Below are 144,179 nucleotides of genomic sequence, written 5' to 3'. Positions count from 1 at the left end.
GGTGAATATTAGCCCGCGGGCTTCGCCTCCATTTTTCTTCCTGCATGCGCTCTAGTACTCTGGCTCTCTCTCTCTGTGTCTTTTTTCCCTTTTGTGTTTTGCTGTTTTTTTTTCTCTTTCTCTAGCTTTTTTTTTCTCCCACTTACAGATAGGCTGCCATTTTCTCTCTTGCCCACATTCGTCTTTCTTCTCCCTCTCCTATCATCCACTCTCACACACAGGTTCAACCTATTCATCTTGTCCGCCGTCCTCTCAATCTTTTGAGACTTTTTCCAGAGTACAGAAATTACACCTGATGACACTGTGAAGACACTCCTCTCTCTCTCTCTCCCTTTCTTCTCTCTATTCCTCTCTCTCTCTCTGTGTTTCTCTCCCTCTTCGTCTCTCCTCTCTCTCTATTTCTCTCTCCCTCTCTTACTCTCCCTATCCAACCGTTAGTAGATGGTGTTCCTGAAAAACAGCAGCCCATTTTCCCTGTATCTCATTCTTCTAAGTCCTCTAGCAGACTTTCTCTGCCCAGAGATCAAGACAGCCATTACTATGGATGGCAAAGTGTAACAGCTCTATGAAATCACAGACAAATTTCAGACAAATTTCAAAGCAAACAGTTTCTCTTTTCTTCTTTATTCTCCAATTTGTTGAGTATGACAAGAGCTGAAGGTGTCAACAAATCACCTGCAGTTTTGTTTATTACAGGAATATAGTGAGAGAAAATGTGCAGGAGAAGCAAGAGCAAAGTAAAAAGACTTTGTAAAACATTAGATAATTATGTAGATACGAGGAAAAAAGAAACCAAAAAAATGCTATTTAAAAACATTATGTCTATATGCATCGAATCTTCCTATGTCATCATGAATGCAAATGAGATGCTTTTCTTCCTCTTCACATAGCGACCAAGGCAATCAAGAAGAATTCATTGCTGTGTGTGTGTGGGGTGGAGGGGGGATGGAGGGATCTCTGGAAAGCATTTGTTAGAAAAAAAGAAAAATAAGAAAAAACCCTTCATTTTGGAACTCCTTTGCATTTATCCATCAAAAATGCATCATCGTCATGGAAACCATCTCCCACTGTTGCGGGAGAGGTATGGTAATCATCTGCCAGGCCGAGTCTCGCGGCGAAGAAGAGAAACTCTCCGGTTACCTCTTTGTTCTCACACTTTGAGACCAACTTTGATTCATCTAAGTGTTACGGCAAGTCTTCGTTTCTCCAAATCCAATTGTGATGCTGTGAGGGAGATGGAGACGGATCGACTCCACTGCTATTTAAACGTGAAACGCCACAGCAAATAGAGCAGACGATTTTGAGGGAAACTACTTTGCGGTTCAAAGTGTACAAGAGAGACATCGCCCTCCTGCACGGTTCTTGTGAGTTCGCTTCTTCCGGCGCACGTCTCAGCCCAGTTTTCAAAGGTTAACAACTTTAGAGAGTCTTTTGGCATGAACTCATATATGTGCCGGTATATCTGGTATCTACAAGTATGAGAGTCATGAAATCTCACTCATATGCCACATTTACTGCCAATTAACCCTTAATCTCTCTAAAGGACCTACTGCGAATGCACATCTATATCGTACGGCTTCCATAGGAGTCGGTCAGGTATCTGGAGTTGGTGGTTTGACCCGGCATAACAATGAGGCATTAGAGCAGTACATGTGAGCGTGGAAGCGTTGCACATGGAGCCTCTGAAGGGGAAATGAACTGTGTGGGCGTGCTGAGTTGCCACCGGATTGCAAAGATTGTTTCGAACCAAACCCTCTTAATTAATGGGACCGGCAGGAGCCACAGGACGTGTGAATGAAACGCTGAGAATAGCACAGGGGTCAAGCTCTCTCTCGTTAAGTCATGGAAGAACAAAAAAACACAAATCTAAAAATTGCATCACCAGGATTCATTCTTGTCACGAATGTGTTATATTTTCCTTAACTGATTCACTAATTCAATGACGAACTGTGTGTTCACACTGCGAGCAACGTGGTCAACAAGTTACCAGAAGTCCATAGCTTTCCTATAGAGCTGCTTTTAGAACTACCATAGAAAGTTTAATCATCGTCATCGGCCATCAACAGCCAATCAAATGTCAGCGTTTGTTTTCCTACTGATGTGATCTCATGTCATCAACAATAGTTCTGCCTGACAAGTGCAAAATGGACAAGAAGTTGATTACAGTCCAAGCGGCCAAAACCACGGATGAATTTTGAAGCCAATAAGGAAGGAAATTCCTCTAACGTCTAGAGTCTGACTCCAAAAAGACTCCAAACCGCCCTCCATGCAAGTCAATGGGACCACAACCCAACTTCTGCTAAAAATAAGTCAAAATTAAGTAAAAATAAAGGCAATTTTTTCCACAAGAGCTTATGGCCTCAGTAGCTAATTTCACTTCTTCTAATGTGTGTCCTTATGGTGATTTTCAAAATAATTCAAAATAATCCATTAGCAGGATATAACGGTTATAAAACAGGGTTGTTACCTCCACCAAGGAGGTTATGTTTTCGGTGCCGTTTGTTTGTCTGTTAGCAGGATTATGGAAAAACTACTGGCCCGATTTTCATGAAACTTCGTGGAAGGGTGTAGTATGGGCCAAGGAAGAACCCATTAAATTTTGGAGCAGATCTGGATCCAACTCACGAACAAGCAATAATAGCTCCACCTTGGCGGAGGTGATTGACAGGTCGACTGTCCAGTGATCGACAGGTCGATTACGGGCCGATAGCAGGCGGCTCTGCGGACGACCCCCAGCCTCACCTTGGCTGCGCTGGCTACAAAAAATGTCAACATGGCGGTGACTGTAAACACAATCTCCAGAGGCCAGTGGGTGACGTCACACTCTCTACATCCATCTGTTTATACTGTCTATGTTACAGCCATGAAAGCTTAGTTGTCTACAACTTACTTGATGACATAAACATCTCAGAATAAACATCTCAAAAACGATGGTTTGGAGAACAGCTGGTACATCATGGTACACTCTGAAGTTAATTTATTTGTTTTTTTCTGATTTTTTCTCGGTTCATTTTTGATTAGTGCTACCTAATCAGATCTTTGTAGCTGCAGAACACTACATGGATGCAATCAGAGTCTGTCGCACCGCCCACAGTTGGTCAGAACAGAGCGACGCATCAACCAAGCAGTTCGCAGTGTGAACATATGGTTACAGTAGGAGGAATGAGCCAGAAGGGTTTCAGTGTCTTGCTCAAAAACCCCTCGACAGGACAGAGGCTACCGCACACAGAATGCTTAATGCGACGTTCCTTACTGCTCTGTTTCGTGGGCTCCTACTGCAAGGCTAATCCGGTGCGTGCGAGAGTGAATGTTTAGATGTTTTCCCCCCATTTCACGCATTGTAATTCAGTCAACATTTCCTCGCAGGTTGACCACAGGTGAATTAAAAATTCATAGCTGAAAAACAAAGAGACTGTTCAAGTGTTCTCATCTGCACTCGTGAGTGGGAGGGAGAGAGAGAGAGATGACAAAGAGAGGGGGAGAAATAAAAAGCGTAAAACAATTTCTTACTGATGTGATGAAATGATTTATATTTCATTTTAAACGTCAATCTTTAGTGATCCAAAGTCCCAGAAAAGGGACTAAGGGATGAACAAACCGCAGCATGACAGCAATCTATAAAAAAAAACTTAAACATATGCAAAGAGGAGAAACCCAGGCATTATCCTGTGTCGATACTACGTGATATGCATGAGTGGGTGAACGGCGTCTTCCTGCGACTGATCCTCCTACACATACAGTATGTATATGGTGTGAATCTGTATTCATCTTGCATGCAGAATGTATGTTTTCCAAATGCACATACAGCGTGAAGTTAGCAGCGATAGACTGGAGAGGCTTTGTGGCCCGAAGCCAGCCTACCTCTTCTGCTTCAGAAGGTAGACAGCGTTCAAGAAGTGAAATCCTCCTTTTTGCCTCCGGCCAGTGAGAGGTGTACCATCACCGACAACACACACACACACACACACACACACACACACAGGTATTGAACTGGCCTACACACGGATCAGTATCTTGGGAACCGGCGTCTTTGATGTTCTGCCTCTCATCTGTGTGAGGATACTGAGAAAGTTTGACAGATAACATTCAAGGACGGCAAGGGGACAGTTTGAGCCGATGTGGGTTTTTTCCAAAGCAAAATAATGGATCTGATATTTTGTTAGCAGTCGCATGCCAATACTTACAGTATTTTGATACCTTTCTATGTTAAATGGAAGCATATTGAGCATATAACCTAACTTTTTGTGTAATGTTTCTACATGCTATTTGTTGTCTGTCGCTTTGTTTTTGTTTTTTTCTTGTTTTTTTTTTTAATTAGTGAAAAGTGGTAACATAAAACTGACAGATAAAAAAAACGATGGGTTACATACAAAACAAAACATAGTGTGTACATGAAATGTTGATATTAATAGGGATTATAGTAATGGGTGACAAATGGGAAGCAGCACATAGAGCAGAGGCACACAAACACAAAACAATTATATTCATTAATATAAACATGAATACCTTGACCGGAAAAGACAGAGTATGGTTTACATATTGTATGACTTGGGTAGATATAGTATCAGATATTCATGAATGTATTTGTATCTGGGGATGAGAGCTAGGTGTTCTATTATGTGTGTGTGTGTGTGAAATGTTTGTCATTTGTTTATCTTAATAGAATTACTTGACCATAAGAAAACTTCACATCACATCATGAGAATCCAGCCTTTTTGGTGCCTTCTGATACTTTTTGATGCTGTAAAATTTATAAAGATATATATTTAAAAAAACTGACTTCACATGTCTTTTGACGCTGTAAAATTTATGCCAAGATTAAAAATCACTTCTCGTGCCTTTCAATGATGTAAAATTGATATTGCTCTCAAAATGGACGGCCATATCAAAAAAAGTATTATTTTTTTAAACCTCAGCACTCCTATGACTCCTATGAATTAACAGCAATCCCAGAGATTCTATTTTATGTATTTTATATACACTACCAGTCAAACGTTTGGACACACCTGATTGAATGAAACTATGTTTTTCATTATCTTAAAGCCATTTTGATCTAAAGGCTTATGCTTAAATGCTTGAAATTAGTTTTTTTTTTTAGACAAATATAAATAGTGAAGTTGATGCCAATATATGAATTTCTTTCCAAAGCCTTTTCTTTTCCATCAAAGCAAAGGGCGGCTACTTTAAAGGATCTAAAGATAGTTTTGATTCGTTTAACACTTTTTTGGTCCACTGCATAATTCAGTTTGTGTTATTTCATAGTTTTGATGTCTTTACTATTATTCTAAAACTATTAACACTAAAAGTTGTTTGTACTCTGCATAATTCACACCTGACAGTAACTCTGCAGCACTTTGCTCAGGAGCCTCTCCTCTGATCTTCCCCTCGCCGCCCCATGACTCCGCTCTGACCACAACAGGCTCATATTCCAGCGTTAAGGCCATTTGCTGCCTGGAGAGCCGAGTGGAATGAGAAAGGAGCCGACCAGGTACGTGAGGGGCATTCATGCTTGCACTTTCTTTTGCAGTTTATTTCATGAAACCGAGATGAACCTTTCCCACCCCGTTCCAGTCTCTCTGATCCCTCCCCTCTCTGCCCTCCATGATCGATTCAAGGCATTCTGGGGAGGAAAAAAAAAAAAAAAAAAAAAAGCTTTCTCTGCAGACCCGTGGCGCTGACCTACTCACTGGTAACAGCGGGACTCTCTGCTAGAGTCTTTTAGATGAAGCCTTATATCAGTAAATATAAAGGCTTCTACTCCAAAGTGCTATATGTCCATTTTAGGAACAATTTGCAAATGAAAAGCTTGGTTATCTGTGAGCGAAAAGATAGCATTCATGCTGGCATCCACTTTGTCAGAGTAGGTCTCACATTTTTCGAATGGCGGGGATCTCATTTTGAAATGAAACACTTGATACAGACTGTGATTCAGCCCGTTTGTGCTCCAACAGAGTCGCTTTATTGTCATCATTACAATACCAAGGTGCTGCTTTGCAAACACCAATTGATTTCTCCTCAATAAGCAGACGGAGTGTCCGCTGTTGTATTTTGTGTTGCTATTCATGACTGGGTTTATTTCTTTCTTTGGGAGGTTTTTTTTTTTTTTTTTTTTCATTTCTCTTTTTTTTTTTCACCTCAGGAGGAATAAATGAAGCTCTTACCTGAGCTGAATTCATCATTGTTCTGGCAGCAGAGTCATTTTTTTGAGTGTCCTTCCTTTTCTTTCTTCACAGATTTGTATTGATTCTTTTAAATAAACTTTATTCGATAACAATTTCATTCTCTATACCGCTGTAGAGGGGCACCGCTGCTGTAAGTGTAGTACAGTTTCATTATGTTACATTACGTCATTTAGCAGACGCTTTTGTCCAAAGTGACTTACAATAAGGACATTTTATCAGTCAAACCGACAGCATATATCAGTCTTCATCAGGACGACTTTAATAGGAATAAGTAGCATTTGTAGAATCAGAGTGGGTTTTTCTTAAGAGTTTCAACAGGATTTAATTCCAAAATTCAATTATGTAATATTTTAGTTGAATCAGTGTCACATTTGTGCACACCAGACAATTTCAACTGTAAAAACCTAATAAAGACCGTTCTGTTTTACAAGGGTTTGCAGAGCACTTGTCAACATACAGATGGCAGAGAATAGATTGGAAGAGAGAGAGTGAGTAAGAGACAGAGAGAGATGGCGAGAGAGAGAGTAGTCAAACAAAAGAGACGAAGGAGAGATAGAGGAAGAGCCTGCCAAAGTACAAAGGCAGATGTATTGACACAATTAAGAGGCAGTTGGCTGTCTCTTCTGCTCCAGCCGTAGCCAGCCAGCAATCCTCAGCAAGGCCATATTGGACATATCGAACTCCGTCGGTGCCATTCAGTTGATTCAATACAGACTAAATGTTATGGAATCACTGAAGCGCACGTATCTGATGGAAAAATAAGAAATAGTCATGCAACGGCAACAATGGCGTGCCTTGAAGTGACATTTCACTTTGGCAGATCATTTTCATTATCCAGCGCACAATCTGCTACAGGAGTTCATGAATGGTTCAGTCAGGAAGCGGTCCAGTCAAATACTCTAGTCGCACAATAACCAATAACCGCACAATAACCAATAACCATTTATTGACGCAAATACAGTTATGTTTGGCGTTTATGGCTCTGCACTAAGCTGCTCCCCGCTTACCCATGCTGAAGGTATAGCAGGGGGGGGCAATGCAAATCCCCCCCATGGGTGTACATACACAGCAATCCCCCCCATGGGTGTACATACACAGCAAAGAGCAACCACACTACACCATGTTTTCACTTTAAAAGGTGCTACGTGTCGCATTTTGTATTCCTCAGAATTAAGACATATTTCCCATAAAGCCCATTGTTTCCTGTCACCAAGAGGATATTGCTACATACAGTATGTATTCCAACCAGACAATCTAACATGAGGATGAAACTATGCAGTTGGAATAGCAAGAATAAAAATAAATGGTTCATGTTCTGTGCCATAAAGAAATCTCACTTTGTGCCATAAAGCAATCCAGCAGATTTCCCACCAAATCTGACCCAGTGGCACACAATGTAAATTGCAGTGTAGAGGCCCGTAGAAGCTGACAGTCTTCTCAGTGATGGTCTTGTTTATAATTCTACTCATGTTAATGTAAAAAAAAACATTTAAATTGAATGTAAAATTAATGTGGTCATGATTTATTGATGTGATTGGATTGTGATCAGACAGCACAAAAATACATAAAATGCAGGTGTAAATGCATTCAAGATGCCTTGAAGATCTGATCATCCAAACACCTCCAGAGGAACGTGGTCACATTAACAAGGTAGAGTAAATGCAACTCGTCTTCAATCAACATCTCGGAACTGCGTTAACAGAAATAACATTTTGTGTACGGATCCAATTGGGAAGCACAAGCAAAACAAACGTAAAAGTAACATAAAACCAAAAATGGATTGTGGAGACTAGGCGTTTAGTGTCAATTTTAAAGGATGTATATACGACAGGTGAGGGAAAGAGAAATGCGATCCTAATGTGGATGCATGAGACGCATGTTAACGGCAGGTGTAAAAGTTCCTCAGGTGACTGAACAAATATGAAGGTGTGCATGCCAAAAAGTGAAAATGCTTTATGGAAAACATATATGACTTCAAAGACTGTGATACATGGGGAAACATTTTGGGCATCTCTGACGGGCAAGTGTCCAAGAAGGCAGGGTCATGTAGGCAGGGTCCGAAGGTCCGAAATGGTCATCTGCCACTTTGGTCGGTAACTCTGTTGTCAAACTTTGTCCCTGCTGACCACTGTACATCCTCTCTCACCATGAGCCAATCAAATCAAAGCAAAAGAACATGCTGCCTCTAACACTGGCGCTACACAAAGTATTAGCATATAAGCTTCAACAAACTTTGACATATTTAGATATATTCATGAAATTTATGGGTAACACTTTACAATAAGGGCACATTAATCAAGGGTTAGTTAATGCTTAATAAGCATTAACAACCCTTAATTAACAGTTAACTAATGTGTCTGGTAACAATTTAGTAATGGTGTTCATGTTAACTAAGCTATATAATTTATTTATTTTACATTAGTTAACTGTTAATTAAGGGTTAGTTCATACTTATTAAGCATTAACTAATCCTTAATTAATGTACCCTTATTGTAAAGTGTTACCAATTTATGTACTGTAATTATTTTGGTTAGTAAAAATTATTCTTGGCAGTAACATTTTTTGAGTTTACCAGCCATGGGCAAGTGAGTCAGAAAAACGTGTAGGAAAGGAACATGTAGGAATATCTTACTGCCATGAGGTGTTTGAATAGATTTTTGACTCCGATTCTTGTTGCCAGTGGCTGGGACGGTAACCTGCCTATCTTACCTTGTGCATGAATACCTAGAATGAGTCGTTCTAAGTTTATGACTCCAAAAGTTGAAATACAAGTTTCCTCAAAGCGAACAGATGCATTTTCATTCAACTGGGCAGTCGCGGCTGATTCACCAGGCAGCTGATTCTGCCAGAGTTTGGCTTAAACATTGTTGTATTGGCTTCGTTAACAATTCACATTCAATTCCAAGGTTCCTTCCTCAAACGTTTTTGACTTCTCCAGCCCGCTGCAGCACACAGCGTTCCCCCAAAGCCTCGCCTTTCCAAAAATACGGTTTGGTTAATCAGCTTTGGCTGCTGGTGAAATAGCAGCAACAGGAAAAACAACAGCGGAGAGAGACTGAATTATTCAGGGCTCCTCATGTTTTCAGTTGGTTTTTTTCCATCAGGTTTCGAGAGCTCTCGGGTCAGGTTAGTTGTGAAGTGAGTAGCAGCAACATCAAAGACAACAACTACGCTGCTACAAAACATCAAACAATATACAGTCAAGATGGACGCCCTTGAATATAGTTGTACCGTCATCTATAGAGACGCAGCCATCGCACTGTAGCAGTCCCGCTCTTTACTGCTCGCCTGCTGCATTACTACTGCACTGACACTTCAGCCCTGCAGAGGAATTTAGAGGAATTGTTTGGAAAATTCAAGTTATTCCCTCTTTTCAGCTGTCACGATGAATGATCTGGCAATGAGTCATTTGTGAGATGTGAGTTTTGTGCCACTGGAATCTGTTTTGTTCTACTGTTAAACATTCAAGCGTGGATCGTCTCCTACTGTTGCAGGATAGATGCAGGTTGGGCTGCTTTCTCCGTGGCTAGTGGTGTGAGACTACAAGACCTCAGAGAAATACAAAACGCTGTGTGGCGTGTGATTACATCTTTCGGTCGGCAATCGACCTATCATTGCATCCTGGGAGAACTCGTGGCTGGGAGCGTTCAGGAACAAAACCCTGACGATGCAGCTAGGTGGGTTATGGCATATCTCTCTGGACGTGAATTCAATATTTATTTCCTTTTTAAAATGTTTTTAAAACCCCTTATGCAAACAGGCAGGTCAATTAAAAAGCAAATTGCTGTTTTATAAAGATGGCCCGGGGAGGTGAAGGGCCTCTGTGTTGTCAGACAGCAGATTGGGATTCAAATAAACGACGAATGAAACGCCCGCCACGGAAAGAACATGACAGCGGAACAGACAGAGTGCGTAACAAGCGGCAGACGAGGGTAACAAATGGTAAAAATAAAAGTAAAAGGAGAGCAGGAGCAGCAGAGCAGGGAAGAAAAAAAAAGAAAAACAGAAAAGCAAGAGGCAGCACAAGACGGCTACTGGTAATACAAATAACCTGAGAGGCCAGTTCCACCCGGGGGAACGTCGGGCGGCATGTTTATGACAGATGGAGAGCAGCAGGAACAAATAGCCAGTACACAGTGAAACAAATATAAAAGCAGTGAAGCATCAATCAGTAATTACACCTCTTCAGCGTTTACAACTATGTAAAAGAGTTAGCCATGATTATACAGGATTTTCCACCTGCTTTTTTTGATCTAGTGCAGAATTTTCTTTGCTCTCTGAAAGGATTTGTACGGTATAATAGTGTAAAGGATGTGGCTATTATGGTACAGTGTTATAGTCATAACGACATCCCCACTGAATCATATCCCCCGCTCCCTCCCCGTTGTCTTCCTCCTGTAACCGCTCTAAATTGCTGTAATCTTGAAGAAAGAAGAAAAAAAAAATGAAAATGAAAAGAAAAAATTCCCTTTCACTTCTCTTCAGCGGGTTTTTCCATTTCTTTTCCTCGCACTTCTCCGTTCCACGATTGTTCTCGGGTCATAGGAATGTTTTCAGGGCAGCTACGGATCTGAGCGTTGCACTCATCGCTGTCGGTTGCTTGTCAGGTTGCCGATCTGGGAATTGGAGCTTGTTCCTATTGTTGCACTCATTGTAAACTGAGCTGGATAAAAGCGTCGGCTTAATGACTAGAGATGAGCGATAGTGGGATCACGGAGCGAACATAGCTCTCCCATGGCAACGCTCACCACATTACCTTAATCTCAAACCAACAAGCTTTTAATTGAGCATCTCCATTGCTTCAGCCGAGCCCCTCCGACAGTGAGACATCGCCCTCCACCTCTCCCCCCTTTCCCCTGGCCTCCGCTCGCCTTGTTACATAGTGGAGGCTGCCATTTTAGCCGAGCGGAGCAGATTCCCAATCCCCTGTTGCCTTTGCATTAATTAATTGTACTAAATGTCAGTAGCTGCCGGCGAGGGCGCGGGCGATTAAAGACGAGCAGCATTTAGCAGGTCATGATTTTGATAAGGGCAATTAGCCCACAAGCTGCTGCAGAAAATCGATGGGCAAAGAAGAGGCTGCTGCTGAGAAATTCCCAGGACCGAAGAGAGGAGGAGGAGGAGGAGGAGGAGGAGGAGGGGAGCGGCCTAACAGGCTCATTTCAACACAATAGAGATGGATGCAGGTGATACATCCTGCAGCGCTGCCGTCTCCAAGCCAACCTTCAAAAGCATCGGGGAAAAAAAGTTAAGCTTTATGCAAAACAGGCTATCATGTTGTCAGATTGCTGATGATTGATTAAAGCGAGAGGCGAGAACGGGAGAACCATTTATCCCTCACAGGTTTAGCTCCGAGGAGTATGTATTCAACTTTTCCATTTAATGAAAGTTTCCATGCGACTCATATGCGAGCCGTTCTTTCATTTGTTCCCAATCATCTAGCTGTTTCAGAAGCCATTATTCAAACACAATAAAAACCTACAACGCTGGATGTCGATGCGTCATTGATTCGTTTCTATCTTCGAATAATAACAGTCATTTTCCGAGAGGACTTGATGTGTCAATAAAAGGCCTTACCTTCCCCCGCTCCTCACGGCCTTGCATATTCATCTCCATCCCTCTGATTACGTGCCCGCTGGCAGGTTTGGTTCACATGTATATGAGTGATGCCGAGGGCAGATAAACCATCCCGCGGTAATGAAATACTCCGCAGCTGACAAATGGCAGTCTTCACAGCTCAGCCTTTATTAGGTTTAGCCCTCTTTAAATGTCTCCTTGGTGGCTTGGAGAAGGCTTTACCGTCAGCTGTGAGGCGCACAGCACAGACAATGTTCTGGGGCATTAACTTTACTCGTCCTCCAGGAGCGACGGGCTGTCGCCGGCTGCCGTGCGAAAACCTCGCATCTCCCCACAAGTCAGAACCAGGAAAAAATACAGCCGTGTGTTCAAATTGATGTATGTCTGGAAATTTCACAGTGACATTTAGAGTCTCCTGCACAGAGGCCGTGATATCGACCTGTTGCCTCTGACACATGAATTTGTCAGATATACTACGACATACATTAAAAGATGATGGAAAATATTAAATTAAATTAAATTGTGTTTCACTGGCCCTCAGGTCATGAAACGTTCTCAACATAAAAAAGACCCCCCAAAAAAAACAACAGCAGCGGTACTGTGCAAGACATTGTCTTAAGGGGATACTTTGACATTTTGAACTTTTGTGGGTTATTTTTCTTCATCAGACATTTGTCACATTGTGGGAAAAAAGTTTCTCCGTTTGCCCTTTGGTTTCCCTACAGCTCCTTGTAGGCTTTGTAAGCATTCCTCATTGAAACCACAGAGCCTTAGCTGTGCCCCATGGTTTGAATGAGGAATGTTGACAACTTGACAAAGCAACAACAAGTCTCTGGTCAAGGAAAATAAACAACTAAAATTAAGAATGTCAAAATATCCCTATTGCCTATTGCACATTTTCTCCAAATTGCTGACCAGGTCTGAGTCAGATTGTAATTTCCTCTCCATTAGCTCTGATTGATTTTATCTGGTCCAATAGAAACATCAAAACAAGACTCTCAGACACAACACACACACACACACACACAGAGTCTGTGACTCCAAGCAGATTTAACGAGCAAACACTGAATCCTGTTTGGCTGAGCAGGTTTTCTGAACATGGACAGCCCTCTTGAAGCATACTATACTTAATATCATGGTAAACCGTGATTGATTTGTTCATTGGTTGGTTGGTTAGCTGGTTGATTGGTTGGTTGGTTGGTTGGTTGATTGATTGGTTTCAAGAAAATGCATATACATCCATTCCAGGAGACACAAAATGTCTGATGACAATATGTTAAAGGATAAAATCTGCCATGGATGACACAAAAAATGCTTGGGCTTATTTTCCTTCTTGTCCTTTGATGTTTAAAGAGAAAGAAGGCAGAGCAGACAACGCAGAAAAAAGGACAAAAGAGAAAAGATGGGTGGTGGCAGAAATCCATCCTCGGATACTCTCATCCTGTTATACATCATCAATCTGCGATGTTCAGTTCATTCCAGGAGTTAATTTGTGTTGAAGTGTTGTCATTTACTTTTTTGGTGAACCCACTTTCCCTCAACCTGCCTCGTCTACTTCTACTTCACTTAGTGGTTTCATGTGTTTCTCAGAATGACTTTCTCCATCCCCAAGAGAACAGGTGTGAGCTTGTTGCTTTCAATCAAAGATGGGCGTATGGGAATATGAATATAGCATGGTAGCCAACAAGTTTGTGAACACTGAGGTGTGGGCGTACCCCTTACTCAAAACATCTTGTGGTTGCATTGCATTCTGGTCTGTTGAGGCTACCATCAGTGGAGAAATTGGTCTCTCTGCCTCTTCTGTGATGGACTCCTCCCTGTATGATTGTCTGGATAGAAGCCATTTCCCTTGAATTCTGAATAAACTGACGTTTACTGTTGTTTACTGTTTACTGGTGTTTCTGAAATATTTTCTGCTATCAAACTCCATTATAGCCGCACTGGAAATATCTGGATGTGATGTTGTGTCGTCTATGTTTGGCCGGTTATGTGCGGGAAAAAGAAAAACACACCACTAAACAACAAAATGGACCCAGAAATGCAAGATACATCTTAAACAGCTGGGTTTTTTTAACAGCATTGAAGAGTGTTAAGGCTGATTTTTCCTTAAAGATTACAGAATCAGGCGTGTGACTGGAAGGTTGCTGGTTAAAATCGGACCAGTGACACTCCTGTGGAAGATCTCTGGAGCAAGGCACTCCCAGCTCCCAGGAGTCTCTCCCCCTGGCTGCTGCAGCTGTAAAGAACAAGGTGTTCTTCATCAACTTGCCTGCTTAAATAAAAGTTGAGACACACACTGCGATGCGATACATACAGTATGTGATCAGCATCGTAATTCCTTGTATTAATCTCCAGCTGCAGACGTCGCACTTCATCTAATTGTCCGACACCCTCTGCAGGTTTGCTGCTGAGTCACTGCGGGGAAAAGGTAACAGAACAGGAACTGACTACCAGACCGCTATCAACTTTGGGCTACGGTAGATAGAATAGAGTAGAATAGAATAGAATAGAATAGAAATAAGTGGGTATGGAAAATGAATGAACTGATGAATGGATGAGAACAGAATACATTGAGAGCAGAATAGAATACAGTGAGACTAGACTAGAATACAATACAATACAATACAATACAATGCAATGCAATATACTGAGACTAAAATACCCTAGGATAGACTAGATTAGACTAGACTACACTAGATCCACAGACGACACCATAGCCTAAATGCTCCACACAGCCCTAGCCCACTTGGACACCAGCAGCCAGTTGCACCAGCTGAACTTAAGTTCAAACGTAGGCTAGTTTGAACGTAAAGTCTCACTAAGTCCGAGTTTACGCATTACTAAAATTTTAACGGTTGCACCAACTGAAATAGTTACAACGTAGACTTAAGTTACAACTTAAAACTTACACCTACCTCCTACTAGGTGTAAAGTCCTCCGTAAAATAACAGTTGGCACGGCGCATCAATTTGACAAGACATTTTTAACTTGCTAGAGGAGCAGGAGGTACAGATCCAGGGCGGTTTATGTCGGCAACGTGTCCTCCGTGACGGATTACATAATTTTGAACCGTATGATGATTTTGATTTATACTCGTGCTTTCGTTTTCCCCGAGCAGAGATACGCACACAGCATCAGAGCCTAAATTAGGCTTCATGTTATAGGCTTCCCCGGTGGTGCGTTCAGACTTGGGTGTTAGCCAGTATTATAGAGTATTATAGAAACTTGGGGTGATTATTTGTATCCATCTATGCAGAATACGTACTTTATACAGCGATTATAATAACGTTTCATAACGTTTCCACGTGTCTGTCATGCATATTTCAATAATCCGAACATTTCAGTCTCCCATATGATGTAACAAGCTACATTCCCAATGTGAATATTGCTCCACTTCACTTGCTAAAGAGAGATGCTCCAGACATTCAGGTGGTATGGAGAGCAACAACACTGCTGGGGGACAGGAGGAACCACTGAGTTAGCCTATATCTTGGACATGAGTTTAGATCACTGAACTGACGAATAACAAGTATACAACTTTCTTTAGCCATCAGTAATGGTTACTGAGGGGGAAATGCCTAACTTTTGCTCCATTGAAAATGACGGTTAAACCGCTTGATGTCACTTGTTGTCTAACGTTATATTAATTCTAGCCTAGTTGTAGGCTACTATCTAGGCTAGACTGGTATAGGAGGCAAACTAACATGAATCCTTACAGCCTACTTTATACTCGTTAACGTACCTATTTGTTGATGTGTTTGTAGAGGTTTGCAAATTTCCAAGGTTTCTAATCTTTTTCTGTTGCTATCGCGTAGCAATGGTTAGATGATAGTCGTTGATTTTAGCCCAAGGAGGTTCTATCAAGGAGGTTCTATATTAACATGTTCTATATTAACGGTGCGGCAGGGGAAAACGTCACTGTCTGCGACAATGTTTTGGTTAGAGGTCCGTTTACGCTCTACTAGTTAAGATGTACCTTAAGTCTCATGGTGCAACTGCACAAAGACACAACTTTAGTGTCAAACTAACTAGTTTCAACGTAACAGTTAGTGTAGACACCCTTTACATCCTAACTTACGATAGAGCTTACGTTCAGCTGGTGCAACTGACTGCAGGAGGGGAAATTATGTTAGAATGCTGTTTGTTGATTACAGTTCAGCGTTTAACACAATAATCCCCCCCAGACTGGTCACTAAACTGAGAGACCTAGGACCCTAGACTCCCCCCTGTGCAGGTGGGTCCTCAACTTCCTGACCAGCAGACCACAGGTGGTACGAGTGGGCCACCATGTGTCATCCCCCCTCACTCTCAACACCGGAGCCCCCCAAGGCTGTGTGCTCAGCCCCCTGCTGTACTCACTGTACACATACGACTGCGTGGCCACTTCAGACTCTAACACCACTGTCAAGTTCACACGACACAGCTGTGGTGGGCCTGATCTCCAATAACGATGAGAAGGCCTACCTGATGGAGATTAACCACCTGGAGAACTGGTGCCAGGAGAATAACCTCATGCTGAACGTCAGTAAAACTAAAGAACTGATAGTGGACTTTGGCAGGAAGCAGCAGAGGAACTACCACCCACTCAGGATCAACGGAGCCCAAGTGGAGAGGGTGGACAGCTTTAAATATCTCGGTGTCCACATCACACAGGAACTGCCATGGTCCTGCCACATCAACACCCTGGGGAAGAAAGCCCGTCAGCGTCTCTACCACCTCAGACGCCTGAGAGACTTTAAGCTCCCCCTCAGGGTGCTCAGGAACTTTTACATATGCACCATAGAGAGCATCCTGTCTAGGAGCATCACCACCTGGATGGGGAGCAGCACCAGACAGGACTGCTTGGCCCTTAGGAGGGTGGTCCGCTCGGCTGAGCGAATCATCAGAACCACCCTCCCTAACCTGCAGGACATTTATAACAGGCGATGCAGATCAAAGGCCAAGAAGATTGTTAGGGAGCCCAGTAACCCCAATAACAGACTGTTCTCTCTGCTGCCATCAGGGATATGTGACAAATGTGACAAATAAAATTTGAATTTGAATAGAATAGAAAAGGCTGGAATAGAATAGAACAGAATACACTGAGACTAGACTAGACTACAGTATCCAATAGAATAGAAGAGGATAGAATAGAATAGCATAGTATAAACTAGACCAGACTAAATTAGAATAGAGTAAAATCAAATAGAATAGAACATAATAAAATAGAACAGCATAAACTAGACAAGACTAAATCTGAATAGAATCTAAAAGAATAGAGCTTTTGCTTCTCCACTGTTATTGACATTTTCTACCTAACCTTCTGCACACACAACAGTCCAGCCGGTGCATTCACATCACTATGGAAGAATTTGTTTAAGCGGTTCTCAAAACTCTAGTATTGACAGATAAACCGCCGGTCCTGATCTCTGTTTAGAATGTGTGAAGAGTCACAGCATTTATTTATCCGCTCTACTTTGATGCTCTCTGTTTCATTTTCATCCGTGGCATCAAAACGAAAAGGCCACAAATTAATAGAACGGCTTCTTTATCCCATTAAAAAAACTCAACGATCTGTGTAAAGCTGTGGGGGGATTGGCTTCTCTCTCTCTCTCTTTCTCTCTCTCTCTCTCAAACTGTGCGTCATGAGAAGAACTTTTCCATTTAGGAATAAAGCCACAGAGTGATTCATGTTGCAGTTGCTTTTTTTTTTTTACACAACATAGTTTTTATTAGTATCACCTTTATGCACTTTGGGGAGATTGAGTGGAAGGGGGCTGCTAATGCTAGGAGCAAACACTAAGCAGGAAAAATGTCCCATAGGGGGGAGATGAATGAAACACAATGCATCAAGTGGCAAGCGGATATTGCAAAGGCCAAAGTGTCATATGATGAAAGCATTTCTGCAAATTAGATATTTACTCATCTTTGGTAGAAAAAAAAGGAAGAGGTCCAGATAGGTAGGGGCTGATGTAATGCGGATTCACTCTGCTGCTTTCACAGCACAAAGCAGGCAGAACGGTGCTCATAATATTTAATGATAATCATAATCATAAAAATCACAGCGCTGCCCTCCATGTCTGTTCACTCAGCTTTGTCTCATGACTGATGCTTGTTTTGGAATAGAGGTTAGTTTTGTTCCCATACCAATATGGGAAATCTGATACTATTATGATACCATGTCAAACAAGAAAAAACATCAAGCAAAGTGTTACCACACCTGACCTGGACAGCTTTGTAGCAACTTTTTCACCAGTTTGATCCAGTCCTTCTTTATCGGCCCTATATGGCAGAAGCTATTTTGTATATTTCACTCCTGGCACCAGTTTTGTCAACCAGTTTAAGTGGAGTCCAAGACGTGGTGGACTGTTTGACACTGTTGCCATGTTTTCACCTCTCTGCTGCCCATGTGCAGCCGCTCCTTCTCTCTCATTTTTCACATTTTGCATCTCTTTTTCAGCGGCTCCCCCCCTCCACCCTCCCCCCTCCACCTCCAACTCCCCACCGAAAGGCTCAATAAATTAAAGAATGGAAGTTTGATAGTTAAGTTTGTTGTGGCTCTCGGAGTATGCGAGTGTGTTGGTTTTTTAGGAGTTTCCTTGAGCTATGTCTAGATGGGATGGGAAGAGCCAGATGGAGGAGAGGTTAAAGGGGAAAAGTGGAGAGAGCACATATAGCGCCTAATTTAGAAATCATTTTGATCTTTGTAGTGAGAGTGAGAGAGAAAGAAACAGATCTGTTTCTTTCTCTCTCACTCTCACTACAAAGATCAAAATGTGTGGTAGTGGAGTCTAACTCCTACACAGACACACACACTCAGGCATTCAGCTCTATCTGTTAAGGCTTTGCAGTTGCAACACAAATGTCCTAACAAGCACAGCTGGTGCCATCATGGATGTCCAATGGAGAATTGGCAGTGAGCAAATAAACAAATAAATAAATGGTGTGAGTGGTGGTGTGAGTGTAGGTCAGTTCAGTAATGTCATAAGTAAAAGTGAACATCCGATAGGGTAGATTTGTTTCCAAATACCAAGTTGTCTTAGGTTACGGTGACACAGAAATGTACATGCCTTAGCCCTTATCCTCTGGTTTGAGGATAAGGGTTTCCACTCAAAAACATACAAGAGTCAGTTAACCAAAACAAACAGCACCAATGCTTTCTTCTACTCAATATGTTAGCTAGTGCGCAAATCAGTGATGGTTGACTTTATCGTAACACCAAATTGATTAGATGTATCAGCGGGCAAATGATCAGTTCCCTCTCAAAACAGCACAGAAATGAATCACGTCTTTTCAATTCTGTTGAGACGGCCATGTTATATGTTTTAGTAATGCAATCAGCAGTTCACAGCCATTGTTGCCCAAGAGCTGAGGACCTCCAATATGGCCGCCAGAGGGTGTGTTACATCATCTGAAAGCCCTCTATTCCAATCCTTCTTCTTTTACTTCTTCTTGGACGTCAAAGTGGAATTTCAGCTTGCAGAACACATTTGGTGAAAGTACTGAATACAGAATTCATTCTTTCACAACGGTATTGAAACGGTAGCCTATACTACTACTACTACTACTACTACTGATAATGATAATAATTGTATTAATGTAGCACTTTTAAGTGCTTTAGAGAGACATGGAAGTAAAACAGAGGTAACAAAATCAGGCAAAAGCACAGGACAGAACAAGACAAAAATGACAGGAAAGACATGGGGAGCTTAACCAGTCCTTCTGGATATATGGATCAAGGAGCAGACTAGACCAAAGAGTAATCACTGAGCCAATAACAGGCGTGGACACACACACACACACACACACACACACACACACACACACACAATCACAGTGACACAAATGCAATCCCAAACGCAATCACAGTGACGCATGCACGATCACATACATCCGTGCCCACACATACACATGCACACCCCCACTTCCCCCAGCCCACACCACCCCACACCACAACACACACACACACACACACACACACAAGGTATAGCCCAGAGGTTAGCTTTACTCTGCAGCTCTGATTCTCCCTCTGTCTGTGCGGGCCGCAGCTCCTGCCCTTCACTCACTCATTCAATTACCTTTGTTTTATGATGGACAGACCTTCCTCAGAGTAAACACTGTAATCTCTCTCCAATCAAATATCGCTGCAGGCCCTATCCAAAGAAGATAACTCAACACCCCCTACACACTATTAAAAATGCCTTGTCCGCCCACGTTTATTTGCTAAGAGTTTTACAGCTAATAACCTGAGTTTGTCTAGTCACATCTACACCAAACAAAAAGAAAAAGTTTGGGTTTTTTTATTCTGCTAGTTGCCTCTCTCTGTTGGACAATCGTTAATCTTTTAATGCCCGGGTCCACAGCTTCTTTTATTTTTCCGCCGCAGCAGATTTAGCACAGTAAAGCGCTGCAATATTAATTGGACTGTTTTGGAACGTTCCTCGTTTGCTCCGCGAATCCCCATCGTTGCATCAGAATGATAAGTTTGTCATCGGTGCAAAATAACACTGTAACGGGAGTTTGGATGCAGCACCTTTGGGAGGTCTCCGAAATTACAGTCAGATCCCAGCAATTGAATTCCCCTATGCTGGCCCTATAATTTCTACCCACCGAAGCGTAGCAGCAGTGATCGCTCGCCTGCTGCTGTATGTACAAGGGGGGAGGGTGTATTGGGGGGGGGGGGGTCGCTCTCAGAGGAACTCCGAAAAATCGCAGTTGTGTTTGTCTCTTATCTCCTCCGGTCTTACATCTGGTACAGGCGGCGCTCACATCCCCCTGCCTTGCGTCTAGCGTGTTTTCATATTTCTGCTATGAGTTCCCACTTAGGCAAGCGGCCGCTGGGGAGGAAAGGTCACCAGATGCAAGGGGGGGGGGGGGGGGGGGGGCGGAGGAGGAGGAGAAGGGGAGAGGAGGATGAAGAGAAGGGACTGATGGGAGGAGAGGAGAGGAAAAGGAGAGGGAGGGGAAGGAGGAGGAGTGTTCAGTTCCAGAATAAGCTTGGCTGTTTATCGTACGATTCCCTCGGGGGGGTCGAAATCCTGTGAGAACTGACTACTGTGGAGCCCTGGACAGGCTCCATGTGGAGAGGGCAGGAGGCATGCAAACACACACAGTGAGGTGCACGCGCGTGCACACACACACACACACACGCTCTCATGCATGCAGATACACTCACGTACACCGACACACATACATACACACACACTCTGGAGGAGAATGACACGAGAGAGCTATGATCATAACTCAGCAGGAGGCTAAGTGTTTGGAAATGTTACGCAGCAGCTTGCCACCTGTTCAATCAAACTCCATTTTGACAGCAGATATTGATAGAAATATGCTCGCCGACAGGTTTATCAAGGCATAATATCACAAGAAATACATTTTTCTGGCTGTCGGCATCTCAATGATGAAGAGCGACGTCTGATAGCGTTACTCTATAAACATCCGCTTGCCGGGCCTGATCGACTTCTTGGGACGAGCCTAGCGAGATTGTGACATATTTTCTGAACCGAGTACAAAGGTTGTGAACTGTTTCCCATGTTTTCAGAATATGACGGCTACATTTTTTGGCGTCACATCACGTAACTCTTGAGCAATGCCCAACCAAGTGCTGAGAACAGTACTTTCTATTTCTCCTGCATGTTATGGGAGATTGATGTCTTAATGTCTCAGAAAACTCCCACACGGTCTGAGTAATTCCCCCAGAAACAAACAAAAAAAAAAAGAAAAAAGTGATGAGGACAGAGTGAGAAACCGCTCCAGATGTCGCCTTCCCCAAAGCTCTCCCACTTTCTTATTATTTCTTGCCTGCCAACAGTGACTAGCTTTTTCATGCGCAATCCAAACACGAATGATTATCCAATCAGTATTCACGGCCAGGCCCTCACACTGACACCGTCTACCTCTCTGCTGCCCATGTGCAGCCGCTCCTTCTCTCTCATTTTTCACATTTTGCATCTCTTTTTCAGCGGCTCCCCCCTCCACCCTCCCCCCTCCACCTCCAACTCCCCACCGAAAGGCTCAATAAATTAAAGAATGGAAGTTTGATAGTTAAGTTTGTTGTGGCTCTCGGAGTATGCGAGTGTGTTGGTTTTTTAGGAGTTTCCTTGAGCTATGTCTAGATGGGATGGGAAGAGCCAGATGGAGGAGAGGTTAAAGGGGAAAAGTGGAGAGAGTACATATAGCGCCTTCACAGCATATTTTAGAAATAATTTTGATCTTTGTAGTGAGAGTAGATCTGTTTCTTTCTCTCTCACTCTCACTACAAAGATCAAAATGTGTGGTAGTGGAGTCTAACTCCTACACAGACACACACACTCACACTCAGGCATTCAAAACACACACACACACACACGGCGGACAAACACACACCAAGACACCGCACTGTATTGATTATCAGTGCCCTGTGAAGAGAGAGCAAATAATGTGGCTCCCTGCAGACTTCCTCTCACAGCCATTTTAAGGCTGACCTTTGTTGGGAAGGGATGCTATGAATTCATTGGCATAGTTTAAAAGCATTTCTGCTGAGCAGAAACTGAGCAAAGATCAGCAAACACAGGCTAGATAGAGGAAAATCTCAGTTTTGGTAACGTCACCGCGTTTTTCACAAAGATTTTGCATAAGGTTAGAAGATCAACTCTTAATGTGGTGCGTATCCCCACTCTCTTTCAAATTGGCACTTCTCAGAGTGAGTATTGGGTTTTGGAACAATGCCATATGGTCTCTTTTACAAATAATAGGCTATTATTTATCTTGGATAATGTGGTCTAATGTACTGCAAGTAGCCGGTGTTATCACTTCATTGTAAAGAACAATGCTGACATGGTAGCAAAGTCCAGCCGACCTAGTCTGCCACTTTTCCCTTGATCAAACAAATGGAATATTTGTCTCCCACCTGATTTCTCTTGAACAATTATGCTTCATGTTCCACCGCTCAAATATTTACAAATGCAGCCTCTCAGGGGAGCATTAAACTCAATTCGTGGGTAAGCACTCCTCTGGAGAGGCCGTGCGGCGGGAACAACAAAAAAAAAAGCACAAAAAAAAAAAAAAGAGAAGCTTCTTTAAAAACACAACGTGCGGCGCGCTGACTTCGTGTTGCATCTGAAAATAAATGAATAATAAAGACAGTGAAAATGAGAAAGCACAGATTTTCTAGCACTCAATTTTCTGACACAACACAATACGCAGTTGTTTTTGTAATGCCTTTTTCAATTATGCACGATGTCTTGGCAGTGTCCCGGGGATCTCAAACCCATATGCTCCCAGCACACAGAGCCGCCGTGCTGTTTTATGTACACAGCCCTCGTCCACCGTCTTCTGATTCGGTGGGAATGTTCCAGAGAGAATACCGGTGGTTTTCTTCCTATGTGTGTTTGCGGGCTGCATAACCCAATTCACCCATAAATATGGGCTATCATGTCCATTTTCTATGCCTGGGCCTCAGACTAATTTACGACTGGCACTGATATGAAAGATGAGCCTTTTTTTTTTTCTGGGAAATAGGATTATTCTCATTGATGGGAAGAGAGAATCACATCAGCTTCGACGACAAGGGGAGTGCTGCGCGAGAAGATGACGGTCCAAGAGGAGCTTCGGCCGGCTGTAATATATACGGGAATTAGCAGGACAGAGGCGGCTTGTTGATGGAAAAGGTAGCGGCGAGTGGTTTCAGGATCTTGTCATGCAAATACAACGGAGAGCTTTAGCATATAGATGAGATGGACTTTGTGTTCCCGCCAAAGTGGGTTGTGCTCTCTCTCTCTCTCTCTCTCTCTCTCTTCCAAACACACACATAACACACACCTGCTGCTCATGAACCTGAACCCCTTTGGGCCTAGTTTCAATTAGCTGTTTGTTTTGACAATACCTAATCATCCTGGGAGTTTATCCAGCCACTCTCTCTTTCTGTCGCTTTCCCTCTTTGTATTCTTCTCTCTCTCTCTCCTCTCCACCTTCTTCCCTTTCACTGTCACCTGTCTCTTATCATAATATGTCAGCTAACATCTTCATTCATCCCTCTCTGTTGAAACAGATGGGATCTATGTCATGATAATACCCACATATTAGAAGATAATCTACGCCATTTGGATTCATGCTCGCTGGCACACCCCTTCCAATTTGCTATGATACTGGTAATTACTGATAATGCATTTCCTTTCTGCAGTTTGCAGGCTTCCAGTCCTGCTTTTAGTTGCACTGAGAGGTTGAAACTGTACATAAAATACCATCCTATTGACTCATTCGTATTTACCAATACACAGGAGCTGATGTAACTATTGCTGTGCTTGTGCAATTTATGGTGAGCACCTATGCATAAGCCTACTTGCCAACCTTGAGAGTCCAGAAATGGCGATTATGTATAAAATAATGAAAATATGGTACGAAAACTGCATCTGCATCTTTTTATTTCTTGTAAAAAATATATTTCATTTACTAAATATAAGTTGTATACGTTAGTTTGGATCCAACCTCCACAGAACTAATAACAAAGATAATGGAGAAGGAATTCATACAGTTGTCTAAAATTACAATATTACCATACTACACATGTGTGGAAGAGGAGCACCTGCTGAACAAAATAGTTTTTTTTGTAATTTAAGGATCCTTCTGGATCTTTCAGGAAGAAAAGAAAAAAAAACACACCTATGTTGTTGAGGTGCTGGCTTACAGGACATAAACATCAAAAGAAAGGAGAAGCCACACACTCGTAACTCCAATGCAAAAGCATAAATTTTATTGACGTTTTGGCACTTAATGCCTTCTTCAGGATACAAAAATCACAGCATCTCAGTGACATATATACTCTAGAAAACAGGTGTTCCAAATAAATGGCATCACAGGGTAATCAGCGTAAGCCTAGAGCTAGAATGTCTAGAGAGGCCGTTCACATGCATATGTCTTAAACATAACACTGTTTCCTAAATTAAATAAGCCTCTCACAGATTAAAAAAAAAAAAAAAGACGTTGGTCTGAATGTGAGACACTCTTATTGAAGCCCAGCTGTTTCTAACAGGTATAGTAAATGGGTCAGATTTTGAAATTTGATAAAAATATGGAAGAAAATTGGGAGAAATTAAATCACAGGAGAACACCAGGAGAGGGCCACAAACGTGAGGGTTGGCAAGTATGTTTGAATGTCAGAGGAAAGGGGGGATGGGTGAGAGCGGGTATGTTGGTGTTATCGGGCGGGGGGCTCCCATAGATGTTTTGCTAACCCTAAACCTAACGAGGGAACCCTAACCCTAAACCCAACCACCTGCTTTCTTCTGGACAACCTGGACCATGATCTTAATATTTAAAGGCCAGAAACGCCCGATGATCCTGAGGTACATTACTGATGATGTGTCCTGAAATTTTGGGGTAAAACTCCCATAACTATATTAATGCATATGGCAAGAAGCCCAAAGTGTGCATAACACCAGATGTTACCTATGCGGCCAAAAGCCTAACATAAAATGTCAGTGTACGTAACACTTAGAAACCTAGACATGATTTCAAGGCCCCCTGGGACAAAACACAGTATCAAAACACTGTGCTAGGTTCACCTTGCATATACATGGGGGCTTTGCACAGATTGACTGACAGGTGTTGGCCCGTGTCTTTCTGGTGGCTCTCTATCTAACTGCCCAGTCGTCGGATGAAGCAGGGAGAGTTACAGGTTACCACTTTGCAACCCTAACCCTAACCCTAGGCCCACAATGCCTCCACAAGGCTCAATATCTGAATCTGAATCAGTTTAATCGCCAAGTACAAGGTGCTGACACACAGTACAAGACCCACAGGAGGCCACATACAGTCCAAAGGGAAAGTACAAGACATACTATGACAGTAGATTATACTACGACAGTCTAATCACTTTTTATAAGCATGATTCTCTCTCAAAGGTAAGAAAGAAAGAAACCAGAGGGCCAAGGCTTGGATCTATGATGATTTTAAGATTTACATCCTGCAGTTGCTCCATTGACAATGAATAGTACACTTTTACAGAACACTCCAAAAGGTGCTTTTTTTTTTTTGAATGGGTAATTTCAGCCAAGAAATCTGACTTGTTAAAGACGCATTCCATGGTTGCTATAGCAACTGGTGAGCTTGGAACTGTAAGGTTGTATCTGGGTGGAGTGCAGTTCAGAGATACTGAGCATCAAAGATTTGACATACCAGAAAAACAAACTGTCTTTTTAAATATTTAACCCCAAAAGGTTCTTTAAAAAAAATAAAAATAAAAGGCACCTAAAAACCATGAAGTAACATTCAAACATCATGGATATGTGGATAACGCAATATTGATGGAAAAAAAAAAAAGTCAGAATCATATAATTATAACCTCACAAATGCAAACACAATATTTCCTTTTTGGACACTAAAAAAGCTAGAATATAGGCAAGACTTTTATGTAAAAATACACTTGTCTTATCAGCCAAAATCATGAAGTGGGGCTGGTTAGGGTTAGGGTTAGGGTTAGGGTTAGGACTAGGGTTAGGACTAGGGTTAGAGAACAGCAGAGCGTCCCATTCCCTTAATTGAAACCTATTTGCTCAAATTAAATTCAGGTGTGTCAGGTACGGACACTTCTCCACCCACAGGCAGTGACAAATCAAAACTTTGTGGCAAAATCCAAACTGTCTCCTAAACAGCAGTGAGCAGCGCTCCGTCTAGAGAAAACCGGACTCACCAACATTCGATCTTTTCTTCTTTCATCTCTTTGGTTTCCTTTGGTATAAAGCCTCACAGACCGGCCGGGTTGGTAAACATGAGCGAGCTGTGTGCAGTTTACTGACGTCACCTTACAGGATTTCTAGGTATTGAAGTTCAAATTTTTATAACCATTACTCCTCGCTGCCATTTGAAGCCGCCAACGTGGGAAGTTGCCTGGTGCAGCTTTAAAAAAACAAATTCAGTCAGTACACATGTCGATAGCTGTTGTATTAAAGCTATAATGGGGATTTAGGGATGTCCTTTACTGTGATTATGGGCACTTTGTTGCAGCCAATGGAGCCGCATCTCCACTATGCCTGTAATGACAGTAAAGGTTTCCCTCTCAGGTATCGTTGCGCTTTCTGTCCTGAAACAGACAGAAAAACAAACAGAGAAGAGAAGCCACCTAATAGTCTAGTCACAGTCAATTTTTCCATTCCTTTTTCTAATAGATTCTTCATGGAGCTGCACAGAAGATTTGAGAAACTTGTCAAAATTTGCTCTTTTGGACAGTAGTAAATATGTTAACTTAGACAAACTGAACAGTCCAAAAGGCATAAGAGTGGTATAATATAGATCAACATAAAACATTCAAACACATCACAATAGATTCCTCCATTCTCTCTGTCTCTTTCTCCCCACATCTATCTATATATCTATCTATCTATCTATCTGTCTGTCTGTCTATCTGTTTGCTCTTTAATTATCATAACCTTATTGTTCCTTATTAGGCTAGTTATGTTAACTTAGACAAACTGAACAGTCCAAAAGGCATAAGAGTGGTATAATATAGATCCCCCATTCTTTCTGTCTCTTTCTCCCCACATCTATCTATCTATCTATCTATCTATCTATCTGTCTGTCTGTCTATCTGTTTGCTCTTTACTTATCATAACCTTATTGTTCCTTATTAGGCTAGTTATGTTAACTTAGACGAACTGAACAGTCCAAAAGGCATAAGAGTGGTATAATATAGAGCCCCCATTCTCTCTGTCTCTTTCTCCCCACATCTATCTATCTATCTATCTATCTATCTATCTATCTATCTATCTGTCTGTCTGTCTGTCTGTCTGTCTGTCTGTTTGCTCTTTACTTATCATAACCTTATTGTTCCTTATTAGGCTAGTTATGTTAACTTAGACAAACTGAACAGTCCAAAAGGCATAAGAGTGGTATAATATAGATCCCCCATTCTTTCTGTCTCTTTCTCCCCACATCTATCTATCTATCTATCTATCTATCTATCTATCTGTCTGTCTGTCTATCTGTTTGCTCTTTACTTATCATAACCTTATTGTTCCTTATTAGGCTAGTTATGTTAACTTAGACGAACTGAACAGTCCAAAAGGCATAAGAGTGGTATAATATAGAGCCCCCATTCTCTCTGTCTCTTTCTCCCCACATCTATCTATCTATCTATCTATCTATCTATCTATCTATCTATCTGTCTGTCTGTCTGTCTGTCTGTCTGTCTGTTTGCTCTTTACTTATCATAACCTTATTGTTCCTTATTAGGCTAGTTATGTTAACTTAGACAAACTGAACAGTCCAAAAGGCATAAGAGTGGTATAATATAGATCCCCCATTCTTTCTGTCTCTTTCTCCCCACATCTATCTATCTATCTATCTATCTATCTATCTATCTGTCTGTCTGTCTATCTGTTTGCTCTTTACTTATCATAACCTTATTGTTCCTTATTAGGCTAGTTATGTTAACTTAGACGAACTGAACAGTCCAAAAGGCATAAGAGTGGTATAATATAGAGCCCCCATTCTCTCTGTCTCTTTCTCCCCACATCTATCTATCTATCTATCTATCTATCTATCTATCTATCTATCTGTTTATTGTTTAATTAGCATAACCTTATTGTTCCTTATTAGGCTAGTTATTCACCATTTATTTAAGAAAAACAAAACAAAACACACCAGTCACACATGGCCAGATCCCTGCAGCACACAACCTGCTGCTCACCGGTAACCGGCTGCTTTCATCAAGTCACCGTCATTAAGGGGCTGCAGTGATGAACCAGCGGAGTGCTTGGGTATAATCTCCTTCACCGCCCACCAGCCCGTCCATCAGTACCCACTAGACGGTCATTACAGACACTAGAGCGGCCCACTTCAGCTGGCCCCTCTCTCCCTCACATTCACTTCTCTGTTCTCGTGTCACCCAACAGATATTCTTTCTGCTGTCCGTCACAAGGCTCGGAATAATAGGAAAAGAGCGCTCAACCCCTATGCCGCTTTTTATCTCTGGGATGATTACTGGAACGGCACAGTATCCTCGTAAAGCGGGGGGGGGGGGGGGGGGGGGGGTTAAAATGTGTTGGTTGTTTATTTAATCCTCCACCTCCTGTTAAACGCTCTTTCATAACACTCTCTCTTCCCATCGACGTGTCAAAACGCCACTCGGATGTGGCGGCTGTGTGACTTCTGGGTAATGCGTGACGGTGCAGGTGTGTCTGTTAGGGCTCCTGCCACGCGCATCAAGCCCTTCTTGGCTGTATGCACTCGTTTATTTCATACTTCAAAGTGTTGCTTGTCAGTGTTGTCGCTAAAATCGGGTTAGACGCACTGGGTTTGAATCCGGCCCAAGACCTTTGTCACATGTCCTCTCTCTCTCTCTCTCTCGCTCTCTCTCTCTCTCTCTCTCTATTTTCAGCTATGGAATAAAGGTGAAAAATGCCCAAAATAATCTAAAACCCAAACAAAACAGAGGTACCCTTAATCATATTGTATGTCACGCTGCTCAAATGCACACACACGTCAAAAGGTTGAATGTTCGTATGAAAGGTCTGTCCCTTTGCGCTGTATGTAAGGTTTTGCTGTTCTTTTTCTACTGTTTGTCAGTATTTACTGTGAAACTCTGGAAGTTGTGCAGATTCCTTTTATTTCTTACATTTAATGCACTTGGGAATTAAAGCGACTGTGCTACAGATTCTTTAAAAGAAGTCTCTCACCCCTCCCCAGGCTGATTTCCAGGTGCAGAAATGCCCTTTTTGGATATCGAGCCCCTGCTTCTCCAACAGATATTTCTATTATTTTATTCTGGAACATCAAAACCCTGTGTGTGTCATCTCCTTTCTTCAGCCAGAGTGAATTTCATTTCAGGTCTAATAATCACATCCCATAATGCTGTGTGGTCTCTGGGACGATGGGAGCTGATTGCTCTCGATCATAATGAGCTCCTGGAAAATAGATTTGTCTAGACAAATTGTTTCCCAGGGAAATATCTGCTGGCCTCTGTCGGCTGGTGTCTCCAATCAGGCCCAGAAGCCCGGCAGCTAATCAGCCGACCGTTAATGATACAGAGGCACCGGTTTAAATTATACTTCTGAAATAGTTTGAAGAGATCTCGAAGATGAGCTGACAGCCAACAATGAGCGGTGACTAAATATTAGAAAACATGATGCTACTTTCGTAATATGTTCTCGGTTGGTGTGAAATATCGTTGAGATGACAAACACCGACCTTTTGTGAAGTTGTTGCGTTGAGGGTAGCCAAATAAAAGTAGGAGAAAACAACAGTGAGTCACCGCCAACAGAGTGAATAATCACGCATATTACAGCCACCTCGAATAGGCGGATGTCACATTGAAAAAAACAGAAGAAGCACGGCTTGTAGTATGTGGGCGCCGCAGTCAACAATCGTCGTCATCGCGACCTTTTCACCCCGGCTACCTACACGTGCACAGTGCAGACACGGGCGCGCCCATCCTCCCACACACGCATACGAAAATACACACACTTATACATAAACACACACACACGGACTTCAGAGGCGAGGCAGCCGGGTCAAATGTGACTTTATTCCCTGACGCCCACAGTCCTCAACTGCAAATGGTTGTTTGTCCTGTATGTATTTTGTGGCTGGCGACATTTCATCCCTGTCTTCTTGAATGGTGGCCATACTTAGCCATCATGCTTAGCCTTTTGGAGACGGATGTGCACTCTAACCTGATGATCCATTCCCAGAGGCTGCTGACTTCAACAGCTGGCTTCTTCCAATGGGCTGTCAGCAAGCAGATCCCCCTAATGACATCACTGGTGGTTGTTGATGTGTGAGGTAGAGAGAGAAAGAGAGAGAGAGAGATGGACAGGGAGGGAAAGAGGGAACAAACACACATACACACACACACACACACACAGATATACAGTATATATCAGTGAATGTCCACTGACAAAGCCCCTGCTGCTACGCTCAAAAGGTTTGGACACATTCGGGTGTGGAAGTGGATGTAGGCAAACATTCTTGGCCTATTCCTAAAGAAATTGTCAATGTGAATGTGACTTCGCTATAAATACAAGTAGTTTTTTCTGAAATTCTCACCTGTCTCACACCTGTCTCTTTGTTAACACTTTAAACTTGCATAGCACATTCTCTTGCACATTTGCAAGTGAGCTCGAGCTCTACTTTAGCACCCCCCCTATACTCTATACTCACCTTCCCACAATCCTCCACAAAATTTCACCACCAGAGTTGGAGGTAACATGTTACAAAGTAATGCGTTGCTGTAAACACATTACTCTTTTCTGTAACAGAGTAAAGTAAGGCATTACTGTTCCAATTTCAGTAATCACATTAGAGTTACTGATCTAACAGATTGTTACTTGTGTCTTCTTTCTTCTTTCACCTCTTTATTGGCGTAATATCTATGAAAGATTCACCTCATCTTATCCTGACAGTCGGAAATATCAGAATTACAGTAAAGCGCACATGAACGAGCCAACAAAGTGGTAAATATGACTTGGAGAGTCTCAATTTAATGCTGTAAGCTGTAAGGCTTTTAAAACTTTAAAATAAAGATTTAGTGTCAGTCATTATTTAGATACTGCTGATAGATAGATAGATTCTGCTGGTGATGTGGCTGTTAGTTCCACAATATTTATTGGCCCAATGAACGCAAGTAAGTCTAGCACAATCCTTTTAGGGTGTAACGCTGAAGTAATGTAAGAAGAAGTGTAACTAATCACTTTTCTCAGGGAGGAATAAGTAAAGTAATTCATTACATAAAGAAAAGTAATGTGTAATGTATTACTTTTTCCCTGCAATCTTTGCTGTTCAGTGGACATTCACCCCATGTGTTTATATGCAGGGTTCTCACAACACACACTTACACTGGCACACCTGCAACAACACACACCACCAGCCACATACATACAGGTGCTGGATATACAGTCACATAAACTCCCAAAAGAACAATTTAGCTTTCTGTGGGTAATATTGTTTAGATGTCTTTTTGTCTGTCATTAGGAAAACACTTGCTTTACACTTCGACTTATTCAAACCACCAGAGGGAAATGCCATATTACCTGCACAGATTATACTATTTACTTGTATTTTATTCACTCATTCTTCTACTGTTGATATAGGGAGCAGGGTGAGGGTGGAAGAAAGATAGAAGGAAGATTAGAGAGAAAGAAAGGTAGAGAGAGACAGAGAGAGAGAGAGACCAGTTGATCAGGTTCTGGTTTGACAGGCTCCATATCTTGGCTTAATGACGCATACCGTGCTAACACAGAACGGTAAATGAACCGTTACTTCTCTGCTTCCCGCGCCTCATATTACATTTGTATTCATCATCCGGACCTGATTCATTACCCGACTCTGAAATCTATGTAATCTATGCAAAGCCTAAGCAAACAAGCACTTGGAAGAAAAGGGTCGCAATTTCTACTTGTGGAATCTGACGTCTTGGACAGTAAATCCTCCATCTAATCACAAACAAGATTAATCCGAGGCACAGCATCAAAAAGAAGCTCGTAATTAACATTTGCACGTTTTCCATTCAGGTTCATTAAGAGCACCGCTCCTTTCCTAATCTCTCGCAAAGGTCAGATTCAGCAGACCGGTGAATTTGCACTTTTCTGTTTGAGTACAGTTGGAGAGCCAGCTCTGCTCTCCCCCTCTCATACCAAATCGTTTCACAAGAGGACTTTATGGGGCTGCCCCTCTTATTCCCACAGTCTTCACACCTTCACATGGATCACAAGTAAAACTGAGCTTTTCTTTTCAGTTGCCTCTCTCCCCCCTAACGCCCCACTGCTTTCTGAGTGCAATTTCAGGACTGCAATGTTTTCTATAATTGACACTACTGCCGTCAGTTTTGTGCCCTCCTTCCCCTGCTCCCCCGCCTCTATTGTGTGTCTGTGTGTGTATGCATGTCTGTGTGTGTGTGTGTGTGTGTGTATCAGTGCAGTGTGGCGTCCAAAGTGTGATGACGTCATCAATTCCCATGCCCCTCACTAGCTGTGGAGCCGAGAGACCAGTTCAGGAAATGGGTTTATTCTTTACAGAGCCGGCAACTGTCCCCAACATCGTCACCATCATCATCATGATATCATACAAAATGGCACAATACTGTATTAATAACAATGAAAATAGAGACAAATATTCAGACACGTCATTTTGTACAACATACTGTCGTAAAAGTACAACACATATCATGGATCTCGCCATGTTCCGTTGGGATTTGTTTCATTTACAAAAAAAAAAAATGAAATAAAAAAAAAAAGAGGACATGGTTTCACTGTGGCTGTGTTACAGCGTGTGCTGGACTGTTAAGAGCTTTGTCTGCGTGATTCTAGTTGGTGTTGAAGCTGTGGGTGGTTGATGTTTTGAGAAGAACAAAAGCTTTGTGTCGATGCTTTGCGGCACGTAAAGCTTGAACCAGGAAAGCCTTTCCAAGCAGTTACACCTAGAGGGTTCATAAGCCAATGATCCATGCATGACGTCAACGTACTTTACAACTTATGTACAATATATAAAAAGGAAAGTATGTACACAGAGCGGCAGTCCGTCATACCAGTCTTCTGTTGTCCCCCCTGCACAGGATCTTTTTGAAAGACCTCCTGAAGTCATTGTTGAAGATGGTGTAGATGATGGGGTTCAAGGCACTGTTGCAATAGCCAAACCAGAAGAAGAACTTGAACAGGGTGTTGGGGACGGAGCAGGACTCGCACAGGGCCGTCAGCGTGTACGTGAAGAAAAAGGGGAACCAGCAGATGACGAACACGCCGATGACCACGGCGAGGACGAAGGTGAAGCGTTTCTCCCGGTTCTGCCGTCCCTTCCACCGGCTGCCCTTGGTGCTGGCGGCCCGCTTGGGGACGTCGTTGTCCCCGGGTTTGATCTGGCTCAGCTTGGTCTTCCCCTTGGACTTTTTCTTTTTGATCGAGCAGGGGTTGTTCACTTTGTGGTCGGAGGACGACGACTCCTCGATGTCCACCCCGTTCGCCTCGCCTTTGTCCTCGTCTCCTCCTCCCTCTCCTCCCGGTCCTTCCTCCGGCTCCGCGTCCCGCTCGCCGTTGAGCTTCTCGTGGCAGAGGCGGTCCTCGGCCCCGCCCCCGCCCCCGCCCAGGCCGTTCTCCTTCTGGTCGGCGACGGCAACGGTGGCCGTCATCGGCGTCTCCCTCCTCTTCCTGTCCCCCGGCGGCGCCCGCGTCCTCTTCTTGGCGATCTGGTAGATCCGCACATAGACCAGGACCATGATGACGCAGGGCAGGAAGAAGGAGCCGATGCTGGAGGAGATGATGTACCACTTGTCCTCGTTGATCTTGCACATGGGGCCCTCCTCCTTGTCGCTCTCCTTCTCCATGCTGATCAGCGGCGGGAAGGAGATGACCGCCGCGATGACCCACACGATGAAGATGATGCACTTGATGCGGCGCGGCGTCCGCTTCAGGTTGTACTCGATGGCCTGCGTGATGGACCAGTAGCGGTCTAAGCTGATGGCGCAGAGGTGGGCGATGGAGGCGGTGCAGAAAAGAACGTCAAGCGCCAGGTAAATCTCGCACCACACCTTGCCAAAGTACCAGTATCCCATGAGCTCATTGGCTAAGGAGAAGGGCATCACGAGGGTAGCCACCAAAATGTCTGCCGACGCCAGGGAAACCAGGAACAGGTTCTGCGGAGCCCTCAAGGCCCGGCTCGTAAACACAGCTATGACCACCAGGACGTTACCGAACACCGTCAGCAGGATCAGGATCCCCACCAGGACGGTGAGCGGCAGGGAGATCTGGATGCTGTAGGGCGCTCTTCCTGGAAGAGTCTCATTGGTCTCGTTGTCGCACCCCATTGGAGCAGATTGGCCCACTTCCTGCCCGAGTTCACGTGAGGTTAACAAATATCATCCACTGAAAAGTGCAGGGGCTAGTAGCTCACAGCAAGACCGGAGAGGAGAACTGAATCACTCTTCTGTGGCATGTGTGTGTGGGTTTTTTCCTCTCATTGTGTGCCGGCTCCTCAAAGATCAGCTCTTGTGAATGAGGGTTCATCTGGAAGCAGGAGGGGCGCAGGCAGAGGAAAAAATCAGATCTTTTAATGCCATCAACACTTGATATTACCCATTATAGCCTACCATATATTTTTTATTATTACTATTATCATTATTTCAAGCATTACCTCAGTGTTGTCCCTTCAATAAAGGCAAAAAAAGTGCGAAATAATCTTACCTGAGGCAGTAAGCGGTGACACAATCTCTAGCGTGCCGGACACACAGACAGAGAAAAAAAACTGTCAGTAGGTAACTTCTTTAAGCAGATCAATGAGAAGCAAAGGCAATCCACTGCGTCCATGTGGCGGAGGAAGGCTGAAGTGCGCTTTCATTGTCTCTCCTCTTTTCTCCCTCTCTCTCCCCACAGTATTATCCCTGTGTTGCATCTAGTTGCGCCTCACTAGCGGACCTAATAGAGCGCTAATCATGTTATCCCGGGCGCTGCTCTGCTGCTGTCTGTGTGTGGAGTCTCTCTCCTCAGTGTTACCCAGTCCGCCACTCCCTCTCTTTATAGCGCCCACACTGCAAGAAGTGTCCGCCTCACCGGGTCACCGAGTCTCAAACATCATGGGCGTCATGTGGGTCTGGCAAGGTGTGACACATATACCTCAGCCTGAGGGTATCCAGGTATGATCCTGCAGTTTTTAAGCATTATATTGGATAGAAAATAGCAAACAATCAGGTACAACGCGCTCAACTCACGATAATACCATGACAACTGGGTGCTGGATCCTTAAAGTAGTAGATAATGAAAAAGAAACTAGTATGACAGCACTCCAAATTGACTTTTTATTTGCCACACAGACGTTTCGGGCAAGACGCCCTTCTTCAGCGTGTGTAGTCAATTTGGAGTGCTGTCCTAGTTTCGTTTTAATAAAAAAGAGCAAGCAAAATTCGTCAGAAATTTAATTGGAAGCTAGCAATAAAATAAAATAGGCCTAATTAAATAAATAAATAGGCTAAGTAAGTGGTGTGCCACTTGCCATATTGGTTACCTTAGCCTAAATGTGTCCAAATTGATCTCTTGAATTTTTTGCATTATAATGGAGAGCTAATTACATGATCAAACACATTCGTCAGAAATCTATTGGGAAGCCAGCAGGATAAAATAAAATGAAATAAAATAAAATATAATAATTTACCAAAAAAAAAGTAAGTAGTATTTATAAAAATAAAAACAAAAAGTAAATCCATCCCATCAGGAGGCATTCAGCACCAGTGTTCCCTCTAAGCTGTGAGCATCTAATAGTTTGGTGAGTTATACTTCACCTCTAACACTTTATCACAATGACCAAATAATAACATCTTGTCAGTCATCAGTCATTGCTCCTGTTTGTTCCCAGAAATTTAGTCTGGAAGACTGGAAGTTTTGGTGCCAACTGATATGAGATGCAGGGACTTTGCCATCACTGTCCTTACTTTAAATCTATTTTTTCTTAAAGAAAGAAAGAAAGAAAGAAAGAAAGAAAGAAAGAAAGAAAGAAAGAAAGAAGTGAGGGGAAAAAAAACTCCTGACACTAATGAAGTGATCTAAAGAATCTGCCTCATCCAGGTTTGTTTTGACACTAAAAAATTCCTGAAACAAGTGAAACTACATTGGAGACACTTAAACACCCACTGTTTTTTTTCCCAACTCTGAAGAAAAAAGAGATTTTAAGCGTAAACAGGCTCTGTGGCTAAATTCCTTGTTCAGACAGACATTTTTTGCAGTGTGCGTACTAGACTTGGTTGCTTAGCAGCACAGAGCCACACCACGTGGATATTTACCGGGGCTTTTTATTACTTTGTCCCAACTCCATTTATTTGGCGACCTTTTACGCTTCATGCACCGCATACACCAGGGGTTCCCAAACCTTTTCCATGCCCCGGACCCCTCAGACAGACTCACAAGACCCCCACAGACCCCCCATTAGATACGATTTTGCCCCGAGGAAGCCATCTGATGTGACTTTATACAGAATTACATAACTGTCTCTAGGTGGAGAGATGCGATGACAAGGAGGGCGAGAGAGAGACCTACAATCACCTTTTACATTCTCCCACCGTGCTGAAGTCTAGGAAAGAAAATAATAATGAAAGAAAACTGTTTCTAATTTTGTTTGGGACACCTGAAGGTACCTACAGACCCCATTTTGGGGAATTTCTGCCCGCAAAGCCCGCCGTTTATATTGAAATATGAAATTAAAACTGGAGGCCTATCCCACCTACCTGCAGGTTAGACAGGCAGCTGCTTTAGCAATACAAGGGTGTAGTGGAGGGTAAACACATTTAAACTATTATTTTTATTTTTATTTTTATTTTATTGTTGTTTTCGGAATAGAGTTAACCCAGGCTGACATAAATGTTTTACCTAGGCTATATTTATACTCAGCAGGACATGAAGCTATGGACTTTTATGCTTTGCTGAAAATAAAACTGTTTTTCCTCTAGGTATTGGTGTGTGCTTGCCAACTGAGGTCATGGTTTACCCATCCTTTCATTTACCCGTCCATCTCTGGCTCTGGGGATTTGTGTAGGAAACGTGGGAAAGGCTTTTTTACCTTTTGAAGCAGACAGTGAATATTCAGCCTGTCCACCTGTGCGCAGCGGGCGGTGGGCTAGCCTACAGAAAGCTCTCGGTTTCCTAATCAGCGGCAGCCTGCAGATCCTGTCTGGCCGCAGGTTGGCAAAATACCAGCGGCCGTTTGGCGATTGGACGGAGTGTTTTCAGTCAACATCACTTGTGTGGCGCTTGATGCATGAGGGCGCAGACAAAGCGCAAGGATACAGTGACACCTGTCGTCTCCTGCAAGAGGCTCCGAGCTGCGCTTTGGACCTCAGCGGAGTCCCGGTTTACAGGACATGGAGAGAGAATGAAAAGGCTAAAGGAGGTGGAGAATGTGAAAACCAACCTGCAGGCCTTCCCATACTGCTGATATATTGTTATAGCTGTTAAAGGACTTTTTTCTGTTTTTTACAGGTGTGCCAGGAGCTGCTTTGGTGCGCAGGAGAGTGTGAAACAGGTAGAAAACATATCAGTTTCCCTATATATCACAGTAGAACTAAACACGATAGAAAGACACTGCAAGGTCACTTAATTTGCATAACAGCACCGACTTTCAATAATGGTGTAAAGATATAATATACAGACTCTCTGCCTCCCAATCTTCTCACTACTGGAGAATAGTCAGTATGTGACTGGAGCAACTTCTACCTCTTCCAATAATAGTAATAGTCCGTGATTTAACCAGCAGGGGGCGCTGTTGTACTGGAGCAGGCGGTACAGACAGGGCACAGGCCACTGCTGTGAAGAGACAGTTTCCACATAAGACCTGCACTACCTTTTATACTGGCTTTCAGTACAGGAGTATGGTTTATACATGTGGTCTAACTAATTCAGGGACAGAAATATTTAACCCATAAGGCCAGAACCAATCAGGGTAACAGGATTATTGACAGATTTATACATGTATTTATTTATTGAACAGGCATTGCTGTAAATGATCTGGTTCTTAGTTTGTAAGAAGATCAGGGGCGTAACAGTGCACACCACATTTTTGTGGGGGGAAACATATCCACAGTGAAAATAACTAGAAAACCTTGAAAATAAAAAATATATATAGGAAGGAAAGGGACTTGTGAGCTTGGCAACAGCTTAATTTTCTTAAGTAGTTTTGAAAAATGGCACTAGTGAAAACAGCCACTCGCTTCATGAATCCAACAAAGGGCCAACCTAGTATAGACTTTTATGTAATCACTCACTAGTAGGCCTATGATTCTGATTATGTATAGTATAGGTATAGGTTTCCATGTGCATTCATTATTTGAATGGTCTCTCCATAACTGACTATAGTGGAGAAAATAAATTAAATCAGAACATTGTGTCAGTTTGCACTTAACAAATTTCCAACAGCAACCGCATGCTTAGTTGATGTTGAATGCATTTAGCTCCAAAAACAAGAACACATTCAGATACCAATATGTTTCTTGGGTAAATGCCAGTGTGAGCAGCCAGAGAGACGAGACCGACTTCTGCACTTCACATGAAGAGATGAAAATGTGTCTTTTCAGTTTAGCGCCAGGCTGCAAGCTCTTCTGAGATTTTGGCAATGCATGGAGGAAGGTATCGAGGGTTTAGGATGAAAGGGGCGTCGGTGGCATTTTGGCCTCAAATGAGTATATAATATATCTCAGTGGAAAGCTCTTGTTTATCTCCATCTGATGGTCAACAGAACACATTCTTCATCATAAACAAAATAAAGGGGAAAATCCAAAAGACTCAAAAGGAAAACTGCAGTTTAAATTTGGTGCGAAAAGGACAGAACTGCAGCTTTTTATTGAATATCAATTTTCTCAATCATTATTCTCTATAAAAGTAAGAATGGTTCTTCTGTTGTGTTTTGAATTAAAAAAAAAAGACACATTTAGTTTTGTTTTTGCTCTGGTATAAAATTAGAAAAATGTCACTTTCACTCTAAACCCTTGATATTTCCATTGTGTCCAAGCTTTGCTGGTGCACATCTTTGCAAAATGCTGGTAGGCCTACACACAGGAAACAGCATCGGCAGAGAGATGAGGTGAGATGAGCACAACAGCAAGTTTTTTTTTTGGTTTTTTTTTTGTGGAAAAGAATATCTGCAAGAAACAGATCAGTCAATGCAAAAGGCCTGATATCCTGAACAGAAGAAAACCTGTTGATCAAATATCACATCTGTTTTGTGTTCCAATACATTTTGAAGCTCAGACTGCATGAGTGCTCTTTGTGGTGTTCAGTGACAAAGAAACAAATACACAAGTATTACACATGATAAATTTGTAAATATTTATCGGTTTATTACAGTTAAAAAGATGTATGTACATACAGAACATCACCAAACATGGTCATTTTCACCCATTTGCAAAGTAGCACTCTTTGCAACTAGTTTGTTTCAGGATAACTGTCTTACAATGGGGCGGCATTGATTAAGTTTGTCATTTACAACCAAGCAAACAAATCATTGTGTTTTTCCTCTTTTTCATTTGCCAAATAATACTTAGTAAAGGCATATATCTCCAAAAACAGAACAGAAGGATGCTTAGTAAAAACAAATTGTTGTTGAATTGCTGGTCCGTATCCAAGTTCCCGCTGCCACCGGATGACACGCGTCTCTTTGTCTGTACACAGGTATAAACACCTCCAACTGGATCTTGGTCACCGTCGTTAGCAATGAAGACTCGCATAGAGGTAGTCATGTCTGCATCTGCCCGTCCAGTCGAGAAAAGAAGTGACCCGAAAACTTTGCCGTCTGAATTCATTAAATCCGTGGACCCAGATCCTTTCACCGTCGTTTATTTTAAAAACTGATTATCTGTCTTTGTTGAGTAAATCAAACTGTCGTAAAGGTTTCGCTTGGTGCACATAAGGCAGTCGAGTAAATGTATGGAGATACTATAGAGGGTCTGTGGGTGGGGGTTTATGTGGAGCTGGGTGGGGGTGTGGGGGGGTATACAGGGTATCAGGTAGATGAGCAGTAGGAAAGAGCTGGGTGCTTTGCATTAAAGGGACATTCCACTAAAACTGATGTGTTGGTTGTTATTCTGCAAAAGTATTTTACTCAAGTTATGACTTGGCGATAAGGACTACGACATCATCAAACTGAATTGCCTGAACAAAAAAAAACAAAAACATTTGAATGACGGTCATGTAAGAGATTGAAGATTTTTTTTCCTTTATCGTAATGCTTGGAATAGATATGGGAATATGGGATGCTTGAAATAGATACAGGAAAATGTCCATTAACGTTTTGTTCAACAGTCCAAGCCCGTCCAATTTGATGATGTCACCGGATTTTATTTTCCTTGATCTTGGGAACTCATAATCCAAAGCTCATGACAGCATTAAAAAAAATAAAATCTTGGGAATTTTTTTTTTTGAATAAAAGGTCTGCTTGTGCAGAATAACAATGCAAGACAATTTTGGTGGAATTCCCCTTTAATGCCAAAGACGAGTGAGACGCAAGCTAATGCACATCCACCTGGTAGCATAATGGCATTATCTTCCATTGCACTCTTTGTCTTTTTGTCAAATTCTCATCACATTACAGAGTTGTAATACTGCTGAGTCTACCTTAATGTCAGATTACTGTACAGAGCAAAAAAGAAAATAAGACAGAAAGAAACTAGACCCAAATTTACACTGTAACGACCAGTTGCTTGTAATCAAGTACAGTCAGTGGCCATAGACACAAGGAATAGGCAAACAAACCAAAAAAACCAAAACATTTGACCATTAAGGCTGCTTGTCAAAGTAGAGTAAGTAGGTTAAGCATTGCCACACAATGCTTTGATACCCTTTGCAATATACAAAAAAAAAAAAAAAATCAAAAAAGGAGCATTTGCAGATACCAAATAGCCACTAAATCGAAGTCCTCTATGTAAAAACGCCCGATTCCGACCCAGACAAATCATGTCAAATGTGTCTTTAACATGCTTGTTTCCTATACAACATAACCAGGCAAGAAAAAGAGACCAAAGAGACAGTTGTACAATTTAAAAAAAAAAGAAAAAGAAAAAAAAAGAAGAATGAAAAGAACAAAATGACCTTGATTCTGAGATGCTCTCCATGGCCTAAAATCACAGACGATAGAAAAATAAACACCAATTATACTCCCAATTGTTTTGGATGCTGCAGAATGCATTACATCATCCTCATTATCCTCATCATCATCATCATGTGACCACACCTCCGACCGAACGGCCCAGTCGGAGATCTCCACCTCCTCCAAAAAAAAAGCACATTTAAAAACTACATTCCCGGCTCTGATAAATGCTCTGTGGTCGATCGGCCCCCCCCATTCCAGGTTCAGTTTCTCCTCCTCCTCCTCCTCCTTTCTCTCTGCGTCTCCAGACAACTGGCATTCTCAACCTTTGCGAAAATGGCACGTGAAAAAAAAAAAGTAAAAACAAGAGAGAACTGAATGTAAAAATGGGACACAGCGCTCTCGCTGCATACCTAATGCACATCTCACTTTTGAGTACTCGAAGGCATTTTTCACACAATTGTTTACAGCTAAAAGTAAATACACAAAGAAAAAAACAAAATCTTCCGAAGCTTTTTATATAAAACCCAGGAATGCAATGCCTCCGGTGTATTGTTGAGCGTGAACAGAGAAAGCCCTTTTTACATTTTTTTGTCTTTTTCCGACAGTCTTGTACTGTAACTGCGTTAAGCTCAAATATGCACCTTGTTGTGTCGTCTCGTCTCGTCTCGTCGTCGGGTCCAAACGATTTGATCTGTTTGAAAACCACCGGGCCCGATGCCCCGACCGCAAAAGGTCAAGAGGTCAAGTGGATTTGTCCCCCGCCAGGTTTTTTTTTTTTTTTTTCCGAGTGGAGTCTGTATCAGTGTTGGGAGCGGTGGATCGATTTTTCCTTCCCCCTCCCTCCCATCCATCCCCCTCTCCTCCTCCTCCTCCTCCTCCTCCTCCTCCTTGTCTTGTACAGCATATGTTTCAGTTCACAAAAGCAGCAACAGGTTCTGCTGGTAAATTAGAAGCAGCGGTACATTTGCCCCCCTCCCTCCCCCCTCTCTCCTGTGGAGATCGGTCCACAATCCACAAAAACACACCAAGCTGCTGCCAAAAAAAAAAAAAAAAAAAATAGACCCACACATTTCAATACAAAATAGAATAATGATTGAATATAGAGTTTGGACGCAACGCACTTTCCAAAAAAAAAAAAAAAAAAAAAAAAAAAAGTTTGGTTTGATTACCTTTGTTGGGATTTTTAATGTACAGTCACTTGAAATAATACTAATTGAATACACATTTCATCATTTAGAAAAAAAAAATAAAAATAAAAACACTATTCAACGTAAAATGATTCATAATAAACAATGCTGATCTGAACTGCAATCTGCAATAATTCAACTGAAGCCATGTCGCTAGCAATGAAGAAAGCAGGATATGGGAATCTGAAAACGTCTCTTACAGTTCAACAGAGCAAGTTCCATTTAGATCGACAGGATGAAACCTCCCCATAGAAAGTTACTAGTATATTCTGAGCTTGTGAAACTCAACATTAATATTTAATTGACACAAATTTACATGATAAACTGTTCATTTAACAGATAAAATACTTATTCATTTATGAAACAAAAAAATGCCCCCATCCAAAATAACCAATGAGAGGCTATTGTGTTTTTTTTTCTTAATATAGAAGATGCCAATGTCTTAAAAAAAAAAAAAAAAAAAAAAAAAAAAAAGTGCATAAGAGCAGCAGCATTGCTGGGACAGTGTGGGACAAATGAAATTAAATAATAATTAAAAAAGAAAAATCCTCGCATAATTTTCCATTACATAATTAGAGGATTCTTTATAGGAGACATTGCCAGAAAATTAAGGAGAAATTAAGGATACAACTAAAAAAAGACGGGGAAGTGTCTAAAAGTAGAATGGCAGAGAGGAAAGGAGGGATTATTGTCAATGTTTTTCATACCTTTTTTTTGAAACTCTGACATGCTCAACCACTTGTTCGAGAGACCGAGATACCGTCTTTCAAAAATGTTTGATATGTTGGTCAATGATCAGCTGGATGACAGCTCTGCAGCCCAACACTGAAGATAATAATATCAAACAAGTAAAATATCAAACAAGTAAACATAATAACTAAAAATTGCACTCAAGGCAACAACCAGGATTTGTATACATATATAAAAATGTCTCCGATCACTTATCCCATCACCTATGTATGTTTTCAATTTTCAATACCTTTTTCGCCACACAAAAGTAATATATACGGGGGCCACAGCACCGCCCGCTTTGGAGAATTTTAAGTCCAACTTATTTTTTTTTTAAGCATTTACGATTTGCATTTCTCATATGTATACATTACTAGCTTAAGGTTTAACAACTACTGCTGCTATTTGTTAAAAAGATCTCTGATCACCTTATTTTACAACTGATATCGCTTGCTTTTACAGATTAATGCAACAGCAAAAGGAACAATAAAAAAAAGGAAAAATAAAAAAGTAAGAACAGCAGTAATAAAAAAAAAAAAAAAATTATTGAAATAATTTATACCTTTGTATTCTCATGGACAATTGTGTTTAGAAATGAACCAGCGGATCATTCTAAACATAGGCACAGTTTTTCAAAACTTAAAATGTAAAAAAACAAAACAAAAAAAATTATAAACACACCATCATTAGACCTTTGTTCTCTATGGTCAAGAAGCTATTAACATAAGTTATATCTTTAGTCGACAAGTGGTAAAAAAAAAAAAGGGAATAGAATATCAAAAGAAAATGACTAGATGACAAAGTTAACATGAATTACGGCAGCAGCAGTAAATGTGAAGTTCCAAATATTTTTTTGTTTGTTTTTGCATACAATTGTATCTTTGCTCACGTAATAGATGCTTGTAATTACTGTAAATACATTGGCAATGGGAGCACGGTTTATATGGTTAAAAGACTTGCCACTTAGCTCACAGTTACTCCATATATATATCTATATATATATATAGACATATATATCTTCAGTTTTGGCAAAGAGTTGGAAATATTTTTCATCTTACATGATTCGGAATGAAAGAGATGAGCGGGAGTGGTTGGGGTCCTAAAATGACCGTGATAAACTCTAGAGTGACGCCGAAGTCAAGTCTCCACAGAATCGCCTTGTTTTTGCCCGAGGAGGGTGAAGGAAGCCAACATTTCCCTCTTCCTCCTCCTCCTCCTCCGTTTGTTTGTCCCGCCCACACTGCTTGTGGCGAGTTTGTTTTCTTTACAGTGTATGACACACATAATGGGGCGGGCGGGCAGGCTGCGGGCGAGAGTCTGCAGGGTGGGGCGGGGTGGGGCGGGGCGGGGAGGAGGGGGTGGGGCTCGAGGGGGGGGGGGGGGGGGGGGTGAGTAGGGCTTGGGGTTGAGCGGCTCTCGGCTCAGACCATGGCACGGTACGGTCCCTGCATCTTGAGGAACTGGATGATGAAGGAGGGGCCTCCTGCGACGATCTGCGGCGGCAGGTGGCTGAGCGGACAGTTCTCGATGCTCATGATGGACAGCTTGCTGCAGAGGGCCAGCTCGAACGGGAGGCTGTGCAGGTTGGGGTTGTCGTTGAGGTACAGCTCCTCCAGGTTCTCCAGTGTACCTGAGGACGGAGGTTCAGTTAGATCAATTAGCGGGAGCCAACTCGTCTGCACTTACATTAGGCGTTTAGCCGACGCTCTCATCCACAGCAACTTACAATCAGTGCGAGTGAGGAATTGGGAGAAAGTGAAAATGAAATCCATTTTATGCTCCTTATATGGTAATGAGAAGTGTGCTTTTTAGAAAAATGTCTTCTAGTTCTGTTTATTTATTTTGGTAGAATGATAATGAAAGACTGAGTTTGGCTATGTTTCAGAAAAAATTGATTCTTTGGCAAACTATATTTGTAAAGCCTGGGAAAAAGGGAAAATACGTTCTATATATAGTATTTGAGTTTGCATATGGACAAGTTTCTCTTTACACTGATCCAACAATGTATAGTGTCTTCTAAGTCCATGTGGGCTGTGCACTTTGTGCATGACACTAAAATCAATCAAATCAAAAATCAATCAGTGCACCAGGGTCCAAAATAGACACACGCCAAGCGCCAAGTCACTCACCACACGGCCGAGACAATAACACTGAGACAATAACATTTGAATTCCTCAGTTATACTGAGTTCTGCTGAGATTCATGTTGAATTACAAATTCATTGTATTGAGCAAGTTTTACATAAACAGAGTATCTGATTCTACACATGAAACAGCACTGAAAATGGGTAGGGTGACAGATTTCACTGAAAAATGTGTATTGATTATCTTGACTGATATTTATTTTTTGCTTGATGAGTAAATGTTTTGAGTTTACTAGCCCTAAGCAGGCGGACCAAAAAGCTAACTTCGGGAACTGAATGCAACAGAAGAACTTTAATTCCTAGATCACCATGATTACAGCAACTAGATATAAACTGGTACAAACAGGCAAAATCACATCACTCCACTTCTGGCATCTTTTCACTGGTTATTTGTTATGCAAATGATTTTGAGATTTTACTGAACACTTTTAAAACATGGCTCAAAGCTATATGGCAGACATTTTAAATCCCTATCAGCCTTCTGACCATTGCAAAGTCCAGGCTAAAGACTAAAGATGACCGGGCTTTAGCCATCAGGCTTTGGAACAACCTGCCTGAGGAGTTTAGGCTAGCAGAATCAGTATCCTGTATTAAATCACTTCTTAAAACCTATTTTTATAGACTTGCTTTTATGTGATGTCTTTTATCCTATTATTTTTTAGCATTATATTGTTTTTACATTCTATTATTGTTATAGTCCATTATCATTTTATCTAGTGGTACCTTCTTGATAAATATGATACTTGTTATTATTTGATTGTTAAAGCATTTTGTAAACTCTGTTTCAGAAAAGTGCTATACAAATACTTTTTATAAGCATCCTATAGTAAGGAGTTAAGGGATCAGAGCCAGGATGACTATACAGTATATTACTGTGAACCAAGAATGATCATATAACAGGGAAGAGCTAGGAAAAGAAATAAAAATACAGTAAGTAAGTAAGCAGTGAGAGGGAATTTCTTCTAGAGTAGGATAAGAGATATGACGCTGCGGGCGATATGAGGCATTTCTTGAAAAAAATAGTTTTCAGATACTTTTGGCTGTCATCTTAAATGTGTTTGTTGTAAGTTTGTTTTTGTTTTGAAGTTAGTAGGATGTTGTTTTAATCTCATTGGGTCTTTTTTAATCTCACCTGCACAATATGTTTCTCAGTTTTATCACTTATATGCACATACTGTATATGCAATTAAACAAATAAAATAAGCAGAGATGTGGAAGGACATGTATGGCTGGGTGGGAGAGATGAACGAAAAACAAATAAAAATCGAGCCACCAGTTAGGGGAAAGAAACATGGAGGACCATGGAGGGGTGAAAAAAAGGTGTTGGAGGAGGGTGAAGAAGAGTTCTTCCTCAGGTCTCAGGTACAACTCACAAGATCAATAGCAACACAATTAAAAACCATGACAAATATCATCATACGTCACGCTGAAAAATTATTTGAGATATAAGCGTCTCTCAGGGCAACCTAAAGCCCCGCAAGCCACAGGTATTATTAACTCTTGGGCCCAGTTTGAATACTCTAAAAATACACTCACCCTCACCTCCTTCCTCCACCTGTTTTAATCTCTGGCTTAACTCTTCGCCGTAGCAGTCACCAGCCAAGCCATGTTGGATCAATCAGCGATCACTCACAGGGAGAGCAGGAGGAGGGGCGTATCGCAGCCTCTTAAGCTCCTAAATCCTACCGGTGGGATTTAAACTTTTATCGAAGAACAACGCGCTACTGCTCAAAGAAAAAAGCTAAAACTGAATAGATTTGCTCTAAAATGAGAAATCCATCATTTGGCAAAAAAGTGGCACCTAGTCTTACAAAATGATTGATGGCATAGATAACACGTTTTTTTTTTACTAAAATGGATGTAGAGCATTTTGGACTTGTAGCTTTCTATACTGAAATGTGTGGAAATGAGATTAAGAAAAAAAAAACAGCAAGGTTGAAGATTTGAAAAGATATGGAGTTCTACAGGGAATCAGTAACAAAACATTAAATCCCTTCATTAATTTTTTTCCTCCCTGCCAAATTTTCAATTTTCAAAAGTCATAAAACCGAATCTCCTATGTGTTGCATCAATGACTATGTAATGTCTACACACACACACAGAGAAGCTTACTCTGTTTTCTCTAGTAAACACAATCTCCTGGTACCAAATTATTGCCGTTTTGGCAGAATTGTGAGCCAACATTCAAGATTACATTTTTAGCCAATTTCACAAAGTAATAAGAATTTCTATTTCTGCACATGCATCATAGACACACACACACACACACACACACAGACTTCACTGGAAAGGTGAAAGGTCGGCCACACTGAAGCACCCTGGATCAGTTTGGGGTTTGCAGCAGTGATGGTAGGAACCTGAGCCAGTCTCTGATCTAAAGTAGTTGAGGGAAAAAGCGAAGTATTTACCAATCTCCTCAGGGAGGTGCTGCAGTAGGTTCTCCCCCAGACCCAGATGAGTCAGGTTGGTGAGGTGGCCGATGCCTCTGGGTAACGTAGTCAGCTGATTATTGGTCAACACCAGTTTCTAATGGGAGAGAAAGATTTATATCATTTAAATCATTAAATCTGTGAATAATGCATTTTTATTTGAACAATGAACTGATGCAAAACCTATAAGGCATCACATCATCACAAACTAAAACTCAGTCTCTTTGACACTATTGACAGCGATAACACGATGAACTGGGCAAATGCGCACTTGACCACAACTCATGAAATGCAGCGCACTCCCCAAATGTTTCTGTAATTATGCTTATGTCAACGAAGAGCATAATCACATTAATACTGGGTGCTTAAAAAGTAGGCTGCATAATTTTAGTCATTTGTAACTTATTTAGTAACTCAATCATCAAATTTCCAGCCATGACCTCAAGTGAACCTGAAAACAGGAAAACTATTTAATAACACAGTGAGTATTACATTTATAAAAATGCATACCCACTTCTGCAACAGGCTGTATAATCAGAGTGTGGTGTTTACATGGGCTCTGCCTTACACATCATTTCCTTGATCGCATTATAATCACGTATCAGATTATCAGGTAAACGTGACCAGTGTATGCTGAACTGGGCAGACAAGAAGCATCGTTGTTCATGTAATATAGGAAGTAACACAGTGGCAGGTACAAAGAACTAGTGCACTGATAACGTTGGTACTTCTCTTTTCACAGCACCTGCCTAATCCTTCCAACTCCACTGGGTGATAATAAAGCATTACATGGGGTGGTTGACTGGATATTGATCGGAGCATTAATTTAGAGCAGTGATTATACTTAGCAGTAGTTGGCCAGACTTCAAGACTAGAAACTTCAGCTAGGCTTATCATGAAATGCACAACCACAACCACCCTCCCTCCTGTACAGTTCAGTGATACAGCATGGCACTAACACAGCCAGGGTTAAGGATTCAATTCCCACTGAAACTGCCCATGCTAAAAAGTAAAAAAAAAAGTAAGAAAATAATGGAAATCATCCTAGGTACTGAAGACCCCAGCTGACACTTTGAATTGTGTCCACCAGTTGAGATATTTATTAGGTAATCAAATGTTTAACAGTGAGAACAGTACAGTGAAGAGACCTGCATGTCTGTAAATCTTACCTGTAAATCTTTAAGGTAAGCGATTTCGTTAGGTAGCGATTCCAACTTGTTCTCCTCCAGGTCGAGCTCCCGCAGCTTTCTCAAATTCCCAATACCATGTGGTAACTTCTTCAGAAGATTATTGGACAATATTAACACCTGTGCAGAGAAGGGAAGTTTTGTTTACAATAAAGAATAGATGAAAACTGACATCAGACATCATGGCACGTAATGTTCTGAGCCACGTTTCCCTTATTGTTCATAGAATTAAAGCAAGCCACACTAAAACAGAAGTCTTATGTCTTCTTTCAATGATCTCAGACAGATCTCAGACCCTAGTCTCATCAAGAGACACTTGTATGAAGATCTTTGAAAATATGGTGATTTGTAGACTTAGTGAGCGGTTATCCTTCATCCTCATTCTCCTACCACTGATGCCAACAAATCAAAATTACTTAATGATTTTAGTTTCCATAACAAATTATAGACTATTGGATTATCAGCAATACTGGAAAATTTCATTTGATTTAGAATGTGTGCTGCAGTTGAAAATATTGAAGATGTTAATATAAGATGGAAAGAGTAAATACAATTATTTTGAGAACAATTGTATTGTGATTACCAATAATGATCACAATATCTTGGGAAAAAAAAGACAAAGAAAAAAGACAAAATAAATAAATAAATAATCTGGGTTATAATTGTGCAGCCCTATATTCTACCAAAATTAAGTCATTGGCTTTTTTCTTTGTAAGGCAGTGCAATATCCACAAAGTGGCAGTCTTTCAGTTGTAATGGAAAAGCTCCAGAAAGCATCTCCAGATAACATCAAGAGATTACAGCCTCGATTTGAGCTGTGGGAGAAATCTGTTCAGAGTTCCCACTCAACAACATACAGGAATTCTGTCTTGGGACACTAGTTCATATATCGCAAAGCCACCTGCAGTCATTATTTCACTAAATCAATAGTTTCTTATTTAACAAAGTGACTCTTTACATTGTCTCCATCACTGTCTCGTGGATGTGTAGTGAACGCTCAGCCGCCGTCATAAAGACTGTTTACAGTTTTGCGGATCAAGGCTGACTGCTTCTAACAGGTCTGTGCAGTAATCTTGTGTTTTTAACCAAACCCAAAGCTAAATACCAGGAATCAACGTTCCTTAGCAAAGTCCTAGTGCTATCTGTGTTAAAAAGTACACCAGACTCCAGTTCCAAAATCCTTAAGATCTATCTACTCCGGTCGGAACACAAGAGTCACTCTCCATATTTTGTCACAGGTTGAGAACTCGCCACTTCAAGAACTACCTCATATCACCTCCAGCCGGTGAATCACATCCCCTCTCACATATTGCTCTCCTGTACTCGCTCCAATATGCTTTTATCATGAAGTTTTAATATAAAACTTCTACCTTCTTCCCTCCATATTTTTTCCAGCACTGCTCTACTATATGATCATTCTAGAGTCACAGGAGTATCGTTAGGCCAATATGGCTCTGACCCTTACGCCTGAACTACACAGCATGCGTGACATTTGCATATCCAAACTTGTTGCAGCACGGCATTTTAAGCTGATCTGTTCTTTTTCTGCCCGCGGTCTGCCGGTTGTGTTGCACCTACCTACATTTTACCTATGGGTAAGTGAACACATTATCTAGTTTTGCTTATTTTTCCATAAACAACTCAGGTTGTACCGTGAGGAATATCAGTGTACCATACAGAGAACTCTATACAGTGCTTATGTCACTTTTTTTTGAGAGTGTAGGTCTACTGTTGCCAAATAGAAGCTTCTCATAGATACTGTCATCGCAAACATTTATTTAAGCGACATTGGTTCATGTATCCTCTATTTTGTTTACTGACATGGTGATAAATGACTATAATAAGCAAAATATATTGATATCCATTTATATAGCCCAAATACGCAACAGACCACTGCGTAGTCCAACAAAAACAGAAGCCAAATAGAAGCCATGTGTATCTCCAAAGTTGCGGCTCAGAGTTGCGTACGCAGCCAGTGGAGCAGCTGCACACAAGTAAACGGCTGCGTATCTGATCCGACCCTTCCGACACAAACGGACGGAACAGAAACACACCCGGTGTGGCTGAACCGTTAAAACTGCTAATCATCGGTTGCTTAGAATGTGATCCAAGTACTGAGGTTTATTCTACCGTTGCACTTGTTGGAAGTTGCACTGGATAAGCGTGCCAGCTAAACGCCTAAAACTCGAATGTAGCCTATGTGTATCCAAGACTCACCTCGAGAGAAACAAGGCCACAGACGTCCTCTGGGATCTTAGTCAGCTGATTGGTGGCCAGGTTCAGCTCCACCATGCTGGTCCATGTGCCAAAGTCCAGCGGCAGAGACGTTAACTGGTTGTCCTGAGGAAGACAACGACATAGCTTTATTAACAAAATCACTGGCAGCGATTCAGAGTGACGACACAAGGACAGCGCTGTTCAAGACGCTAATAAATCAACTTCAGCGCACTATGCCAGCTATGTCACCTGCCGTCACAATAACATTTTTACAGAGGAGATCCAAATCCTTCCTAGATCCATTGTGCACATAAAAAACAAACAAGTTCAGTGTTCTGTCTATGCCTGTGTCCCAAAGACTCAAGTATGACTGACCAATTGTATTTCTAGACAGCTAAGCCCCCGACACAAAATATTTTTGAAGAATAAAACCTCGCCACTGCTCATGTAAGTGCATATTTCCAGTTTTTGAAGCAGAACAGCTCTAAAAGAGTGTGCAGTTCAACCTCACCTTTAGTTCCCATACAGCAACATACAGTATGTACTAATACCAGAAAAATAATATCACAATCAATATATCAATATAAATATCAGAAAGATGATTCATGATGTTTTCAGTTTTTCCACATTTTTTGGAAACAGGATTTTAAAGACACCAGTCTATTTACGATCTGCGTTGATCCTTCCTTCAGCAAGCCTCAGATTTATCTCTCAAACAAACACGCACCCACACACACATACCTTCATGTTAAGCTTGCTCAGCACTTTGGCCCTGGAGAAGATGCCGAAGGGGATCTTGTTGATACGGTTGTGCTCCATGTTGAGGGAGTAGATGGTGGAGAACTGGGAGGGTCCGCCCACGGGGTACGACTGGAAGCAGTTCCTCGCCAGCGTCAGACTGGTCAGGTTCACCAAACTCGACAGGAGGCCCTGAACGAGCACCGAGACAGGGGCAGGACAGAAAGATGATGAAGAGGCGACCAACACAAGCTGCAATTTTTACAGTGGATGCACAAGTAGCTCTCGGACATACATAGGAATTACAATGGATAGGCAATATACATGGCAAACAACAGGCATTTAAGATAAACAAGCAGATTCGGCACATTTGCAGTGATGACATAGACCTTTGTGGATATGACAAGAGGATTGTCGGAGTTGTGTGAAAATTCAAAGCCGAGGCGTTAAGATTCATAGTTAAATTTTCAAAATAATAAAACTTTACTTGATGACGTTTGACAGAGCAAAAGGTACAGAGTCAAGTGTCTGACCTGAGTTTGGCTCTTGATGCCCAAAAAGTTGACTGTTGAGGTAGTAGAAACTCAAAACACACAACATGGCGGATGGCTTATAGATACACTTTAAGACGACAAAGTCAGGATTTACATTTGAAATTAAATCCCATCTGATGCTCCACTCACCTCCGGCAACACTGAGATGTTGTTGTTTTCTAGGTTTAGCTCCTCCAGTTCTCGGCATTTGGCTAACGATCTGGGGATGGCTGACAATCTGTTGTACCTCAGACCTAAGCGATTTATGCTTGCCAGATTGCCTGCAACAATAAAAGAAAAAGCATCTCAATGACAGTAACATTAGAATTAATTTTGTTCATCTGGCTTATTTATTATTTCCATTACCCTAAAAAGCCGGTGTTGGAGGAATACTTCAAAAGATTGGGACAATAAAACAAATCAACAATATTCTCAACTCACCTATAGTCTCTGGGAGGTCCAAGAGCTCGTTGTGCTGCAAGTCAAGGTTGGTTATCTGTGTGCAATTCCCAATCTCCTTCGGTAGGTGCTCCAACTGGTTATGGGCTACGTCCAGAGTAATGAGGTTACATAGCTCCCCTGTAGGAAGACACACAGGAACACACAGGAGAGCGTTTCAGATGGAGAGTTCATTCACTTCCCCTCCATTTACCCCATTTTTCCCCTCATTCCCTCTGTACAGAATCAGAACAGTGTTGATCGCCAAGTACACAAACTGTACAGGAATTTGTCTTGGTGACACTGGTGCGGAGCTTTGGACAACTTACCAAGTTTCACAGTCACAACAGGATCGCACATACAGTGCAAACAGACATACTATAGGCTGTTGGACATATCACTTACATTCAAAATTCAATAATTTATAGGAATGTGCTTTTGAGTAGTGAGGTATGCAGTACGGCTGCAGCTGAAGGGGGAAGTGTAATAAGTGACCATCAGTGCTTTGGTCCGCCGCACCGTGAGAATGTTATACTGAACAGAATGAGAAGTGTGAAATAAAATATGAGCAAGGGAAAACCCACATTCAGGACGGAAAATTAACACCAGCCAAATGCTGTTAAATTTTGGCTGTGGCTGGCAAGTCTGTCTCCCCTACCTGCCAGTTTGGCAGCTAACCAGCCATCATTTAGAGGTGCTATTCTAATGTAAAAATCTAGTTGGCTGGTAAATTGGCAAAAGCGGCTGGTGAATTTTGTGATTTATTAAGTGCTATGGCCAGTGGACAAATAAAAGTTTGCTTCCCACCCTTCCTAAGTTTGAGGGAATCGGCCGATCTTACCCCTTTAGTTTTTACCCACCTATCTCTGCGGGCAGCTGTTTAATCTTGTTCTCACGGATGCTGAGCATGGTGAGCTTGGACAAGTTTCGGATGTCCTTCTCCACCGCTGTGATACGGTTGAAGCGCAGGTAGAGCGTGGTCAGCGATGTCACCCGGTAGACGACAGCCGGTATCTCTCTCAGCTTGTTGTGCCGGAGGTCCAGCATCCGCAGCTTCTTCAGGGAGTCCAGCGAGTCGGGCAGGCTGGTCAGGGAGTTCTCGCTCAGGGCCAAGGTGACCAGGCCCGAGAGGCAGCCCACCTCGGCCGGCAGGCTCTGCAGCTTGTTGCTGTACAAGTAGAGTTCAGCCAGCTGCGTCAGCTCCTTGATGGAGGTGGGCAGCATGTGAATGGACCGTTTGGACAGGTCCAGCCTCATTGAGTTCTCCTCCCGGCACTTGTTGAGCTCTTTGATCACCTCGGCATTGCTGGACTTCTTGCGCGTACCTGGCGCCGGGTTCGGTCGCTTTATCGTATTGTCAACGGAGAAGGCGACAGCTGGCGGTGCGCTGCTGGTGTCCTTCTTTCCTTCTTTGGCATCTTTCCCTTTGGTCTTGGTCTCCTTGCCGCCGTCCTTAACTAAACCGGCCAGAGCCTTGGCCTCCTTTTCCCTTTCTTTCCCCGCAGGACCACCTTTCGGGTCCTTTTCTTTCGAGTCTTTTTCTTTGCCTAAAGTACTACTCATGTCGACGTTATCGGGCCCCCTGCAGAGTTGCTCATGGGAGTCTCTCTCGTCAGGTTACTTATTCTGGAAAAAAGGGACACAGACAGCCAGGGAGGCTTTTATAGAAGAATATGTTGATACATCCCTGTGCAGGCCTACACATTTATGATTATCCTTAAAAGAAAGGCCTTGTGATCCAAAGGGTTTTTGATACTTTTGATACTTCGTTCCTTCGTTAAAATGCCACGGGAGAAAAAATCCTTTGAAGTAGCTGGATTGTGGCAGCCATGGGCCACATGCTTAAACGTTTGAAGCGCATACAATCCCTGGGCCTTCAGGTAGAAGTGAGTTCAGGCTGCAAAGGTCATCAGGGTTTTCATCCTGTGTGGCTTTGCTGTTGAGGAAAAAAATGAAATGAAGTTCAGTCTTACAATTTCATATTCATGCTTATTACAGTTTACATTTTCAGCATTTAGGTGACACCGTTATCCAGAGCGGCTTACAATGAGTGAAACACTCGACTGCAGGGTTCAACCGTAAGGATTGCCCAATGGCTTGGGGCCAGAGAGGTGTGACCGGGACAGCTGATTGGTCAGCCTGAAAAAAAACATTCTGGTCATAGTAGCTTTGTCATTTGATGAAAAGCCATCATCTCTGCCTCTGTGCTCTGACACTGGCCCACTCTCCTCTTTATTGTGTTTTGACTGACTGAGATTGGACACCAATAAGTTAGTCAGGGATCCATCAACTCAGAGAGTTGTGTGGAGTGGACATGGTGGCGGCTACTTCAAATTACAAAAAAAAAAAAAGGTGTTTCTTTCAACAGTTTCATTGGGTTAAAAATGATTAATCAATCCTGTATAATTTGCACCATTTGTCAGCATTTCCCAAGTAAAGTGTATCAAACTGGATCAGTTAAAAGCACACTTATGGGAAACCCACACTTGATGTCCATGACAAGAGTAAGCAACACCTACTGTGTATGGTGGCAAAGCAGGTAGCTTACAATCACTGATCAGGTCAGATTAATGCATTGGCATGATGGATGAATGGAGACTTATCAGGCTCATGAAAACCCTCTGGTTTTTGTTTGTTTATTCCATGTTGTTGCTTGTTATATTTACAGAAAAGCTTCTCCAAGTTATTTATGGGGGTTCATGCATGAATACAATCAATGTAACAAGGGCAAGTTTGAGTTGTTCAAAATCGTACATTTCAAATATATTCACAATCACTTAATTACATTTAGGTCTTTATTTTTCAGTCATTCTGATGTTGTAGTCAATATTATGAACATTTTCTAGTAATATATTAGGCTACTTATGTAAAGATACCTATGTCAAACTCTCCACATTGATTCTTAAATCACCAAGATTTCAGGCAACCAACAGTAAAGGAGTGCAGGAGCCAGAGCACCCTGACAATATTCCTTATACAGCAGACAGAAAAAGAAACACTTCAACAGGTTTGGTTGGTTGACTGTGCCATCAGATACTTGGACTAGAGCGTGCTGTGCCTGTGACAGTCTAAGCAAATCTGTTGAATGTACTCGGCATAACCTCCCAGAAACTTACTCCTACTAAACAAACATGGCCCAGCGGGTGTTGACACTACTGTAAGCCTATAGCCCCACCTAAACGTACATTCAGCCTTCCCCCATAACGTCTGCCGCACAACAATCGCATTGATTATTTATGTCTGAAAGACATCCAGACGAAAGACACAAGCCTTCGGATCTTTACACGACAAACTGAGCCGACATGTCTGTGGCAGTCCGTCTCTGTTTAGTCTCTGTTGCTGTTGTACCTCGGCGTTCGTCTGTGTAAAGCTCTCCAGCACTAGTACAAGCTAAGCCATGGCAAAAAGAGAGGCAGGTTTGGCTCAGGATCAGAGCTAAGTGAAAAGGTTAGGACTGCTGAGAGTAATCTTTAGAAGTGGCCTTCAAAGCATGAAGTCCCCGCAACAACAGGTCGTATGACCTTTTGGGTAGAAGAAAAGGTGGGGTCAATAACAGCAGCACCCCTTTAAATGATAGAATACTTAACAGCGTGTTCTGTAAATATAAAAAGGCAGCCACCATTTTTGCTGGCCGTCATAAATAAGGCAATGAACATCAAAAACTGTGCGTAATAGGCCTACCTGTATACCAAAAAAACTATTAACATAATCTGAGTATAGCCAGGCCAGCCCCATCTCAAGGACTATCTAAACCAAACTGTGCAAGTAACTTCCTTTTATGGTTCTGCTCTACTGTATATGGCCCAGCCCTGGGACACCATCCTCTGAGTAACAAACTGTATTTAAAGAGTCACTACACTCTCAGTTTCTGCCATCCTCTGGCCTATTCTCAACTGTGTAAAAGACAAAACGAGAACAGCAAAAAAGTTCTCAATCCAGTGGAGCAAATGATTTAAGTGAGTAGCTTTTTACTACTTACAACTGCCGTTGTGTGTCAAAGGTTAGACTCTGGCATGGGACTCAAGCTTAATAGTGTAGCCTTGTAATCCAAGATTTGTTTATCCTAGAGCCAGCTACTCTTCGGTCATGTTTGTCCTGATCATGAAAATAAAGGATTAGCCAAACCTAAGTAGGTGTATTCTTAACTGCATCTCTCAAATGTACACAGAAGGATTTTGTAAAACAGTGCATTTTATTATGCAGGTGACCAAAGAAGCTCTCACTCCAGAAGAAGAAGAAGAAAAAAAACACTTGTGGGCGATTGCTGTTAGAAAAAGCACAGAGTCAGGGGTCATGCTGAATAACTTTCCAGTTATTTTTCATCCCTGACAACACACAAAAAGCTTAGGGCCAAGCTACAACTCACTCAACAAATTTCACAATTCTCTATGAGGAACAATCAATAGGAAAGAAGATATTTGACAATATTAGAGTAGTAGGCTAATTCTGGTGGTTCTTTTCAAGCCGTTCATTATGCCTTCCATGCTCAAGAAATGCCAGAATTTTCCAGTCACAAAGGAACCGATTGCACCAGTCGAATATTACTGTTACCACCCCATTTATTGTCATATGTAGCCTATGTGTTTTTTTTTCCTTTCCCATGTTCTAGGAGTAACTGTTCACAGCTCCTGAAACAGCAATCAGTACCATGTTGTGTGTTTGTCAAATAAAGCATTCTACCCTCATCGATGACCAATGTTGAAGCCTTTGAATTGCATGGATGTCACAACTGGACAACAGAGTCTTATTTATCTCAACTTAACCACAACCTTCTGAAAATAAGGAAAGGAATATGCAGCAATAGAAACATAACATTGTATTAGTTGTGCACAAAATGGTGGCATTTCTTGGTAGTAATACAAGTAAGTATTTTAAACTGCAAATTACACTGTGCAGGGTATTTTGTATGCCTGTGTGTCTATTCCAAGCTAAGGGATTAATTTAAAGTTCTCCTTGTGCAGTCAGTTGGCTTGGATCATAGGATAATGTTAAACCGATATGATTTTATTCCAAAATGGCTGTGCACTATGATATATCCATTTTGTGAGTACCATGAAGCTGCAAAGACTAGACCTCTAGAGAAATGCTCACTAAGTAAATGTAAATATGAGGCACTCTCATGCACAATTTTTGAGAGGCTAATGTATGTGTACCAACAACACCACCATGGAACATTACTACAGGCTTGGACTTCTTGCACTTTTAACCCACATAGAGACTAATTATGCCTCCATTAGGAATATCTTGGGCCCCATCTAATAATGCAAATGCATTTATGACTAGGCAAGACAGCCCAATGTTCTCCAACTTGTTTCTCCATCACAATGACTATTTGATCAAATAAGAAATGCATCAGTGTTAGCTAATAAGTCATTACAATAAAATTCCCAATGAAAATGGAACAAATTAAAGTGCTACGACGTGACAAATGCACTACTCCAGACTACGTCACGAAATATCTGCAAACTAGCTCCTGTGCTGTTTTCCTGTCACAACACTAATAACCTAATGCAAGGTAGTCACAACAAACCTTGAATAACCTTGACTCTCAGATTCAGTGGTTTTCCATACCATATCAATGGCAAAAAAAAAAAAAATCATAGATGAGTTGGCAACTGTCTGCTACTACTACTACACAACACTCCACAGGATGTAGCTAGCTTGGGGCTACGCGTGCCAATGACAAATCCGCGGAAAGAGATTATCGACAAAACGGTGCCAGTTCGGGGAAGTCAAGTCACCTTCCAAGATTAATTGATTTACATAAGAGAGACCCATGCCTTGGGAACACATACCGGGATTACAGATACTGCATTGTAAATTGTGTGACAATAATGCCTTGAATATAGGCTATACACTGTCAAGCTTAACCTAACATTAGCTAGCTAATTGTCGTTAGCCATCTCACGTTAGCTGGATATCTATGCCTTCAAATTGATTGGGAGAAAGTATCTACAATATTCCCCTCTGACATCCATTCTTCAGAAACACCCCCGTTGCAGCGACTGTCTAAACCGGCTAAAGGGACTGACAACAAGGCAGGAAATAAAATAGCTAAACGTCAACAGTAATGCAAACGTCAGTATGCTAGGTTGCTAACTAGCTAACGCTAGCCAGCAAGCTAGTCGACTAGCTAACTGTATTTCAGCGAGCGATCCTTCGAGTCAAGCGGGGGGGAGTACTAGCCATGTCCAAATTAACACAACTGGCGAAAACAAATGACTATACGTATTTGCTGTGGTGGTAAAACGGGTGTCAGGGTTTTCGATCACCGACAGATCCGTTCACATTGAGGCGGCCTTAGCTCAAGCTAACGCTGCCCCTGCCAAAGCGGGCTGACAGTGTGTGGCTGTAGGCCCGAGCAGAGCAGCTGTCAGACGTGGAGCAGCAAGCCCGACCAGTGAGCTCAACCGAGGGGGGAAACGCTGCTGCAGCCAGTCGTGCGCAATCGGGTACGCCGTCTACAACTGTACTGACACCCCGGAGAAGGAGGACAGCCGTTGTGTCCGTAAATACTCCCGGGTTCACAGCGTCGGACGCCGAGGCAGCCGGTGCGCGAGTTATCACCGTTTCTACGCGCCGTTCCCTCGCCTCCCTTCGCTGAATATTAGTGGAGGAAAAAAGAAAACACAGATTCTGAAAACAGCGGCCATTCCGAAGCTGAACAAAAGAGTGCGTTCTCACCCCGCAAAATGACACTGCCGCGATACACACCGGATCAAAAGGCGGACGAGCGTGATGTCTGTGATCTCCGGGATGAATCGTAACCTTGTTAGGGGGGGAAACATTCATTGGTATGTGATAATATAACTGTTTTACCTTCAGAGGTGTGACTCCGCCATCCTTGCTTCCTCCTCTTTCCTACACTGCTGTTGCTCTGGTCCCCTCCCCTGCCACCAAATTGCGTCACTCGCACGCCTAACCAATGTATCACGAGACTTTGAAATACAATCAAATATTCCTTGATAAACATACATAGATGCACTATTGCACTGCATATACACTATTAATGGAGGGTAGATGTATTCTGGCCTTTATAATATGTGATTGTTGAGGAGGCTGCTGCAAAATTCCTACTGCAAATGAATAAAGGCCAATTCTTAACGAAAAATCACTACAATATTCACATTATATCCCTATACGGACTTATTTATCTGTTTGTGCTCAATAGTGAGTTTATCGTATTTTATGATATTTTAAAAAAATCTCCTATGATATCACTATAATGTCGCTGTCATATTCCGGACTTATTGGGACAATATAGTTTCGCTGTGACTTTCTATATTAGTCACCAACTATGATGCAAATTAACTAATATTCAAGTAGAGTGTATAAAAAAAAATAATAGCTGAGGCTTAGAAGTTAATGTAATCAGTGAGTCCGTTTTTGAAAGCAAAATTTGAAATGACTGACATGCAAAAAATGTGATAATATCTAGGAGCCTGCTGTGCATGTAATGATTGACAACATAATACTCCTCAAAAACTCATGATTTCCGTTTATTTTACTAATAACCCTTACAAAAAAGAACCACGTGAATCCTTAAGTGCATTTTAGACATAAGTAAATATTACACTATTATAATATTCTATTATATTTCAGGCATTCCATAGGAGACAAATGGGGAAACAAAAGGTTGTCTTGAGTTTATGAGGGTGAATTGTCCCTTGAATCGCCTCCAGATGGCAGTAAAGCACCGCACCTGGAAACCAAAGCACAGAAGAAGGTCATGTGATTCTCACGGAAGTGTTGGCTTGACAACCGCTGTAATCTTCGCCTGGTGCTAAAGGTGGGATTTTCCAATATTTAGATAATGTTTTTATTAAGGTTATTCGAGCATATACAATAATAGAATGATATTGATGTGTAATGTTAGAAGTAGTAACTAGTGCTAACAGCTGATATCAGCTGAACTGATATTGGCAAATTAGCTATTTGTTTACTATATCAGTACTAACGGTAAACCTAGCTAACGTTACCTTTAAGCTAGTTGGCCATAACGTTGCCAATGTCTGCTTTTAAGTTAGTCCTATCACTCTGTCAGTCACCTAACTTAGCTGTAAGGATAACTTATAACGTTAATGCAATCGGAGCAAGATACTGTTAGCTAACGCTGCATCGAAACCATCATGTTGAATAGAGTGAAAAAAATAAATTGGCAATTGCAATTGTCCTCAAATACGTTTGGCTACCCCAGTGGTTAGCATAGTATCGTCAGACTCATGAGTGAACATTCAACATATTGTAATATAATGGTCCATAGATACAAACGAGAGGACAGCAGTGATGCCAGTTGTCAGATTATGACCAGTGTGCGTAAAGATGGCGGCTTCCATGATTTGAGATGAAATGTTTTTCTAAGTCCTATTTTTTTTATCTGACCACAAATTTGTATTTTTTTTTGCTCTTCTGTGTTTCTGTTTTTTACCTCTGTATTTCTGATTTTTTAATCACTTCACTTTACTTCTATGTTTCATCATTGTGCAATTAGATATACTAAACGAAATCAACTGCAGACCAAGCGCGTGCCCCAGACATGCCTCTTGGTAGTTTGGAAATGCTGGGAAGATGCACTGTGCGACAGGATGAGAGGCCAGAATAATGTAAATGATGTAAATGGAGGAATACCCAACATATTTCCCATTCAGTAGTAATGGAGCAGCACCTATCTTGATGATGACCTTTCAAATATTTGGTTTCTAGCCTTGTGAGAGAGCGGCCTACATTCACAAATACAGAGTCAACTGTCCTTACCCTTTAGAATAACTTTTGAATTGTTGAATTCAGTGCTATTCCCCAGTTAATTCTAGCTAGGAGATAAAAATGCTAACGTAATAAACTAATTTGTCTTGCTACCTTTCAGCATTTACGCACTCAGAAGACACAATGCCTGAAGTCAAGTCAATATTCAGAGAAGTTTTGCCTAAACAAGGTTAGTACAGCAGCCGTTAGCTATTTGGCCAGCAGTAGTCACAAACAAGCGTGTGTTTGTTGGTCCCAGTACAACATGGGAACTGTTTGCGCTCACAAAACCAGGCACTGGGTTCTCAGTGTTGTGTGCTGCCTCTTCACAGTCTCTTTCACCAGCTCACCACTGCCATTGTTGCAGTATAAACAAAGTTGAGATGTATTAAGTTGTGAAACAGGCTCAGTACCCACAGCTGGATTGCACAGTCCAGCTGCAGTGTTAAAACTGTAATGCCTTTTACATGTACCAGTAGCACTAAGCACCAGATGTGTGGGAAAGGACAAAATATAGTGAGACAAATCTGACTGTACCACTAGCACTGATGTGTAAAAACTGACCGTCAGTACTACAGAAAATAGAGAATTGGTGAGCATTGGAGCCATTTGACACTGTTGAGAACCAAGAAGCCTACAATTGGAACAGATTGGACCCAGTGCTCTGTTTTGTGACTTTCCATGTACCATATAGGGGCTTGCAGGCTACTTGTATGCTGCAAATTTAAATTAGTTACAGGCCTGCTTGGCACTCATGCTGATAAATGTTTATGCTACTTATTTGAAAAAGAGTAACACTTGCAGTACTGAGAATAAATATTTATTAGTAAAGCCGACGCGTTTCGGCACATGGCCTTCGAATATTTGTTCTCAGTACTGCAAGTGTTGCTGGAAGTTACTCTTTTTCAGTGTTAGCTGCCCATTCCACGCACCTTGTCAGTGGTGTTGTGCCATAACACTTTTTCATCTTCTGGTACTTATTTGAAAAGTCTATTTGGAAAGAAAACATTTGTATTTGTATTGTGCTGGAGGCTTTTGTGAAATATGGCCATAATCCAACCAAATCTCTTATAAACATTCTCTTTGCCAAGTTTAGTTGTACGACTGATCAATTATGGCGGTGTTGACGTCTTTTGTTTTTTTCTGGCAATATCCACAGGGCAGCTTTCCATGGAAGATGTTCCTACCATGATTCTGTGTAAGCCCAAGCTGCTCCCTCTCAAGTCAGTCACTCTAGAGAAACTGGAAAAGATGCAGATGGAGGCTCAAGAGGCCGTCAAACAACAGGAACTGGCATCCAAGGAGCAGTAGAAGCCCAATGGAGGAGAATTGGGAAAGACTCCCAATGGAGTCAAGTCATCACAACAGTTTCTTTAGATGGATGGCAAAAATTCAGCACTTCCTAGCACTGTTAACATATCAAGTATCCCTATGGACAGTTAAGTGCAATCCTGTTAAGTTGGTGTTACATAAGGCTGAAGTGTTGCTAAACTGGAAGAAACCTCCCACCCACCCCCGAGGTTCCAGAGGGATAATCCTTTTGCCCGGCCCTAACCACATTTTGACCAAGAGTCTTGCTGTAGGTGGATGGGAGGTCTAGCTTATTAGGCTAGTCATTTTTGCTTTTCATAAATAAAAAGGTTCAACTTTGAATGATCAGTGTCATTAGTAGGGCTTAGACTTACAGGTCAATTTCTTCTGCATGGTTGGATTGTAATATTACAGTTGCGTGTTGTAGCAATCTACTGTAATTTGGCATAAAATATACAAAAAACAAAATGTCTGCTCAGTTGTTTTCTTTTTAAAGTAAAATAAAAGAACTTCAGTCTCAACATTTGGGTTCCAGTGTTTATATTCTGACATTCACAAAACACAAGTCTTAGATTATTTAATAGTGATTTATTGAACAAACAAGGAGCAATACTTGGTACATTTCACAAACCAGTATTCCCCAAATATAAAAATAAACACTCTGAACACCATTTTGTGAAATTATCCCAACTGGTATTTTTTTTTGCACTGTACTATTGTCTTGTTGCCTTCAGTAATGACATCTTTGTGTGATTTAAAGGGTAAAAAGAAAAAAAAAGTCAAGCACAGCATAGAAACAGCAGCCAGTTAGGGAGCCAGTATTGCTTTGAACCAACGTGCCCCCCTTAGTTTGTTTTACCCTGTTATAAAGCTCTTAACACAAACCAGTCATTTCTGTACAAACAGAGTGGCAGTGAAATCAAGAAAATACTGTACAAAAACAACATGGAATGACTGACACTGAGAGGTGTGGCACTTTATGGGTTAGCTTATGTCATATATTGAAACACCTTGGAAAAAAGTGATCTACTTGTCTTCAATTTTAATAGAAAGTGCCGTTGTTTTTTTTGTTTTACCCCACCCCTGTTTCAGAAATGTACATTCATTTGACTGTTAGAAGGGAAAAAATTGTACCCGACTATTATGACAAAAATATGCTAAGTAAAAAGTAGCTTTTTCCTCCACTTTTCGGGAAATCTGGCACATAAAAGGGCTCTTCAGTAGCTTTCAAGTTTCACGCGACCACCGTCTCCCTCGCTCACAAATCTCTTTCGGCCCCTGAAAAGAGAAAAAACAAACAAACATGCAAGTTATGGTAAACACAAGAGCGCTTGTTCATTTGCTTTTAACCGATTGGTTGAAATATTTAAGGATGTGATTACAAACACAAAACATAAAGGGAAAACATTTCCTGTCAGAAATGAGTGCGAGTTGTGTGTCTGGGGGGAAAAAAAATATGTCTATATATCCCTGCATATTTTAATATTTAATATTTTCTCATCCAGTGTGTGCACTTACCGACAGGGACAAAGATCCCTTAACTTTTCATCAATGACTCCTGCACTGAAACTCTGGTCAACAAATTGCTCCAGGATGAAGTACGCTCGAGGGACATCGATGTTGATTTCAGCAATGTCCATGTAAACTCTTTCATAGCCCTACACAAAAAAAAGACATTGATGGTATATTGAGCAGTGTCTTGCAATAGGCCTGTAAACAACTGAGCTGTTGCTAGTACTAGATGGCTGGCTAGATGCGTGACTGAGACACCAGGTGGCGCCTTACCCTTCTCATTTGGTCCACAGTGATGATGGAGGACACCCAGAGAAATTTCAGTAGCTGCAGAACCATTTTGAATGTTTTCTCTCCTTTGGATTCCAAGACCATGATGATTGCCTGAGGAAAATCAGATACATATTCACAACCTTGGATAAATACTCATAACCTTTGTGTGTCTGCTAGTAGCAAAGCAAAGCAAGATTGTATTCATTGATTTCATGATAACTACATGCAAGAGGAGCTCGCACTCACCAATGGAAAAAAAACCCCTCCTCAAACTGAGATATTGGAATACAAAAAACACATATTTTCTACACCAGACCAAGTACATATGTATGCAACATGTATCTAAATGTACAGTATGTGTATATGTGTAGACAGATGTAAAAAGCACAGCCATAAACGGTCATTTGACTATTCATGTCTTCCATGTACTCCAAAAACATGTTGCACCATTACACCTGAGTACACAGCATTTTGTCGGTCGGATGTAGAATAAACATGGTCTTGTTGTATTCCAGTATCTCAGTTTGAGGAGATTTCTTCCACTGGTGAGAGCGAGCTGCCCTTGCCTCTAGTTGTCACTGGAATTTTTTTGGGCCCCCCTAAGCCCTTTTGTATGACCGGTTGGTGCTGTAGGTGCAGATTCACTGTGGGCTGTTTTTTATCCACCAATTTCAGCACAGTCTTTACCTCATAGACAAACTCGTGGTGGAAATGGGGAACCTCCAGGTCTCTCAGGCATCTTTCAGCCTCCTTGCTGTCTCCAGACAGGATGTACTCCTTCAACAGCAGGTTCATCTGATGGGACAGAACAAAGATGATGGCAATAATTAACCTATGATAAGAAGAAATGAGGTTTGAAATACACTTTCTTGCAGCTACAAAGAGCTGTGAAAAAAGCATATTAGACAATCAGCGATAATAAAAAGGGAAGGCTTGCACTGCTAGCTCTGTTAAAGCTCTCTCAGCAGAAGAAGAGGTGTTATTACCAATTACTGCACCACACCCGGTGATCTTAGAAATCCCCTGTCCTCAGAAGCGGTAAGCCAGAGAGGTAAAACTCTAAAGTCTAAAAACAGTCATTTGGCCTAGTGCATTAGAGGGAAAAAAAGACCTGAGAACTCTTTTACTTAAACAAAGAGAGCTGCATCGCTAAAATTTGAAGCAGCGTTTGCACAGAAATTACTGATTCATATAAAGAGCTTTATAACACAACATTTTGAAGGTTCAACAATCATTAGTCCCACTGCATTTGAAAAAAAAACAAGTATATATGAACAAGGATATCAGACAACCATGGCCGATAGAGGTTTGGTCTGTTTGGTGTCTTCTCCAGTCTGCCTCTTGTTTGACCTCTGACCTCACCTCTTTGATGAGCTGTGTGACAGGTCTCTGGCCCCCGCCCGTCCCCCACAGGTTGTCTATGCGAAGACCTCCCATACTCATCTTCAGCAGCACCGCCGCCCGGTCCAGAGCCGCCCTGGAGAATCAAAGACATGCAAGGTTTGTGGGGGTGGAAACAGCGACATCCCCTTATCACATTCCAACTTTAATTTTTGCCCCTACATTCATTACTAGTCCCTCTTCCCAACTTGCAACTGATTGTTCCGCTGTGTGTAAAATGCACATTTTTTTCCACACATACTGTATGTAAAATAATCCTTGCAATATCCTAAAATCTTTCCCTATCTTTTTAATAATTTCTGATTCTTATGGACCTGCATAAGTCCAAACCTCAAAGAGAACATCAGAGTCTCCCGCTCTTGCACACCCTCACTGCTCTACCCGAAGAAGTACACTATCCCTATACATGGTTCATTTAATTAAAACGTACTTTGTCTCATAGAGAGGCTTGCTTACACAATCTCTTCATCGACTAAAGCACTCTCCACCACCAGCTTGAGCAGTCAATATGATCCCACCCACGGACAGCCTGTTAAAAAACCCTGACATAATCTCTGAAGATTTTCATGATTGCAGCATAAAAGGAAAAAATGAAAGTATGGGCGCGGGAGCTTGGCAAACAACAGCGTACCTTGCATGTTCACAGTCAACTCTGCCTTTGTAGCCCTCGATGTAGCTCTTGGACAGGATTTGGTCTTTGACAGCCCGCGCGATGAACTGGCCCACCAGCTGGAAGGCAAATACAAGAGGGGGGAAAAATGTAAACAATCCAAAACAAATTGCATAACGCCTCATCAGGCTGGGGAGTGACCCTCCCAGAGAGCACAGGTCAAGGGAAGCTTGACTCATCAGGTTCAAGCCTCTGTAGGCCTGGTACTTTGCTTGCCAAGTTTGCTGCGCAGTCAAAATAATCACAGAGGACTTACTGTCTTTTACCAGGAAATCAAAAAGGTGACAGATTTGGACTGCAGCCACACGTCATGGGCAGCTAAAATATAACCTCTCTCTCTCTTTTACTCAAGGGTGCTCCAAGTTTGCACCATGGAATAAACATTTACGGATGATTAGGAAAACGGTGTGGCATTTGCTGTGAAAATCTTGTTAAGTAAACTTGCAAAGACCTGCAGATATTACCAGGTCTTACTTCTGAATTGTCTGTGTGATGCGTCATAGAAACAACACGTAAATAACTTTCATTTTGAAGGACTGGAGGCCCCTCAAAACCACTGACAGGACAGATGACAGTGGCCTCATGGGCACGTGTGTGTGTGTGTATGTGTTTGTTTACAGTAGTACAGGCCAATGATTTAGGGAAACGAAAGAGCTGGCTTTGCTCTTCTGGTCCGGACAAAGCCTGCGCTCGTCAGCGGCCATTGTTCCTGTACAGACGAGAGGCAGCTCCATCTCATCTGACCTGTAGCTGTGGCTAGACTGGCAGGCACATCAGGAGAAAGAGAGGAGTGTGCAGTGTATGTGTGTGCGCAGTTTGAGAGTGAGAACCAGAGAGAGAGAGAGCTGGGGGCAGGGCAGAGGCATAATGCCCCTTTAAAACAACAGAGAAATGAGAGTGGGGCAGAAATGACAGAGCGAGAGAAAGTGAGACAGTGTGAAAGGAGGGGTGGGGAGAGGAGGATGAATAACCCTTTTAGCCTCCTACGCTGAGCTAGCATTTTGCCGGCGCGGAGAGACAATGGCCAGAGATCTCATGTCTGTGCAGGCTGAAAGGAAAGAGCTGAAATACACACGCTAGTTCACCCACACACACGTCAAACCACAGTGTTCTTCCCCTGCGCTCTGCCGCAGACAGTGTGAAGGTTTAACATGAGCAAACACCTCACACAGAAACGATACTTTCAGCTGACGTGCCTGAAGAGTCTTTTGTGTTTACTGTAATGGGGCTAACTGTCGGGTGAGCCAGCACTCCACAGAGTCACCACTTTCATAGCAGACGCCTAAACATGATTACCTAAACATGAGTTAACTGCAAAATTGAAAAGAGGCGTGCACATGCACTGTGGGATAAAAGAGGGAATGAGCAGTTACAGTTCTTTCCACAGATCATGCTTATAACTTTCCGTGTTCCAAAATTTTTTCCCCATTCAAGGGCCACAGGAATATTGTCATGGAAATATGACCTTCCCTAACCCTTCTCACCCTTGCATTCCTTACTATTGGTTGCTTACAATGTTGGTAATCTGGGAATCAAAGCATTTTATGTACTGTTGCAATGATTGTAAGTTGCTCTGGATAGTTATAAACTGCCTAAAATGTAAAAAAAACAAAAAAGAACCAAAAAAATTTTATATTTAGGTGTACATATGCTCTTTGGTAAAAATGTCACCACAGCGCCCTGTAACACGCCTTTTTTCAGGTGGCCCCTCAATACTGGAGTGGGGATCAGTATGTCTATATGTTCTAGATGATAACACACAGATATAATCTCCAAAAACATACATGAGTAAAAGGATGAGGACACCCGCAGGTGTTTGCTTTGTGTAAATATTATGCGCAGTACATGCAGACATTTGCCTTCCTAAGCAACTGAACTATATTCTCTCTGAACAACAATAAATACAGTACAAACATATGAGGGTGGCCAATTCACTAAATTCAAAATATGACTTGCATCATGAGATTGCAATTAACATAAATGGCAAAGCCTTTGGATTTTTTTTTCTTTTGCAAAGTGGTAACTCCAGTATATTTCCAATTAAATTTTTGATTTTTTAAGAAAATACACATCCTTAACTCACTGACTTTAAAGTGAATTATCCTCATGTTTTATATACAAGCAGTATAACATGCATACAGACATTAATAAAACACTCATTAACAACTGTACTTGCTCATTGAACTTCAGGCGTACACACACACAAATCTCCAATCCCTTTCACACTACCCACCTGCGGGGCTCCAGGTGTATCCAGCACCAGATCTGGGAGCTCTTGGAGCAGTCTGTCGAAGGAGCTTTCCACGTCACCGCGGGTCAGGACGGGCCCGCACAGGTCGGCCAGCAGCCTGGAGGTGAGCTCCCGGTGGCTGGCCTTGGCCTCCAGGGCCAGAGACACCGCCAGCGAGGGCACCCCGCTCCGCATGGGGCCCAGGTTCAGCTCCCCCAGCAGCTCCTGGAGGTGGAAGGAGGTTTTAACTTGGCGCAGGCTTAATCTTTAAGCATGCGGCCTTATCTTTTGATTCACGTTATTTTTACAGTAGGGCTGAAAGATATTGACCAAAAAAATCTAATTGCAATTATTTGACAGAATATTGCAATTGCGATTTACACTGTGATTCATATCATCATAAGTTTTTCTTGTCATCATTTTTTAGAACTTTAAAATTGTTTGAGGAAAAGTGATTTAAAAAAAAAAAAATAGATGTCAGTGTGCAGGATTTACTGAGTTTGATGAGTTTAGAAATTAATTTATTCTGATAAATTGTTCAGCATTATTTCAAAGCACTTTATGAAAAAGCAGTTTGACATGAAAAGTGCTCTACAAATACAGTTATTCTGTGTAGATTTGAATTTCAGTGAGCGATGAGGATGAGTCTATTGACAAGCTGTTTCCTGCAGGATCTGAAGCACTTACCGCTACTTCATTTGTGTCGCCGTGCTCAAAGTACTCTTGCACTATGGGGGTAACAGTCTTCTCAAAGTCCCTCTCATCCAGCGGAGGGACCACTGTCTCATACACACAGTTTTCCTGTCAAACACAACACAGGGGGCATTGACGAGAAATAATTACCACTGCTTTGGATCGCATTCCAAGTCTAAATCAATAATGGCCACCCACCACACTGGCCAGAAATTATTTCATACAATAATTGAATGCCTATGTTATACAGTTTTTGGTCTTTGCTTGTTCTCAAACTTTGAAAATGCTCTCTTACGTATAGTATTTTGAATTCTGTCGCACCTCATGATGCATTACAATCTTGATCCACTGTATATGTGAGTGATTAATTTTGAAATTAACACTCAGTATTCGATTCTACACGCAAAACGTGTAGGGTGACATATTTCTAGGGGGAAAAAATGATAGTTTACCAACCTTTGGCAAGTGAGCCAAAAAGTTAATTTCGGACACTGGTTGATATTTTATGCAGATGTAGATTATCAACAGCACAGTTCGTACCTGAGCTTCATCATAGTTGGGGTCTTTCACATCTACCTCCTCCGGCTCATACACTTCACCGGACCGGCCCCACACACCTTTGCCTCCAGCCCCACCTGCGGACAAAGGTCAGGCCGTATTTAGACAATATCAGGACCGTTCATGTTAAGGCAATGAGGCAAAAATCAAGGGCATCAAAAGATTCAGTGGCCCACATATCCTGGTTACCTGAAACATGAGTTGTTTTAGAAAAGGAACATCTTAGACATACTGTTACTGTTGAACAAGAGCTCAGTCGAAGCTTTTGAGAGCATGAGGCTCTCCTCTGACAGGATGCCTTCAGCACCCTGAAATATAACCCCTGAAAAACACCTTCAAAAGCCTTTTCACAGCAGACATGGGGAGGTGGGGCAGCGAGGGCTAGAGAGCATGATGTCACGTATCAAAATATCACAGAGACATGGAAACAGAAAGACGATGCTGATTTTCAGCACTGGAACATCTTAAGTTTTTTGGCTTGGCCAGATTTTTGGCTTTTAGCTGATATTCTTCTTACGAGGAAAGTACAATGAGTGTGCAGGTAGGGGCTAAGTGTCTTGCTCCGATCAAAACGATGAGGATCAAACCTGCGACCTTACAGTTACAGGATGGTCTCTCTAACCACAAAGCTACAATACCACCCTCTGACTATATGATCTGAGAGAGAAAAACTCTGGGCTCTAGAAAACAATATAAGGCCTAGTGAAGCTTGGTCTAGTGGAGTAACGTAAATAAATTAATATTATGATTAATGTAACATATTAATATTACCAATATTATGTGGTTTTACATATATCTGTGTGTAATCTGTACCACTTCCCAAGATGTGTTTTAGAACAACATTAGGGCCAAACTGCTGGTGATATAATCCATAGATTTGGAAGGGATGACGGGTTCATGAGTGTTACACAAACGAACATCTGTTGGGTCTCAGGTCAGCACCAACAGATTGCAGACAATTTAAGAAGCCCAAAACCAAAGCAGCTTGTATGACATGTTCTAAACCCTCCTTAAGTCCCACCCAATATGTGTGACACATTACATCCCGCTATATTTAGTTCGGCCCACATCGGCTGTGCAGACCCATCCCATTTCAGCACGAAACATGGTGTACTCCAAGCTAGCCCTCGCTGGGTGACTCCACACATCCATTGCCCTCGCCCGCAAAAGTTCAAAAACGGCAACGCATGATAAACTTTTAATGTAGGAACACGACGCTCAAATTGCAGGACTCTAGCGGCATGGCAGTTCTGTTGCATAACCAGAAAAATGGGCTGACGGCATGCCCAGAGAAACTGCTCTAGTTTCAGTTCCACCGCCTAAAGGAAAAGCAAAGTGACTCGACTGTACTGCTGCTGCAGAACGCCGATCCTGCTGCTGTGTGGGGGCGTATGTGTGTGGGCATCGCACACTGACATCACCAAATAAAGACCCGCAGTGAGTGACAGCTGGCCCTTTGGAAGATGATTGACGCACACCACCTTCTGTTCTCCTCATAAGTTTGTGATGCGTTAGTGTTAAAAAGGTAGTTGGGTGAGGAGAAGATGGGTCAGAGGTTCACGGTCATATCTTTGGCTTGATATACAAATTGCATAAGCAGTCACAGAGTTACTAGTAAATCATTAGGCTACGCCATGTCTCAGCTGATTCCCTAATGCTGTTATCACTAGGGTCCAACACAATAATAATGCACTTATCTACAGCTATCACTGTGCCCTTTGATAAATAATCATTGCACTTCAGCTATGCAAAAGGAAACAGATTACAACTCTAATTCAAATAAACACAAAAGGACAAATCCTACATAGACCTTAAAGGGGTAACCAAACCCCACTTTCCTCTAAAATCAAAGCCAGGTTTCCATGCAGGCACTCACAGAAGTTTAAAGATGGAATATTTACAACATGCATTCGTGAAAAGTAAGTTCTAGTACAGACACACCTAACCTAACCTAAGATTATTATTTGGCCTCTAGTGGAAAATTCCAGAAAAGCCTGACCAAGCAGATGCCAAGGAAAGAGAAGAGTGCGTTTAAGTGGGTGTGAGCTGCTCAAGATCACCTTGCCATTTGTTTACATGCTAATTGGTTTACTGCTGCTAAACGACAAGTCACCAGGTGATGACAACAGTAGGTCACACAGCCATATAGGCCTTCCAGACCATGTGGTTCACACACCAAACCAGCTGCTATTTACTTATCTTTCACAAGCCTGTGGTAATGATCAATGAGAGGTTTTCCTTTGAAAAGTACTAGAGTTCAACACATTATCATTTAGGCAGCAAGTACAGTACAAAATCAGTGTTGCAAATGCCATATGAGTCCAACACATGATGACACAACCTTATCACAATTACCTTCGTCAAAACTATGATTTCTTTGTTTATTTAAATGTTCAGTCGTAATACCTTTCTTTGGCAGGCCCCTGCCCTTGCCTAGCCGGGACTTCCTGTCCAGCAGTTTGCTCTTGGGACTGGTGGGTGCCGCCGGCGTTCCCCTGACCGAGTCCCCGTTATCGCTGAGGGAGTCCCCCCTGCCGGAGTCCCTGGACGAGTTCTTCCTCAGCCTCCGCTTGGCCTTGGCCTTCAGACGTGCCTCGTGGATGCTGCTGGTGGAGGAGGGCAGCCAGTTGCCATTGATCTCGTTGTTGATGTTCTTGGTGGCGGTCACTGCTCCTCCGTTGTCTTCATCGCCAGATACAAAGGAGTCACTCAGGTCCTCGGCCTCTGTTGGATTTAGAGGAATGGGGGGGTGAATTTGTGTTTGAGTAAATCAACACTGAGTAAGTAACTTCTGACTCCTTTTGTGGTTGAGCACCGTTTGAATTTGCATTGTCAGTTTTGGCAGCCATTGCTGGATTTGATATAGGCTATCTCCCACAAAATGTAGGGTAAACAACAGAATCAAATCAATGGTGACTTCAACATCAGTAAGACTGCAGGCACAGCAGGCACTGCACGCAATCAACCACTTCCGCATGAAACAGCCCCAGTGCCCCAGATCAGAGACAGCTGATGAGGCATTTAAATCCAGACGACTGGTTCACACTCACCAACGGGGTTTGCGTTCAGCCAGGCCGCGCAGTCAGTTGCCATGTTTTTCAATAGAAAATATAATTTGCAGCGGAACTGGGTGCAAATCAAAGAATATCAGTTTGATACCTGAAACAGTGCAGGAGAAACACAGATTTAGCATGCAGACATACGTTAACAACATGCCCAGACATGCAGTAATGCAACAGCCACCCCTCCCCCCATTCATTCATAGTCACTCTGTTGATAAACAATAGCTAACGTTAGCTTAAACTGTTCGCTGCACTGTCAACGGAAAGAGCTGCGTCAAAAGGCGAGCCTCTGTCTGCAGCATATCTAATCTAACTGCAACGATAAAACAAACGCTACACAAAATCGGAAATGGCAGTTACAGTTAGTTTGGCCGTTGACTCGACATTTCCCTGTTGTAACGTTAGCAAACTAAACGTCAGAAAAACAACAAAAACAAACTGCTCGTGTTCGCTAGCTCTTTTTAAAGCTTTGGCTAACGTTACATCGTTCGCTGTGTTCACCTTAAAATAGACGACAGTGTCAGATTGAAATATGCATTTGCTAGCTAACTCAATTGCTCTCTCTTTTAAATAGCTCAAAAATAAAATCACTGACCGTCTCTGGTGTCCAAGCTCCAAACTCTGATACGAACGCTGTTGTTTTTGTTTTATCTACCCAGCAACGCTAGCACGTAGTGCTGTGTTTTCCTCATCTGATTGGCTGGAGGGACGTAGGTTTTTAAAGCAAAGGACCAATGAAAACGCAGAGTGGCCCTTTTCTTCTAGCATTTTCTGCACGGTCTATCTTCCTAATAAAGTGCTGCCCCCTATGTTTTGGGTTGCAGAACAGCACTTTTCTATTATGTAATGTTTCTGTTTGTTACTGGCAGCGACATGACAAAGTTTGATGATGATGATGTGATGATGATGATGATGATATTTATTGGCTCTGCCTAAATGAACAAAATGTGTTATTCCATCCAAAGTTGCCAACCTACCAGAACAGTTTGTCTACAGGACATTATGTTCTGTAAGCCCACAGTGTGAATAACCTAAGACAAAACTCACACAACTTTATGTATAATTTAACTCTTTACAACCCTCTTCATACAAAGTATATTCCACAACATTACTAACTTTTGCATCTGAATTTAGATAGAGGATACAGAATATAGTGCAGTTCATAACTCTTACTCTGCATAAGCCGTATTAACAGTATAATGCATGATTGTGAAAAGTTGTATTAATAACAAATAATAACAAAGAGAATACTGACTTTTGACTATCCTGACGTCAAGTGTCCAAACAAACTCAAACTGAGTTTTACACATCTGCTGCTTGGACCTAGAAGTTTTGTTTTAAGACTTAGATGTATGTGTTTTGCCTCAACACTTGGGGGAGCTCTTTTCCAACAGTCCCGTCCAAAGTCCTCTCATAAACTGTCTGAACATAATGTACTATAAGGATTTTCAACATTACACCTCATTATGCTTCAAGGAATAATGTTTTATATTATGTCTACATGCAGTAAGTACCTTGTTATAGCTTGTGTCAAGAATCTACACAATCTTCACTTCACTAGTGAAATTCTACTTAGATATGACATTATTTTCTATACATTTAATCATAATAAGTAAATAAACATGTTCACTATATATATATTGCTCTTCTCAAGTTAAAAAGTAGTGGAGTAAAGGTATAAAGTTCCCAAAAATACTCACAAGCACAAGTAGGCCTATGTGAAAAACAACAATCATTCCTCAGATATATTTGAACATACTTTGCATGCTTCACATTTTTTGCATATTACCGTTCCAAGCCCATAGGCAAAATTTGTTTTTGTTTTTGTTTTGTTTTTTAATGAAGAGGAAGCAGCTCATTTGAAACGTTTATTCAAGTTATTTTTGCATCAGAAAAAATCATATGAAAAGTTCATCAAAGAAAAACAACACTATCTTTGATGTCGGAGGATCAGTATTCACAGTGTACAAAACAGAGGATGGCCTGATAATCCTGCTGAAACAATCTCTGTTGGCTGTCTCATCAGTCAGAAACATTGTTCATTTAACTCTGATAAATTAAACACATGGTCCAGTTTAAGGTTCTCAACACTTAACGCATTAAATATATAATGTCAAACATGATTGGGATTGTCTTGTGAATTGAATCCAACAGAAAAAACTAAAAGAGAACAAACATCTTTTTGCATAGTTGCACTATCATTTATCCAATAATCTCCATTTTGGACTGACAGTTATTTCAGTGTACAAACAGGCACAAGAGGAAAGAAAAAAAAGAAAGCGAAGGCCTCCAAAGCCACCAGTTATGAATAAAAATGTATCTGTCTTATACATTCAAATCTGTTCAACAAATGCAACAAACCTGAGAATTTGCCTCAGTTTTTTTTTTTAACTGAGTAAAATCATTCTTTGGCACATATTTTCAAGTCATTTTTGCATCTAAAAATATATCATTATATTACTAGGAGAAAGTCTAATCCAAACTATTTAAAATTAGGTTTTCTCATGGGAAAAATAGATTTAAAAAACAGCAAATGGACTCAGTACTGGAGCCAGTACTGTATCATAAGTTTTGTCTTATCAGTCATCAAATATGACAAATACATTTCCACTGTATAAGAATAAGAAATTAGTTATATCCAACACAAATCTTTGGTGAAAAACTTTGATGCCGCACAGTATATCTGATGAAATAAATTGTAGGAAAATTGCTAAATGCTAAAAATTTGCTATCAAACACTAAAGCCTCACTATACATTACACTTCTATTATGTACAAAGTGGAGGGCGTCAGTAGCTGGGACTGTCAGCACCAATCTAGACATATCTAAGCATTTTCCCCCAAAATCTACCACTTGTCGAAACCAGTGCAATTTTCCAAATATTATAGCTTCAGTGTGTCATATTAGCCACATGTGCTGGCTAATATGACACTGTCCATAGCTGTCCATAGCCTGCCACCAACAACACACACACATTCTGCTGTTCGCTGTACAGGAGGTCAGAGGTCAAGCTGTGGTCACTCTGAAAAAGAGGGTTCAGTGAGCGCGCCCAGAAGACTCTCCTCTGCCAGCTGAGACAGGTATTTCTGCAGAGAGACGGAAGAACAGAGAAAAGATAAGATTCATATCCCAAAATATATGGAAACATATCTGAAATCGTGGCTGATTTGAGTGCACAGATGTCTCTTCTACTAACTCAAGGTAAAAATAATAATAGGTTTTCTCCACGTTAGAATAAAAACTCAGGTAAGATCAGATCAGATCAGATCAGATCAAATAAATCCTTAAAGTGAAACTCAATTAACATAAATAATTAAACAAGTAATTATAAAATAAACAACTTATATCAAAATATAGAAATGAAATCATAACAAGAAAATCCAATTAATAAAACTTAACAGAAATTGAAATTAAAATTGATTTTGTGATCAGAATAAAGGAAAAAACAACTACTACAACCAGGGCACACACACACACACACACACACACACACACACACAGCTTAATACACAGAGCTTTGACAGACAGCACAACTGTTTTTAAAACAGTTTTTTTTTTTTCTGTGAATGTAATCCATCAAATGTTGGGGAATCTCTGCTCCTCCGGCTCGGCTCAGCTGTGCTGCCAGAGCAGAGGAAAGACTAGAGGGCTCGCTGCTGAATGGCCACTAATGAGAAACCTAATACAGTTGCAAGTTTGCATGCATGTGTTTGTGTGTGTGTGTGTGTGTGGGTGTGTGTGCATGTGTGTGGGTATGTTTGCATATACGGCTGCATATATCTGTCTTGACTGATATGACTGCATTTGAGCGTATTCCCATATTACAAACAAGGAAATAATATGTAAAAATGTTGCAAAGTATTGATTCTTCCCACACACTAAGAAGACACACACTAAAAAGTTCCTTTATTTTACATGAGATAAAACGTTTCAGCGCAACCAACGCATTTTACAAAATGTTTATTTTATCTCATGTAAAATAAAGTTTTTCTAGAGACTTGGTGTGTGGAATCAATCCTTTGCAACAGTGTTTTTGTCAAATAAGAGTGCAGATCCATACATAAATATACAGTATATTCACTGCATTACTGAGGGTTCTGCTGATGTGACCCTCACATCAATTTCTAAATAGATCAAATGTAACTGCCTGTTGCAGGGTTGGTGAGTAATCTCCACATTGCGGAGTGTGTGTGCCGACCGTCAAAGTATGAGACAAAGAGATTACTCACCAACCCGGCAACAGGCGGTGAAATCTCATGAATTTGGTGATCAATACATACCCAACAGACAGACATACTGTATATGCATGCACACATACACACACACACACACGCACACATTCACTCACAGTCATATCTGCCTCAGCAAAGTCCAGCATGCTGATTTTAGATTTTTCTTCTTGTGGGTTTCATAATTCAGGAAGGGAAGATTGAATAAATGTGGACATAATCTTCACTTTACTCCAGATTATCATCGTCTTCCTCCCCCTCTTCAATATTATCACCATCATCATCATCATCACCAGCAGGATCAGTGTCTTCACCATGCTATATGTATACAGTATATATCTACCTGTAGGTTCCTGTAGTGGACGGTGCTGCGGCAGTGTGTCGTCTTCGCCGTCTCCTCACTGGTGTAGAAGAGTCCACACAGCTTACAGAAGAAGCCGGTCCTCGGCACGATGAACTCCACTCCTATTGGACAGAAAACACAACAATTAGAAAAAAAAGCCCATTCCAGAAATCAACAAATGACAGGTGAAGGTTTGTTCACACAAGGAGTATTTACAGTTGTATCAGATTAGTCAATAATAACTCAAATATCTCAGTCCAGTTGATGTAACGCTACACTTGTATGGAGTTACTTTTGTATCTTTATTTTGAAAGTGGAAAAAAGTTTTGACACAAAGTAAAGTTTTGAATATTTGCCATTCACTAACAATGTCCTTTTCATTCATTAAAATCGTATTTTTTCCCATTAATTCACATATTTTTTCCTCATTCATTCAAATCTGATTCATTCAGCCCCCTTTTTTTTTTATTCACCCACAACGACACAGAGAGACTAACAGCACACGTTTATCACCTGCAGGCTCAACTAGTGAAATGCAATAACTACATCAAATAGAACAAAAATGTCCATGCTTTCCTCATTCTAAAATGTAATAGTAAGTAAAATCATGTGAAATATTTAACTCGAACCTATGGGTTTCTTTGAAAATTGGTTCTGAATGTATTGGGTTTTTTTAAATTATTTATTTATTTATTTTTTACAAAAGTTAAAGATCCAGTGCAATGATTTCAACTCATTCAGGAAAAGTTTTTGATTTCTAACACAATGAGCATCATTGTTTTTCAGTTTAGTAGTAGTAGTGATAGTTAGATGGTACAAAGATGATGGTACAAAGCTTGCAGGACTGAGTGAGAGCCGAACCTATTGTGGCTCCACTGGAGGCCAATATTTCTATCTTTGCTATTGGCTATTGTCTGACAGACTATGAGAAACCCGATATGCCCGCTGTCGACCAATCAGAGCATTCATTAAAACCTGGGTGTAGGTGACATCATGTACACCAGGAAGTAGACAGGAACTCTAAATCTATGTGACTCTGTTGACAACCAGAGGGAGAGTTTTTCAAAGGGCGTTAGTCAAATTTCCACAGTGCTGACAGTTATAATAATTTGGGTAACTTTACATTAACAGGTCCTTTGTTAAAGAAATGCAGTTCTCATTGCACTGGACCTTTGTTTTTAAAATAAGTTTGATATATATTGATAAAAGAATTCAGACAGATACTGGATGCCGGCAGGTTTATATTATGAAGCCGAATTGAAAGACAACATCAACAGCCAACACACACACACACACACACACACACACACACACACACACACATTCTAAGGGCATCATACAACAGAAATAGCAGCCTAACCCTAACCCTCTGAGTGTGTCTGCCCTGTGCTCCATTGTTTTTGCAGCACTCCGACTCTAACTCTTGTCCAGCGGGCCTGACGCCGGCCATGTGCTCGGCTGTGTCATTCCACCCTAATGGTAATATAAATACACTTCTCTCTGGGGTGCATTTCACAACCTGCTCACTGAAATAGGCCAGCAAGTGGTCAGGCAACTGATACTAACACTCATCTCTCTCCATTCCCGTCAATTAGAGTGTTAATGCAACAGGTTGTCCGTGCAGTTATTAACGATGTACGATAACGTTTTATCTTTAGGACCGAGGCCATCGGCTCATGACTAACCAGACCTCCATCAGCCTGTCAGAGGTTAAATATAGTCCAGCTCGAGGACCATAAACACCAGTTTGATTTAGTTTTTTATGCTGGACTAGGTTCAATTCATGACAGAGAAACTTGATACAATTTTCCACATTATTGCTGATGTTGAATGAGTTTTATTTAACTTGCTATTGACATTTTAAATCATGAGAGCCCTATTGTGTGATTAAGTGATTACATTGTCACATCCTCACAATATGACTGTTTAACAATATGTGTTTTTAAACAGAAAAACTAAAATAAAAATAGAATGTGTTATGCTTACCCAAAGGGATGCTGTGCTCACTGACGGCCTTGTCTTGCTCTCTAGACGGCGAGGGAGCCTCAATCTCTGTGAAATACACAAAATTTCACAAGAATGTTATGACACACTTACAAAATACGATATTGATATAAACAGATCTGGATTGCCTGGACTGTTTCCATGCAAATATTTGATTTCTCTTCTGCAAACTACCTTTTTTAAGAGTCTCATCCTTGCGTTGCGCCCCTTTACTGCTTGTCTCCGTGACCTGTGCTACTTCCTGGGTCTTGCTGCCCTCAGATACACTAACGTGGTTTTCCAGCAGCTCTTGCGTTGGCTCACTATTTGGCACTTTGTCCTCCGAACACGTCTCCTCCAGCGCAGCCTTGAACTCCTCACTGGGGAAGTCGCTGATGTCGGTGCTCGGTAGCTCAGGAACCGCTGGATTGGGCGTCTGGTCTTTGGGACTGGTTCCAATTAAAACATCCTCTGCTTTCTCAGTTACAGATGTTTCGTCATTCTCCTTGGTCTTTTCCTGGTTGGGTGTCTTGTTAGGGGTCTCCTGCATCTCAGAGCAGGAGGAGGCGGGAGGTGGTGGAGGGACAAGCTCCTCCACCACTTCTTCCTCCTTGGACGCTTTGGGGCAGGGAGCGTACTCCACCAGCTCGGGAAGGTCCGGCTCGATGATGGAGTCGTCTTCCCCTCCCACTTCGTCTACAGTGACCAGCTCCTCCATGTTCTTGGGGTACCAGCACTCCCCCTCGGTGTCGTCTCCGCTGTCCCACTCCTCCATCTAGGGGAACAGATGAAAACGGATCAAGAAAAGAGCTGTCAACCCTCCCTCGCCTTGCAACTCCTCCACCAGCCCGTTCAAAAACTAAAATCATTTTTTCAGTTCCAACATGAGACATAAATGTGTGATGAAGATCAAAACGTCTACTTACACTGTCTTTGTCTTTCTCACATTCAGTAGCCTCTGTTGGCTTGTTGCTGCGCTGAGGTGAAACTGATTTTTCTTTTGACTGGCGATCCTGGCAAAAGAAATAACATCATTGTTGCTACAAGGATATAACATATATAGGTATCTCAATTGGATGGGACGATACATTGAAATTCAATATATCGCAATACAAAAGCAGAAAAATGAATCGTGATATTACCTACATTTTATTCTGCTGTAGTAATCACAAATGAGACGGTTTGCCCATCACAATTTCACAAGCTCTCCATGCAAATTGTATTATTTGCACTTTGTCATGACATTTTTAAATTGTTGTTTACATTCTAGCAAGCAAATTCCACTGCTAGAAAGATTTGTGTCTCAGAAATAAACATAATTCTGCAGTCCGACTTTGTTGTCATTGAACATTTATTTATTACATCGTACCGTGTTTGTATCAAATCGTGAACCCCATATCACGCATCGAATCGTATCGTGAGATAAGCATATCCTTCCATCCCTAATAGATATAGATCTGGCTCTCCAACAACACTCCATATTAAGAATCATAATATCATGAAAACAGTAGTGATGTTCATTTACAGCATTCCTGTACTCACATTATTCTCAGTAGCAGTTTCTCTCTCCTGTTTCTCATTACTAGCATGCCTCCTGCTGGTTTTCTTGCTCCTCCTGGCTGGTGAACCCTGCCTCCTGTCTTCTGGCGTCCTAGGAAGCGGCTCCTCCGTCATCTCAGACTCAGAGTGCCTCGACCTGCCGTGGTAGTCGCCTCCGTCCCTCCTCTTCGACTTGGCATCGTGTCTTTGGTACGGAGGTCTGGGCGGCTTCTCTGACTTGTAAATCTGCTCCTTCATGTAGAAGTCATCCTCCATGTTTCTGTAGGAGTTGAAGGACAAACCTTGAGGGCTTCCTCGAGGGTACCAGTCTCTGTTGCCCCTCATCCCTTCTCCTCCTCCTCCTCCTCCTCCCCCTCCACCTCCTCCTCCTCCTCGTTCCTCTGCAGATCGGGGGCTGATGTGATCCAAAGGTTTCTGGTAAGCCTTCCGGCGGTCGGCCATGCGTCCGTTGGGCCGGTCGTCATCCACACCGCCCCCGTTTCTCCACAGCTCGTCCCGCTCCCTCTCCCTTTCCTCCTCGCCCCTCCTCAGGTGTGAGGACCAGTCCCAGGAGCCCCGGCGGGGGCCCAGGCCGTTGCTGCCTCTCTCGGGGCCCCGGCCCGGCGCCCCCTGGGGGCTGTGGGCTGAGCTGCAGGACGTAAAGCTGGGACTGTGGGAGCGAGGACTCAGAGAGCGGCTGATTGGACTGCGGGAGCGCGGCCGCTCTGGCATGTAGCTGGAAGAAGGCGATAGGTAGATTAGATGGACTAGAAGTCTTCTACTCTTCTAACTTTGTACTTTATATTTTTCTTCTTGAAATAAGAAAAACTACACTAGTTTAGCTCAAAGTATTAATTCATAACATTTTCATATACATAAACTTCCATTTTGCTGTTCTCTATCACCGACTGATACAACTCAATTGCACAAAAATAATTTTTGCTTTTCCACTGACCAGACCCCAATTTTTATGATGTAGATTGCATGAAGCTCATGAAGCTACATGTTCAAGTGGCTGACATCTGAACATCTGAAATGCATTTTATATGATGGGATGGGACAGAGAGGGGATTATCCACTTAAAATACACTGTTTTACAATGATGTGTTTTACATTGCCGCTAGCAGCAACAGCGGTTTGGTTGGAGTAAACAGAAGAAGAACTGGGTAGTTAGTATGAGCAGTGATAGCCACCATGGCTGAACAGACAAAGACAAGAGTGCCACCTACAGAAACTCAAACTTCATCAATAGGAAATCCAAGGAAAAAGACGTCACAGTATTGGACACACTTCCAAAATTAAAAGAAAGGCATCATTTGCCATGCAGAAGATGCAAAAGAAAATGAAATGTTGTCTTACTGGTCGAGCTCTTGCATCTCGTCCCTTTCCCTCTGAGAGTTGATATCCTGGATGATTGAGTCAACATCTTTGCCTGGTTTCTTTATAGAAAGAAATCAAAATTCGCTATTTCGCTCACAATATTAAGCCATATTACACATCCAATCCAGTATAGATGGCTTTTAACCTACAGTTTCTCTTTGTTCTTCAATCTCACCTTGAGTTGCAGCTCTTTGTACCTCTTGGACATCCGTATGAGAAGTTTCTGATCGTTAATCATGGCTGGGGTGAGCTGGTAGTATTGAACCATGGCCTGAGCCGCCTCAACATACGCCATCTCCAGAAAGGCCTGATGGGAGAACAGCCAATTTAGACAACGTCCCCCCTCCTCTTCCTGACAGTTTTATGGTCTTTCTTACAGGACGTCTGCACAAACATATCTGGCGTAACAGATGTCAGGCTGGATGCAGGCAAATCTTTTTAAATCATCATCACAAGATATCGTATTTCATTAGCATAATAAATTGTCAGCACAGTTACAAGTTAAAACATCGTAACTAACACCATGATTTTAGTATCTTTAAATTTGATAGGGGTGAACTTAATGTGTCAATTTGTTTTGACAAATGAAACTTAGAGCCGGAGTGAGACATCATGAGCTGCAGTAAAACGGTTGATTAGTTATGACAAGTTACATGATATCACTGCATAGTTGTGGCGGAAAATAAGATTTGCTCCTTGTCATAGAAATACACAATATAAGATAATTATACTATGCTAGATAATTTGGTGCATTGCATTTCCATACTTTTGTTCTAAGCCAAAAGATTAATAAACCCTAACACTAACGCTACAGGAAAACAAAGTCTACAGTTTAACAATATTATCTGAGCTTTTCTAAACTTAGATAATCAGTATTGATTCATTTCAATAAACTGTGTCAGGCTTTACATGCCATCATTGGTAATAAACACTTCCACTGATGAGCAGAAGCCCTGACAAACTGCTGTACCTCCCCTTGAGTACACATGCAAATACAGGCAAATTCACATGTGCCAATATAAAGAGGATGTTGTTAGCATTAGGGAAATATTCTGTTATCTCACTGCCTTGACCCTTAATGATGGTTGCTCGTAATATAAGTTATATATCTGATTAGGGGGTGTCAGCTAAGTACCAAAAGTATAAATGTAAATTATACGATGTGCAAACACAGTTCCTCTCACCTAGGTGTTTTAAAAATACATTCTCACAAGGCGTTACTGTACCTGATGGGTAGAGCGCATGAGGATGTAGTTGGTGACTTTGCCGAAGGGCAGTCCCAGGTTGATGACATCATTCTCCGTGCAGCTGCCTTCTGGGAGGTTGCAGATGTGGACGACGCGTCCTGCGATGGACTTCCTGGGTGGAAACGGCTGCAAATAAGCATAAAAATAAACATCTATGAGCATCTATGAATAGTGATACGAACACAGCACAGACTATTAGCCAAAAATGTATTGAACATTTGAAAACAATCAGCATTCAATGGAAAACATTCATATTACACTATTTCAAACCATACCAAAATCAAAGTGAGAATTGTTTCTATCACCAAGAAATCTGTCTTGGTGATATTGCTGTAAAGACTTAATAACAACTGACAGAGTTTCACAACACTGACACACATGCTACAAGGACAGCAGGACCTAGAATACATAAAACAGGGTCAAGGGTAGTGCATGAAACTAGTCTGTGTAACATTTTATCAGCGTAACACTATCACATGCTGCAGTTTGTCGTGCCATTTTCCCCAGACGGTCCACCTCTCTGCTTCTATTAATAGCGTCTTGGTGAGAGTGCGACAGTGATAATGAGAGTTTTCTTGTTTGGATTTGGAGACTCGTCAGCTGACCGGCCCCAGACATCTCAGACCTTTTGTCACTAATCCCTCTGGATTGCCAAGTACAGCGCCCCCCGTTGATGAACACCCCACTGTCTTTCCCACTTTTCTTTTTTTTTTTTTTAAAGGAGAGTGGGCAGTCTGCTCCCTTTAGTACAATATATTTCACTTTATTGAGACAGCTGGAGTAGGAAAAAGTAGTGTCATCTTTAAAATTACTTTGTTATAGACAGGCCTTTGTCTGATTTGTTTTTGTCCATTTTACCGTCATTGTGTTTTATTATAAAGTTTAAATTCATTTCAAAGTTGTAACAAGTGGTATAAAGTTTTAACGAGTGCTATATAAAGAAAGTTATTAGTCTCCCCCTCTATATCTCTCTCAGATGTCTTTCTTTCTTTCCTCTCCTCTTTCTCAGATGCCTCTCCCTCACTATATCTTTGAATCTGTCTTTCCCTTGTTTCTTCTGCTTTTATCCATCGTCTTTCTTTCCGTCTGTCTCCCTCTTTTTGATCACAACCAACTTCCCTTCCATCTTCTTTCTATTCTTCTTATGTCTCTGTATGTCTGTCTGTCTCTCTCCCTCTCTCTTCCCCTCCACTGGCCTCCTGAAGACAGTTGTTTAGTTGTTTAGTTGCCCCCGCTGTTTCGTTTCCCTCTGACATGTGTAAAGCCACCTGTTTTCCAGCAGCTAACTCGACCCCACCGGCCTCTGTCTCTGCCCACAGCGGGGCAGCAGTGAGGGGATCCAGCCGTGATGGATGACCAGCGAAGTGAGTGGATGAGAAAGGCATCAACACCCTTTCCCTTATCGCTCTGGGGTGGGAAAGCTGGTGCACTGGTGGGAGATTAATCACTTTACAAACGGTGGCAGCCTAAAGGATAGAGAAGTGGGCTTGTGACTGGAATGTTGCTAGTTCAATCTTGGCTTGGAGAGTGAATGAGTAACATGTGTGTATAACTCTATGAATATGAAATAGGGAGGTGTTAAAAGTGAATGCATGGTCAGTAAAAACAATCCATTGATAAATAAAGGCATGAATAACTAAAGTCACAACACTTTCTAGTTTATTTTGCTCTCTTATTTCATCCAGTGAAGCGTTAGAGAACCAATATTGGCTCCTGTAAAAACAAAGCTTGACATACAGTACAGTATATGGTGTACTGTATAAATAAAAACTGTATGTATATACTGTATTTGACCTACAGAATAGTCACTTATGCAACCAGGTCATTATGAAGAAAACACACATGTGAGTAGAGTCAAAGTCAAACAAGCCAAACCAGTTCATCACTTCCTCAGCGATGTGACATGAGCTCTTGTAAAGTAGACTGGTTTTTATCTGTATTTATATCCTTGTTTACTCTCTGCAGCTCTAATATTATGAAGGTTTATAAATACACTTGACTTGGCTTGTCTTATCTTGACGTGGCATGATGTGGTGTGACGTGAAATGATGTGACATCACGTAGTATGACGTTCTTAGCTATCAAAGCCAGGGTAAATTCACCATCGAACCAGCCTGTGCACACGTTGCAGATCTTAACGCTCTTATAACATCTTTGTGAAATGTAGCAGCAACTTCTGCAACCTTTCTGCTGCAACTGCAACTTTCCTACTGCCCCCCCTCCTCCTCCTCCTCCTCCTCCCCTGGCTGACAGACAGTCCCATGTGTGGGACAGACTGGGGTCCTTAATTCCTCCTTCGACCAGCAGCAGCCAGGCTCTTTTGTTTTTACAGGGAATTTGTTCAAGGAAAACCCAACACTAACATACACTTCACAGCAGGCCCAGTAGCCACCAAGCGTAGAACATACTGTAGGCCTATATGGGGGAAGCAGGAAAAAATTTGAGAGAAATTTGAGATTGCTGCGGTCTAAAAGTCGGTTTTAGCACACATGCTGACGTACACTTGCCTGCTGATCCCGACTGAAACATAATCGGAGGCAAGTGTATCAGTATTTGAAATATACATGAGCACTGTTCATAGATACGCCAGAAATCACATCTGAGTGTATCTCACACTTGCCTGCTTGATAATCAATTTAGACTGAAAAAGATGTGTAGTTGAGTGGCATGAAGAGTTTTGTTCCAAAATAAACAGTCAAAAAGTGACTCCTACTCATACAATATGATTGATAGCACAAAATTAAAGCAAATTATAGTACTTCTTATAGTACTATGATTTATGGTAGCATGGTAACACTTCTACAGTCTGGATTAGTCTACAGTCTGGATCCTCTACATTTTGGAGGTTTTGAATGATGTGCTGCTTGTATTGATTTTGCCCAAAAATGGATATATCCATTTTAGAAACAAACTCTTCATATTTTCAGTACATATTTGCATTGTTAACGTGATACAATTCTGCTAATTACTGTTATTCCCAGGCACAAGTTGTGTTAAGACCACTGTGTTATCGTTAAATCATATCTCATAAAACCCCAATAAAAAGCTAATCTCCCAAAGCCTGATTGGTGGATTGTTATGCCACAACTTAATGGTCTCTGGCCAACAACCTGACATTAACGGCTTCAGATGCAAGAGTGATAATTCTATTAACAGCTCAGTGCCAGTGCCGCTGCCACCACCAGAATACATACAAAGAAAAAAAAAGGTCAGTCTGGGTTTGGCTCAATAAACAGATCCAGGAATAGGCTGTTTATGTCCTTGGAATATTAGAGAGAACAAGAGTCTTGCTCATTGGTCCCTGCGCCCGCTGGTGTTTGGCTTGTAAAATGTCGGCTGCGATTGAAAGCCGTTACAGCCTTGACCACAGCATCAATATCACTGTCGGGGTTGGCTCAGGCTTTGAACAGTAGCCGTTTCTGTCGACCGCAAGCCTAGAGTTGAGGTTGGCCCGAGCAGCAGAGGGTTGGACAGAGACGCTGCCTACACATCGGATTCTGTTGACAGACGCTAAGTGTGTCAGCGACTCCTTAAAATGCTCTCACTTGCAATTAAAGAGAATTTCAGTACATAAAACAACAAACAAAAATGAGGAAATTTGGGCAGAATGTGTATTGCAAAAAAAAAAAAGCAAAATATCAACCTAAAAGGCAATTTCACAAGGACTTAAATTCAACACCTGGGCAAAACAGCGTCAGTCTTAGCTTCTGAATCAATCAAGACACTGAATAAGAGTCACTGTAGCCGGATGCCAGTAGTTTCAGCCAACTGAATGAAAAAGGGCCAAACCGCATTATTTTTTGCACAGCGTTCAGTCATATTCTGGACTTGGTGAGAGACACATGGCCTGGTGTTGATTAGCGGCCGAACTTCACCAATGACAGGTAGTAAAACACTGTAATACTCGTAGTCTAACTTCTTAGGCTGACAGCTGCAGAAGGTTTTGCAAAAGGTGATGGAGTTACGCACCATCTGATACGGTGATATTATTATATGTCTGGGCATTACTTTGCCATGATGATCAGGGATGATTTTACAACTAATTCAACAAATGAAATATTAATTCTGGGGTATTTAAAGACCACGAGGCCTGCATTTATGTGGGAATAAAGATTTTGTGCCACATTCATCTCAATGACTCCATCTTCCAAAATCAAGAAGGTGGACTAATTTGATCACAGCACAATCGTCAGTGTTAATTTAACTCTGAGAGGGTGAAAAACACCATTATATAAACACCAGTGTTTATATAAGCCCACACCAATGAGAGTTAATTCAACAGCTTTAGATAGTTTTGAACAGCCGCCCCAGAGCCACATCAGCTCTGTGAGTCAACAAACAACTCTCCCAATCAACACTTGTCAACTCCATATAATCATCACCGAAAAAATCACTCAAACACTTGTTAACGCTGGAAAATTTGCTGTGATTAAAATAAACCTTGTGTAATTAGTCTCTTTTCAGTTTGTTTTATTTTAAATGCAGGTTTCGTCACACCTGCAAATTCTGCTTTTCAGTTATTGTTCTTGATTTGAGCCTGAAGAAAACAGATGCAAATACAGCAGCTTCTCTCTTTAATGTGTGTGCCTACAATTCTACCACTGATCTACACTTCACACTCTCTACACTACCAACTACAGTCAACAGGGTTAACGATTTTAGATGCCTCAATGTGTTCAGCAGCCAATTGTCCTGTTAAAGTACTTGAGCAAAACACTGAACCGCCTACTTTCTCTCTTTTCATAAGAGCATCAGCCGAAATTGTAAACATCACGCATCCTGACAAACACAGACAAAAAAAGACACAAAACACTTTTTCTCCAATGAGTGTGTGCCAAAAAATGTATGCACCGGCGCTATTACCTACTTCACCCTCTCAACACTCATCATCTACCAAATTAGGGATAGAGTCTCCCAGAAGGCCGCTCCTGTTTAGTTTGTGCAAAGTGGGATCCATGTTGGAGAACCCGGGGAGATGGTCCGACTGGTTTCACAGTTTCTCCCCACATTACAACACAGATTTCATGCACGCCGGTCCCTCGGATCGCCTTACCAGCCTCTCACCAGTCTGAAACCTTACACCCCTCCGCCCGGCGGTGCGACCGGCCGTGGGTCTCTGCTCCGACCAGCAGTTAGCTGTAATCCAGTGTTTATCTCTGTTTGTGTTTTGTTATCGCATGAAAGCTACTGTGCTACTTTAAGCCGAGCTACTGGACGGACTTTGGGAACGAACTGCAGTATTTGTGCAAGCATGTGTATGTGTATGTATGCTTGTATGGTGTGTGTGTGTGTGTGTGTGTGTGTATTGGATATAATAGTCATTTTTTCCTTCATTTTGATCACATTGTCAATTGTCATTTTGATTTCACTTCAGTTTTACTTAGTTTACTAAAAGGGTTTTCTTGTTGTAGTTCGATTTCTATATTTCTTGTGTAAATATTGTAACCTTGTGGATACAGAACTTGGTTCATTGATCGTATGAGTCGCCATGTTGGACATACTATACGTATATACAGTATGTGATGTACTGTAGTGTCTTGTAAGCCCATATGGGCTGGGCACCTAACTGGTGCATGACACTTAAATAAATCAAAATCAATCGAATCAAATCAATCAGTCAATCTAGAGAAGTATGTTTTGTTATACTTTAACAATTTGTTTATTTAGTGTGTTAAGTTTCAATTTAAGGTTTTATCTTATTTTACTGCAGTTTACTTGTGTATATACAGTATGTGTATACCCATGTGCGTATATGTGTGTGTGTGTGTATGTGTGTTTGTTCTCTCTGTTCACTTAGCATTTTGCTCACAAACAGTAAAAGCCCCACCTGTCGTGCTCAGACAGGTGTGTGTTTATAGCGGCTAACATTAGCCCATGTAGCACAGCCTATAAAATGTCTCCCACTGTCATGTTGAAAGCATTTGTACATTATCAAGCATCGATACTGCAGGAGTTCCACATGAGTCTCAACCTCCTGTTAAATGGATTCCCCCGGCGGAGACGAAATGAACAAATGGCTGACTCAATAAAAGTAGAGTCACTTGTGGTGATGTTGAAGGGAGGAAATGTGAGTGTTTTTACAGTGTGGGGGTGCAGTCTAACACCCCAGACTCCCTTTGATCTCAGTGCTGCTACATCAGGTGCCATTTTTAAACAAAAGCTTGAGACTTACTTTTGTCTTACTTTCACCTAGGTGCATCCCTTTTCTCTTTGATCTTGATCTTTATTCTTTTCTTTCCTTTCCTTTTCTTTTTATTTTATCCGTATTACCTAAATAATTGTTATTTAATAACTGTTATTGGTAACACTTTACAATAAGGGTCACTAAGTTAATTAACAGTTAACTAATGTGTCTGGTAATCATTTACTATTGATGTTCATGTTAACTAAGGTATTAATTTAATTATTTAATAGTCATCTTTTTAAACTATTAAATAATGTATAAATTAATACCTTAGTTAACATGAACACCATTAGTAAATTACACATTAGTTAACTGTTAATTAAGGGTTAGTTCATGCTTATTAAGCATTAACTAACCCTTAACTTAGTGACCCTTATTGTAAAGTGTTACCCTGTTATTTGTGAATTGAATTGCAATTACTCTCTGTGAAATGCATCATTATGTACGAAAAAAGGAACTATATAAATAAAGTTTGAATGATTCATTGATTAGTTAATGATAACAATGATAAACTGTATCTGAACAGCACAAAGTGCTTTACAGAAAAAACAATAATAAACAAAACAGTAAATATCAAAAGAGTCACACATGAATTAAAAAATAATTAAAAACAATGTGTAAATACAGCAGGAATAAAATAAGTAACCAAAAAACAAACTACACGAAAGACATAAAAATGACCCATTTTAAGCGGTGAATCAGCATAAGCTCCTCAGGCGGGCCGTCCCACAGCCGAGGGGCTTGGTCCACAAAGGTCGATGAAAAGCTTTGCTCCACATGCAAAGTGAATCACGTCCACTGGCACGGTGTTATCAGACGGACGGCCTCAAAATAGTCTTCAAAACTGCTGCACCGCCTAAATAAGAATTCAGCAAAATGGGTGCCAGGACATCCCTTGATCATTTCTCCAGATTAACAGAATGAGCTGCGGGGGCAAGCTGTGAAGGCGACACTCTACACCTTGCTGAGTACAGCTAAAGCCAGACAGCATGGTAAGATGCACGCACACACACGCACACACACGCACACACACGCACACACACACACACACACACACACACAGGCACACACTGCCATGTTGTCACCCTCTCTGGGTCGCTGAGCTGGTCACACTCAGCTTGGAGTGAGATGACCGTGTGTCCAGACAAGGGCCAGTTGGTGCTTGTCAAGCAGTTTATCCTAGTGTGTGTGTGTGTGTGTGTGTGTGTGTCTGTGTACGTGCATGTATGTGTGCATGTGTGTTAATGCTGGCTGTTGAAAGCTGCTTGCAGGACACCAGTGTGGGCTTTCCTCTGGTTTGCCAGGGCTCGTTTTGGGCGCCTTTCTCCCCTCGCTCATCATCAGGTCTGTGGCGCTCTGAGGACCCGCCTCCGTGACAGACGCCCGTCAACAGCTGCTATTTTTCAACCCCAGTCGAGGGCCAACAATTTGGACAGGCGAACTGTCGGGGAGGGCAACAAGAAGTGACAGATATGCCCTTAGGAATACTCTAAATTAATTGTAGCCAAAGACGAAGCGGTGCGATTAGCATTTACCTTCGCTTCATTGCTGGGATCCCCCCCCCCACACACACATTCCTGTAATGGAAGATCTCGGTAAGCGGCACTGTCATCATAGAGTTAAGTCTAAGTGTCTTTGCAGATTGCGGGGCCTAGCTATTAAATAAACAAGACAACTAGCAGCAACAATATAGGAGGATATATGATATGTGAAACAAAGCTTACCACTGTCTATATGTAACTTGTGGTTTACTTTATGTTTTCTCCTGTCAGCTCTAGTGATGGAGGTTTACAGGCAATCATCACAATAAATAAAATGATAAACAGCTTAATAATTAATGGTTAATTGAGCTTCTGACCCCATGATAAAGGCAAGCTTCTGACCCCATGATAAAGGCAATATATATTCAATATTGCCCTGTCTGTTTGCCCTTAGCAGGATGCATCTGAAAATGCAAGCTTGCTCTCACTGTGTTCCCCCGCCTAAGTAAAGGCTCACTGACTGGATGAATCAATGAATTGATAAGGCAATGAATGTAATTATCAATAAAAAGGCTGATAAAGTAGTAAAAAAACAGCACCCCAAAAACACCAACTTGTATACTAATACACACACACACACACACACACAAACTGTGACCAATTCCTAAAATAATTCCGCAACTTCACACTGCTACACAACATCCTCCCATCCATACAGTCCCATCCATACAGTAGCAATTTTCCTATATATCCCCATTATACCACTCAATGAGTGTCCAGGGGTTGGTCAAAACTCAACACACATGTTTTCAAGCCAGCATTTAATGGCACAGTTTGCCAGGCTATCCGGTTCAATGGAAAAGAGTTGTCAAGCACAGACAAAGCCTGGTGTTGGGCCCCAGCAGCTGTCAACAGGGGGATCTGGGTCCATTCATTATGCTCTGACAAAACAACACTGGCACCTAATGCACTCTTTGCTGCCATTGAGCTCAAAAGTCTTTAATTATACAAGTAATATAAGCATCTGGGTGGCACTGGATGAGATACAGTAGAAAGAGGAGCGGCAGTGTAACACTAATTAGAGATAAAGAATATCAGTCTAAATGTAGTTTGCTATGCTCTAACTCTGCTCTAAAAATGCCCTAATGAAAATCAGCCAATTCCCTCCAAAAATATTATTGATGCGAGTCAAATGTGAATCAAACATGTAAAAGCTTACTGTCATGCATTTGTATGCAGCGAGGTACATTACGTCCTGGGATGAAACAGCTGTTTATAATATCAATAGCGTTCTTTATAACCTGTCAAAAAATATGATTTATATCCACAGGGAAAACGCTAATCCTCCCGAGCAAAAAGCCAAACATTTGTCTGACCTTTGACCCTGGCTGGTGCGAGGTAAATCCAGCGCCTGACACAGGATAAGTCTTCATGGCTGCAGCTGGCAAGTATGACGCATTGGCTCCTGAGGACACATCTACGAAAACAATGAGAAATTCAGGTTTAAAATTGGCCACAGAGAGTAGACAAAATGTGGGAAACATCATGAGGCCTTATTCTGGGGAAAAACACTGATATGTTCTTTTCAAGTGTTGCAATCAATCAATACTTAAATAAGAGTACAAAGCAACAAAACAACTATTTTCATTTGTTTGTTGGTCTATTTTTATTAGCTTTTTGTTTCTTTATGACTTGGATACCACAATAAAGGCTTGACTGCACAGTTAGAAGAGAAGGGCTCAAAACATTGTGCACACATGTTGAGAAGTGTGGTGTTACTCTATATATGATCTGAATCTCCTTTCAGATATGTTTTGTAAAAAAACTAAATTTTGGGAAAGTTTGAAAACTTGGTGCAGGTGGTGCCTCAAATACAACATCCGTACACTAAATGAAGGTTTATTTTACAGTCTCTGCACTGTGTTTTCTAAATTTGCAATCAATTGGATGTAATTATAATAATGTTGTGGCTTCAGGATTTCTCTAAAATGGCACAAGGTGTTGTGGAAGAGTGGGTTAGTATGCTCTACTTGGAAGCTAAAAATGATAGCTGTGCCTGCTTCAAATGTTACAGTTATTCTTCACCCCATTTTCTAAACACTGAATATTGTTTTGAAGGAGGAAGGATCAACACCTATTTCTGTTTGTTCACCCCAGAAGCTGCTGTGAAAGGAAGTCAGAAGTCAGTCAGCTGTTACAATCCTGAAACTGTGGATCGTGATGCACATATTATGTGCATCACGATCCACAGTTTCAGGATTCATTCCCTTGCTCTTGCCCTTGAGTCATTTCAAACTTCATACGCCGTGTCAGGTTGTAAGAACATGTTCCCCCTTACCCTCTAGCAACTCTAAAAATACTCCCTGACCGCTATCACTCTGTTTCACATATTCCCGCTATCAAAAAACAACATTGTAACATCGTCAGCAAACGGGGACATCGGAGGTGACGGATGGGCTGCCCTACCTTGACTTGCGGCAGAGTAGACCATGGAGTTACTTCCCGCGGCGTTCAGTCCGTCAGACGGCCCGCTGACAGCGTAGTGAACAGCTCCAGCCGCTACCACCGCCGGGCTGCAACGACCATAGGAGGCTGATTTTAGCTGCCTCTGCTCACTCATATCTTGTGACAGAGCTCATATTCATAGAAACATTAAGACAGCTGTATACGGAGCAAGGAAAAGTAAAATCAAATGCCTCCGAGACTCAAGAGGGATGTTTACTTTGGATTTAAAGCCATTAGGTACAGCGCTGAAACACAGGATCAAATTCACATTCAAGCGCAGCCGGTAAGAGACGGATAAACTTATCAAAACAAGGTCAAGGATAATCATAAAAGGAAAAATTCAGACTGAGAACTGCCTGAAAACCAAAGCAAAATCTGATTAACCAGTATAAAGCCGTGTGTTACATTTATCTTTAGCTGTCGTTCAAGCAAGATCATCCTGGAAGAGCAAATTTTGCGATCACAACGCACTTTAAACCGCTGTCCCATGAATTTTAGAGCCACTCGTAACTCACCCCTCGTTTGCGTACAACGATCGGTTCTGCAGGTGTAGCTTTCCCTTCACGTGCTGGTCCCAGTCCTGAAAACACACACAAACACAGACACACACACACATACACAGACACACACACACACACACACACCGTCCAAACATAGACTCAGTCAGCTTGGACACACTTGGAGCTCACTGCATGTCCTCCCTTGATCTTCCTGACATACCCCTTGTATAAGCTCACGGCTGGGAGAAATTAAAGAGACAACAACTTGGATTAGGGAGCGTCTGCTCCTGGAGTCACAGTGTGTTGTTACTGAACATCAGTTTTCAGTCTGAGATGCACATTTTCACACCCAAAGCCAGGGCAGGACAACAAAGACCTCTATTACCACCACATGATGCTTTATTGATGTTAGAACAAACTATTTGGGGATTAGTTTGGATACTTGCTCAATTCTTTATGGTCTGTTTTTTGAGGCTTGGGCTGGATGGAGAAATCTTTAAATAGTAACTAAACACCAAACCCAAATGTAAACCTTGACATCTAAAGGTAAAAAGCATGCTACTCAAATTGCCATCTGCTATTGGCTGATCTTTGGTGCCCAGTGATGTCACCACTCGTTGTACTCGATAGACTTTACACAGATTTGGGTTTGGTGTTTCGTGACTCTTTAACTGTTCTTGTAGTGGGATTTTGTTTAGTTTCAGCTGTTAAACTGACCCAGTATTTACTCTACAACAACTTTGTTTAAAAGTTCAACAACTTCTCCCCACAGGAAGAGACATGCATTTGCTTCCTGTACAGACATTCTGGTCAGCTGACCCACCTTGAGGTTGTAGACCTTCTTGTCGCAGATGGTGCACTGGTGTGGCAGGTGGGAGGGGGTGACAGCGTGGTAGTCATTGACCTGGTGGGGCTGAAGGGTCATGGAGCCTGCTGACAGGGTTTCCTCACTCCCCTGCAGGGGCTGGTAGCCCACAAACCCCTGCGTGCCTCCTGAACCAAAAGAGGAGACCCCACCGCCGGGATTGAACTTGGGGTCAGAGGTCGGTTCCTCGGGGTTATACAGCTCCGCTCTGGTACGAACTGGTTGCCCAGCTGCTGTCCACACAGTAGCAGCATTAGAAACCATATCCACCTTTCCAGTGTGACTCAGGTTAGCCGGGCCTTTCCATTGCTCCTTATGGCCAGCTGTAAACGCATTCATGTTCTGTTCATTGACACCAAATCCATGTTGCCCCTGCATATCCTGCCCATAGAAATCTCTCTGAAAACCAACATTGTTCGTGTTTTTAGCCTGAGTGTTTATCGATGCGTACTGTCCATCCCCAGCTTTGGTTGATGCTGCAGACGTCGCTCCGAGGAAGCTGTACTGAAGACGCCTGTCAGTATCTGAAGGATAGGCGGAGCCTGCCTTTTTGCCATACTCTCCTCCCTGTTGGCCCACTGCGCCCCCCCCTCCATAATGGTTCAGCCTCACGTTCCCTGGGTTCTGGTTGAAGCCCCCACCCACCAGGGTCCCCAGGGCTGAATTTGGAGAGGGGAAACCCAGGGCGCCTGAGGGGAAGGCGCCCTGTGGGTTCCCGACCATGGCCGAAGTCCGGAGCTGGTTGAACAGGGGCTGGGACATGGCCACATTGGACAGGACCTGATTGAGGACCGTGGCAGCAGTAGCTGCGTTGCCCCCCACGGTGCCCTGGGCCAGTTTGAGGCGATGGAGGGTGAGCTGCGCCTGGAGCTGAGCGAGCTGGAGGCTGGCGGGGGTCAGGAGGAGCTGCTGGTTCTGCTGCTGCTGCCCAGCCTGCACAGCGCCGCCGGGCAGCTGGCCGCCCACCGAGAGTCCCTTCTTATCGGCGCTGTCCGCCGCACCGATACTGTAAACAAACACACAAGAAAAGGCTTAGGATTCATCAAGGAAAAATCCACCATCAGATACTCTGACACCGTTAGACATCGGCAAATTGTGATGCATTCGACGAGTTAAGTATTGTAATTTAGGTTTTTGGTGAACCCACTTTCCCTCAGCCTGCCTCGTCTACTTCAGTTAGTGATTTCCTATGTTTCCCATAATGACTTTCTACAGCCCCCCGACAAGGGGCCTTGAACTTGTTGCTTTCAATCAAAGGTGGGTGTATAAATATAGCATGCTAGCCAACTAGTTTGTGAACATTGGGGCGTGTCTATGATTGTAGCCACGCCCCTTACTACATTGCATTCTGGTCTATTGGGGCTACCAGTGGAGAAATCAGTATCTCTGCCACTTGTACAATGGATCTCTCCCTGTATGATTGTTTAACGTCGGAACAAAATGGTGATTCTAGGAAGAAGTCCTTGCTCTCTGACTCTGCTCTGACTTGCTCTTTGACTCTGACTTCCACAACCTGACTTTTACCGCTGATGTTTTAAATAGCTAAAACATCAATGATGCGCAGAAATGCAAGGTATATCACCAAGTTATTTTGCAACAGTGTTTTAGGGTGGATTTTCAGTAAGAAATGTTGGCTCTTCTGTCTTTTGCAGAAATTTCTGAAGCTGTTCAAACAACACCAAGTGCGAGATTTGCCTCATCATAGTTTTGAGTCTTATGTAGTGAGAAGAGAAAAGGACATGCGTACATGCTTCAATTAGCTGGACAGAACAGGCTTCAAATATCAAGAGGTTACCAGAGCAGCTCAAGTGTGTGTTTTTCTGCCTCTATACTGTCCATGACGTGACAGCAGCTTCCAGCAGCACAAGCTGCTGTAATAGAACCACACAGAACCACATACCCTGCAGCCGCTGTGACCCTGTTTGACTCGCCTGTCCTTTTGATTTCTGATGAATGCCCTCACATGCTGTCTAAACTTAGTCTGCTCAACTATTAATCACATCATCCATGTTAAGCACCTGACACGGCCACTGCCCCTCCCGCCCCTCCGAAGGGCCGAGAGACCGATTGGATTAGATGTGGTGAAATCCCAACTTGCTCTAGACGCAGATTTGTCAAACATGATGTTCTGCACACATGACTGGGATACTGAACCACTGGCATTATGGGTATTTCTGAACATGGTATACATTGATCCCCCCCTGAAACCTTGTACTGGAAATGTGGAGAGGGGTTACAACTTCAATGGTCACCGTTGCCCCGTCGCGAATATGGAAAGTTCTTCAGACATTTACAAATATGAATTTGTGCAACTGAATCTTATGGAGGATTATCACCTCCTGGTCTGTGTTCCTACTGGCTTCAGGAGTTGTGATATGGTCTTACGATGACATTGCCACATCATAAAGTCATCATATCATAGCCATCACTCATGTTCCTGACACTGAGCTAATAACTAGAGCGCTGGAGACATGCGGTCCTGAAATCTCACTCCTAAGGTAGAAACTGAAGGCTTCAGAGGAAGATCTATACGTTTGTTTTGTGTTTTCAGATGATTTATGTTTCCAAATGTCATTGTCTAAAGACTGTCAGTTACAGTGTTGTGTTCATTCATAAGTTGGTTGTGTAACTTCAACTCACACCCCAAATAATTTGGAATCAAATTTGGACAAATTACAATAATTAATCTAAATCTTTAAACTATCAGAGGAAAAAAAATGAATACACAAAAGGCAATTCAGAGAGAACTGATCACTGATTCCTTGTCCATAGACCCACATCATGCCTATCGTGACTATCACACACAGTTGCTTGCTGACATACACATTACTTTGCTTATGGCATACCAGTTTCACTTTCTAACCACATACCACATGTCATGATTTATTACTGGCATAGCAAAGTTGAGCTCTGAGTCCTATGGCCAGTAGCGGCTTTCCTGAAGACCTACGGCTGTGTTTTGGTCAGATGGTTTTAGAAGGTTTACAGTGTAACGTGGGGCTAAACTATGAATTAATTGAATTACATGAATTACATGAAAAGTAATCAATTCATAATTCCAGCATAGACTGGCTGACTGGCTGCTCATTCTTCAAGTCCTACCATATGGCCTACAAGCTGTAAAAACAGAAAAAAGTGCTTTTACAAAACAAACCAAATGTCATCTTCCCTCTGCTACATGAGATCAAAGTTCCAATAATATCACAATAATGTCTCTGTACCAGTCCCAGAAGACAAACAACACATACCAGACGGTACTGTTTATGATCTGCCACTCACCAAAGGGATAAAAAAGTACTGCTGACAAATGAGGACAACCTGCACAGCATAACATTAGTGTTAACTTTGTCAGTGTAAAATAATAACGAAAAATATTTATCAGCAAACAGACACAAAGCTTCCAAAACACAATATATCCATCAGACTATCCAGTCTGCAAACCAGCACCTTAAAGGATAAGGTCGGTGTTTTTTAATGCATTGCTTACCGTCAACAAATCCTATGAAAATAACAAAATCAACAATGCTTTTGCTCTTCTCCCGTTACTTTCTGACTTCCCACTTTCCATTTTTAGCCGTCAGCCCGGAAGTCATTGGCTCCAATTGTAAGTTAAAAACCTTAAAAAATACAGCTCACAAAGACATAGTTTCATATCACGAAAAGTCAGGCTGTTGTAGTTATTACCAAATCAAATTCAAATGGGAACAAATTCTTCATTGCGCCAGGGACTATTTTCGGTGCTACGGAACAACTTTCCTGAGATGGCAAACGTGTTTACAGTCGGCTTATTAAGTTGTTTGAGGAAAAAGTCGGCCGGCCCGGTGCATCGCGACAATGAAATATGTTGCCCAGAGCAGCAGCATGGCTCTCTGACGTGTTTTTAATAGTTTTTTTAATACAATGGAGTTCTATGGCTGCTGGGACATGGCTTCATTGGGCACCGGCTACATGGACGAGACTTGTTGGCAAAACAAAATTATTGTTGATTTTGTTATTTTCATAGGATTTGTTGACGGTAAGCAATGCATTAAAAAACACCAGCCTTATCCTTTAAGTTACCTTCTATTTTTTCACCATGAATTTCAAATAACAATGATTAGATGAAAGTATTTTTTAATTTTTCTTCAAGAAATGTTTTGACATGAAGATTTAAATTTACATGAACATTCAAGAAGAAGAAGCTGCTGTTGTACATAAAGTTGTATTTCCTAAAGTTCTTCCATTTAAAGAGAAAGCAGAAACACATATGCTCCATGTTTCACCGTATCATCTTTCACCATATCACTCTCAAAATCCTGATTTCACACACAGTACGGTCCCATTCTGACACAGACACACTGACACATTTGTTGACTAAACCTAATAAAAACTACACTGACACATTTGTTGACTAAACCTAATAAAAACTAACGATGGATTCAATGGCCAAAATATAACTACATCTAATTGCCACTTATATACTGCACTTATATACACTTATATACTCACATGCCACAGTTTAAGTGGGTACGACATGTAATTATGGCATTTAACTAATTTTGGACACCTGACAGTTTCCCTGCCGGTTGTAGACACTCTTAACTGAACAAGCATGCTGATGGAGAGATAAACTTACACCTCTCCAGCTTATGACTCAAAGCTATAAATACTGGAGTCGCCCTCTGCCATCCTGACACACAGTGCCCTTAATAGACCGATATGCCTCCTGGGCAGCTGGCTCAGAGCGACAGATACTTCAGGCCAACCTTGTGATGCAGATATTGAATAGATCTAGGAGTCAAGTGAATTGCAATCAGGTGTGCTAGGGTTGTGTTAAAAAGGTTAAAACAGGAGATGCCCTAGATAGAGAGGGATGAAAAGAGCTAAACCCTCACTCTGGGTGTGGTGAAACACCAAAGGTGGAGGTAACCAGTAAGAGAATACCAGTAAATGAAGTAAAAACTCTTTGAAACAACAAATTAAGCATTTAAAACTTTTTTGGAGGGGGGTGGGGGGTGGGTGTCAATCATTCATTTATATTATTTTACATTAAAATCTAAAAATGTAAAAAAAAAACAAAATCAAATTGAACAGGAGTGGCAGAATATAGTTAACTATATATACAGTCAGATAGCCTAGCCTGGTTAGCATATAGCCTCTATGCAGCAGGCTAGCTAACACAACCACAAATCAGCTAATATTTGAATAAGGCTACATACATTAGATTCTTGATTGTGGCAAATGACAAATTGAAGAGGTGAATCATACAGAAATCGGGCAAAACTGAAAAGTCATCAAATATACAAATTACTTGCTGATGAAAAAGTGTTGTTTGGTCTCTGAATCCAGGTAGAGACTAGAGTAGCAGAGTGTATCTTGTGTTGTTGTCTTACAGTTTCATTGGGAATACACACAGCTTTATTTTGGATTTTATTCATTACAATTAAGTCCATTGTTTATCTAGTAACTGAGTGAACCATGGGACTTATTTTCAGGAATATTTGCTAGTTTACAGAATAGCTGCAGGGAAGCTAATGGTTTGGCTTTCAGAGTAGAAAAAATCAAATGGTGTAATAATGGACTGCGTCATTACTGTTCAACTTGCTTTTCTCAAGGTATCTCCATTGTAAAATAATGTAAAGTGAGTGGGAGTGGCATATCCCTTTAACTATAAAAGAGCAGACACTAGCCTACTCTCTCCTTCGGTGCACCCAAAAACACAACTGATTTCTTAAACTATGTGGCAAATACTAAATATCAGATTTAACAAGCCTGCTGGGTATTCCAGAGCGCTAAAGCGTATAAACACATATTATTTTCAGTCGCCGTGTGCACACACCCGTTCTCACATCTCAGAGAATAACTGTTGAAAACATGAACCAAGATCGCATGACATTTGCTATCTGTTTTCCCAATATTAACGCCGGTGCAGCTTTCATCTGCTGCTCCTCCAGACCTCCTGCTCCTCCTATATGGCCATAAAAAGCCTCTCACGCACAGAGCCACGTCACGGCCGAGCCTGTAGGCCAACACACAGTATACTTAGCTCAGTCTCAGGAATAGCAGGCCGTTTAAAAACTCACACGCACATAAACACATTTGCGAATCTTAAAGCCACAAGGTATATTCCTGTTTTGTTTCACATACAACATAATAACAAAGCATAAAATATCAGACTCAATAAAATAAAATAAAAACATGTAGCATTTGTCTAGGTACAGTATATATAATTACGAACATCAAATTTAAATGAGTAGTAGGGAAAGCTGTGAATATATGTGATTTGTAAGCTATTTGTAGTGTTGACCAGTGTTGATCAGAGTGCTGTATATGTGGATCTGGCAGACTTACAGTAAGGCTGGGGCAACATGCTTGATATGCTGTGCTTTGATATGTTGTGAAGTTTTTCTTATATAGCAGATGGTAGCTGGGAAAGCACTAATAATAATAAGACTGATGTTATGTTCCCATTTTTGTGTATACGTTCCTTCAACATTGTGGTTAAAGATAAAGCCTCTAATAAAGATATATAAGCTATATACAGTTAAATGACATAACTTTTAAATACCCTGTAAATAAAAGGAAAAGTAAAGATTTTGGATAAAAAATAGTTGAAAACTGGTTGATTCGGCCAACAGCTACATATGTCAAAATTATGTCAAGGTTCTCTTACAAAAACATGTAATAAAATTTGATATATTTAATTTACCCAAACGCTTAGGAAAAGAGTTCATTGCTCTGGTTAAGCTAAATGTTACATTTTGATACTGCAAATGAAATATCACACCCGTGGCTGTAATAGATTGTAATTTTTTTTTTTATCAAAAAGTTTTGAAAGTTAAAAATGATATATTAGTCTGTATGTTGATGATGCATTAATGTGTACTAGTATGGTGAAAAGTTAACATTTTTTTAAAGGTGAATACAAACAATTAAAATATATTGAATATGTCCAAATACTAAAATTAATGTGAATTAAGGGTTAATACACTCTTAATTCAGCCTTATCACCATGTAATTTCACCATAATTCTGTTCATCGCCGCTCGGCGTCTCGTCTCACAGTCTAAAAACTCATTTGTCTGGATCACGGCTTTCACCAACTCTCCAACATACAGCTCCATTTCTGTGTGACAAATGGCTATAGGAAACCATAGGAGCACTATATGTTATCTGCCTGTCTCAAAACTAAATGGTTGACTCCATAGCTCATGATTCATGCTGTATTCTGTCTCTCTATATTGTTACGGCACAGTCCGTTACACCGCATGGCGGCCGCACACTGTAGACGAGCTGGAGCAGTCATGAAATGCAATTCATGGAAAAAACGACACATAACCCCATACATCTACAAAATACAAGTAATTAAATAAAGTTTATATTTAGAAAAAAAGACACATTTCTCAGTATTAAGCAGTTTCATAAGCCATGTCTTTAAAAAACTCCACAACAAACTAAATACTAAATATTACAATTAAATTTGAATGTTATCTACCAGCAACCTTAAAGAGCTCTTAATGACAAGTAGCACTCAGAGAAATGTAGTGTGATCCACTGCTGCTTCATTACATTTGACAAAAATATTTAACCAAATGAGTGCTGAAAACAAGTCATGTTTCATCCAGTGTAATGCATCAAATAAGATCTGACTGGGATTTAGTACTGTTTAAATGCGATTAGTAAAGTAAACATAGCACTCCATATTTCTGCATTTAATCACTGTAATTTACACTTGTCTTTATTATGACGTTTGGTATTCACGGACACATATAATGTGTTGCTATCATGTGATGAAAAATAGCATTTAACAACTTTTAAGATGGAGTCTCTGCTTCAGCTTGAACACAAAACATCTCTGAATACTGCAACCTTTCAGCTAATTCAAAAGTACAACATCAACACATGTAACTACTCTTCAAGAGCACACCCAACTTCATAAAGACATTGTGTCTTTAAGTTTAAGTTTAACATTTAAAGTTAAAGTTTAACCTTAAGTTATGATAACACTTTTAAGCAAATTACATCAAACATGTAGCCACTTTCCAGGCCAATTCTGGAGAATATCCACAGTTAGCTGTGAAGCAAGGTAATTTGCAAAGCCAAATTCTGGTCCACACTGTTCCCACACAATACCACACACACTTTCACAGAGATCAAAGACAGCTCCCTAGACACAACAACACGCCACATGGGCCCCATCAGTCCGCACAGCTCCACCAGAGGAAGCAACAAATTAGAGGAAGGATCCAAGTCGGGCCGGCGAGGGAATAATCCCCCGCTGAGGATCCAACACGACGTCCCACAAGACGTCCCACACCTACCCAACGTCCCAACGCACAGAGGGCTATCAATCACGCCTTTAATTGGATCTTCAGCACAACATTCACACCAGACAAGATTTACCTCCACGTACACGAGCCTCGCTAGTATCCAAAAGCGGGACCCGGAGGGATTAGGAGGAGCGCACAAACCTTGAAAGAGCGGCAGCAGGACGAGCGAGTTACACCTCTGACACTATACTCCACACTGCTCCTCTATAGTATGACCTCTGCCCAGTGGCTGAGGCTGAGGCACGCTGCCACCTCCCTCTACCCGCTAACATGACGGCTAACGCTAACACATGGACAGCAGCGTAACATCCCCGCTATAGTGTTGTTCCCCCCCTTGTGTGTGCTGCCCTGTGTTATTTACCACCAGACAGGCAGGGGAGACGTGAGTGATGAAATGTCACAAGTGGTTAGCATGTGTGTGTGCGTGGGGGTCGGGGGTCGGCCGACACACACTGAGGAAAGCATTTACGGGGAAAGAGGAGGCCTTCGGGTGCCGCCATGTCACCCAGGAGCTGTTGCGTGCGTTCACCCTGGTAGCAGTTTTGAGCCACATGAAGCTCGATCTGGAGTCAAAGAAGGAGAAACAGCAAAATGGCTGACAACTCCGAATTTAAGTCATTTTTCCATTCTGATTACTGATGTGGGAAATGAAATCAAATATTCTACCTTTGCCCTCATCTGGCATGTTCTTTAAAGGAGAATATATTTAGAGTTGTAGCCCATTTACCACTCTCTACATCTAGTTTACATTACTACAATCATTTTACAATGGATGCCGTATGTAATTAGATTTTTTTAACATTTACGTTTTTTTTGTTGTTTTCAAAATACAAACTTCACGGTGTCAAACCTAGCTTGAAATGAGCTGCTGTCTCGGCTAACAAAGACGTCCCAAAATAAGAAGACATGGATGTGATAATAAAGTTTGTAAGGCGACATGTTTTTGAGGGATTATTTCCTGGCATAGACTCATATTTCTCACGATTTGTGTCAGGTGATTGAGTGGAAGCAGAGCGTAACGCAAAGCAGCGCTGATATGAAAACACTCAACCCGGACACAATGATATACAGAAAATATATATACCGATAAAACAGAAACTTTAACAAAACCGAATTAAGGCTTCATGTTTACTGTGATAGTTATCTCGCTTGGTCAATTTTCTCAACTGTGGAGTCTGTTTTTTCATACTGTACAAAAATGAATGACAGCGAATGGCTTCTTCTGAAGGGAGGAAAATGAGCCTTGATATCTCCAACTACGCTGACTGTGTGCAGACTGCATCAGGAATACTGAAAAGGAGAGGGGAAACCTAGACGATTGGCGCAAACTTAAAAAAAACACTGGATTTATCCTTTAAAAGTTCACAACTAAACTTTACAATAAAAGATCAATGTGAAAAATCAATTAACTGCCAAAGTATCAAGTGTTAAGATTGGTTCGCAGGTTGTGCTTTTAATATTTCAAGGATACCAACATTTTTTAAATTTCAGTGACATCAATAAGCTGCTCTACATTTATTATATTTAATTAAGCCTATACATGTGTTTATAAATTATTTTTCTTTTGGATATTCAACAAATAAAACTATTACAAAGAGGGTTGTCTAATTTACCACTACAGAGAAAAGCATGGAATGTAATTTATTGTCTCTCAGGGTTAGGGTTAAAAGGGAATTTTAAGTTATAAGTTTTATTATTAAATGATTACATAATAAAATCAAGAAATAGTCCAAACATTAATCAAAACAGCAACCAAATTGAGCCAAATTTATAGAATTTTAACAAATGTTGATAGAAATGTTGAATAAATAAAACGTACTGAAATTAAACCACACTGATAATTTAACTTGCTGCTGTTGAATTATTGCCACCTGATAAAAGACATAGTACAGGTTTTTTTAAAAATATACAGAGAGTCTATCTAAATCATATGTCAGTGCAGAAATGTAACTGTAATATTAGCATTTTTCATCAACTTGAGTGATGTTTTAGTAAAAGTGGTGAAGGGGGGTGAAAGTCATTTCACTGGAAATAATATTTAATTTCACATCCTATGCATTAATGTAAGCTGAAACACAGCTATGAAATCATTTGGAAGGTGCAGCACAAGATTTAATGGTTTTGTATATTAGCATCTAATAATTGCTCAATAATATAAACATAGAAAATGTTTGGATGAACATGATGTAAGCATATCAGGACATTAGTTTTCAGATGGTTACAAATAACAGTTATTATAAAATAAAGAATAAATTGTAAATATTTTATAGGTTTAGGTTTGTTTATATGTGGAATGTTTTCATAAGCCTCATTGTTTTTATGTTACCTGCACAAATTAGCATCTCCTCTTTCTGTGTTTTTATTGTTGGGTTTTATCACAGTGTCTTTTATTACTTCACTTCTATGTTTTATCACTGTGCAAATAAAGTTAAGATTAGAATAAGATGAAGAATTACATCTTTTTGCCTTTGCTTATCTTTTTCTCTCTATCTTTTGTTTAATGGCTTAGTATTCAAATTGGCATCAGAGTATTATCTAGCATTACACAATACATTTTGTAAATGGGCTTTTATTTTATAGACACATTTGGATCCATTCACCTAAATAGAAAATTAAAACTTGCAACATTAAATAAACAAAATTTTTTTTTTTTTTTTTTACTATTTCATAAATCACTAACACCATATAATCTAATGGGGAAAGTAAAATTAGCTAAATTATTGCATCCACTACCATTACATCAACTGGATTTTATTGTATCATCATTTTTCATGTTGCAATGTATTTTTAATTTCCATATTTAGACACTTTTTTCATTATTATCTATGTGTTTAACAAAAAAACAAAAGACAAAAACTATCCTACAAATATCAAAGAAATCATCAACCTGCACAGTCAACACATCCTTCCATCTGCATTCGGTCTGTTCTGCCTTCCTCTATATTCCCCTGTCTGTAGGTTTTGAGCAGCTGTAAATGAACGGCCCTTTACCTAAGCACACAAGTATTCGATTCCCAGAGAGGTGTCACTCTGACAGATTTACAGCCGCTCCATCTGTTAGCATCACACCCAAACTGAGCTGCTGAAAATTTACTGTACATACAGTGCAGTATGTGTGTTACGTACCACTAGTCAAATCTTTACAGGGGCATTTAGTAATCTATAACCTTAATCAGTATCTTTTGGTGTCCAGTATGAATTGCAATAGAGCTAATAGAGCTTGTCTTCATCCTATATAGCCTGCACTGCAGAGACAAGTAAGCTAGTTTATTAGAGCAGAGAAAAGTCTAGTGAAGAGGTAATATATCACAATGCAAGATACTGTGATAATAATACTGCTTTGTCATTTGTTTTTTTTAGCCTTTGTAGTTGAGATGTTTTGTCGCTTGCATGTAGCACCGTCCTCCATCCTTGAGCTGCTGAAAATGGAGTAGCTTTTTTTTTTCCCCAAAAGGGCCGGAAAGTGAGTTTTGAAAGCCAGAAATCTCAGTATCTGGTGAAGTAATTGTTGAGTCATCTATATTGATCAACCTATCAACCCCATGCAGATTTATTATGGTCATTTTGTGCTATATGGAGCAGTAAAAATCTTATTTAAAAAATCCTATTTCCCTTTAAGGCTATTTCAGTGAACTGTCTCTTTTAGTAACCAGCTATCTTTTATGGTTTGCTAACCTGTTATTATGTGCCTTTATATATTCAGAATATGATTCCCACTGAGGCCACCCACTCTAAAAATCCATATAGTCATGGTAGCCTTTGCATCCACCAAATACCACACACACACACAGACACACAGACACACACACACTCACACAGAGCGTAGGTGTCTTATGAAACACTTCTCCCCAGGCCCACTAGGTGGTGCCGCATGTTGCCGTCACCGGCCCCAGGAGGTCTGGTGGGGATACAAGAAGCAGCCATATGAGGGCACTGTGCTCATTCAGATCAGCAGCTCCTACCAGCCTGCCAGGATGGGTGTCAGGTTGTTTACATTTGCAGGGAGTGATTTACATAACTCACAAAGTAATGTCACTTTGGTGAGTCACCTCTGGAGTGGGATGAAAGTGCTGGAAAGACGCTCAAACTAATCATTTATGTAGAACTTTACCACCTTATGTCCACCATATGCACGCAACACTCATGGTAGGCAAGCACATGTGGACACACAGACACACACAGCCACATACATGCGCACACACACACACACACACACACTCCAGATTTCACGACTTGCACCGCTAACGAAAAGGGGATCATGCGACCTTTGACTCGTCCCGATATGGCAGAACCAATTACTGACATTCCAGAGCCTTAATTTAACTTTTCAACAAATCAGACTCGTCGCTCTGGCCTGCCTGGTCAACACCGCCACCGCCATGCCATGAGGAAGGGGGGCGGGGGGGGGGAGGTTGGTGAGGTTTGGGGTGAGGCCTGCTCGAATGGGGCGAGGTACGGGGGTGAGGAAGCTGGGTCAGCTCGCCTGGCTCCACATTTGGCACAGTTGCGAGGGGGGAGGTGCCTGATTTATGGCACCCCAGGAATGGGTGAGGTATCTTGGCTCTGGCTCCTCACGGCCCCCATAAGGCCCGAGCCTCGAGGCCCGAGGCGTCACTTTGATTCACGCCGTGTGACAGCAACAGTGAAGCGAACGTTCCCTTCCAACGATGCTTGTAAAACGGTCAGATTTATGCCAGGGATCAGTCGCGGGGGTTTTATTAAGTGATATCAATAGATAAACTCAACTTTAGCGGGGAGACTGCAAGCGTCATATGTTCCCGACCTTTGTCTCTCGCTGTCAAATAAACCCATGAGCTCCACATGCTTCTGGGGGTCAAGATTAGTCACTGAGTCACACACACACACGCATTCAACCCACAGACGGGCAGTTAAACCCTGAGAAGCTTAGGGTTTGGAAAAACACTTTTCTCCACTTCTCTCTCACACACACACGGTAGCTGTAGGTGATCTTGTTTCAACCATTAGGTGTAACGTGGGATATCGGGGTCACAGAGGAACATGCAGGTCAAAAGGAACCTTCTGACTTGACAGCTGGCCCCCAACTGTGGAACTTTAAGAGCATTCCAGCAAATACGTCCCGCACAGGAAACACTGCAATTAGTCTTTAGAGTTCTGCTGACCAAGTGGCCTCATGAGGGCTTTGGAGAAACACCTGTTTTATGTATTTGCTAAAGAAATAAAATATCGCTGGAAGTTTCAATTTGTGGCTTGATGACAAACCTCTAAAAATACACAAACAACCCTTTGAACGAGAGTGTTTAAGAGCATCAAAGGGTGCAGGCACACATTTCTTGCTCAGACTAAGAATGTGCTCACCGTGTAGAGTTCCTTAAGTAAACCCGCAAAGCCCGCAAATGTAAACCATGAATTCCCACGCCAAAGTTTTTCTGACATTTTATCAACACTTGCCCCTCTTTTCCGGCCTATCGGGTGTTCTGCGGTCAGGTTTGATGCGATAGTGCTGACAAGGGCTAAGAAAAGCCCTCCAGTTACCTGGGGTCCGCTGACATTGAGTGTCAAACTGGGTGCTGAGAGCCGGGGGCCGGGGCACTGACTCTTCGGACAGCTTGCTTGGACTTTGGACAGAGTGACATCAGAGATCCATCTGACTCGTCAGAGTTGCTGCCGGCGAAAAGAAGCGTGACGACCGCACAGGCTGCAGGGAAAGTCTAAACTTACAGCGGCTATAGCTTACGTCACAGTAGCCATACGTTTGAAAAAAAAACCAAAAAAAAAAAACCTGTGTTCCTTCATCCTCAAGTCCTTGACGTTGGGAGGGAACTAGGTAGGAAGGAGAATTAGGGGGAAAATGATGAGTCCAAATCAGATAAACAACAAGAAGGAAAATTGTGTTCTTTCTCTTCAAGTTCATGCTGTCCAAATTGGATTACGGAAATTTTGTGCATGCAGACCGCACATGTTCCAATTATTTTCATTTAGGAAAGGACCGGAGGCTTGGACCGGAGTGGAGTTGGGCATTCACGCAGAGGAAGCGTCACAAGACTCAGAGGTGAAATAATACGAGGGGTGGGGGGAGAGGATTGTGTTGGCTTTGACAACTGAGCCTGACCAGCCATTTTTCCTGCTGCTCTGTAACAGTTATTTATAGCTGCTGCCCGGGTGTAGAGAATAAATGTCTTTTTTTCTTTGGCAGAGTGACACCTCTCTGGGAATCTTTCTTTCTGCTGCTGTGCTGTCCAGTGATACAGATTAAAAAGTCTATAAGTCTTCTTTATGAAAGTCCGCAGCTCCAAATCTAAACATATGAAACAGGAGCTTTGCGTTTTTCCCACAGGCTCCCTGATTGGTTGCAGTGTGTGAATAGCTGCAACGTACAGTGAGGAAGCTCTAACTGGAGTCTTCCCCGACTGTGGACAGCAACATCAGAGCTATATTAGTATACAAGGTGACGTAGTGATGTTTCCCGCACCCCTCCCCGTCCCCGCCCCTCCTTCAGCCCCTCTCCCCCTCCTTCCTCCCCTCTTTTCATATCCCCCCTCTCTCTCTCTCTCTCTCTCTCCTCTTACCTCACTCCCACCCTCCTCTGTGTCTGTCCAAAGCAAGCGTTGCATTTTACCATCTGTCAGCGCTGTCATGCTTGTGAATGCCAATCACACCCAGTCGCACCGTACCACCGCCGGCCTCCCCAGCCAATGGCGGCCCTCCTCCTCCCCTTCCCACCTCCCACCCATTTTGTCGTTACTTCGTTGCCCTTGAGCGCTGACTTGGGATCAGCATTCCTGCCCTCTTTTTCACTCTGTATTCGGGGGGAATTTGCAAAACTGCACATTGTCAAAGCGGGCCACTGTGCAGCGTTACTGCTCCACAAATATGTATTACAAGTAAACAAGCGGTCCTAGCCCAGCAGCAGTGAGACAGGTGGTTGTATGTGGTTGCCAGGGAAACCCTGCGGTTCGAGAGACCGTCCAGGAACCAAAAGGTCATAGATACGATCCCTGCAACAGCGACCAATGCCAACGTGTACCTGTTCACTCAGTGTAAGTTGGCCAGAATAAGAGTGCCAGCTAAATGCCTAAAATATAACATACAGTATAGCCAAAAATCCTTTAAACAATTTCGAAAACCGATCACACATCAGTGTCTCTACTCTCTAGACAACCTCCACTTACTCCCATCCCATCCCCTCACATGGAAAAATACTGTATGTCCCTGTGCCCGGGCCATGGTGTAAGATGTGAGGTGAGGCTTCCAGGGTGGCCTGCACCCGCCCACCCCGAGCTCTTCTCTCTTTACGCCACACATGTGATTGAAAGTGATAGCGACCAAGGCGAGGATGCACAGGATTCCCTATGTGAGGATGCCTGCGCAATATCAGACAGAGCAAAAAGGGGCAGAGAGAGAGAGAGAGAGAGAGAGAGAGAGAGAGAGAGAGAGAGAGAGGGGAGAGGGGAGAGGAGAGACACAGCTTTTTATTTGATTTGATTGTCTGATGCCTTTAAAAGCTCACTGATAAAAATCCAGGGTGTCAGAATAATAGATTTATTTCCACTGCGGTCCTCATGATGTACTGCAAGGTCGATTAGGCAAAATTCAGAAGAGAAGGAGAAAGACAGAAAGCACACAAAAGAAAAACCCTATTCATACAAGACTATTACTAGACTATTACCATTACTCACCTCCAGCCTCTGTGTTTTGTGACACACATTCACGCAAGATGAAGTCACCGGTGCCCCAGATACAACTGTCTAAGGTCAAGGTTGTATAATTTGTAACTTTCTGATTTTGCAAAGCAAAACTTGAAGTTTTGTAAATTCTACTACTGCCTCCATTTTTCATGGAAGTAGGAAGATACAAATCAAGCATCAAGAAGAAGAAGAAAAATAAATTGCGTACCAAAGACAAATTACAGCTGAAAATACGGATTAGTACTATCAGGGGACCGATTCTTCACAAAAATACGGTGCTGGAATTTTTACTTTACAAATCACAGATGTGGCAGATTCGTATGGAGTTCAAATCACAGACGATCTCCACAATTATTCCAAATCACTTCATGTCCCCAGGTAATATTAGTCCCATGCAAATAGGACTAAAGAGAGACAGTCAGAAAGGTAAAGTATTAATATGAATGATTGAGTGTGTGGTCTATGAATGAGTCCCATTAATGGATGTTCAATAGGTCATAAGGGTCATAACATCATGGATCACTGATGCTGAAACGTGAGAATGTGTTGGACATGTTGCGTGTATCCGCCGCTCGGTATTTCTGCTGGAATCCCAGCGCTGACAACCGTTGAATCCAGATGGATTCCCGCCCAAAATGCGGACGGCAAATGGCAAAGCAAAGTAGAATTCAGTCAACACCAGAATGATTCTCAGCATTGGAAATGGATTGATATGGTTGTCCCACGTGTGTTTTGAAATTTTGAAATACAATATCGTGCTATTACAGTATTACTGGACGAGGCAAGGCAATGAAGATGGAGGCAGCCTGTTCAAAGTGAAGAGAACAGATGGGTGAAACTAAACATTTAGGGAAAACAGCCAATCACACACACACACACGCGCACGCACACACAGACCCACACACACACACACGGTGGACAAGCCGCAGGTCTGACAGTGACAGAAAGGGTGCCGCAGCCATATGGCCCCACATGTCTCACCCTAGGAGGCCGCTGGCATCACAGGCCGCTCAAATAGCCATTAGTGCAAATTAGCCTAAACAATGAAGACAAGTGAACTCAGCGGTTTCTCCAACAGCTGCTCTGCAGAGACCCAAACAGACAAATGGGGGAAAAAAAAACAAAAAACAAAAAAAAAAGAGAAAGTCGACGAGCAAAACCCCCAGCGTAAGTGAGAAATCCCCCTCAAAGCCAGTGGACAGAATGGGTTGGCTATGCCCAGGAGTAATGGCCACCGAGGGATTGCTCTATACAGTCTGCGTAATCTGTATTATTTTTCTCTTCTTTCTGTGTTTTAGTGTCTTATACCTGCAGATAAACATGCAAAGTCTAGTTTTAGCTTCACAGAAACTGAAAAATAAATGAATGAACGATTCAGCACGCCATACAAGAGGCTGAGGAAACCAGAGCGCCCAGGATGAGAGTCAAGCGTGTCACATCTGAAAGAAAAATGACATGGTGGGATTGGGTTTATTTGTGCAGGGAAGGCCTGATGCATCCTGGGGGAGGGATTATGACGTTCTGTGTGTAAGATAATATACTTTCCACAAAGCAGGGACTGTCACAAACCGCCCCGTGTTTCATCACAGTCACCTCATATTTGGAAAACCCCTGTTACACAGTTATATCCCTGGATTCTGCGGTTCTTCAGATACACATTACAGAGAACAACGGGCTAATACATCATAACATGCCAGCGGGTACCACGGGAGACATGAGAGGGTGCAGTAAACGGATTACAATGGGGGATTGTTTTATAAACAGGCCACGGCTGGTCACTGAACATAATATCACTGTCATAAGCGAGGGCCTTATCTCCAAGCATAACTTCATGTCACTCGCAGATTTGTACAATATACAGTTACATATATCCGTGATATATGTGCTGTATATGTATGATATCAGGGGTATTCCTGAATTCACAGAGGTCTGATGGCTTACGGGTGATGATCAGTGACAGTCAGTGATGTGGTGGTAAATTAAAACATGGGAGAACTATGGACTATATATGGCAAAGGTAAACAAATACCAATAAAAACAAAAAACAGTTGTATTTACCTCCACCAAGGAGATTATGTTTTTGAGCTTTAGTTAGTTTGTCTGTCTGTCTGTCAGCAGTATATCTCAAAAACTTTTTAACGGATTTCCATGAAATTTGGTGGACAGATCGGCCTTGCGCCAAGGAACAACTGATTAGATTTTGGTGGTGATCCGGATCTGGGATTTCTGCCATTAGCTGATTTTTTGTTTTTTAGCCATAACTATGAAACTAGCAGACATAGAGACTTAATTCCAAATCCCAAGGGCATGTTTGCAGGGTAAAGAAATCAATTCAACTTAAAACTGAAGTGGAGTACGAATGATGTGTTTGGGTGTAACAGCGAGTTGAAGAATTGTTCAGTGTTGGTGGAGGTTTGTGCTCTCCGAGGGCCTTCTAGTTTCAGAATAGTATTCAATTGTGATTAAATTTTTCAATTCAGTTTTTAAAGAGATTATTTTCATGTAACATGCAACATTTTGATACTTCTTACAATGAAGTGGTATAAAGATTTGTATCAGCTCAAACAGGTGGGTAACCTACGTCAAACACTGAGTGTAGATGGGTTTACCGGCCATTACATCAATCCTTTTCCTGCTGGGTTGGGTGGGTGTAATCTTTTATGTCAGTTATAATTGTCACCCACAGAGTCACTGCACAAAATAAGTAGAACGCACTCAGAGAACCTCTGCCAACTCTGAACAATTCTCCAACTTGCTGTTACACCCAAAGACATCATTCCAATCACTTCAGTTTTAAGTTAAATTGATTACTGAAATGTTTTTTTGTTTTTTTTCCCTTAGGATTTGGAATCAAGTGTCTTTCTCCGTTAATTACGGCAAAACAAAACCCATAATCATCAAAATGTGGAAATCCCAGCTCTGGATCACCGTCAAAACCCAATCAGTTGTTTCTTGGCCCAAAACCCTTCCAGTTGACTAAATTTCATGGAAATCCTTTCATAGATTTTTGAGAAATTTCTACTGACAGACACTGTAGTGCCACAGTACTGATTACCCAGAGCCTGAGATGAGGCACGGCCCCTACAGTGTCTGGACTAAAATCCCCTTTGTGGTCCTCATATTCAGAAATGTTCTTTAACTTTTATTTCACACCGCTCTGGTTTTGAAACAGGATTTGGGTGAGCAGGAGCAGGAGCAGACAGCTAGTCACAACTAATGGAACAGTAGTGGTCACTTTACTTTTATATTTCTGATTATCTTAGTAGTGTGCTGGAAGAGGACTGAAATATTTTACTCAAGTAGATGTTAATGGGCCTGGAATGGAAAAAAAAAGCATGGAGGAATTTCCCTGTGAGTGTGTTGGCAGAGCAGCATCAGCTGAACAGAGGAAGTTTTATCTTTCGGTTTATTATCAGCGAGCAGGAACTGGTAAATCTACAAACCACAGGGAGGCAGGAAGGTTACTGCCCCACTATCTTCACCATGATGAGTCCCTGACAGCTGTATCTGAACTGTCCCAGACACACACACACACACACAGCGCCACAAACACACACACACACACACACACAGAGCCACAAACACATGCACACAAACACACAGCTACAAACAGAAACACAAATGCATGATTCTTTTTCTCTCTCTCTCTCTCTCTCTCCCTTTCCTTCTCTCTATCACTCTCTCTCTCTCTTCACACACACACACACACACACACATACACAGATCATTACAGTCGTACACAAGCTCACTCTATACACACTCGACCCAAAACAGTTCATATTACTCAGGAAAACATGTGGCATCCAGAGAACATATTCATATCCGCAGTGCAGTTACAGCCAATTACTTAATACCGGCTATCACCGAAGGACCAATCAGCAACCACCATCTGTCCCCCTAGGGTCCAATCGATTAGCTGGAAGGTTAATCGACAGGAAGACCCTTTGGTATGGGCTTCGACCTTGTGATGACAAACGGAAAGCCTCGTCCCACCGGGCATTTGGTGTCCCATTAGCGTGCCTGATCTGAAATCTGTTCCTCAAGCTGCCAGGCATGACCGCACTGCTCCGTCATACTCTCTTTCTATGTGTGTGTGTGTGTGTGTGTGTGTGTGTGTCACTCTATCTCTACCTATTTCTCTGTCTTTCTCTCTTCATGTTTCATGTGCTTTCTCTCTTTCACCCTCTCTTACTTTGCCACTCTCTTTCTTCTCTCAAACTCTGCTTCTCCCCTCTTCACCCTCTCTCCTAGTTTCTTACAAAATTCTTCTCTCTCTTTCTCTCTCTCTCTCTCTCTCTCTCTCACACACACACACACATCTCTCCCTCCATCCCTGACACTCCATGATAGCAGTAGTAGAGGGGCTGATAGCAGAGGCCGGGAATAGAGCTTTGACGCGGCACCTTTTTTTTGTCTTGGAGCCGGTGCTGCGATTACAGGAGTCCACGGCGGGAGTTAATGTTGGAAAGTTATCTCATTAAACTCCTATTCCAGTCACGGCCTCTGACGTAAACTTGACCAAGCATGTTTGGAGCATTTTATACAAACTCTGGAGCGGTTAGTCCTTTAGTTGGGTTCGTTTGGCCAGATGAGAACAATGTTATCCCAAGCAACTACAGAAAACGACCCCAAAACACAAGGGTTTATGGGTTCAAGGAGATGGATGTTGACATCTGATATCCCCAGCAGTTACTCATGCTTGGAAAGCCTAAGAAAATGAACTTTGTCTGGACTGATGCTCATATTCAGCCATTTCTTCATGTGTTCTTACCTGTTATGAACACTGGAGAAGGTAAATTATGGCAAACAGTGCAGACAAGGGGCAGTCAAAACAGTCTGATTTTGTTTTGACTCCCTCCTGCTGCCAAAATCTCTAACCTCGGGCAGTGTGAACTTAAACGAACCAAATGCAGCAAAGTAAAACTTTTCCAGTATGGTCTGGACCAAAGAAAACAAACTATAGGTTTGATCGCAACATTAAAAAGCAGTCCTCTAACTCTGTGTGTGTGTGGGTGCATATACTGTATGTGTGCCCACATATGTGCATCTGCATACATGTGGAGATGAGGAGAGAAAAAAAAGTGATTGAGAGAAATGTAGGGAGAGAAAGTGAGATGGAGAGAAAGTGAGAAAGAGGAGAGAGGTAGGAAGAGAAAGTTGGAGAGAGATAAAAGAGAGAGAAAGAGGAAAGAGGTAGGAAGAGAAAGCGTGAGAGAGTTAAAGAGAGAGAAAGAGGAGAGAGGTAGGAAGAAAAAGCGAGAGGGAGAAGGACAGAGAAAGAGGCGAGACATAGGAAGAGAAAGTGAGAGAGAAAAAGAGAGAGAAAGAGGAGAGACAGGAAGAGAAAGTGTGAGAGAGAGAGAGAGAGAGAAAGAGAGAGAAAGAGGAGAGACATAGGAAGAGAAAGTGAGAGAGAGAGGGAGAGAAAGAGGGGTATGAAGAGAAAATGCGCGAGACAAAGAGTGAGAAACAGGAGAGAGGTAGGAAGAGAAAGTGAGAGAGAGATAATGAGAGAAAGAGGAAAGAGGTAGGAAGAGAAAATGTGTGTGTGTGTGTGTGTGTGTGTGTGTGTGTGTGTGTGTGTGTGAGAGAGTGAGAGAGAGAGACAGAGAGATAGAGAGATAGAGAGAAAGAGAAAGAGCAGGGAGATGGGAAGAGAAAGCGAGAGAGAGATAAATGTGTGAAACAGAGAGAGCGGGGTAGGAAGAGCGAGAGAGTGGGAGAGACTTTCATAACGGCGGTGAGTCAAGAGTGTCAAGATAAAACAGAGGATTCTTTTGCTCCATATAACTCTAAAATAGACTTGGGCCTGGGACAAATAACGGTTAATTACCCACCCAGCTGTCATTAACATACATGGCAGCTGAACCGCAAACATGTCAGTCATAACATTTCATATCAAGCTGCACAGCTCACAGCACATAATCATCACCGTGACAGAGAAAAACAACTCGACTGATGCAAAGTATTTTGACAGAGTAAGTGGGTTCCGAGCTTCAAACTTGGCATTGCATCATCATCAGATATGTGACCCACTTTCCAAAGTAACTGTGTTTTTAGTGTTATGTAAGGTGTGTGATGACGGGCGGCGCGGTGACTCATCCCAGACCCACAAACCTCCATATGACTCACCGCTCCACCCGGGCTACATGACATTACGAGCCCCTGCTGCTCCGCACAGAGAGACGCTCGGCGGCACAAAAGCCATCAAGACGAGTCTGAGCTTTGTCACGGATCAGAGCCGCGAGACTGGAGGACGACCCGAGGAAAACAAACTTTTTTTTTCTGTGTCTTTCATAATGTAGATTTGAGTTTGTGAAGCTACTAATAATCCGTGACATTTTTCATTTCTATCTCCCATTAATATGACACAGTAGTGATTAAACCCAATACACTGTTCATGAATTACGTATGTTGTTTGGGCAGATCTTTCCGAGGACAAATCCTCTGGTGCACAGGTGACAAGTCATGCGTTTTGCAGCAATTTGTCTGGAATATATGAAGAACTGGGTAGTTAGCATGAGCAGTGATAGCCACCATGGCTGAACAGACAAAGAAAAGAGCGCCACCTACAGAAACTCAAACTTAATCAACAGAAAATACAGACGTCACAGTACTGGACAAACAAGCCTGGTCTACTGAAATATTGTGAAATGAGCACGATGTCTAAAAATGCAAATGCGTGTTATGTGAGAGAAATATGTTACCCTTCCACGAAAAGATTAAGTGGAGAAACAGATGTGTGCAAAGTTTTAAGTTTTAGTGAAAGTTTTTCTTACTTAACCATAACCAAAACCTTACCCAAAATTTAACCAAACTGTTTGTTGCCCAACCTTAACCAAAGTTTTAGTAGCCTTAACCTACTGTAACCCTAATCTTAACCCTAAATTTAACCAAAGTTGTTTTACTTGCCTAAACGTAACTGTTAGCTAACCTTTTCACATGATGAACAAGTAAAAATGGTGTGTCCAATTCTTGACATTGTCATATAATCCAATTTGTAGTGGAGGAACATAATCTTCACATAATCTTATTCACATAATCTGCGTTTCAGAGTTTGAGCTCATTCACAAAATTATCTCTAGGAACTGCAGTGCAAAAACACCACAGAAATAACCATTTAGCACCAAAGCTGTCACGAAAAAGTTTTCAAAAAATGAGAATTTTGAGGATTACTACTTTAAATATCCCATGTTATTAAATTTTAATGAATTTGTTCATTAGTTCATGTACTATGCCTCAGAATAAGAATAATGAACGTCATTATGCTTTTCAAGTAAATGTAGTTAAGATAAGGAGGTATTACTTGAATGAATTTGAAGAATATTTTCTCACACACAGAACAGTCTGGACCTTGACTGGCAGAAAGCACCAACTGCCCGCATGGAAATGATGTGGACCTGCTGACTGGAGGCATTCCAGACGGCCTGAGAGGTTAAACGTGTCAAACCTGCCCCTTCGTAGGAATTTAAGCAGGTGTGTTTGGAGAGTCGACAGCCAAGTCCAAGTCCAGCTGTGCAGCGTCAACTGGAGCTAATCTGAAACTGCTTGCAAAATGTGATAAGGACAACTACTCAAAAAAAATAATTCCTTCATTAAATATCTTTAACCACATACCTATGTATCTACAGCATATTTGTTGGCCCCCTTTCCAATCAACAGTAAGAAGAGTCATTGTATGAAGATCTAAATCTGTTGTGCGATGACGAACACAGTGACTGATGACTCAGGTGTGGTAAAAAAAGCCACCTGATGTGCTGTACATGCAGGAGACTGTCGCCCTTTCAGTGTCGCCTACATACTGTAAAGCTGAAACATTTCACACTACAGCTACACTAAGCTACAGTGACGCATTGTGAAACGGCCCCAGTTTTGAGTTTCTGTGAATACATATTCATAATGGCAAATAGTATTCATATGGCGGCCATTAATTCATTTGCTAATATGGTGCGGAGAGTCTGGCAAAGCGCTACGGTTTTTGATTACGGGGAAGATAATCCGGAGTGGGCTTGGTGACAGATTGAGTGGTTTTAACTGGTGGTGAAGCGTCTCATGAGACTCCATTGACCGTGGTTTTCCTATTGCCACCCTGGTCAGTCCATTTACATCTAATCCCCCAGTGTAGATCCTTTCCAAAGTTCTGCTGGATCCCACTGGTGTAAAACCTGCTGTCAACGTGCGACATATAGCCGGAGGGAAGAGGGGTTTGGTTGATGTGCAACTGTAACTGCAACTGTTCTGCAAAAAAGTGCTCATTTGTTGGAAGTGCTGCACACTGGAAGCAAGTGACTTTTTTATTCAGTGAGGTAATAAGTGAAAGTCTAGTTTTACAAGCTATCAGTTACTTCACACTGGAAGAAGTTGAACTGCAGCAAAGCTAGAGAAATATAGTTTTGTTAGCTGAAGTTACTGTGAAAAGTGCAAATTACATCTGCAGTGTTATATATACTGCAAAAACACATGATGGCAAAAAAGTGTGAGGAATGTTCACTGTGTTTATAATGCCGATAGCTGCCTGCCAGAAACTACAGTCTGGATGTAAACACAATCCAAATGACTTCTATCTGGGTTCATCACAGGAAAAAATGAAAGGAATATTACTTTTCTTTGTATATAATGTTCATCATTCATATATTTTCTCTGTCCTGTCTGCCAGTGACTACAGTCTGGACCCAAACACAACCCAATTTGGGTTCTTCACAGACAAAAGTGGAAGGAAAAAAATTCTGCATGTAAACTTAAATAAATAAAATAGTCTTTGTAACATCTGACTGGTACAATCTTCACACTTAAAGAAGAACTTTTCCTGAACTTAAAACCACGTTAGACCTTTGACCAACTTGGTCATAACAGGAGACCAAGGTCTGAACAGTTTAACGACCACCAATGCAAAATGTAATTAATCTAATAGTTTAATTACATGTAGTGAAACTATCACCACCACTGGAAAAAAAAACCCACTTAAAGACTCGTGCAAAGCCGGACAGTGGGATCAGTAAACCACTCATATGAAGAAGAACTAGATTTAAATTCTGACTCACTGTCCTTTTATCAGAAGTATCTCAAGTATGAGATTCATCAAGAGTCAAACAAGAGCAGGTGAGCGCTGACACAGTCGGATTAAAGAAAAGTATTTTTTACCATTCCGACTCCTCTTATTTACCTAACGTGCCGCGCGGTGGCCACTGCCCACAATAATCTTGGCGCAGGACGAAAGGTGACCTGTTTTCAACTGTCAACAACTCCACAAAATGTCGGCAGGGCCCGATCAGCCGCTCGCCCTATTGGCAGCGGCCGGTCACATGACCGAGACCCAATACTCCGAGGGAGCCGCGCGGTGGATATCAGACATTGCTATCCATTAACGTCGGCGTGGATCGTATCTAAAATTACAATTGGTGAGTTGTAAAATTATATATTAACCCCCGACCCTGACCCCCCCCCACCCCCCACCCCGAAACACACCTGCTGGCGAATGGAGGCGGGGGAGGGGGTTTGGGGTGGTGGGGGTGTTGGCATGTCTGATAATTTATACACTGCCCACCTGGTGCCCAACACACAGCATATGTTCTGAATCTGCCAGGCGGACTGCAGACTCCACCATCTCCTGCCTTGGCTCTGCCTCCTCTTTTTGCCTCAGAGGGGGAAAAACTAATACGAGCAGCACCAAAAAACAAGATGAGACAACCTTATAATATGTCCCACTGTATCTTAATACCCCCACAAATCACCAAGCCCCCCGTCAGCGTGTCACTCACCGCCAGATATAGTCAAAAGCACATGGTAGTGTGAGCGGTGCTGATGGGCTTTCTTATGCTGCACGTGTCTAGGTAAAGTAAGCAAAGTTAAGTAAAGCTTCATTTATATTGCACTTTTCAGACGAGAAGTCACAAAGTGCTTCGTTGATTAAAAACAAACAATATATCCAGGTGATGCAATACAGAACCAGCTAAAAGGTACGCGAGTGGAGATTAGAGATTGGAGAAATGAGCTATAAAATGCAAAAAGTCAAAATAAAATACAAATGGTAAAAGGGACAATAAAAATAGGATGACTTGTATATTGAAGTTAAAAACAGTGCAAGCAAACATTTACTCGCCTTAACAATTAAGAGTAAAAATAAAAGCCAGAGTAAAAAGTTTTTAAGCGTTTTCTTGAAAACAGTCGACATGTGAATCTCATACATAATAATTCAGTGAGACGACAGATGCAGTCAGAATGAGACGGACCGAGCAGCGGCTGGTAACCGACTTGCGGTGATGGGAAGGAATATCGATGTCCTGGTGGGCCGCTGCTGACCCAAGAGCCGTAAATCTGGAATGCCAAGACAAGGGAGATGAAGCTGGTTTTAGGACCTACACATGTTGCTTTACTGCCACAAGCAACACAACTCAGTTTGGCAATGCTGATGAAGTGCTGGGAGAGGGAGACGGAAAATAAACATGCTGAAAGTTAAGTTAGGCAAAAGTAAAATTTTAGACTGAATAATTCCAACAGTCTGGAATCACTATATGAGATATATTAAGGGTGCAGTTAAGAAATAATTGACAGCACAAAATAAAAAAATAAAAAGTCATGATACATTTAAAGGATAGCTGGGAATTAGTTGATGACAAAATTTGGAGAAACATCTATATTTTAGAGACAATGAATGAAGAAATTCAGGGAATTATATTATTCCAAAATGGGCACACAGAAGTTATGGAAATGAATTTACATTTTATTTTTCAGAAAAGAAGTTTAAACTCTTTTTCTCTGAGGATGGTAATAGTCCATTAAAGTTTTGAAGGTCGTGTCCTAATTGAATCTCGTTTATTTGTTTCTTGGATTGTTTTTTTTCTATCTTTCTTTACTTGAGGTCAATGCAACACCATGAAAATGTGCACCTTCTTGAATAAAAGTATATTAATTTGTAAATTTCTTGTAAATTTGAACATGAATAAAAACTGAAATTGCAAAAAAGCTTTACTCTTACCAGTGTCTTTACACGTTTTGTGCTGAGACTGTCTTAAATGTAAGAAATCTGTTTTATATTCTGTGTTTCATCCAACTCCATACGCAGGCCTCGCATGCTAAACCCCGACCACTGGACTTCTGGGTATTGGCGCTGAGCGGCTGGGCGATTGGTTTGCTGACAGGCGCATTCTCCCACATGCATGCGGCTCTCTGGTTTCACTGCTTTTCAAAGGCCAGCGATAAGAAGCTCCTACACGCTTTACACCCGCTTCCCTCCATCACTTCTTCACGTCAATCCGCCTCCGTTAAGGACAGAAATTGAGATTTATGTTAGATGACTCAATCACCAGGTGCAGGTGAGGGTTCGGTGACTGGATCGAGGGGTGAACGCCTCACAGCACCCTTAGGTCCTTGAACAAGACTGTAGAACAACCTTTCTGAAAGTCTTAGATCAGCAGAATCCATTACCATTTTAAAAATAAAGGCCCATTTTACTCTTTGGGCTTTCAGTTCCTGATGTGTTTTGCCTGCATTTTTTTCTAAATATTCTCAGTCTTTTTGTCTGTCAGTTTGTTTCCTGTAATGATATTTTTTTCTTTTTTGTTCTTCTTTTGAAGCACTTTGTGTTTAAGGTGTTATACTGTATAAATAAAATTGAGCAGCTATAGGACTGTCTCTTAACCCAGTGGTTCTCAAAGTGGGGTTTGGGGACCCTCAGGGGTCTTTGAGGGGTTTCCAGGGGGTCAACAACAAAATAAGGAATAGTTTAATTTCACTATAATTTAATTCATCATCTTAAATCATCCTAATTAGAGACTGTATAAGAATGACAATTGTAGTCATAGGTTTCACTCAAAACACTATCATCTCCCCATATACAGTTATTCAATTCATTACTAAATCAGCAGCAAAAATCCTCCCATTTGGCTCTTTGGGACAAAATCTTATCAAATGGGGGTCTATGGGGTCTAACGAATTTCTCTTCATTCTAAAATCTTTCTCTTCATTCTCAGTTCTCCAAGTTACTAAGTTTGAGCATTATGCCGCCCTACCAGGCTGCCTGCCCCCCTACAGGATGAGGATTTGGTCATTGTGACGCTGGTCGGCAGTTTGAGCTCCGTTTCACTGCTTCAGTAAATGTCAGCAACACACACAGGCTCCCGGGGGGGGCAATTTATTACTGACATTTCTTTATATTACTGACATTTCCTGAATCGCACAAACAGAGCTTAAACTGCCCACCTGCAACCTGAATCAGACAGGCTTACATAATGTCATGACGACTTTCCAACACTTTATAATGCCTTCTGTGCTCAAGGTTTATCTAAGTAGAGAAATTTGACAGATCCGATGGACTTACATAATGCATAGCTGTGCTGAAACTGTTACGTTTTTGCATTCGCAGTCACATCTTTTTAAGGAGTGCTATTAAGTTGCTAAAGTGCTGTGGATCAAGTTGTTAACCTTGTGGCCAGACCGCACTTTATTCTCTCTGTATCTAGGGTCAAATACCAATGTTTTATCGCCTTCACCCTTAGGCCGCATATGCCCCCCGAACATAAAAGCGCGGCTACCACAAATAGATGATTTACAATGCGTCATGTAAAAGCAACCAAAAAAAATCACTCCGGAGAGGGAAGCTTAGTGAAATACAGCATGAAAAACAGAGGAAAGAGGAAGAAATTAAATTCTCAGTGACATTAGAAACTCCCTGGAGTCAAATCTGCTGCAATAAGACTTAGCTGAACTACTGTGAAGCCATCCGGTCTGGTTGAATATCCCACATAAGGGAATACTTGAGTCTCAAAAGTAGGATTTAAGGATGTTTGGAAATACTAGATCCAGGAGAGGAAGAGGGAGAAATGGAGACGGGAAATCCAGGCAAAGGAGGCACAGCTACTTTTGATTAATTTAATTTTAATATGTTTGGGAATCCCAGAACCAGCAGGGAGAGAGAGAAGAGTGAGGCAGAGAAAGAAAGAGAAAGAGCAACACAGTCTCGTGAAATTTCATGAAAGGAGCATGAACTCTGAAACGCTTGTTACGTGTTGTGGACACGCATCATGTGAACGTTATGTTCTTTCACCACGAATTGGATTATGTGACATTAGTACAGATTGGACACGCATTTTCACCTGTTCCCCACATGAAAAGGTTTGCTAATGGTGACGTTTAGGCAAGTGAAATAATTTGGGTTAACGGTTAGGGTTAGGTTTGGGCAAGTAGAACTTTGGTTAAGGTTATGCAACTGAAACAGTTTGGTTATGGTTTTGGTCATGGGTAAATAAAAATAAGTTTTGCTAAAAATGAGAACGTCACTCACAGAAGAAAACTAGAAAACTAGAAGACCCGGGATTTCAATCTGGGTCGTCAGATTTGAAGGTAAATGTAAACACCAATCCACCCACTGTTTCCACCTGTTTCTAGTAGTGTCTCCAATCCCTTTGTGGTAGGAAATCCTACTTCTCTCACTTTTATTTGCATTTTAAGCCATCGTGCTCATTTCATAAAAGTTTGACAATGAAAGTCTGACCACTGTAACTCCCTTTTGTTGTTTTATTTGCACCATAAAGTCAGTGACGTTTGGAGCACACTGCTCTTCTTCAGACTTCAGAAATAAAATTTTAAGAGACCAGACTCAAAACAGAGAAAGAGATGAAGAGAGAGAAATTGATACAGGGAGACAGAGACTGTTGCTGAATCCGTAAAAACAAGCTGCTAAAAATGCGAGGGTTAGGAGTTCATGTCCTGTCTCAAGTCTTGAGGCACAAGTCTCAAGTCAAGTCCCAAGTCTAAATCTAGATTACCAAGTCAAGTTCAAGTCAAGCCCATGTCATTAATGTCAAGACTCAAGTCTCAATGTAGAACACGTCAAGTCAAGTCAGAACAAATCAAGAGTCCAGCATCAATTTCATAAACTAAATAGAATAGAATAGAAAGAGAATAGAAGACAAAGAAAACTAAATATCAATGCATTATGGTTTTAACAGGATAAAAACTTGGTAAGAGCATCATGACTTTGATTTCTATAATCAGTTTCAGCTTCAATAAATTCAATCATTCCATACAAAGTCAGAAAACAGAATTTAAATTCAGTCGTCTGCTGGAACAAATCTCATCACTTTCAATCCAAGTCATTTACACACACACACAAGATCTTTTGTCAAGACTTTAAAAACCTTTTCAAGTCATCACAGTACAAGTCAAAGTCAAGTCCCAAGTCACCAGAACCCAAGCCAAGTCAAGTTTCAAGTCTTCTCAAGTCATGCAAGGTACTCTCAGGTGCTTTGGATCAAATGTTACACGTTATTCAGTGAGAGAAGGAGACACAGAGACTCGTTGCTGAATTGCGTCCAAGATCTGAACACGCAGCACATCACACCGCCACTGCAATGCATCCAACATCTTAACACTTCACACAGTTATGAGTAGGCTTGACATCATATTAACCATTTAACACAGCAAAGCCTGAGCCGGGTGACTTTTTTATTTTTTCCCCTATTGGATGATAATGAAAAGCTTAGTGGCCAGACAAACTGATAGATAGCAGGTAGATAGCCGGACCCCCCGCTGACGGGACGGGGGGCCGCTCGCTAAAAGGATCCTCACTCTGACTGCGACAGAATTCAAGCCTTAATTCTATAATCGCCGATAGTCTGGCTCTGTTGGTTTATGTAACCCACTAACGACAAATTCTCGGTGGTGGGTGTCACCATCGATTGACTGGCACAAAGTGTATCTATCTATCTATCTATCTATCTATCTATCTATCTATTTTCCCCTCATGTGTTCTTGGGTGGGCCCTGCCTCGTCCAAAATAGATGGGATCGCATTAACAGGGAGATTATCACCACACAATAACATACGTTCATTATAAGTAATAGCTTTTGCCAGATGACCAGCGTCTATATTCTGCCCCCTCTAAAAAAAGTCCACAGGCGCACATACAGTATAGATACATACACAACCCACTAACACAACCCCCCCCACACACACACACACACTGCCCCGCCCGCACATACAAATACAGACAGAGGCAAACCCCAAGTGTTATACGGGCTGTTAATGAAACTTTTCTGTTCGGGCAAAAATAAATTGCGAGGAACACGGTGTGACTGTTGCGCAGCCGTTCTCAGCTTTTGGCACACCAGGTACTTGCAGTGAGCTCCGACCGTAAATATAAACTCCACAGTCACAGTAATAGCCTCCTTCCGCTCATCGAGGCTATATCCGTGTTTCCTCTGAGTGCTGCCGTAATGTGTGCAGACGATTAGATAGATCCACTGAGGTGAAAAATCTCTATTTCCAGTGAGACCTGAAGAGGCAACAAGCATCATGACAAACTGAAGCGTTGTGAAGCGAAGTGAAAAATGTAATCAAAATCACATTAATGGTAGGCATGATGTCGAAATTCACCATATGGGCAATGTTGCACAACATTATATGTCCCTCCTGTAGCAAGGATGTCAATATGACCAATTGGAAGGCGTATTAAAGTTGGGTTACATTAATTTGCAACTTTTGTGATGCGTGTGTGTGTGTGTGTGTGTGGGTATGACTTAAGTCACTTTCAGGGACACACACCAGACTTAAAACCAGTTGATTGGGGACGGCTTGTGCAATTGGGGACAAAAGCCATGTCCCCAATTGGTAAAAAGCTGATTTTTGGGTCAGTGGTTAAGGTTAGGGTTAGGGTTAGGGTAAGCCTCCAGGAAATGAATCTATGTAAATACCCCAAAAGTGACTTAAGTAAGTGTGTGTGTGTGTGCGTGTGTGTGTGTGTGTGTGTGTGTGAAAATGCCCATGAAATTACAAAAAGAGGGGGCAAAAAATACCTCTGACACTAATAGTGCCCTTTTTTTTTTGAGATGTCAAAAATGCTACTTCTGTCCCTTATGGGCCACCATAGGCAATTTGTTTCCGCCTATGACAGGGGGATTCTTTACAGTGCATTCTGGGTGAGAAAAGTGGAGCGTTTTTTGACCAGAAAACAACCGAGTACGCAGCCTGAAGCAGCAGAAACTGTTGGCACCGTGGAAAATATCGCAGTAGAGGAAAATATCAACCAACAAAAAACTCTGCATCCTCAAAAAATAAAACAACCAATATTGTAAAAAAAAAACTCAACAACTGTGGGGTGGAAAATGGACTGGGTGGGGGCAGAGAGGAGAAAAACAGCTCCATCCTCTGCTGCCAGTTTCCAGCAGTGGGAAAGAAGTGTTGGATGTGTGGTTTATTATGATTTAACATAAAGCAAATCTTAGTGGGACAAATTGAGTGTTTATATAACAACATAGGGTAATAAAATACCCTCTGAAAAAAAACACACATTTCTTACCCTGCAGTGTGTGTGTGCGTGTGTGTGTGTGTGCGTGTGTGTGTGCACCTGTGTGTGTGTGAGGGGGTTTAAATTTGATTTCCTGTATTCTGGTCCTCTCACCATGTAGATGAAAGCAAGATGCCTTTGGGGTGAGCACACGTGCTGCAAACTCCCGGCCTCAGCTGTTGGTGCCGGCCTAACGGAGCAGGACTGAAACAGGGAGGGTTTATCTGTCACTAAGACGCCCCTACTCTCCTACTGTTAAACCTGGGGGGCAACACACATTCAGTACATTCCCCGCATTCGTAGCCGAGGCGGTTCATTGAACTCTGTGTGTGATGGGTAACCTTGCGCTGGCGGCGGCCGCGGCGGTGTAGCTTTGGTGTTAGCATAGCATGCTAACCTGGGAGGAATTTAAATAATTTTGCTGCTTCATCAGATACAAATCAAGGTATAAGGTGTGCAACGCAAAAGCCGAATAAAAACAAAGTGAGTTAAAGAGTTGGCAAATTGAATCACAATTGCTTTAAGGGTTCGATCAATATGGGTTTATGAAGACTGACACTGCTGTTTTTGTATTAAAGCTGCCAATAACCAATATTTTGTGCCGAAATATTTACATTTCCCACTTTCATGCCAGAAAAATTACAAGTATTCAGTGTTTCCCTTCAGAACTGTATTCTTGTCAGGGTGGAAAACCATCTGAAAGAGCATTTACATCAGGTTACAACAGGTTTTACAGACTGATGATACATGTCTTTGAAGGCTAATACTGATATTTTTGTATTAAAGCTTCCAATAGCCAATACTGTGTGCTGAAATTCAACATCTTTCACTGTTTTCCCGGATAGTTCCTGTTCTTGTCAGCGAGGAAAAGCCTCTGAAACCGCATTGGGACGATGGGACAATAAAACTCTCCATTGAAACCCAGACTAATTAATACTAATTATTTTATGGGTTAGCAGCTCCACAAGGCTGATTGACCCACTGCACCTATTCAGCGTTAGGGAAACTGGGATACATTACATACTACCGCATATTAAGGAATACTTTACAAATGTCATTTCTATTTCATGTCAGGTTTTACAGACTGTTTTTATGTAGCTGTGGTCAGGGAGGCGCCTCCAACATATCTGCAGAGGATGACATGACTGGCTGATATCCAATGTTTCATAAAAGGTCAATATTGGCGAAGGCTGGTGTACAGGTGAAACGTGTTGACTGTGACTCCTAATAAACTCCCTGCTCATTCATTTTTTGACAGTGTTGGCTCTTCTAACAGATTTCACTCAGATTAATCAAATAGCAGATAAAACACAGCTTGGAGCCAGAAGGGCACAGGTGGCATGTTGGGCAGTTAGTTCTGCATGAAGGAATGTAAAATAACTCAGCGAGATCTGTCTAGTACAAAACCTCTCGACCGAAATGGAATCAATCACCAAAAGGGTGAAAAATTAAAGTGGACATTGATGGAATGGAATATGTGTTTTGGCTCTCCTGTAAACTTAGTCAAAGCTTACTCCAGACCCTCCTGGGTACCAAACCCTTGATTTCTTCAAGTTCTTTTATACTGTATGTATTGTATTTGGGGGAGGAAAGTAAAGCTGATTCTGAAAGAAAGAACGACAGAGAAGGAACTGGATAGACAACAAGTCGTAGTAGAAACGACTTGTTGATGGAACACTAGAACGTTTCATCTCTAATAATAGTCACTTAAGTGGTTATGTTAACATGACGCCCCCTTGCTTTTTCTTTTTTTGAATTTGTCAATGCAACTCTCCAAATTCTGGTTTAAACCAGGGATTGGTGCCTTGTCTGCAGGGCATGACTGGTGACTGATATGACTGATCGGTTTGTTGTTGAGATTTACAAGGCCAGATGATTTACTGAGTGATATAATCACACAGGAGAGGAAAGATGACACACACATTCACCTAGAGTCAAATGCATGTGAGTGAACCAGGGTTAGGGTCAATGCCCTATCAATAGAAGAAATCCAGGAAGTAAAGTGGTGTTTCTTTAAAATTCAAAAACTGGAAATGTTTTACAGTATATCCAATCTGTGAAGAAATAATTGAGAATCAGGGTGCAGTCATTATTATGTAAACTGCAGATTCAATGTACATTTAAAATGAATTGTCCCCAACGCACCAAATGGTGGCGTGTGTACCAAAAAGTGAGTGTGCATTCACAGTCAAGTGTACATGCGCACACAAATGTGCACACACACACACAAACACACACACACAAGGGAATTTGAAGGTCTCTCCCATAAAAGGACCACATAATGCCAGAAATGTTGGCCTTGGCAAACATCTGTTTACATCCTATTTTTACAGTCAAATAAAGTCTATATGTGATTTAATATGGAGTTTGCAGCCTCTGCCCTACATCTCCTGAGGGACGCTGCACTTCATTAGCCGCGTATGAACAGCCCCTTTAATTTTAGATTGTGTTTACACCGAGACCTTTAGACTCTGCCAGCTCATATATTTAAGCATTAAGGAGTGGGAAGGTAGCGATGAAGAGTTGATCCCAAAACAGTTGATTGATTGTCTCCTGTAGTCTGAGCTGAGGTCGACCCTGCTTAATGTCATAAAAACAACTCTTTGTCACCCACAGTTGTAATTGAATTTTTTCACTATGAAAGTTAATGGCTGGAAAATCTAGCGAACATAATTGGGGAGTTTCATTCCAAAATGAAATATCCACCATCTGAAAAATGTCACACCTACTCTGACAAATGATTGCCTGGCAGGAAAGTCACACTCAGAATATTACTGAAGGTATCAGCTATCTGAGCCCTTTACTTAGAAAACAGAAACATTTTGGAGGATGTAATTGGCTATTTTACTAATCCTGCTAATCTTTATCAGTGTCATGTTAGTCGGCCAGAGTGCACAGGACAGTATTAAATGGTTTCATTATTACAGTGTATCCAGTTTCTAGTGTGAATGTGTGTTGGAAGCATTAGTTGTGCATAGTTGATGGAATGTGAATTTTATAAGAGTCTGCTAGCAGCTAGTCAGCTGGCCAGCCATACATTTCAGTTATAGGAGTTTCCTGCTAATAAAATGACTTTGGGCTGTTGTAGTTGAGCCAAACAACTGATATTACAGTTGTTCATTTTGTATTACACAAAACATGTAATTTTACCATTGGCCAGCACATCATCTGATCCCCATGATAGAGTCATTTATACAGACCTCCAGAAATCAACCACAAAACTGTGATGATGTCAGGATTAACAGGAATATCCCTCTCGATCCAGTCCATGTAATGTGCAAATCTCACCGGTAAATATATATAGATGGGAAAATTTGGCGGCGCTGTTCTCTCATTGCTTTCTTTTAACCTTGATGCAGGGTATAAAGACAATGTAAGCCTCTTAAACTCTGTCCGTTCCCAATGTTCCAGATAGTTTAGCCCCGCTAAGTCTACCAACTCAACACCTGTAAACCCTTTTCCATCAGGACAAAGGACTGTATGCTTCAACATCACAACCGAGTTACAAGCCACGGGTGGTAACTTAGTGATACTAATCAAATTTGGCATCAAGAGGTCGCAGTATCTAACAGTGCTTTAAAGCAAAAGTAAAGGTACATTTAAATTCAAACTGTTCTTGAATGTATGCAATACGCACTACTGGAGCTATTATGGGAAACATGAGGCTCAGGAAACCAATATAAGCAGAGCAGTTCCAGGGCATTTAAAGCTGCACCAGGCAAGATGATTTTTTTAATGTAAAAATACAACTTACATAAAACACTTATCAGCTAAATCACAAAGTGGGGCTGCGATAGAGAAGAGCCTCACATCCCCACTAACTGAGACCCTGTAGATTCTCCCATTTTGTCCAATTATAATTATGAAACAAAGTGACAAATCACAAGACTGATGTCATGTTACAGGATTTCTGGGTTCTGAAATTCATATTTTTCAAATAGTTCCCTCTCACCGCCATTTGGAGCCGCCAACGTGTGGTAGCTGCCTAATACAGCTTTGACACTATAAAGGCCAGGCTTTGAACCCCATACTGTGGCCAAGTGATGTTCAGAGGTGTCAGAACTACACAGCAATGATGTCTCCATCCAGTGTCATATGTTGGTTAAGGGGGTGATTTCAACAATTCTATTCTACCAAAACGCCAATGAATAAGCGTTGCACCAATTGTTCAAACTTTAGTCTCATCCACAAAGGTGCTGACTGGCTCGATAGTTTCTTTTGTTTCTTTCTTCTCTTTTGTTGACTTGAGCAACAGCAGACTCTCTGAATCGCTTGGCAAAATCTGAAAAGTGGGCGGGACGCGATTCAGAAGTCAGGAACCAGGCTAACCCTCTCTCTCTCTCTCTAGTGCAGCCCCACTTTCTGGTATAAGACGGGTGTATTTTTACATGAAAATCTTGCCTAGCGCAGCTTTAATCAGGATGCTCCATGTCAGCAGGAGAAGTGGAGGACAGCGTGGCCATATGAGTCCCCCGCCTGGTGCCACGGACCTGTCAGCCATTTAACATCAAGATTAGCCCCAGTTGCTGCCACGTGTCAACACAGCAATGAACACATGCTCAGGGTGGTGGAGGGGGAGGAGGGGGTGGAGTGGTAGAGGCACAATAAATATACAATTTCTGTAAGCGAAGAGGGAATAAAATCATCTCACCTACAAATAGGGCCGTAGCATGACCAGCCTGCTGCTGCCTATATAGCTGCACTGCTGGAGAAGAGATAGCATCTAGCCCCAGGGGCAGTTAGCACATTATGCTAATGTCACCAGCCTCCTCCTAATGGTATTTCAAAATACATTTTGTAAGAGGCGACAGGCACGTCGAGCATTGTTTATACTGCCTTGTCTCTTCATACCGCCGCCCGCCTGCATGGGAAACTATTGGCCGCCACGGAGCAGCAGGATTACAAAACCACCTGTGCCCTTCTCTGAGATAACAAAATAAAACGTCCAGGGCATTTATTTTGCTTAGCCTCGTTCAAACAAACGACGTGGTTTTCAAAGGAGCCCCCCCCCAACTGTCACTGAGCTGTAAAGCTAGCTCGCTAATCAATCGTCACGTCTAAGTCCACACCAGCACCGGCGGGCAGAGCCGGGTGAGGTGTGGGAAAGCCCGCTAGATTAGATTTGGTTAATGACCTCTGGTGGGACGGGACTCCAGCATTCACTTCACTTCACCAGTCATGTTAAACAACCCTTGGAGATTTGTTCTGTTATTATTTTGTAAACATTTTTATGATCAACAGACAGATAGAGAGATAGAGAGAGAGACAGACAGACAGACACACACACACACACACACAGACACACACAGACACACACAGACACAGACAGATAGATAGACAGATAGATAGATAGATAGATAGATAGATAGATAGATAGATAACAGAAGATTTCTCATAGATAATTAAATCATGTCTCCCTCTCAAGGCAGCAAAAATCATATTTAGTGCAACCAAAACACAAGGCACCAAATTCTGCTCATAAATGATATTGTCACATCACATGACTTGAATAACAAAACCATTCAGTATATGTTTTCCATATACCTATACTTCCGAGGACCAGTAGCAATGTTTTAAGCCAGCCATGGTTAAGTAAGAGGTTATTGGGCAATGGACTACAAACCATGCTGATGCTGCTGAAATTGTCCTGACACCAATGACATGTGACGTAACCAGCAGCTTTTACAACTAACAAACAAGCGTTTCGAAGAAAGGCAACGGAAGAACTGGAAAATTCATTCCATGCTGCTTTACTGCAAAGAACACCATTTATAGTGACGCTCAGTGCTAGAAAGGCAATATAAAAACATTTGGTGTCTTCAGGTCGTGTTGTGGAGTCCAGACATGGCCTCACCGGCACCACAGTCTGAGATAAAAAAAAAAAAAAACAACAACCCGTAAACACAACAGCAACACCTCCAGCAAAGCAGGAGAAAAGGAGAGGTGACAAGAAAGCACAACTCTTCACGATTTACCTTTCCTGTGGCATTTTCACACGTCGGTGCTACTGAAGCAGGGCCTGAGCTACAGGACAGCAATCACTTAAAAGGTCCAGTAAGGTAAGATAGACAGTGTTCCCAGTGGGCTACTTTGTGGCCATCAGTGGAGCCTACTGAGAGGTCAGAGGCAACTTCCCCTCCAGTGACAAGCTGCCTGAGTGATATAGAGGCAGCAGCTGGGGAAGAGGGGGATGATGAGGAGAGCGAAAGAGAAAAAAAAGGGGGGAAGGGGCAATGGCAAAGGTGAAAACAATGCCGAGACAAACATGTTGACAGTGCTTCGCTAATACATCTGTCCACAAACCTGTTGAAGCACAATCCATCATGAAGCAGTCGTCACCAAGCCTGAAGACACCAAGAAAACAACTTGTAGCTTAATTTATTTTCAACCCGGTCCAGTTTTTCCATTTTTCCCATCATGTTCCATCATACTGATCAATTCTGACCAAAATCTTACATCTTGCTTGCCTTGCCTGCTCCTATAGGGCCAATGGACACTGCAAAAATCAACCGCAAAAGCACCCAAAATATATGTTTAAAGTTTATTAAAGTGTATATGTTTAATTTTCAGTTTAGCCATGACAAGTTTCACTCATTTACAATGCCAAATGCAGACAGGCAGCCACATCCAGCCAGCTTAGAGTAAACAAGGAAGAGCTAAAGCAACAACCAAGGTGACATCAAAACTGTATCAGAAAGACATGACTTTAAATCATTTAATTTCACATCTTTCTATCAATATGTCTCAAGCAATGAATATGTTGAAAAAGGCATTTTGGGTTCAATTTGGAGCGTCCATTGGGCCTATAGGACTGTATTGGAGAGCCGTGCACAGAGTAGTAGTAGTAATCAAGTATTCCTACTATTATTACTTCAAGCTGGTTACAACAAAAGCCCAGAATTGCTCGCAAATACAATTCAAGGCAGATCTGGTTGTATTGTGCTATGGATTTTATATTTACAGCAAATCAGTGGCTTTCTGGGATTATAGACTGAGTTGAAATGCACAGAACTGAAAGTTGAGTTTTGGTATCTGAAGGCTCATGTGGAGAGAGCGGGTTTTTATAGGACTAGAGAGCAGAACAGAAGAACTTGAGACTGCAACCTGCATCCTGTAACAGTATCAGTGAAAAGACTCTGACAGGTGCTGAGACGCCAAGCAGGATTACATCAGACCTCTGACTCAACACAAAGAACAAACAACGAGGCCCCCGTGCAGCAGGGTCAAAGTGGACAAACAGCTTCATTGAGAATAAATTCACTGAAAATATATGACAAGTTTGGCTCCAAAATGAGAAAAAAGTGACATGTTTTTAATATAAGTTATAATACTTTTAAAAGATACAAGGCAACTTAAGACCTTGGTTGACGAAATGATAACACTTTTACAAACTAAACTCTAAATTTTAGAGATATTGAATGATACACTTCAGGTAATGATTTTTTTATTTTTTTATTTGGATATATAGTGATTTTAAAACGAGCTTCATTTGGTTAAGCACTTGTAGAAAGGGATTAATGGCTTCAGGATCTTTTCAACTGTCTCACATCAGCTCCACTGATTAGATACTGGTCACAAATAGCATTGGAGAGTGCTAAAAGATAAGATAAACACACAAAAAGAGGAAGAGTGAGCATTTCTTATCTATTAAGTAGTGGGTTCAGTCATGGGTTATTGTGTGCTATCTTATTAGTCTTGCAGCAAATCACAATTTACAGCCAAAGTTCAATTTTGTAGTTTTTCAAGTTGATATTTTCCAATACTTGTATAGTAACTACATTTGTAATTGTAATATAAATGTAAATGCAATGTAAATACAACTGTAACTCCAACGTAACTACAGTATAATTGCAAAGTACTTGCAATGTCATAACTGTACCAGTATAGTAACTACAATGAAATGGTAAAGTATTTGCCGTGTAATTACAGTGACACTAACGTGAAACCTAATGCACATGGCTTACAGCAGTTGTGTATTTAAAGACCTTTATGGGTTTATAGTCTAGCCTCAAACTGAGTGTCTCATCCATGACAAGCAACAGCGAAGAATCCTCTGAAGACTCCTTACTGACAGACACAAAAACGTAAGAAAGCCCGCTGGATGTCAGGTGGGCCTACACACACACACACATATATACATAAATTGTTGATGATCTAAAATAGAAGCAGCGCACTGCAAAGCCATAAATGGACCGCTCTAACCTTTCACTTTCTAGCTCAGCAAGCAAGCGAACCAACATGGCGCCAGCAGCACGTAGGCGCGTACAAATACACACTCTCGCAATTCACTCTTATTCATTCTCGCTCCAGTGTTAGTCCATGGCAAATCTTTGACCAACAAAGTCAGCGCTAATCCTGTTGTAAACCCAACAGCATCCAGTAAATGCCACACGGCGAAGCTACAAGGAGCTGCACCGTGTTCTCTAATGCCGATCTGAAATCCAACCGCCGAGAAAAATCCCATACCTGTCCCCACCACTGATAGCCAATAATACAAGTCTAATTAAAGAGAAAAAAAAGAAGCGTTCAATTATCAGTTAATATGTGTTGCTGTAAAGAAAATTCTCATATAAGTCAACGCAATAGACAGAATACAGTAAGCTGCAGTGTAGAGCTGAGTTTTGCTGTGGCCCGTTCGCTCCATGATCACGCAGCAGATCTCTTTATATCGTTTACAGCTCTTTCTGTTGGATTACGGTTAAGCTGCGAGAAATGCAGTGTGTCTCAAAACCCCAGCCAGTGCTGAGATACAGCTATATGGTGAGGCTGACAAACTCCAAATCAGGCGTTCATGTAAGGCCTTACAGCAATTTCCACAGCAAGAGGCCTCCGTTGGCTTGCATGACTTCACTACATGCGTTTCTATATTAGAAATGAAATTCCCAGTGCCATATAAGTGCATGTATTTGTTTTATGCATGCCAACCTAATTTAAAAGTGCCAACCTAGTCTAAAAGTTCTTTATCTACAAATACACACTCATCTGATTTTCAATAGTCACTTTGATCCAATAAACATCACTATCTAAAAAGTTAATGCGTTTGACCCAGCTGAACAAGGTCAATAAACTACATTGTTGTATATTAAGTCAATGCCATTTATTTTTTCCTAGGTGGACATTATAGTCTTAAAAGTAACAATGATATAGACTATAAAACATTTTAAACACTTTTTTATACAAGCAAACCCTTGCATATATTACGGCAATTTAAAAAAAAAAAATACTTCTGAGACATGTGCATGTAAAATCTCAGTATTCAAATATATCTTAAAAAAATTAAAATTCTTAGTGATACACTTAATTTTCCTTAATGTACACACATGCGATAGTACCAAAATGTGCAGTATATTCTTCTCTTCTCCTATTTGAAAAAAGCTACAACCAAACAGATGATTCAGTGGCTGATAACAAAACGCAGTGAAACATGAGTTTGATTTACAGCCGAGAATATTTTTTCTCTTTTGACAAGACCTCTAGTAACACTTAATTTTGAGGAGGTAAAAACAAGAAAGAAACAAAACAAGGTCTGTTAGTTGCAAGGCTGTATCATTACTTGTGTGTAATACAAATTCCTGCAATGAGTGCCAATATATTATCTCCAAACATACTCATCTAATTTTAATGTCTTAATCTACTCTCATCTTCAAAGAGTCACAACTACACCTAGTCTTTACTTCCAACACAAACGGTGTGTTTTGTAAGAAACTCACCATTTGTTTTGTTTTTTTTTGCTTTTAAATTCTCTTAAAAGGAATATATAAAAAAGAATAGATAATAGAGAGATAAATTAAGCTGTCATTATTAATTATTCAATCAAGACTGTAATACCAATCTCTGAGCCTGTTTCAGTGGATGAATGTATTCCAAATAGGTCAATGTGTTTAAAATAAAAACATCCAATTTAAAACCTTGAACAAACCTTTTATATTAGGTTTATTCACACTCTTCTTTATATTTGCCTTTTTCCACTGTAAAACTACGTCGTAGCGCACGGCACTCGACGGGTCGGCATGAAATAACCCAGTGCTTCATGGGAAATATTACGGACATTTATTCTTGAGTAAGACTGCAAACGATAGCTTAACTGAAATCAATTTTGGGGCCAGAAACGCTGCGGGTGATTTCCGTGCGGCCACATCCATCTCTCAAGGCCCAGCAAGGAGAATTTCCTTTCCTCCTTCACAGCCGAAGACATTCCAGCACAGATATAATTCATCTTCCACAGATACTTCCCACCAACACAGCTACTTATGAAAAGATATATATTCATGAATGCCATCTCCCAAATCCCCCTTGAACAAATTAATTTTTCATACAGCGACTGTGCGTTAACAGCCATGGCGCACATGAATATATATTTAAATCTTCCTATTTCCCCCTTACCTCTGCAAGAGTTCACGGGATGCCTTGGGGTTGTATCCGCCACCTCCTTGTCCTTTCCCCAACATTTTTGTCTGGCCGGTCTTGACACTTTCGATGCCACTCGTCCGATCCCAGGCCTGCTGCATGGCAAAACAAACTCCCTAGCACCACCTGCAGCCTTCACACCCTGACCCCCCCCCCCCCCCCCCCACACACACACACACACACACACACCAACCACCCCACCCCCCCTCAAAAATAACTAGCACGGTCCAAAGACAGCGAATCCTGATGAGGCAACTTTCTCTACCCCACTCTCTCTTTCTCTCCCCCACCCCCCCCACCCCTCTCTGCTGCAATGAACAGATGACAGGGAGGCCGGCCGGCGGGCTGGAGCGGAGAAGCCGGCTGCAGAGCGCTTTGGCGGGGGTCGCTCCCTCTCTGCCGCCCCCCTGATCGACAGCAGCAGTGGCAGCAAAAGCCCCCCTTCAGCTTCAGCCCCTATAACGCTCTCTTTCCCTATAGCGCTACACACACACACACACTTTCCCCAGGACTTTCCTTTTCTTCCCCCCCCCCTCTTCTCTCCAGTCTCAAAAACACAGGGGCAAAAACCAGAGCAGAGCCCCTTCAAAGGGGAAACAGGAGGCTGAGTGAAGATTTAGAGGAAGCGACAGAAGAGGTGGGCTCGGGGGACGGCGGGGAGGGGGGGGGTTGAGTTGAAAGGCGCTGCTGGACCAATTGGGAGTCCCTGCCTGGGACGGCTCCACGCGGTGCAACAACAAGGACAAGAGAGTCCCTCCGGCCACTGCTGATTATCACCTCTACACACACACACACACACACACACACACTCACACAGCCTGGCCGGTGAAGGGGATGCGCCGGGGTGCTGGGAATGCCATCAGTCACTCAGTAGGTGTCGGGATCAATTTAGCTGCTGCTTCATTGGAGGGTTCCAGTCTCCAGGCCCCAGGACAGTGTCAGATTATTCACATTTAGTGGTGGCACGACTGTCTGAGGTTTCACATCTGTGAGCCAAAAGGTGGGGCCCGTTCGCTAATAAATCAATCAGGGGGAAGAACAGTACTGAGTGAGAGAGGGTCGGCGAGCCCCGAGGAGCACACTGCACCCCGAAGGGAAGAGCCGGGATCCTGCTTGAAGTGTTGGCTTGTTGGATGGTTTGTTGGTTGAATCAGGAAATGGTCATTTGGCAAGGGGTGGGAGGGGGTTAATATTGTGACTGGCAACCTAGGCTGTTTCCACAGGATTAGTCTGAGAATCTAAGCATCGAAGCTTGGATTTCCTCTTCAGGTTGCCAGATGTAGTGGCACAATAGCTGCTTTCACAAGTAGAATAGAGTATAAACAGTGTCTCTTTCTTCAGACCTAAAATCTGGCTCCAAACAAAAAAAAAAGTCCACAAAATGATTTCCATCATTTGAAAATATATATACAGTACGTACTCTTAAAAAAGGATTGATAGCACAAAATTCAAACAAATTGAGGAACTTTTTAAGGGATAGTAGATAACTGAAGTCCTCTGTTGACAAAATGCTCCAATGCACAATATAGCATGGTGAAAATTGGCCCAGTTTAGTGCATGTGGCTCAGTAACTCTTACTGTCTTTCTCAAATGTGTCTTGTGTATTTCACAGTTGCTCTCTTCTATAGATGGACGGACATTCTTGTTCTGCTCAAATCTCAGCTGACTGCTGGGACCTGATTTATCAACTGATAAATCACGGTGGACCTTCTCCCATGCAGCCGCTGTCCTGGATAGGAGGCATTCTCTCCATCTTCACATCATCTGTGTCAATGATGAATGGCAAACTTCAGCAAACATCTGACAAATTCCTTGTTGACAACCACCGGGAAACTCTCGCTACGCATTGTGTACGTGTGCACGCATGCGTGTATATGTGTGACAACTCTACATAACAATCCACCCCCCCTGCCCCCCCCCCATTTATTTTTGGCCCTGTGAGAAAACAGATACCACTGTAGTATGAAGTGGTTTCTATAATGGTGCGTGCCGGGATGACTCATTAAGCATCGCAGTAAGAGAGATGAATTACAATGAAACTGTTTTCATCCAGTGAGTCTCCTGCTGTCTGCCAAAACCATAAAACTGGAAAGTTTTCCTCCACAGATGTTCTACCAGGATGTTCCTTATTCAGACGTTCCCTCCTCTTTTACTCTGCATGAGTGCGAGTCTAGTCAAATTTATTCATAAGATACAATAGTTTCTCAAGCAGGTTTTTCTTCAAATGTTTCCCAGAGGACAATACACAAAAGAGCAATGACAACTTCAAGATGTGGGGCCAATTGTGTGTGTGTGTGTGTGTGTGTGTGTGTGTGTGTGTGTGTGTGTGTGAGTGTGTGTGTGTGTGTGCCTGTGTGTGTCCGCACATGTATGAGAGCACTTGGCAACACCAAGGCATGTAGTCGATATTAGGAAATGTAGGGGTCACTGGGGTTTCTAGTTTTACAAGGCTAAAGGCACAAGGAGACGTTCTGTCCTTTGTGCTAATCTTAGCCAATGAAAAATGGAATGGCAACAAAACATCTCCGTATCGCTATCCCTATCATGTTTTGTGCCACAATAATTCAGCGAAACGTAGACAACCATAACAATCCGTTGCGAGTTGGCATTTGCCAAATGCCGGAGTAAGACTGTGTTAAGTAAGGAGCGACTCCCTTTCCAGGCGATCCGTTTTCCAGAAAACGCTCCGGCTGCAGCTGGGAATGCCACTCTGGAGCTTGGACATTCCCATGAAGAGGGGAATGTTTATTTTGCGGAGGATTTAAGCTGACATGTGTGAAGTCATTAAGCGGGCTTAGTGTGATAATTAAAACCATTCTAATATTCTACCTTTAGCCTCATTACGGCAGGGCCTCTGTGTTGTGAATTGAGCGCGCTATGTGACACGCCAAGGCTAACAAATGCATGCGCGAACACATGTGACACACACACACACACACACACAGATACACACATTGAAGGTCATATGCGGCTATGGCCATTGCATGAGAAGACGGTATCTATTTCAACAGGCCTCTTTTGTTGTGTGCACGCTTGCATAAGCACGCAAGCTCACAGCCACACACAGACACAGCCACACACAGGCACACACGCACACAATAGAGTTCGACCGATATAGGTTACACACACACACACAATAGAGTTTGACCGATATAGGTTAGACACACACACACACAATAGAGTCAGACCAATATAGGTTACACACACACACAACAGAGTTTGACCGATATAGGTTACACACACACACACACACACACAATAGATTTGGACCGATATAGGTTACACACACACAATAGAGTTGGACCGATATAGGTTACACAATAGAGTTCAACCGATATAGGTTATACACACACACATAATAGAGTTTGACCGATATAGGTTACACATGCACACACAATAGAGTTCGACTGATATAGGTTTTTAAAAGCCACTACTTATATTTTTGGACTGAAGATGTCGACAGTAAAATCCCAAAACTAAAAGGATTCAGTGTTCCCCTCATATTTTTATTCTTTCCAGGGGTGGAAAAGCCTCTGAATCGCCCCATTAAACCCCGTGCTAAGGAAATTCTCAGGTTGGCTGTCAGCCCTGTAAGGAAGGGGGAGGCAGGTTTTCATTGCAGGTTTTACAGACTGACAGACACAGACACTCAAAACCTTTAATCTAACACCACTACAAAAACAGACCATTGGCTGTTGCCATTTGCAGTGGGATACTGGTGTCCCTGTTGCTAGCCCAGACTTCAGAGAAGTTATGCCCAGCCGTCAGCATTTGGCCGAGGATCCAGAGAACGCATGACCTCATAAAACGAGCTTAAAAAAGGAATGAGGCACCGGCAATCACTGAGAACAACGGCCTGTAAATTCCACTCTTCACAATGGGCCAGCAGTTGCATTTTTATATGTTGAACTAAAATTACACGGTGACACACAGCCACGCCACAGCGCACAGAATCGCTGTCGCCCCGTTCCTGCTGTGTTACTGGGTTTTAAGGAGGAGGAGGAGGAGGAGGAGGAGGAGGAGAAGGAGCAGGCAACAGGGGATGTTTTAAATAGCCGAGATGAAGAGCGAGTTTGTTAACACTTCAGGATGTTTTATAGACTTGAACAAGAGTAACACCAATAATAGGAGCCGCATCAGATCCTGTGTAAATGGGTTTAAGGAAGCCCAACACCCAGGACGAGTTGAGGAGAGAGTTTGTTAAAGAGAGAGTTTGTTAAAGAGAGAGTTTGTTAACACTTTAACATTTTATAGACTTGAACAACAGCTAAACTGAGAAACAAGTAACTAAGTGATGATGTTGCAAGACTGTAAAAAATAAGTGGTGAAAATGGCTGTATGTTGGTAGCCTAACTACTTGAGGAAAATTTGAATGAAACAGGGAATTTTATAACTTCACACATACCTCAGAATTAGCATCATAAACCTTTGAGCCTAAACAATGAGCTACTGACAGCTTACTCAATGGTAGTTCCTGTGATGTATTATGGGTAATAACTCTCGCCATTCCCTATCACCGATTTATATAACACAATAGTGATTTAACCTATACCCAGTTCATGAAAGATTTTACATTTGCTCTTCTAAACACCCACTGTCTGGTAGGCCTTTCTTAATCCTCCAATGCACAGCAAGTGATGCGTTTTACATAAATACAGAAGAGGAACTGGGTAGTTAGCATAAGCAGTGATAGCCACCATGGCAGAACAGACAAAGAAAAGAGCGCCACCTACAGAAACTCAAACTACATCAACAGAAAATCCAAAGAAACAGACGTCACAGTCCCGCCCACAGTGTTTGATTGACAAGTGATCTGTGGAAAGTGTCGTGCAAAAACACCACAGCAATGAGCGCTTAACACCAAAGGTATCATCAAAAAAAAAAAAAAAAGTGAATGTTGTGGATTACAACTTTGAAATCAGTTTCTTCATATTTTAGTTATCTAATTTTGCAGCTGATGAAGGAGGTTGAAAACTAGTGAAAATCACAGTAAATATCTTGGCACATCATGAGCATGTAACACATAACCTTTAGTAGGCCAGCAGCATGGGTCATAAAATGAAATTAGGGGCCAGGTCGTCTGGTGGTGACCCCCGGCTCCATGGGGTCTGAGCCATTAGACCCAGCCTCCTGCAGGCTCCGGCGGGCCTGAGGGGGTTAATGCCTGCCGGCCCGCCTGGCAGATTATAGTTTTAGATATAGGGAACCAGGTTTCGACATCATCCCCGTCCGGCTCTGGTTCATTCCTGTCTGTGACAGTTCGTTGCAAATTACTTGATACAAGAAAACTACAAACCATACAGTTCCCATTCTGAAATAGTGATATTTAACGGAATTGTATCCAATTCCAGACACTCGGTCACTCGCGTAATTTCCGGTGTTTACCAGCATTTTTATACGTTCCCAACCAAAAGCTAAGTGACGTAAATTCATACACATTTCAGAAGCTAGGTATCAGATTTCATAAATATCTATACACATTTAAGCATATAAAACACTAAGTTACGAACTTAGTCACGAACAAGAAGCGGGAAGCCTTAAATCCCACTTTGGGCGACAGTTACTTCATGTAGAGAATCGGTCTTGGCTGATAAATGGAAAAATAAGAGCTTTGAGTACATAGCCTGCACTTCTTACAAGTATCTGTAACATTGTGAAGGTACAGGAAGGGTCAATGAAGGGTTAATATCGAGTACATGAATACACCGACACGGACAAAAGTAAGTGTCCGGAATTGGATACGAATTTTGAATCTCGAAAATAGGTGCGCTATCATCCATTTGCAGAGACTGGAAGAAAATCAATTACAAATTAAGGTAAAAACGATATTAAAATTTAAAAAAGACAGATGGAGGATTCTTAATTTATGAGAAACTTGAAATGAAATGAAATATATTGGTATATGATTGTGATTTTTTGGTCATATGCTGTGAAAT

General features: G+C 41.8%; 4 protein-coding genes across 5 annotated transcripts; all 4 read right to left on the bottom strand.

The window, feature by feature from the left end:
• Positions 1 to 32,719: 32,719 nt before the first annotated feature.
• adra2a (adrenoceptor alpha 2A) lies at positions 32,720 to 35,177 on the bottom strand. Its single transcript, XM_071525062.1, has 2 exons — positions 34,889 to 35,177; positions 32,720 to 34,711 (listed from the first exon to the last, which is right to left on the bottom strand). Exon 2 carries the CDS (start codon positions 34,510 to 34,512, stop codon positions 33,235 to 33,237), a length of 1,278 nt encoding a protein of 425 aa, XP_071381163.1. The 5' UTR covers positions 34,513 to 34,711; positions 34,889 to 35,177; the 3' UTR covers positions 32,720 to 33,234.
• A 9,409-nt stretch (positions 35,178 to 44,586) lies between these two features.
• Positions 44,587 to 59,734, bottom strand: shoc2 (SHOC2 leucine rich repeat scaffold protein). Its single transcript, XM_071525066.1, has 9 exons — positions 59,691 to 59,734; positions 53,732 to 54,807; positions 52,875 to 53,012; positions 52,584 to 52,714; positions 51,904 to 52,092; positions 51,163 to 51,285; positions 48,928 to 49,065; positions 47,738 to 47,855; positions 44,587 to 44,816 (listed from the first exon to the last, which is right to left on the bottom strand). Exons 2-9 carry the CDS (start codon positions 54,432 to 54,434, stop codon positions 44,608 to 44,610), a joined length of 1,749 nt encoding a protein of 582 aa, XP_071381167.1. The 5' UTR covers positions 54,435 to 54,807; positions 59,691 to 59,734; the 3' UTR covers positions 44,587 to 44,607.
• A 3,779-nt stretch (positions 59,735 to 63,513) lies between these two features.
• pdcd4b (programmed cell death 4b) lies at positions 63,514 to 73,974 on the bottom strand. 2 transcript variants are annotated; one of them, XM_071525063.1, is made up of 12 exons: positions 73,919 to 73,974; positions 73,312 to 73,420; positions 72,668 to 72,985; positions 70,244 to 70,338; positions 69,698 to 69,811; positions 69,014 to 69,235; positions 66,742 to 66,839; positions 66,072 to 66,186; positions 65,397 to 65,504; positions 64,710 to 64,820; positions 64,443 to 64,582; positions 63,514 to 64,202 (listed from the first exon to the last, which is right to left on the bottom strand). In XM_071525063.1, the coding sequence occupies exons 2-12, from the start codon at positions 73,352 to 73,354 to the stop codon at positions 64,142 to 64,144; spliced, it is 1,425 nt and encodes a 474-aa protein (XP_071381164.1). In that variant the 5' UTR covers positions 73,355 to 73,420; positions 73,919 to 73,974; the 3' UTR covers positions 63,514 to 64,141. The 2 variants fall into 2 exon arrangements, with proteins under 2 accessions (XP_071381164.1, XP_071381165.1); XM_071525064.1 differs by lacking the exon at positions 73,919 to 73,974 and adding an exon at positions 73,825 to 73,866.
• A 2,304-nt stretch (positions 73,975 to 76,278) lies between these two features.
• On the bottom strand, positions 76,279 to 138,344 carry rbm20 (RNA binding motif protein 20). Its single transcript, XM_071525068.1, has 16 exons — positions 138,236 to 138,344; positions 124,915 to 124,933; positions 95,538 to 96,585; positions 94,730 to 94,794; positions 94,176 to 94,282; positions 93,086 to 93,186; positions 84,024 to 84,170; positions 82,973 to 83,104; positions 82,777 to 82,856; positions 82,434 to 82,439; positions 81,421 to 82,153; positions 80,805 to 80,891; positions 80,097 to 80,653; positions 79,882 to 79,952; positions 77,896 to 78,017; positions 76,279 to 76,409 (listed from the first exon to the last, which is right to left on the bottom strand). Exons 1-16 carry the CDS (start codon positions 138,342 to 138,344, stop codon positions 76,341 to 76,343), a joined length of 3,453 nt encoding a protein of 1,150 aa, XP_071381169.1. The 3' UTR covers positions 76,279 to 76,340.
• Between the last annotated feature and the right edge of the window lie 5,835 nt (positions 138,345 to 144,179).

The sequence above is a fragment of the Centroberyx affinis genome, unplaced genomic scaffold, assembly GCF_046629955.1.
Source record: "Centroberyx affinis isolate AG114_WGS23_722 - 3 ecotype Tasmania unplaced genomic scaffold, CSIRO-AGI_Caff_v1 ptg001260l_1, whole genome shotgun sequence".
Lineage (NCBI taxonomy): Eukaryota > Metazoa > Chordata > Actinopteri > Beryciformes > Berycidae > Centroberyx > Centroberyx affinis.
Note: the sequence above shows the minus strand (reverse complement) of the source record. Positions and strands in the feature narration are given on the sequence as shown.

Bases quoted from the DNA above. Each gene is read 5' to 3' on its own strand.
- adra2a (XM_071525062.1), bottom strand. From the start codon at position 34,512: ATGGGGTGCGACAACGAGACCAATGAGACTCTTCCAGGAAGAGCGCCC.
- shoc2 (XM_071525066.1), bottom strand. From the start codon at position 54,434: ATGAGTAGTACTTTAGGCAAAGAAAAAGACTCGAAAGAAAAGGACCCG. The intron at 49,066-51,162 runs GTGAGTCTTGGA...TTCTCTGCACAG, and splicing joins GTGGCCTTGTTTCTCTCGAG to GTGTTAATATTGTCCAATAA. The intron at 44,817-47,737 runs GTAAATACTTCG...CTCCGTCCTCAG, and splicing joins GCACCTCCCTGAGGAGATTG to GTACACTGGAGAACCTGGAG.
- pdcd4b (XM_071525063.1), bottom strand. From the start codon at position 73,354: ATGGCAACTGACTGCGCGGCCTGGCTGAACGCAAACCCCGTTG. The intron at 69,236-69,697 runs GTAAGTGCTTCA...TTCCACCTCCAG, and splicing joins GCGACACAAATGAAGTAGCG to GAGCTGCTGGGGGAGCTGAA. The intron at 64,583-64,709 runs GTAAGGCGCCAC...TTTTTTGTGTAG, and splicing joins CTGTGGACCAAATGAGAAGG to GGCTATGAAAGAGTTTACAT.
- rbm20 (XM_071525068.1), bottom strand. From the start codon at position 138,344: ATGCAGCAGGCCTGGGATCGGACGAGTGGCATCGAAAGTGTCAAGACC. The intron at 93,187-94,175 runs GTAGGGCAGCCC...TTGTTTTCGTAG, and splicing joins CTACTCTGCCGCAAGTCAAG to ATGTGTCCTCAGGAGCCAAT. The intron at 79,953-80,096 runs CAAGGATGAGAC...TTTTGTGTATTT, and splicing joins AGCAGTAAAGGGGCGCAACG to CACAGAGATTGAGGCTCCCT.